We start from the raw sequence: 144,179 nt of genomic DNA, 5'->3' as shown, positions 1-144,179 counted from the left end.
AGTACCAGATGCCCAGTCGGCACTACTTCTCAAAGAAAGGTGTGCCTGCGCTCCACCAGCATGTCGCACACAACATCACCGCTTCTTTGAGAAACTCTGTGTGTGACAGGGTGCATTTCACCACAGACACTTGGACGAGTAGGCATGGACAGCGGCGTTACATGTCGCTGACTGGACACTGGGTAACTATGGTGACAGCAGGACAAGGGGCTGCTGTCCAAGTCTTGCGGTCCCCACGAGTTGTGCGTCAATCCTCTTTATGTCAAAGTTCCTCCTCTGCTTCTGCCTCCTCAACCTCCTCTCGGTCTTCCACCTGCACCCTAAGCCTGTCTGGTCATGCCACAAGCTTTCTAACTGCGCAGAAGGGATCCTGCACACCTCCTTACTATGCTGGCAGTAGGGCTCAACGTCATCAGGCGGTTTTGACATTGAAATGTCTGGGAAATGTGAGTCACACAACTGAGGAGTTGTGGTCAGCTCTGGAGAACCAATTTCATGAATGGTTGTCTCCACTGGACCTGAAACCAGGGAAGGCCGTGTGCGACAATGCTGCAAACCTGGGTGCGGCCCTTCGCCGGGGCAATGTCACACACGTGCCTTGTATGGCTCACGTGTTGAACCTGGTTGTCCAGCAATTTTTAGCCCACTATCCCAGACTAGATGGCCTTCTGCAGAGGGCACGGTCGCTGTGTGCTCACTTCCGCCGTTCGCATCCCGCAGCTCAGCGACTTACATCTCTACAGAAGTCGTTGGGCCTGCCACTTCACCGGCTAAAATGCGATGTGCCTACCCGGTGGAATTCAACTCTGCACATGTTGCAGCGACTGTGGCAGCACCGACAAGCCCTGGTGCAATACGTTCTGACGTATAGCCTGGGCCAACGAGATTCAGAGGTGGGGCAAATCACGCTGGAGGAGTGGTCTCAGATCAGGGACCTATGCACCCTTCTGCACAGTTTTGAAATGGCGACGAAGATGTTTAGTGCTGACGATGCCATTATCAGCATGACTATTCTGGTGATTTACATGCTGGAGCACATGTTAAACAGAATTCGGAGTCAGGTGGTGGCACAAGAGGAGGTGGAGGAAGTAGAGGAGGAGGAGTTGTATGCGGAAGGGCTAACATCTGCAAGGTCCAGACGGTCGGCAGCACCAAGGCGGCAGGCATGTGAGGGTGGGGGAGATGGTTTTACCAGGGTGCATGGTAGCAGCCAAACTAGTGAGGAAGGTGCAGGAGCCCAGGAAGAAGTGGAGGACGAACTGATGGAAGACTCATCAGATGAGGGAGACCTTGATCACATTTCTGTTGTGCGAGGTTGGGGGGAGAGGACAGAGGAAGGAAGCATGATTGTTACCTCGCCACCAACACAACAGGGACTTGGTGCTCCTGGATGCGCAACACACATGAGTGCCTTCTTGCTGCACTACCTGCAACATGACCCTCGAATTGTGAGAATTAGAAATAATCCTGACTACTGGGTTGCCACACTGTTAGATCCCCGGTACAAAAGTAAATTTGCAGAAATTATTCCTGCCATAGAAAGGGATGCACGCATGCAGGAGTATCAGCAGAGACTGTTGCAGAATCTTACATGTGCTTTTCCACAAAATACCAGTGGTGCACGTAGTGAATCTCACAGTTCCAACTTGCCAACCGTGGGACCGTCAAGTGTTCAGCACTCAAACCGTAACAGAACCACAGTATCTGCTGGTAACATCAATTTTGCGGAATCATTTCACCACTTTTTTAGCCCATCCTTTGCAAGGCCACAGGAGACAAGAAGTCTGACACATAGTCAACGCCTAGAGACGATGGTACAGGAGTATCTCCAAGTAAACATTGAAGCCACGACTGTGTCACTGGACCCTTGCTCTTTTTGGGCTTCCAATCTGGATAAATGGCCGGAGCTAGCCACTTACGCCTTGGAGATCTTGTCCTGCCCCGCAGCCAGCGTTATGTCTGAACGTGTGTTCAGCGCTGCTGGTGGTGTGCTGACAGATAAGCGCACGCGGCTCTCCACTGATAATGTAGACAAACTCACGTTCATAAAGATGAACAAATCATGGATCCGAAACGACTTTTCTACCCCTGTGTCATCCTGGGGAGAGTAAAAGCTTGATGATTGGTTAAAATCACCCTACCAACCGTTTTAAGCTTTCAAATTACTAATCATGTTTATCTGTATCTTGGCTGGAAAATAATTTGGGCTTTGTAGCAGTGTGCAGCACTGATCCTATTAGGCCATCTATACTAAAGCTTCACCAGATTTAAAATTAATAATAATTTTTAGCTGCATCTAGCCCGGAAAATAATTTTGGGGCTCCGAGATGCACAAGACACATAAGTGCCTTCTTGCTGCACTACCTGCAGCATGACCCTCATATTTTCAGAATTCGAAGTAATCATGACTACTGGGTTGCCACACTCTTAGATCCCCCAAACTTTTCGATCAACCTTTTCATTTTAATAAAGACCAAAAAAATGGTCATTTTTGAAATTATAAGCATTAGCAGGTTGTTAGAAACTGAAATCAACAAGTTTTCAACTCAAAACTTTATTCTAGGTGATGTTACATTTTCACATAGGACCCCTTGTTCGAAAGGAGCTTCTGAACTCTCTCGTCCATTGAATTTGTCAGGTTTTGGATGGTTTCTGCTTCAATTGTGTTGCATGAGGACAGAATACCCTCCCAGAGCTGTTGCTTAGATGTGAACTGCCTCCCGCCATCATAGACACTCCTTTTAATGATGCTCCAAAGGTTCTGAATGGGGTACAGGTCAGGGGAGCATGGAGGTCACACCATAAGTTTGTCCCCTTTTATGCCCATATCAGCCAGAGATGCAGATGTTTTATGTGCAGCATGAGATGGTGCATTATCATGCAGAAAAATGATCTTGCTGTGAAATACACGGTTCTTCTTCTTGAACCATGGCAGGAAGTGCTGTTTGAGAAAATCCACATACATTATGGAGTTCATCTTTAGCGCCTTCAGGGATCCTAAAGGGGCCGACAATCTCTCTCCCCATGATTCCAGCCCAAAACATTACTCCACCTCCTCCTTGTTGGCGCTGTAGCCGTGTTTGCGTGGGGTGTCCATCAACCAGCCATCCTCCACTCCATCCATCTGGACCATCGAGCGCTGCACGGCACTCATCCGTGAACAAAACAGTTTTGAAATCAGTCTTCATGTAATGTTTGGCCCACTGGAGCCGTTTCTGCTTGTGTGAAGTGGATAGAGGAGGTCGACAGGATGGCGTATGCACAGCTGCAAACCTCTGAAGGACCCTGCATCTTGTTGTTCGGGGGACGTTGGAGGCACAAGCAGCTTCAAAAACTTGTCTGCTGCTATGACAAGGCTTTTTTGCCGCTGCTCTTTCAACCTGACGTAATTGCCTGTAGGAAAGAGTCCTCAATTTGCCCTTATCAGCACGCACACGTGTGTACTGTGAATCAGCTACATACTTCTTGATTGCCAAGACACTTCATCCTGATCATCGCACAATGTTGATTGTAGTCATGCCTTGACCTAAACACTCCACAATTTGTTGCTTCTCAGCAGCCGACACATCCTTTTTCTTTCCCATTTTGGCAGAAAATGTAGGCTGCTTAATAATGTGAGACAGCCTTCTTAAGTAGTCTTGCCTTTCATTGGACACACCTGCCAAACTAATTAGCACAGGTGTCTGCAATTGCTTACAGTGATATAAAGAGCCCTGACACACATCACCATCAATGAGTTTAACTGACAAACAAACAAATTCTTCCCTTATCACTCCTAAACACTTTTTGCATAATAATTTGGAACGCAGTGTACATGTGCTTTTCCACAAAACACCAGTGGTTCACGTAGTGAATCTTACAGTTCTAACTTGCCAACCGTGGTCTGTATGAAGTTGTTCAATAAAGGGCCCAAAATTAAGATAACATAGATGGGAGAGGTCTCTATGAATAGGAATTCCTAAGTATTTGATACCCTGTGAGGGCCAGGCAAAGGGAAAGTTGGACTGGATGGAATCCTATATGGATTTGGGGAGGGAGACATCGAGGGCCTCAGACTTCGCTGCATTGATTTTAAAATTTGACCATGTAACAAAGTGATCTATTTCAGCCATAACAGCATGGATGGATATATGTGATTGAGTGATATATACTAGGACATCATCAGCAAATAGAGAGCAGTGTACTCGGTGCCTCCCACCTCAATCCACCTAATATTGGGGTTATGGCGAATTGATGAGAGCAGGTGCTCCGTCACTAGGATGTATAAGAGAGGGGACAGAGGACATCCCTGCCTTGTCCCATTGGTGATTGTGAAAGGTGATGAAAATGTTCTGATGCACCCCCTGGGCCTTGGGACACCCGGAGCCGGACCCTTTTTGGTGGATGCTGGTGGTTGTAGTCTTCGTGGCGGCGACCCGGTTCCGTGGCTCAGGGTGGTCAAACCAGTGGCGGAACTATTTATGTGGTTTTGATGTTTAAATGTCAGACTACGCCACCCGTGGATTGCGGTCAGAGTGAACCGCCGCTGCAGGACAGACCGCTGAGGCTGGTGTTGTTGGTGCAGCAGAGCGTAGCATAACTCCCCACAGGAGGAGTATAGCCTCAGGGCAGTGTATGCGGAGGATGGGGGTGATGGTGCAGGGCAGCAGCAGTAACGACACGGAGTCAGTGATGCAGTCCAGGGCCTTTACTCACAGTTCTTATTATCCAGACCACGTCTGCAGGTAACGGCTGCCCACGTCGTACTGTGCTCACCAGGTGAGGGGCTCAGACAACTCCCACATAACTTTGGAGCGCTTCACAGGACCCCCTTTGTGTGTCCTTTGTCTGGCCTTTCTTACCAACCCTTCTGTCCGGCTGCCTCGGGCCTCCTCTTGGTAAACTTGGCGCCAGTTTCCCTGACCCTATGTGGTGCCTTCCTAGCGGGTGTAGCGAGGGGCTGCACCACATAAATTGTCACAGCCTCCGGTTTCTAGCTGAGGGTCGTTTCCTGCCTCCACTAGTTTCGGGGACCGGTATCCCCCTTTGGCCTGACCCCTCCACGCAGGTGGATTCGGGCGTGCGGTGGCGACTCGCCCGTCCGCACCCCTGGGATCCCTTCATTCCTCGTTCCTGGAGCCTTCTCTGCTCCTCTTCCTTCCTTCTCCCTCTTCCAGGCCTGGGCCTCTCTTACTTGGCCCGCCTCCAGAGCAGAGCCCCTGCTCCCTGCCACTTCTGCTCAGACTTCTCTGCACTGAACTAAGATGGTGCCCACCTTTTATACTCCCTTCTCAATGCACCCAGGAACTGCTTCCTCCCTGCTCCTGCACTACAGGGTTCCCCTTCCTCAGTGTTCCCTCCCCCCACTCCAGCCAGGGACAGGGACTGTCGTGCCCATCTCAGGGGCATATTGGTCGCCCTGCCCCACGGCAATGTTGTGTAATGCATGCAGGTGTCGGGTCCTGATCCACACTCCATCCTTACCTGAGAGTGAGATATCACACCTCTGGGTGAGGTGCAATACCTCTGTAGCAACCGAGCCCTCAGGGTGCTACAGTTCCATTTATCTTCAGCCTAGGTGACGTATTGTGATACAGGGCCGTGATTTTGGCTATAAAAGGGTCCCCTAGACCCCTACCCCAAGCTTTTTAAGAGAATCATATATGGCGTGCCAGGAGACTCTATGGAATGCTTTCTCAGCATCCAACGAGAGTATCTAATTACAAATTTTTAACTGCATCTAGCCCAGGAAATACTTTGTGCCTAGTAGCAGTGTCTGCTAGTCAGCGGATTATCCCGGCTGTTAAGCAAGCTACACCACCTGTAGTTTAGACACTTAATTTTTTCAAAGGAAATGCTTCGGGACCATGGGATACTCAGTGAAGAGCATCAGGAGGCACCCCAAGGCATAGGGGCTGGGACTGGCAGTAGGATGCCTTGCGGTGGACAGCCGAGCTCGATCCTTATAAAAGCTTTTTAACTGCAACAGCTTTAGTGGAAGCTACTGGAGCTGGAATTACGCGGCTGCTGGCATGAGACTTGCCCTCCAATAGATCCTTGTAAATGGATTCAAAGTGTATTCATTCAAATTAGAGAGACAATTTAAATTAAAAAGCTTAGAGCTGCCTCCACCACAGGGGGGCTCGCTCGACCCACCAGCGGACAGGCACCAGTATTGGGAGAGTGGGGATGGCCATCAGGGTTCACCGCGGCTCTGGCACAAACCCGGCGTCACAGAGGTGGCACGGGCAGGAGCGGACTGGCCGTGTCGGCTTCTCACTTTTTGGATTTTAGAAGGGCATGACATGCCTATATCTGTGTCTCCCCCTCCTTTTACTCCTCCACCTCTTTTATTTTCGCATGACTATATGTACTTGTCACTTTTCCATGTGTTAGTTATGTCTTCTGAGCAGTTTGTCAGCTTTTGGACACCTTTGAAGGTGTTTTCTATGTGTTTCTATGTGTTTTTGTTTGCCTGCCATTGGTTTTAACGGTGTTCGAAGGTGTTCGACGAACAGTTCGACGAACAGTTCGGCGAACACACGGGTGTTCGACGAACCGAACCGAACTCGAACACTACGGGGGTGGCTCAACACTACTTGCAATGCCCCTTACAAGAGCCATGCAGTACAGCATATTACAAACATAAGTCCCATTATTGGGGAGTGGGTGTCCCATAGTATTTGCTTATGCCTTGCAAGGAAAAGCTGCCAAAAATTAGGACGGAGCAACTTGCAATGCCCCTTACAACAGCCATGCAGTGCAGCATATTACAAACATGAGTCCCATTATTGGGGAGTGGGTCTCCCATAGTATTTGCTTATGCTTTCCAAGCAAAAGATGCCAAAAATTAGGACGGAGCAACTTGCAATGCCCCTTACAAGAGCCATGCAGTCCAGCATATTACAAACATAAGTCCCATTATTGGGGAGTGGGTGTCCCATGGTATTTGCTTATGCTTTCCAAGCAAAAGCTGCCAAAAATTAGGACGGAGCAACTTGCAATGCCCCTTACAAGAGCCATGCAGTACAGCATATTACAAGCATAAGTCCCATTATTGGAGAGTGGGTGTCCCATAGTATTTGCTTATGCCTTGCAAGCAAAAGCTGCCAAAAATTAGGATGGAGCAACTTGCAATGCCCCTTACAAGAGCCATGCAGTACAGCATATTACAAACATAAGTCCCATTATTGGGGAGTGGGTCTCCCATAGTATTTGCTTATGCTTTCCAAGCAAAAGCTGCCAAAAATTAGCACGGAGCAACTTGCAATTACCCTTACAAGAGCCATGCAGTACAGCATATTACAAACATAAGTCCCATTATTGGGGAGTGGGTGTCCCATGGTATTTGCTTATGCTTTCCAAGCAAAAGCTGCCAGAAATTAGGACGGAGCAACTTGCAATGCCCCTTACAAGAGCCATGCAGTCCAGCATATTACAAACATAAGTCCCATTATTGGGGAGTGGGTGTCCCATGGTATTTGCTTATGCTTTCCAAGCAAAAGCTGCCAAAAATTAGGACGGAGCAACTTGCAATGCCCCTTACAAGAGCCATGCAGTACAGCATATTACAAGCATAAGTCCCATTATTGGAGAGTGGGTGTCCCATAGTATTTGCTTATGCCTTGCAAGCAAAAGCTGCCAAAAATTAGGATGGAGCAACTTGCAATGCCCCTTACAAGAGCCATGCAGTACAGCATATTACAAACATAAGTCCCAATATTGGGGAGTGGGTCTCCCATAGTATTTGCTTATGCTTTCCAAGCAAAAGCTGCCAAAAATTAGCACGGAGCAACTTGCAATTACCCTTACAAGAGCCATGCAGTACAGCATATTACAAACATAAGTCCCATTATTGGGGAGTGGGTGTCCCATGGTATTTGCTTATGCTTTCCAAGCAAAAGCTGCCAGAAATTAGGACGGAGCAACTTGCAATGCCCCTTACAAGAGCCATGCAGTACAGCATATTACAAACATAAGTCCCATTATTGGGGAGTGGGAGTCCCATAGTATTTGCTTATGCTTTCCAAGCAAAAGCTGCCAAATTTAGGACGGAGCAACTTGCAATGCACCTTACAAGAGCCATGCAGTACAGCATATTACAAACATAAGTCCAATTATTGGGGAGTGGGTGTCCCATAGTATTTGCTTATGCCTTCCAAGCAAAAGCTGACAAAAATTAGGAAGGAGCAACTTGCAATGCCCCTTACAAGAGCCATGCAGTAGAGCATATTACAAACATAAGTCCCATTATTGGGGAGTGGGTGTCCCATAGTATTTGCTTATACTTTCTAAGCAAAAGCAGCCAAAAGTTAGGACGGAGCAACTTGCAATGCCCCTTAAAAGAACCATGCAGTACAGCATATTACAAACATAAGTCCCATTATTGGGGAGTGGGTGTCCCATAGTATTTGCTTAAGCTTTCCAAGCAAAAGCTGCCAAAATTAGGATGGAGCAACTTGCAATGCCCCTTACAAGAGCCATGCAGTACAGCATATTACAAACATAAGTCCCATTATTGGGGAGTGGGTGTCCTATAGTATTTGATTATGCCTTGCAAGCAAAAGCTGCCAAAAATTAGGACGGAGCAACTTGCAATGCCCCTTACAAGAGCCATGCAGTACAGCATATTACAAGCATAAGTCCCCTTATTGGGGAGTGGGAGTCCCATAGTATTTGCTTATGCTTTCCAAGCAAAAGCTGCCAAATTTAGGACAGAGCAACTTGCAATGCCCCTTACAAGAGCCATGCAGTACAGCATATTACAAACATAAGTCCCATTATTGGGGAGTGGGTGTCCCATAGTATTTGCTTCTGCTTTCCAAGCAAAAGCTGCCAAAAATTAGGACGGAGCAACTTGCAATGCCCCTTACAAGAGCCATGCAGTACAGCATATTACAAACATAAGTCCCATTATTGGGGAGTGGGTGTCCCATAGAATTTGCTTATGCCTTGAAAGCAAAAGCTGCCAAAAATTAGGACGGAGCAACTTGCAATGCCCCTTACAAGAGCCATGCAGTACAGCATATTACAAACATAAGTCCCATTATTGGGGAGTGGGTGTCCCATAGTATTTGCTTATACCTTGCAAGCAAAAGCTGCCAAAAATTAGGATGGAGCAACTTGCAATGCCCCTTACAAGAGCCATGCAGTACAGCATATTACAAACATAAGTCCCATTATTGGGGAGTGGGTGTCCCATAGTATTTGCTTATGCTTGCCAAGCAAAAGCTGCCAAAAATTAGGATGGAGCAACTTGCAATGCCCCTTACAAGAGCCATGCAGTACAGCATATTACAAACATAATTCCCATTATTGGGGAGTGGGTGTCCCATAGTATTTGCTTATGATTTCCAAGCAAAAGCTGCCAAATTTAGGACTTAGCAACTTGCAATGCCCCTTACAAGAGCCATGCAGTACAGCATATTACAAACATAAGTCCCATTATTGGGGAGTGGGTGTCCCATGGTATTTGCTTCTGCTTTCCAAGCAAAAGCTGCCAAAAATTAGGACGGAACAACTTGCAATGCCCCTTACAAGAGCCATGCTGTACAGCATATTACAAACATAAGTCCCATTTTTGGGGAGTGGGTGTCCCATAGTATTTGCTTATGCTTTCCAAGCAAAAGCTGCCAAAAATTAGGACGGAGCAACTTGCAATGCCCCTTACAAGAGCCATGCATTACAGCATATTACAAACATAAGTCCCATTATTGTTGATTGGGTGTCCCATAGTATTTGCTTATGCCTTGCAAGCAAAAGCTGCCAAAAATTAGGAGGGAGCAACTTGCAATGCCCCTTACAAAAGACATGCAGTACAGCATATTACAAACATAAGTCCCATAATTGGGGAGTGGGTGTCCCATAGTATTTGCTTATGCTTTCCAAGCAAAGCAGCCAAAAATTAGGACAGAGCAACTTGCAATGCCCCTTACAAGAGCCATGCAGTACAGCATATTACAAACATAAGTCCCATTATTGGGTTGTGGGTTTCCCATATTATTTGCTTATGCCTTGCAAGCAAAAGCTGCCAAAAATTAGGACGGAACAACTTGCAATGCCCCTTACAAGAGCCATGCAGTACAGCATATTACAAACATAAGTCCCATTATTGGGGAGTGGGTGTCCCATAGTATTTGCTTATGCCTTGCAAGGAAAAGCTGCCAAAAATTAGGACGGAGCAACTTGCAATGCCCCTTACAACAGCCATGCAGTGCAGCATATTCCAAACATAAGTCCCATTATTGGGGAGTGGGAGTCCCATAGTATTTGCTTATGCTTTCCAAGCAAAAGCTGCCAAATTTAGGACGGAGCAACTTGCATTGCACCTTACAAGAGCCATGCAGTACAGCATATTACAAACATAAGTCCCATTATTGGGGAGTGGGTGTCCCATAGTATTTGCTTATGCCTTCCAAGCAAAAGCTGACAAAAATTAGGAAGGAGCAACTTGCAATGCCCCTTACAAGAGCCGTGCAGTAGAGCATATTACAAACATAAGTCCCATTATTGGGGAGTGGGTGTCCCATAGTATTTGCTTATGCTTTCTAAGCAAAAGCAGCCAAAAGTTAGGATGGAGCAACTTGCAATGCCCCTTAAAAGAACCATGCAGTACAGCATATTACAAACATAAGTCCCATTATTGGGGAGTGGGTGTCCCATAGTATTTGCTTAAGCTTTCCAAGCAAAAGCTGCCAAAATTAGGATGGAGCAACTTGCAATGCCCCTTACAAGAGCCATGCAGTACAGCATATTACAAACATAAGTCCCATTATTGGGGAGTGGGTGTCCTATAGTATTTGCTTATGCCTTGCAAGCAAAAGCTGCCAAAAATTAGGACGGAGCAACTTGCAATGCCCCTTACAAGAGCCATGCAGTACAGCATATTACAAGCATAAGTCCCCTTATTGGGGAGTGGGAGTCCCATAGTATTTTCTTATGCTTTCCAAGCAAAAGCTGCCAAATTTAGGACAGAGCAACTTGCAATGCTCCTTACAAGAGCCATGCAGTACAGCATATTACAAACATAAGTCCCATTATTGGGAAGTGGGTGTCCCATAGTATTTGCTTCTGCTTTCCAAGCAAAAGCTGCCAAAAATTAGGACGGAGCAACTTGCAATGCCCCTTACAAGAGCCATGCAGTACAGCATATTACAAAAATAAGTCCCATTATTGGGGAGTGGGTGTCCCATAGTATTTGCTTATGCTTTCCAAGCAAAAGCTGACAAAAATTAGGACGGAGCAACTTGCAATGCCCCTTACAAGAGCCATGCAGTACAGCATATTACAAACATAAGTCCAATTATTGGGGAGTGGGTGTCCCATAGTATTTGCTTATGCCTTGCAAGCAAAAGCTGCCAAAAATTAGGACGGAGCAACTTGCAATGCCCCTTACAAGAGCCATGCAGTAGAGCATATTACAAACATAAGTCCCATTATTGGGGAGTGGGTGTCCCATAGTATTTGCTTATGCTTTCTAAGCAAAAGCAGCCAAAAGTTAAACGGAGAAACTTGCAATGCCCCTTACAAGAGCCATGCAGTACAGCATATTACAAACATAAGTCCCATTATTGGGGAGTGGGTGTCCCATAGTATTTGCTTATGCCTTGCAAGCAAAAGCTGCCAAAAATTAGGATGGAGCAACTTGCAATGCCCCTTACAAGAGCCATGCAGTACAGCATATTACAAACATAAGTCCCATTATTGGGGAGTGGGTGTCCCATAGTATTTGCTTATGCCTTGCAAGGAAAAGCTGCCAAAAATTAGGACGGAGCAACTTGCAATGCCCCTTACAACAGCCATGCAGTGCAGCATATTCCAAACATAAGTCCCATTATTGGGGAGTGGGAGTCCCATAGTATTTGCTTATGCTTTCCAAGCAAAAGCTGCCAAATTTAGGACGGAGCAACTTGCAATGCACCTTACAAGAGCCATGCAGTACAGCATATTACAAACATAAGTCCCATTATTGGGGAGTGGGTGTCCCATAGTATTTGCTTATGCCTTCCAAGCAAAAGCTGACAAAAATTAGGAAGGAGCAACTTGCAATGCCCCTTACAAGAGCCATGCAGTAGAGCATATTACAAACATAAGTCCCATTATTGGGGAGTGGGTGTCCCATAATATTTGCTTATGCTTTCTAAGCAAAAGCAGCCAAAAGTTAGGACGGAGCAACTTGCAATGCCCCTTAAAAGAACCATGCAGTACAGCATATTACAAACATAAGTCCCATTATTGGGGAGTGGGTGTCCCATAGTATTTGCTTAAGCTTTCCAAGCAAAAGCTGCCAAAATTAGGATGGAGCAACTTGCAATGCCCCTTACAAGAGCCATGCAGTACAGCATATTACTAACATAAGTCCCATTATTGGGGAGTGGGTGTCCTATAGTATTTGCTTATGCCTTGCAAGCAAAAGCTGCCAAAAATTAGGACGGAGCAACTTGCAATGCCCCTTACAAGAGCCATGCAGTACAGCATATTACAAGCATGAGTCCCCTTATTGGGGAGTGGGAGTCCCATAGTATTTGCTTATGCTTTCCAAGCAAAAGCTGCCAAATTTAGGACAGAGCAACTTGCAATGCCCCTTACAAGAGCCATGCAGTACAGCATATTACAAACATAAGTCCCATTATTGGGGAGTGGGTGTCCCATAGTATTTGCTTCTGCTTTCCAAGCAAAAGCTGCCAAAAATTAGGACGGAGCAACTTGCAATGCCCCTTACAAGAGCCATGCAGTACAGCATATTAGAAAAATAAGTCCCATTATTGGGGAGTGGGTGTCCCATAGTATTTGCTTATGCTTTCCAAGCAAAAGCTGCCAAAAATTAGGACGGAGCAACTTGCAATGCCCCTAACAAGAGCCATGCAGTACAGCATATTACAAACATAAGTCCAATTATTGGGGAGTGGGTGTCCCATAGTATTTGCTTATGCCTTGCAAGCAAAAGCTGCCAAAAATTAGGACGGAGCAACTTGCAATGCCCCTTACAAGAGCCATGCAGTAGAGCATATTACAAACATAAGTCCCATTATTGGGGAGTGGGTGTCCCATAGTATTTGCTTATGCTTTCTAAGCAAAAGCAGCCAAAAGTTAAACGGAGAAACTTGCAATGCCCCTTACAAGAGCCATGCAGTACAGCATATTACAAACATAAGTCCCATTATTTGGGAGTGGGTGTCCCATAATATTTGCTTATGCCTTGCAAGCAAAAGCTGCCAAAAATTAGGATGGAGCAACTTGCAATGCCTCTTATAAGAGCCATGCAGTACAGCATATTACAAACATAAGTCCCATTATTGGGGAGTGGGTGTCCCATAGTATTTGCTTATGCTTTCCAAGCAAAAGCTGCCAAAAATTAGGATGGAGCAACTTGCAATGCCCCTTACAAGAGCCATGCATTACAGCATATTACAAACATAATTCCCATTATTGGGGAGTGGGTGTCCCATAGTATTTGCTTATGCTTTCCTAGCAAAAGCTGCCAAATTTAGGACGGAGCAACTTGCAATGCCCCTTACAAGAGCCATGCAGTACAGCATATTACAAACATAAGTCCCATTATTGGGGAGTGGGTGTCTCATGATATATGCTTCTGCTTTCCAAGCAAAAGCTGCCAAAAATTAGGACGGAGCAACTTGCAATGCCCCTTACAAGAGCCATGCAGTACAGCATATTACAAACATAAGTCCCATTTTTGGGGAGTGGGTGTCCCATAGTATTTGCTTATGCTTTCCAAGCAAAAGCTGCCAAAAATTAGGACGGAGCAACTTGCAATGCCCCTTACAAGAGCCATGCAGTACAGCATATTACAAACATAAGTCCCATTATTGGGGAGTGGGTGTCCCATAGAATTTGCTTATGCCTTGCAAGCAAAAGCTGCCAAAAATTAGGACGGAGCAACTTGCAATGCCCCTTACAAGAGCCATGCAGTACAGCATATTACAAACATAAGTCCCATTATTGGGGAGTGGGTGTCCCATAGTATTTGCTTATACCTTGCAAGCAAAAGCTGCCAAAAATTAGGATGGAGAAACTTGCAATGCCCCTTACAAGAGCCATGCAGTACAGCATATTACAAACATAAGTCCCATTATTGGGGAGTGGGTGTCCCATAGTATTTGCTTATGCTTGCCAAGCAAAAGCTGCCAAAAATTAGGATGGAGCAACTTGCAATGCCCCTTACAAGAGCCATGCAGTACAGCATATTACAAACATAATTCCCATTATTGGGGAGTGGGTGTCCCATAGTATTTGCTTATGATTTCCAAGCAAAAGCTGCCAAATTTAAGACGGAGCAACTTGCAATGCCCCTTACAAGAGCCATGCAGTACAGCATATTACAAACATAAGTCCCATTATTGGGGAGTGGGTGTCCCATGGTATTTGCTTCTGCTTTCCAAGCAAAAGCTGCCAAAAATTAGGACGGAACAACTTGCAATGCCCCTTACAAGAGCCATGCTGTACAGCATATTACAAACATAAGTCCCATTTTTGGGGAGTGGGTGTCCCATAGTATTTGCTTATGCTTTCCAAGCAAAAGCTGCCAAAAATTAGGACGGAGCAACTTGCAATGCCCCTTACAAGAGCCATGCATTACAGCATATTGCAAACATAAGTCCCATTATTGTTGAGTGGGTGTCCCATAGTATTTGCTTATGCCTTGCAAGCAAAAGCTGCCAAAAATTAGGAGGGAGCAACTTGCAATGCCCCTTACAAAAGCCATGCAGTACAGCATATTACAAACATAAGTCCCATAATTGGGGAGTGGGTGTCCCATAGTATTTGCTTATGCTTTCCAAGCAAAGCAGCCAAAAATTAGGACAGAGCAACTTGCAATGCCCCTTACAATAGCCATGCAGTACAGCATATTACAAACATAAGTCCCATTATTGGGTTGAGGGTTTCCCATATTATTTGCTTATGCCTTGCAAGCAAAAGCTGCCAAAAATTAGGACGGAACAACTTGCAATGCCCCTTACAAGAGCCATGCAGTACAGCATATTACAAACATAAGTCCCATTATTGGGGAGTGGGTGTCCCATAGTATTTGCTTATACCTTGCAAGCAAAAGCTGCCAAAAATTAGGATGGAGCAACTTGCAATGCCCCTTACAAGAGCCATGCAGTACAGCATATTACAAACATAATTCCCATTATTGGGGAGTGGGTGTCCCATAGTATTTGCTTATGATTTCCAAGCAAAAGCTGCCAAATTTAAGACGGAGCAACTTGCAATGCCCCTTACAAGAGCCATGCAGTACAGCATATTACAAACATAAGTCCCATTATTGGGGAGTGGGTGTCCCATGGTATTTGCTTCTGCTTTCCAAGCAAAAGCTGCCAAAAATTAGGACGGAACAACTTGCAATGCCCCTTACAAGAGCCATGCTGTACAGCATATTACAAACATAAGTCCCATTTTTGGGGAGTGGGTGTCCCATAGTATTTGCTTATGCTTTCCAAGCAAAAGCTGCCAAAAATTAGGACGGAGCAACTTGCAATGCCCCTTACAAGAGCCATGCATTACAGCATATTACAAACATAAGTCCCATTATTGTTGAGTGGGTGTCCCATAGTATTTGCTGATGCCTTGCAAGCAAATGCTGCCAAAAATTAGGAGGGAGCAACTTGCAATGCCCCTTACAAAAGCCATGCAGTACAGCATATTACAAACATAAGTCCCATAATTGGGGAGTGGGTGTCCCATAGTATTTGCTTATGCTTTCCAAGCAAAGCAGCCAAAAATTAGGACAGAGCAACTTGCAATGCCCCTTACAATAGCCATGCAGTACAGGATATTACAAACATAAGTCCCATTATTGGGTTGAGGGTTTCCCATATTATTTGCTTATGCCTTGCAAGCAAAAGCTGCCAAAAATTAGGACGGAACAACTTGCAATGCCCCTTACAAGAGCCATGCAGTACAGCATATTACAAACATAAGTCCCATTATTGGGGAGTGGGTGTCCCATAGTATTTGCTTATACCTTGCAAGCAAAAGCTGCCAAAAATTAGGACGGAGCAACTTGCAATGCCCCTTACAAGAGCCATGCAGTACAGCATATTACAAACATAAGTCCCATTATTGGGGAGTGGGTGTCCCATAGTATTTGCTTATGCCTTGCAAGCAAAAGCTGCCAAAAATTAGGATGGAGCAACTTGCAATGCCCGTTACAAGAGCCATGCAGTACAGCATATTACAAACATAAGTCCGATTATTGGGGAGTGGGTGTCCCATAGTATTTGCTTATGCCTTGCAAGGAAAAGCTGCCAAAAATTAGGACGGAGCAACTTGCAATGCCCCTTACAACAGCCATGCAGTGCAGCATATTCCAAACATAAGTCCCATTATTGGGGAGTGGGTGTCCTATAGTATTTGCTTATGCTTTCCAAGCAAAATCTGCCAAAAATTAGGACGGAGCAACTTGCAATGCCCCTTACAAGAGCCATGCAGTACAGCATATTACTAACATAAGTCCCATTTTTGGGGAGTGGGTGTCCCATAGTATTTGCTTATGCTTTCCAAGCAAAAGCTGCCAAAAATTAGGACCGAGCAACTTGCAATGCCCCTTACAAGAGCCATGCAGTACAGCATATTACAAACATAAGTCCCATAATTGGGGAGTGGGTGTCCCATTGTATTTGCTTATGCCTTGCAAGCAAAAGCTGCCAAAAATTAGGATGGAGCAACTTGCAATGCCCCTTACAAAAGCCATGCAGTAGAGCATATTACAAACATAATTCCCATTATTGGGGAGTAGGGCTCCCATAGTATTTGCTTATGCTTTCCAAGCAAAGCTGCCAAAAATTAGGACGGAGCAACTTGCAATGCCCCTTACAAGAGCCATGCAGTACAGCATATTACAAACATAAGTCCCATTATTGGGGAGTGGGTGTCCCATAGTATTTGCTTATGCCTTGCAAGCAAAAGCTGCCAAAAATTAGGATGGAGCAACTTGCAATGCCCCTTACAAGAGCCATGCAGTAGAGCATATTACAAACATAAGTCCCATTATTGGGGAGTGGGTGTCCCATAGTATTTGCTTATGCCTTGCAAGGAAAAGCTGCCAAAAATTAGGATGGAGCAACTTGCAATGCCCCTTACAAGAGCCATGCAGTGCAGCATATTCCAAACATAAGTCCCATTATTGGGGAGTGGGTGTCCTATAGTATTTGCTTATGCTTTCCAAGCAAAAGCTGCCAAAAATTAGGACGGAGCAACTTGCAATGCCCCTTACAAGAGCCATGCAGTACAGCATATTACAAACATAAGTCCCATTATTGGGGAGTGGGTGTCCCATAGTATTTGCTTATGCTTTCCAAGCAAATGCTGCCAAAAATTAGGACGGAGCAACTTGCAGTGCCCCTTACAAGAGCCATGCAGTACAGCATATTACAAACATAAGTCCTATTATTGGGGAGTGGGTGTCCCATAGTATTTGCTTATGCCTTGCAAGCAAAAGCTGCCAAAAATAAGGACGGAGGAACTTGCAATGCTGGCACCCTGGTGGCATAGTCGTGGTAGAGGCTGAGGATAAGGAGAAGAAGATAAAACAGCCGAAACAAGGAAGCGTATACCCATGTGTGAGTGTGAAGCGGTGCATGTGAATACACCGCCCGAAGTAACACAGTGGATTTGACTTTATGTTTCTCTGCTGTCATTTGTTGGTGATGAGAAGTCTGGCCCAATCCAGCCCTTGTTCATTTTGATAAGGGTCAGCTTGTCAGCATTGTCAGTTGACATGTGAGTGCACTTATCAGTTATAATTCCCCCAGCGGCACTAAAAACACGCTCCGATAACACGCTAGCGGCAGGGCAGGCGAGGACCTCCAAGGCGCACAGAGCGAGTTCATTCCAAGTGTCCTGCTTGGATACCCAATAATTAAAAGGCACAGAGGAAACACGGAGGACGCTGGTACGGTCGGCAAGGTACTCCCTCACCATCTTTTGAAACTTTTCACTCCTTCTGAAAGTACCCCGCGCCTCAGGGCCTGTAAGCTGGGCAGGTGTCAGAAAACTGTCCCAGAACGTTGACAGTGTTCCCCTGCCTCTGCTGGATTGGAGTTGCATCTCTCTCGCCTGTACGCCTTTGTTGGGCAACGAGCTGTGACCTCTGCCGCTAGCGTGTTCAGATGGGAATTTTTTAAGAGTTCTGCAGCAAGGGCCTTCTGGTACTGCCCCATTTTTGTAGACCTCTCCACCTCAGGAATAAGAGAGTGAAAGTTCTCCTCGTGGCGGGGGTCTACAAGTGTCACCAACCAGTAATGACTGTCACCCAACATTTTGACAACGCGAGGGTCACGGTTAAGGCAGCGTAACATAAAGTCAGCCATGCGTGCCAGACTGGTAACGGGCAAGATTTCCGTGTCCTCACCAAGATGACGACTGACCATGCTCTCCTCCTCCTCTTCCTCCTCCCCCCTGTCCTCAGGCAACCCACGCTGAACCGACTGTATGACACTTGTACAGGTACTACCGTCTACAACGCATGATAGCAGCTCCTGTTCTTCCTCCTCCTCCTCCTCCTCTCCCTCATTGTCCCCCAATGCACGTTGGGATGAGATGAGGCTGGGCTGTGTGTAATCGCCCGCTACTGCTTCTTGATCCATCTCATCATACTCTGGCTGCAATGCCTCCTCTTTAATTCTCTACAGAGAGCGTTGCAAAAGACAGACAAGTGGGATGCTAACACTAATGATGGCGTCATCACCACTCACCATCTTGGTGGCCTCCTCAAAGTTTGTCAGGATGGTACATATGTCAGACATCCAGGTCCACTCCTGAGGTCTTATGTGTGGAGTCTGACCTGAATATCGACGGCCTTGTTGCAGCTGGTACTCCACAACTGCTCTCTTCTGCTCACAAATCCTTTGCAACATGTGGAGGGTAGAGTTCCAATGTGTAGGGACATCACTCACTAGTCGGTGTGCCGGAAGCTGCAAACGCTGCTGCAACACAGCAAGGGCAGCGGAAGCTGTAGCCGACTTGCGAAAATGAGCTTACAGGCAACTCGGGGTACGATTTAAGAAACCGCTGAACCACGAGGTTAAGCACATGAGCCAGGCATGGTACGTATGTGATCTCACCTCACCTCAGAGCCGCCACCAGGTTACGGCCATTGTCACACACGACCATGCCGGGATGTAGGTTCAGCGGTCTCAGCCACAGATCTGCCTGCTCTTTCACAGCTGTCCACAACTCACAAGCAGTGTGAGGTTTATCACCTAAGCTTATGAGATTCAGCACAGCCGCTTGGCGGAGGTAGTACTGCAATGCTTCCAGCTTGTAACTGATGTGGTGATATTTGAGATGGAGGTTGAACATGAGGAGGAGGAGGAGGAGGAGGATGCGCAGGATCTCTACACTGTGGGGGCAACTCTGACTGACATAGGGCCCGCAATCCTCGGTGTGGGGAGGATGTGTTCCATCCCAAGGTCTGACTGGGTCCCGGCTTCCACTATGTTTACCCAGTGTGCCGTCAGAGAGATGTACCGTCCCTGGCCACAAGCACTTGTCCACGTGTCCGTTGTCAGGTGGACTCTCCCAGCAACTGCGTTGTTGAGGGCACGGCAGATGCTTTGGGACACGTGCTTGTGTAGTGCAGGGATTGCACACCGGGCAAAATAGTGTAGGCTGGGGACCGAGTACCGAGGGACGGCCACCGCCATAAGAATGCGGAAGGATTCCGCCTCCACCAGCCTAAAATGCAGCATTTCCAACGCAAGCAGTCGTGAAATGTGCGAATTTAGGACTGTGGCCTGTGGGGCGTTAGCTGCGAATTTCCGCTTTCGTTCAAAGGTCTGGGATATGGACAATTGAACGCTGCGGTGGGACGTGGACGTTGATGCTGTTTCTTGAGAAACTACTATAACAAGTGAAGACTGAGAGGAGGGGGCATCTTTACATGCAGTATGGACAGGGGATTGCCTTGCACACCCAACAGGGGGTTCTATTGCACGCACAACAGTGAAAGAAGCAGTGGAGGCACCCGCTGACACTGGTCATGGACCCTGGGTTTCGCCCCACAAAGTCAGGTGCTTTGCTGCCATGTGCCTGATCATGCTGGTGGTCGTCAGGCTGGTAGTTTTGTCACCCCTGCTGATGCTGGCATGGCAGGTGGAACATATGGCCTTTTTGGGGTTATCAGCAGAGTCTTTAAAAAAATTCCAGACTCTGGAAGACCTACCGCTTGTACTGGCAACGTCCCTCGTGTTCGTGTTATGGGGAACGGTTGCCTGCCTTCTGTCTGCGGCCACCACACTGCTTCTTCCTGCCTGTTGGGGTACTCTGCCTCCCTCCTCCTGTGTGCTGCTGGCCTCACTCTGCATGTCCTCCTTCCACATTGGGTCAGTTACTAGATCATCCATCACCTCCTCCTCTTCCACTTGCGCACCACGATCCTCCTCCTCACTTCCTGCCAATTGTGTCTCGTCATCGTCCACCTCTTGTGACAGATTGCCAACGTCGATTTCCTGTGGCCGTGGCTGTTCAAATATTTGGGCATCGCAACATGGGATCTCCTCTTCCACCACTTCAAGCGTATCAGGCGAGGGGCCCAAATATGGAAATGGACCAGTGAACAGCTCTTCAGAGTGTCCAAGTGTGGGATCACTTGCTGTCTGACGACACTCGGCATGGTGGGAGGAAGGAGCATCAGGGTGAGGAGGAGTATGCGGTCGAGACTCACGGCTACTAAGAGTTGACCGTGTGGAAGACAGGCCGGAGGTGGTGGTGCCCAGGTAACTGGAAGTATTTTCTGCTATCCAATTAATAACCTGTTCACACTGATCAGTTCTCAATACTGGTGTTGTTCTGTGCTTCCCTAGTAATTCGGTCAAGAAGTGGAGCGAGAAGATGTGGCTGTTGGTTGTGTCACATTTTCACCTTGGCCACGGCCCCGTCCTCTGCACGAACCATCACAAGAACATCCACTTCCACGTCCCTTGCCACGCGCCTTGCCCATTGTAATTGAAGTAAAATAGCTTACACTTGCACTATCAATGGAAAAAGGGTAATAAAGAGTAGAAGTGGAAGAGGAAAACCACAGTTATTGTTTACTGGGGTATACCACACTTTTTTAAATAGAGATATTTGCGGCTGAACAGTGAGCGACACACTCAAACTGCTTTTTTTTTAGATACCAAAGGCCCAAAACTGGATAGTACAGCGATTTGACCCGTGGAACTGCGAAACCGCACTGGGATGTCGGGCCTACACAAGACTATTTTCAACAGATATATTTTTGTGTCACAACAGTCAGGAGACACTACTGTTTTTCTTTACGGAAAATATACCAAAACCTGAATAATAGAGATTTTTTACCGTGGGATGGCAAAACCACAGTTATTGTTTACTGGGGTATACCACACTTTTTTAAATAGAGATATTTGCGGCTGAACAGTGAGCGACACACTCAAACTGTTTTTTTTTTTTTTAGATACAAGTGGCCTAAAATGGATAATACAGAGGTTTGAACCGTGGTAGTGCAAAACAACACTTCTGTTTCTCTAGCCTACACCAGACTATTTTCAACAGTTATATTTGTGTCTGAAAAATCAGAGACACGCTTTTTTTGGGGGGGGGGGGAAACACACCAAAAGGTTAATAAGACGGGTATTTGTACAGTGTGAAGGAGGAAAAAAAAGGAGGATTTAGATGAAAAAAAAAGAATTTTTCCTGGCCCCCGACACCTGGTGCTAAGTCCAGCAATTTCAGCAACAGGAGCACACAGGACTGTAATGCAGCGTTTGCTGGTATAACCACTGTGTCTCCTATACAGCCTGCTTGCCTGGTATCTGGGATGGATATTAGTCCTGAAAAGGACTGTTTGTTTGTTCTGGCAGCCTTTACAGACCCTACACTAACTATTTCGCAGCTTATATCTCTCACTAAATCAGCAGCGCTGTCCCTACACTGTCTAATCCGGAGCGACTGTGTCCAAGATGGCGGCGCCCGGTTTTAAATACTCGAGGTGACGCTGTGCGGCCAGCCAATCACTGTAATGCCCCCAACCAACATGGCTGCAGCATTACAGTGACTGGCTGGCAATCCCTGCATGTTCATTGGCTCTGTAAAGAGCGCCAAACATGCAGGGCGGAGACCCGAGCTCCCGTCCGAGTAACTCGGAAATACTCGGTGCTAGCCGAACATCCCGAGTAGCGTGATGCTCGGGCGAGTACCGAGCAGTGTCGAGCATGTTCGCTCAACACTAATGACTGCATGAATAAAACATGGAAATTTCCACAGCCATTGATGATATGGGGCTGCATGTCAGGTAAAGGCACTGAGGAGATGGCTGTCATTACATCTTCAATAAATGTCCAAGTTTACATTGATATTTTGGACAGTTTTCTTATCCCATCAATTGAAAGGATGTTTGGGGATGATGACATCATTTTTCAAGATGATAATGCATCCTGTCATAGAACAAAAACTGTGAAAACATTCCTTGAAAGAAGACACATAAGGTCAATGTCATGGCCTGCAAATAGTCCGGATCTCAATCCAATTGAAAATCTCTGGTGGAAGTTGAAGAAAATGGTCCATGACTAGACTCAAAGCTGATCTGGCAGCAGCAATCAGAGAAAGTTGGAGCCAGATTGATGAAGAGTACGGTTTGTCACTCATTAAGTCCATGCCTCAGAGACTGCAAGCTGTTATTAAAGCCAGAGGTGGTGCAACAAAATATTAGTGATGTATTGGAATGTTCTTTTGTGTGTTTATTTTTCATGATTCCATAATTTTTTCCTCAGAATTGAGTGATTCCATAATTTTTTCCCTCTGCTTGGTCTGAAAAAAATTACCCTTACTGAGTACCACATTTTTTTATCTTGATTTCTTTTAGTGTTTCATAAAGCTCTAAAGTTGCCATTTGAAAAGACTTTAGTTTTGTGCCATGTCTGTGATCTGCTTTTTTTCAACAACATTAAACAACTGAATGAACATCCTCTGAGCCCGGTGATTCCATAATTTTTGCCAGGGTTTGTTTATCCATCTGAACTAACAGTCCTTCTGAGGACTAATCCAGCTACATATAATCAGTGCTAGGCAAGCAGTGTATGTGGCAGACTACAGTGCACATAGCGCAAGAGTGTCCATTGAACGTCCTGTCTGCTGCTTCTGTAATAATTGCAGATATTTGTAGACATAGCCCCAGATATCAGGGGCCAGGGCAAATTTTGACAAACACAGAGATCTCCTGCAACCAACTGCAGGGCAACTGTCTGTCACTTCTGTCACCCCCGTGAAAGTACCCCCCCCTCTACGAGTGGCCCCTGCACACTCAGGACCGGATTTCTAGGGATAAGAGGTGTGGTATGAGCAAACCATTCTGGGAGAGTTCACCTCTGATGCTGAAACCCACATCCTCTCCTCTGGACCATAGCCTTTCCAGTGCACAAAGTATTGCAGAGAACGACAGCTGAAATGAGAATCTACAATCCTGGAAATCTGCAACTCCAGATTACCATCAAACATTACTGGGGGCAGTGGTAGGGGTGAGGGCTCAAGAGGTTCCACATACAGTACAGACCAAAAGTTTGGACACACCTTCTCATTTGAAGATTTTTCTGTATTTTCATGACTATGAAAATTGCACATTCACACTGAAGGCATCAAAACTATGAATTAACACATATGGAATTATATACTTAATAAAAAAGTGTGAAACAACTAAAAATATGTCTTATATTCTAGGTTCTTCAAAGTAGCCACCTCTTGCTTTGATGAGTGCTTTGCACACTCTTGGCATTCTCTTGATGAGCTTCAAGAGGTAGTCACCAGAAATGGTCTTCCAACAATCTTGAAGGAGTTCCCAGAGATGCTTAGCACTTGTTGGCCCTTTTCCCTTCACTCTGCGGTCCAGCTCACCCAAAAGCATCTCAATTGGGTTCCGGTCTGGTGACTGTGGAGGACAGGTCATCTGGCGTAGCACCCCATCACTCTCCTTCTTGGTCAAATAGACCTTACACAGCCTGGAGGTGTGTTTGGAGTCATTGTCCTGTTGAAAAATAAATGATGGTCCACCTAAATGCAAACCGGATGGAATAGCATGCCACTGCAAGATGCTGTGGTAGCCATGCTGGTTCAGTATGCCTTCAATTTTGAATAAATCCCCTATAGTGTCACTAGAAAAGCACCCCCACACCATCACACCTCCTCCTCCATGCTTCACGGTGGGAACCAGGCATGTAGAGTCCATCCGTTCACCTTTTCTGCGTCGCACAAAGACATGGTGGTTGAAACCAAAGATCTCAAATTTGGACTCATCATACCAAAGCACAAATTTCCTCTGGTCTAATTTCCATTCCTTGTGTTCTTTAGCCCAAACAAGTCTCTTCTGCTTGTTGCCTGTCCTTAGCAGTGGTTTCCTAGCAGCTATTTTACCATGAAGGCCTGCTGCATAAAGTCTCCTCTTAACAGTTGTTGAAGAGATGGGTCTACTGCTAGAACTCTGTGTGGCATTGACCTGGTCTGAGGTCTCTAATCTGAGCTGCTGTTAACCTGCGATTTCTAAGGCTGGTGACTCAGATAAACTTATCCTCAGACGCAGAGGTGTCTCTTGGTCTTCCTTTCCTGGGGCAGTCCTCATGTGAGCCAGTTTCTTTGTAGCGCTTGATTGTTTTTGCAACTACACTTGGGGATGCTTTCAAAGTTTTCCCAATTTTTCCTATTGACTGACATTCATTTCTTAAAGTAATGATGGCCACTCCTTTTTCTTTACTTAGCTGCTTTTTTCTTGCCATAATACAAATTCTAACAGTCTATTCAGTAGGACTATCAGCTGTGTATCCACCAAACTTCTGCACAACACAACTGATGGTCCCAACCCCATTTATAAGGTAAGAAATCCCACTTATTAAACCTGACAGGGCACACCGGTGAAGTGAAAACCATTTCCGGTGACTACTTCTTGAAGCTCATCAAGAGAATGCCAAGAGTGTGGAAAGCACTCATCAAAGCAAAAGGTGGCTACTTTGAAGAACCTAGAATATAAGACATATTTTTAGTTGTTTCACACTTTTTTGTTAAGTATATAATTCCACATATGTTAATTCATAGTTTTGATGCCTTCAGTGTGAATGTACAATTTTCATAGTCATGAAAATACATAAAAATCTTTAAATGAGAAGGTGTGTCCAAACTTTTGGTCTGTACTGTACTTTTTGAGTAAGGACCTGTGGAACACGTTGTGGACCTTAAGGACCTGAGGAAGTTCAAGACGAAATGCTGCTGGGTTAATGACGGCAGTTATTTTATAGAGACCAGTAAACCTAGGTCCCAGCTTCCAAGAAGGAACTTTCAATCTTATATTCCTGGTAGACAGCCACACAAAGTCATTCACATTCAGGTCTGGACATGGCAAGCGTTTTCTGTCACCCATATGTTTATACTTGTCTCCTATGATCTTTAATTTTCTCAGGACACCCTGCCATACTGAGGAGAGCAAACCGTTCCTCCTCAGGAACTCCTGAAGCTCCTCCCCCACTAAAGTTACCAAACTGTGGGTGATAACCGTATGAACTGAAGAAAGATGATGATTCTTGATGATGATTCTTAATGGCAAATTTTGCCAGCGGTAAGTAGGATGCCCAATCCTCCTGATTTTCGCTGACAAAACACCTGAGGAAGGTCTCCAAATCCTGATTGACCTGCTCAGTCTTACCATTCGACTGAGGGTGGAAGGCTGAGGAAAAGAACAGCTGCACCCCCAATCAAGAACAGAATGCCTTCCAGAACTTGGAAATAAACTGGGTCCCCTGATCTGATACCACATTGGAGGGAACCCTGTGAAGCTTCACAATCTCATTTATTAACACCTGAGCAAGTGTCTTGGCATTTGGAAGTGCAGGCAATGTGATGGATTGAATCATTTTACTGTACTATCTACTACCACCAAACCCACCATTTTGCCTGCAGAAACAGGTAGGTCAGTAATAAAATCTATGGACAAGTGTGTCCATGGCCTACTAAGGATAGGTAGCGGAAGAAGAGTACCAGATGGACGGATATTCGAAACCTTAGAACGCGTGCAAGTATTGCATGCAGCTACGTGTTCAATCACATCCCAATGCAACCCCAGCCACCAAAAACGACGAGAGAGGAGTCCGCGGTTGCCTTACCACCTGGATGCCCAGCAAGCACAGAATTATGATGTTCCTTAATTACTTTGCAGCGCAGATTAGATGGTACAAATAACCTTCCTTGAAGGGCAGGAGGCAGGGGCGTCCCCCTGAGCCTCCAACACCTCACCATCCAATTCAGGATACATTGCCGAAATGACTACCCCTTTCTGTAAAATCGGGGCAGGGTTCTCTTGGTCACTAGTGATGAGCGAACGTGCTCACCACTGCTCGGTACTTACCCGAGCATCACTGTGCTCGACAAGCTCGGCGCTCAGTGAGTATTTCCGGGTTGATCAGGCGGGAAATCGGGTCCCCTCCCTGCATGTTTGGTGCTCTTTAGAGAGCTAATGAGCAAGGATTGCCTGCCAGTGCCACACACTGTAATGCCGTACGCATGTTGGTTGTGGGCATTGCAGTGCTTGGCTGGCCGCACAGCATCATCAGGTCTATATAAGAACTGGCACCGCTATGCTCGTCATAGTCTACCCCGGAAACAGGCAGAATAGGGAGAGGTGCTGCTGAGTCGGGGAGAGATTTGGTTGATTATGTTTAGTATAGGTATTCCACAACATACAGTGCCTACAAGTAGTATTCAACCCCCTGCAGATTTAGCTGGTTTGATAAGATGCAAATAAGTTAGAGCCTTCAAACTGCAAACGAGAGTAGGTTTTATGAACAGAAGCATAAATCTTACAAACCAAAAAGTTATGTTGCTCAGTTGAATTTTATTAAATTTTAAACATGAAAGTGTGGGTCAATTATTATACAACCCCTATGTTTAATATTTTGTGGAATAACCCTTGTTTGCAATTACAGCTAATAATCGTCTTTTATAAGACCTGATCAGGCCGGCACAGGTTTGTGGAGTTATCTTGGCCCACTCCTCCATGCAGATCTTCTCAAAGTTATCTAGGTTCTTTGGGTGTCTCATGTGGACTTTATTCTTGAGCTCCTTCCACAAGTTTTCAATTGGGTTAAGGTCAGGAGACTGACTAGGCCACTCCAACACCTTGACTTTTTCCCTCTTGAACCAGGCCTTGGTTTTCTTGGCTGTGTGCTTTGGGTCGTTGTCTTGTTGGAAGATGAAATTATGACCCATCTTAAGATCCTTGATGGAGGAGCGGAGGTTCTTGGCCAAAATCTCCAGGTAGGCCGTGCTATCCATCTTCGCATGGATGCGGACCAGATGGCCAGGCCCCTTGGCAGAGAAACAGCCCCACAGCATGATGCTGCCACCACCATGCTTGACTGTAGGGATGGTATTCTTGGGGTCGTATGCAGTGCCATTCAGTCTCCAAACGTCACGTATGTGGTTGGCACCAAAGATCTCGATCTTGGTCTCATCAGACCATAGAACCTTGAACCAGTCTGTCTCAGAGCTCTCCAAGTGATCATGAGCAAACTGTAGACGAGCCTTGACATGACGCTTTGAAAGTAAAGGTACCTTACGGGCTCGTCTGGAACGGAGACCATTGCGGTGGAGTACGTTACTTATGGTATTGACTGAAACCAATGTCCCCACTGCCATGAGATCTTCCCGGAGCTCCTTCCTTGTTGTCCTTGGGTTAGCCTTGACTCTTCGGACAAGCCTGGCCTCGGCATGGGAGGACACTTTCAAAGGCTGTCCTGGCCGTGGAAGGCTAACAGTAGTTCCATAAGCCTTCCACTAACGGATGATGCTCCCAACAGTGGAGACAGGTAGGCCCAACTCCTTGGAAAGGGTTTTGTACCCCTTGCCAGCCTTGTGACCCTCCACGATCTTGTCTCTGATGGCCTTGGAATGCTCCTTTGTCTTTCCCATGTTGACCATGTCTGAGTGCTGTTCACAAGTTTGGGGAGGGTCTTAAATAGTCAGAAAAGGCTGGCAAAAGAGATCTTTAATCCACACATGTGAAGCTCATTATTCTTGGTGCCTGAACTACTTCTTAATACTTTTGGGGGACCAAACAGAATTCTTGTGGTTTGAGGGGTTGAATAATAAATGACACTCTGAATTAACTTTTAACGTTTTTTTAAAAAAAAAATAAATAAAATTTGCTGCAGTGCATTTCCCACTTCCAGGCTGATCTACAGTACAAATGTCACAATGCCAAGTTAATTCCGCATGTGTCAACCAGCTAAATCTGCAGGGGGTTGAATACTACTTGTAGGCACTGTATATCTTTAAATGAGAATGTGTGTCCAAACTTTTGGTCTGTACTGTATGTATGCCATAATACAAATTCTAACAGTCTATTCAGTAGGACTATCTGCTGTGTATCCACCAGACTTCTGCACAACACAACTGATGGTCAAAACCCCATTTATAAGGCAAGAAATCCCACTTATTAAACCTGACAGGGCACACCTGTGAAGTGAAAACCATTTCCGGTGAATACCTCTTGAAGGTCATCAAGAGAATGCCAAGAGTGTGCAAAGCAGTCATCAAAGCAAAAGGTGGCTACTTTGAAGAACCTAGAATATAAGACATATTTTCAGTTTTTTCACACCTTTTTGTTAAGTATATAATTCCACATGTTTTAGTTCATAGTTTTGATGCCTTCAATGTGAATGTACAATTTTCAAAGTCATGAAAATACAGAAAAATCTTTAAATGAGAAGTTGTGTCCAAACTTTTGGTCTGTACTTATTATCCAACTGAACTAACAGTCGTTCTGAGGACTAATCCAGCAGCATATATTCAGTGGTGATAGCAGGAGTTAGGCAGGCAGGGTATGTGGCAGACTGCAGTGCATGATACTGCACAAGAGGGTCCATTGAACACCCTGTTAGTATAGGCATTCCACAACATATACACTACCGTTCAAAAGTTTGGGGTCACCCAGACAATTTTGCGTTTTCCATGAAAACTCAAACTTTTATTTAGCAATTGAGTTGCAAAATGATTAGAAAATATTGTCCAAACAGTGACAAGGTTAGAAATAAAGATTTTTATTAGAAAGAATAATTTTCTCCTTCAAACTTTGCTTTCGTCAAAGTATGCTCCCTTTGCAGCAATTCCAGCATTGCAGACCTTTGGCATTCTAGCTGTTAATTTGCTGAGGTAATCTTGAGAAATTTCACCCCATACTTCCTGAAGCCCATCCCACAAGTTGGATTGGCTTGATGGGCACTTTTTGCGTAACATATGGTCAAGCTGCTCCAACAACAGCTCAATGGGGTTGAGACCTGGTGACTGCACTGGCCACTCCATTACAGATTGAATTCCAGCTGCCTGATTCTTTCCTAAATAGTTCATGCATAATTTGGAGGTGTGCTTTGGGTCATTGTCCTGTTGTAGGATGAAATTGGCTTCAATCAAGCGCTGTCCACAGGGTATGGCATGGCGATGCAAAATGGAGTGATAGCCTTCCTTATTAAAAATCCCATTTACCTTGTACAAATCTCCCACTTTACCAGCACCAAAGCAACCCCAGACCATCACATTACCTCCACCATGCTTGAAAGATGGTGTCAGGCACTCTTCCAGCATCTTTCAGTTGTTCTGCGTCTCACAAATGTTCTTCTGTGTGATCCAAACACCTCAAAATTTGATTCATCTGTCAATAAAACTTTTTTCCAATCTTCCTCTGTCCAATGTCTGTGTTCTTTTGCCCATATTAATCTTTTCCTTTTATTAGCCTGTCTTAGATATGGCTTTTTCTTTGCCACTTTACCCTGAAGGCCAGCATCCCGGAGGCTCCTCTTCTCTGTAGACGTTGACACTGGCGTTTTGCTTGTACTATTTAATGAAGCTGCCAGTTGATGAGCTGTGAGGCGTTGATTTCTCAAACTAGAGACTAATGTCCTTGTCTTGCTGCTCAGTTGTGCAGCGGGGCCTCCCACTTCTCTTTCTACTCTGGTTAGAGCCTGTTTGTGCTCTCCTCTGAATGGAGTAGTACACACCGTTGTAGGAAATCTTCAGTTTCTTGGCAAGTTCTCGCATGGAATAGCTTTCATTTCTAAGAACAAGAATAGACTGTTGAGTTTCACATGAAAGCTCTCTTTTTCTGGCCATTTTGAGAGTTTCATAGAACAAACAAATGTAATGCTCCAGATTCTCAACTAGCTCAAAGGAAGGTCAATTTTATAGCTTCTCAAATCAGCCAAACCATTTTCAGCTGGGCTAACATACTTGTGCAAGGGTTTTCTAGAGTTTTCTAAACATCCATTCGCCTTCTTACACTGTTAGCAATCACAATGTACCATTAAAACACTGGAGTGGTGGTTGTTGGAAATGGGCCTCTATACATCTATGTAGATATTGCAATAAAAACAAGATGTTTGCAGCTAGAATAGTCATTTACTACATAAACAATGTTATAGAGTGTATTTCTGATTCATTTAATGTTAGCTTCATTGAAAAAAAAATGTGCTTTTCTTTCAAAAATAATGAAATTTCTAAATGACCCCAAACTTTTGAACGGTAGTGTATATATATCCATCTGAACTAACAGTCCTTCTGAGGACCAATCCAGCTGTATATAATCAGTGCTAGGCAGGCAGGCAGTGTATGTGGCAGACTGAAGTGTATGATATAGCACAAGAGGGTCCATTGAAAGTCCTGCTGCTGCTGTAATAATTACAGATATTTTTAGACATAGCCCCAGATATCAGGGGCCAGGGAAATTTTGTTTTTTATCTTAATCCTGGTTATTTGCTTAAAAAGGAATCCAGGGTACACCATTTTTCTGCTCCATTTGCTTGTTTGCACTGCAGAATACAGCCAGATCTGTTCCATATTTCAGCGATAAAAATCCAGAAATTTTAACTAATCGTGGAAAATATTGGCCTCCTTTTCCATTCTGTTGCAGTTTGTCAGTCAAGCTATTCACACTCGGTGTCTGTGAAGAATAGTATTAGTAAATTTCAGGCCTTCTATGTTACAAAATCAGCCATTTCTGCTTTCCATTTCTTTGCAGTGTGTTGGTCAAGCTATTCACACTAGGTCTCTGTGTAGAATAATATTAGAAAATTACAGGCCTGCAATTTAAAACCGTGGTACTATGTCAGATATATCATCTATAATAGTGTTCCAAAATCAGCCATTTCTGCCTTTTATTTCATTGCAGTGTGTCGGTCAAGCTATTCACACTAGGTCTCTCTGTAGAATATTATTAGTAAATTACAGGCCTGCTATTTAAAACCGTGGTTCTCTTTCAGACGCATCACATATAACTGCGTTCCAAAATCAGCCATTTCTCTTGAGCATGGAAAATATTGTCCTCCATTTAAAATGGGCAAGGTATGTGGCAAGGGACGGGGAAGTGGATGTGATGGTGATGGTGCATGCAGAGGCCGAGGCTGAGGACGTTGCCGTGGGCAAGTTGAAATTGTGCCACAAGAAATACCCACATCTTGTCGCTCAAATTTCCTGTCCCAATTACTAGGGGACCGCAGTACATCACTATTGAACCCAGAGCAGTGTCAGAAGGTTGTTGGTTGGATAGCAGGTAATGCTTCCAGTCACTTTGACACCACCACCACCCTGTCTTCCACACGGTCAAGACTCAGTAGCCGTGAGTCTGGACCGCATATTCCTCACCCTGATCCTCCTTCCTTCCACCATGCCGAGTGCCCATTTGTAGATTCGGGCCTGTCGCCCGGCTAGCTTCAAGCGAATCAAGAGTAGAATGCATGCAGCGATGCCCAAATATTAGAGCAGCCACGATCACACGAAGGCAATGATGGGAAAGTGCAATTACTGTCGCAAGAGGTGGATGATGATGATGAGATACAATTGCCAAAAAGTCAGGAGGAAGACCAGGGTGCAGAAGTGGAAGACGAAGTGGTGGATGATATGGTAACTGAACCAACCTGGCAGGGGGACATACAGAGCGAGGACAGCAGCACACAGGAGGAGGGAGGCGTAGCACCACATCAGGCAGGAATAAGCAGTGTGCTGGCCACAGCCACAAGGCGGGAAAGCGTTCCTCGTAACTCCAACACGACGGAAGTTGCCAGTACAACAACCGAGTCTGGTTGTTTTTTAAAGACTCTGGCAGGCTAACATCAGCAGGGGTAGCAAAACTAGCAGCTTGACCACCCCCAGCATGATCGGGCACATGGCAGCAAAGCACCCGACTAAGTGTGTCGAACCCAGCGTCTAGAAACAGTGTCTGCGGGTGACATCACTGCTTCTTCCACTGTTGTGCGTGCATGCCAATCCCCTGTCCATGGCGCATGCCAAGATGCCTCCCGCCCTGCACGTGTCGTTGCACACGCTCAACTAGCACCATCAGCAAGCACGTCCACGTCCTTGTCCCAGCGTTGTGTCAGCTTTCCCTACCCCAGTCTTTGGAACACAAGCGCTAATACGCAGCCAATGCCCCACAGGCCACACTATTAAATTCACACATTTCGCGACTGCTAGCACTCAAAATGTTGCCTTTTAGGCTCATGGAGACTAAATCTTTCCGCATCCTGATGGTGGTGGCTGCCCCTCGTTAATCGGTCCCCACCCACCACTATTTCTCACGGTGTGCCATCCCCGTAATACGCGAGCATGTGTCCCACAATATTAGCCGTGCCCTCAACAACACAGTTATTGGGAAAGTCCACCTAACCACGGACATGTGGACAAGTGCTTGTGGGCAGGGACGGTACATCTCGCTGACGGCACACTGGGTTATTATAGTGGAAGCCAGGACCCAGTCAGACCTTGGGACGGAACACATCCTCCCGACGCCAAGGATTGCGGTCCCTGAATCAATCAGGGTTGTCCCCACATTCTAAAGCTCCTGCACCTTCTCCTCCTCCTCTTCCGCCTCCATCTCCGAAATGACCACATCAGTCGCAATCTGGAAGCACTGCATGGGCCAAGCGGCAACAGGCTGTGCTGAAGTTAATATGCTTAGGTGACAAACCGCACAAAGCTGAGTTGTGGACAGCCCTGAAAGAGCAGGCAGATCGGTGGCTGACACCACTGCCCTACAGCCAGGCATGGTCGTGTGTGACAATGGCCAGAACCTGGTGGTGGCTCTGAGGTGAGCCGAGCTCACACACATACCATGCCTGGCCCATGTGCTTAACCTCGTGGTTCAGGGGTTTCTCAAAACCTACCCAGATCTGATGGATCTGCTTGTCAAAGTAAGCCGCCTGTGTGCCCATTTTAGAAAGTCAGCTATAGCTTCCGCCGCCCTTGACGTGTTTTAGCAGCGTTTGCAGCTTCCAGCTCATCGACTGATCTGCGTTGTCCCCACGTGTTGGAACTCTACGTTGCTGATGTTGGGAAGGATTTGTGAGTAGAAGAGGGCAGTTGTTGACTACCAGCATCAACAATGACGTTGGTATTCAGTTCAGACTCCACACATAAGACCTCAGGAGTGGACATGGATGTCAGACATATATACCATCCTCCAAAACTTTGAGGACTCCACTAAGATGCTGAGCGGCGATGACACCATAATTAGCGTCACCACCCCACTTCTTTGTCTTCTTAAATGCTCTCTGCTCACAATTAAAGAGGATGCATTACAGGCGGAGCACGAAGAGATGGAGCAAGGAACCATACAGGGTGATTACACACAGCCCAGCCTCATTTCATCCCAGTGTGGATTGGGTGACAATGAGGAGGAGGAGGTGGAGGAGGAGGAATAACAGGAGCTAGTTTCTTGTGCTATAGAAGTTACTACCTGCACAACTGTCATACCGTCTGTTCAGCGTGGATGGCCTGAGGACAGGGAGGAGGAGGAAGAGAAGGAGGAGGATGAGGAGGAGAGCATGGTCAGTCGTCCTCTTGGCAAGGACACGGAAGTCTTTCCTCCTTGCAGTCTTGCATACATGGCTGAGTTTATGTTACACTGCCTTTCCCATGTCCCTTGCGTTGTCCAAATTTTGGGTGACAGTCAATACTGGTTGGTGACACTTATAGACCCATTCTACAAGTAGAACTTTCTGTCTCTTATTCCCTTGGAGGACAGGCCTAATAAAATTGTGCAGTACGAGAAGGCCCTTGTTGCTGAATTATTGAAAAAATTCCCATCTGAAAACGCTGGCGGCAGAGGTCACAGTTCGTTGGACAACCAAGGAGTACTGGTGAGAGAAACACAAATGCAATCCAGAAGAGGCAGGGGAGCACTGTTAAAGTTCTGGGACAGTTTTCTCAGACCCTCCCATCCCACAGGCCCTGGAGTGCGGGGTACTCTCCCAAAGAGGTAAAAGTTTCGGAAGATGGTGAGGGATTACCTTGCCGACCATACCACCGTCTTCCGTGATTCCTCTGTGCCTTATAATTATTGGGTATCCAAGCTGGACACGTGGCATGGACTGGCTCTCTACGCCATGGAGGTCCTGGCTTGCCCTGCCGCTATCGTTTTGTCAGAGCGGGTTTTTAGTGCCGCTGGTGGAATTATAACCAATAGGCACATCTGCCTGTCAACTGAAAATGCTGGCAGACTGACTCTTATAAAAACGAACCAGGGTTGGATTGGGCCAGACTTCTCAACACCACCGAATGATAGCAGCGTAACATAAACTCAAATTCAGTGTTTTTTTGGGAGGTCTAACTTTATTCCCATGCACCTCTGTCTTCACACCCAGACATAGGTATACACTTCCTAATTTTGTCTATTTGCTCTTGTCCTCCTCCTTCTCCTCATCCTCATTCTCCACATTCTCCTCAATATCACCACCATATCTACCATATTACCATATCTATGTCTCTTGCAAGGGACATTGCAGTTCCTCCAAATATTTTGCAGCTGTTGCATTCACTGCATAGGCAAACAGTATGGGAGACCCACTTCCTAATAATGGGAACATTGTTTTCAGAAGGCCCTCCCACCTCTACGTCTCTTCCAAGGGGCATTGGAGTTCCTCCAAATTTTTGGCAGCCATTGCATTCACTGCATAGGCAAACAGTATGGGAGACCCACTTCCTAATAATTGGAACATTGTTTTCAGGAGGCCCTCCGACCTCTGCATCTCTTGCAAGGGGCATTGGAGTGCCTCCAAAATTTTGGCTGCCGTTGCATTCACTGCATAGGCAAGCAGTATGGGAGACCAACTTCCTAATAATGGGAACATTGTTTTCAGGAGGCCCCCGACCTCTATGTCTCTTGCAAGGGGCATTGGAGTGCCTCCAAATTTTTGGCAGCCATTGCATTTACTGCATAGGCAAACAGTATGGGAGACCTACTTCCTAATAATTGGAACATTGTTTTCAGGAGACCCTCCGACCTCTACATCTCTTGCAAAGGACACTGGAGTTCCTCTACATTTTTGGTAGCCGTTGCATTTACTCCATAGGCAAACAGTATGGGAGACCAACTCTTTTTTTGAAATGGGAACATGTCGTACTCTTCACTGTAGCCCAGCTCTATGTGTCTATAAATTGTTAGTAAGGTTTTTCCTCAATTTTGGCAGCCGTTCGTCTCACTGCATACCCCATAACTGGATAACAGACTCTATCCATGTTAATGGGAACATGTCGTTACTGTGGTTCAGGTCTATGTGTCTTTAAATTGTTAGTGGGGTTTTTCCTAAATATTGGCAGCCGTTGGACTCACTGCATACACTTTAACTGTATAGCAGACCGCCTCCTTTCTAATCGGAACATGTCGTCACTGGGGCCCAGCTCTATGTGTCTTTAAATTGCTAGTGGTGTTTTTTCTAAATGTTGGCAGCCGTTGGACTCACTGTATACCCTATAACTGTATAGCAGACCCTCTCCTTTTTAAAGGGGACCTGTCATTACTGTGGCCCAGCTCTATGTGTCTGTAAATTGTTAGTGGGGTTTTTCCTAAATTTTGGCAGCCGTTGGACTCACTGCATACCCTACAACTGTATGGCAGACTGTCTCCTTTATAATGGGAACATATCATTACTGTGGCCAAGCTTTATGTGTGTTTAAATTTTTAGTGTTTTTTTTTTTCACAAATTTTGGCAGCCCTTGCATTCACTGCATGGGCATTACCACTATAGGAGACCCACTCCTTTATAATGGGAACATTTTTTTTACTGAGACCCTCCTCTATGTCTCTTCAAAGTGGTATTGGGGTGCATCCAAATCTTTGGCAGCCCTTGCAGTCACTGCATACGCAATAATAGTATAGGAGACCAACTCTTTAATAATGGGAAGAACAAAGCATAGCCGACTGCTGGCCCTTTAAGAATAGTAAGGATGTAAAAATAGTGTTTGTGACTTTCACAATCCCTCCTTCATAAATGAAGCAGGATGTGTCTGATGATGTTTCACACACCACATGGCCTGATAAGGTTGTAAAATGTTAAAATGACATTTCCCAGTCAATGCATTTGTCACGGTTGAAAGCAATGCAAAAGTGCAAAAACACATCAAAAACGCTACTTACGAACATAGCCCAAGGTGTGGAGGAGCATTTTTGTTTTTGGTTATTTATTTTGCCTTATATACAAGTCATTATCCTGGAAAGGATGTTCCTTAACATATTTCCCAGGAAAATCCATTTTGGTTTCCTTTTTGTATGTTTTATTGTGAGTCTGTAAAAGTGGCGTAATGCCTCTGACAACATTGTTGACAGCACTGACCTGGGAGTCAGAAATGCTTCCAGGGGTCTTCCCCAGGCTGTTCCCATGTCATTTGAGCACTGTTCCCATCGATTTGGGCAATTTTTAGGCCCTCTGCAGACCGTCGGGGGGAAAAATGCTCGAGTTTCCCATAGACTTACATTGGGCTCGTTACTTAAACCAAGCACTAGAGCATTCCAATTTGCTCGACCCGAGCATCGAGCACCTGAGCAACGAATATGCTTGCTCATCACTACTCCTTAGGGGACTAGAAGCTGTGATCACCTGATCGCTTGTACTATACATAACAGTGCATCACAATCTCCTATGAACGCCAGAACGGTTTAGCTTTCACAGGAGGATTTTAATGACAGCCAGACCCCCTGGCTGTCATGACAACCCATCGGTACCGTGTGAACATGTCACGGGCATGCAGATGGGAGCGCGGAATGACTTGTGCATGTTAAATGTCGCTGTCAGAGATTGACAGCGGGATTTAATAGGTAACAGACGCGGATGGAACTCCACTCCATTCGCGGCTGTTAGAGATAAATAATGACTGATTAAATCAGCCATTATGTGTCGGGAAAGATGTAGGCTTGACTTGCGAGTCCGCATCAAAGGCAGTTTACGTCAACTGTCGTGAAAGAGTTAAAAGAGGTAAGAACTAGAGATGGAGAAATTTTTTTAGAATGGAATCAAATTCCACTAAAATTTTACAAATATCTGTATCTGCCATTTTTCTGAATCATAAAAGGCAAGGAGATGGTAAAAACTAATACTCAACTCGTCACACTCACTTATTATGCTGCCTCACTGCTCCTTGCCATCTTCAGAAAGTCAGCAGATCTTATTTCTCCCATTGAAAGCTGCATCTCCAGCCTTTTTGCTCTGCAACAGGAGAGTCATTGCCCATCATGAGGCCATGATGCACATTGTAACGTACTCACATCATGACCTTACAATGTACACGGAAGCCTGAGGCCTGGTCACTGCCAAAAGTCCCATTATAGAATGAAGACACTGCAGCTGGCAGGAAGAAGAAGCCCTGAGGACCAGACATTGGGCAGTGAGCAGGTGGGCACTGGAGAGGTGAGCAATGAGTTGAGCATTATCATTTATTTTCTTATATGTTACTTTTATTATGCTTTGGGTTTGCAGAGACCCCAATGCATAAAACGGACCATTTGTGGAGCATAACTTTGTAGCAAATTGAATTTCCCATGAAAATCTGAGTGATTGAAATTTCAAATCTCTCCCGATACTCAGCAAAAGTCAATAAATGGTATATATAAAGCAAAATTTGTATTTTAAAATTAACCTGGAAAATCCAAATATGAAAATTATGTAATTATTGTATTAAAAAAAAAACTAAATATTTTCAGAATTAATCCTAATATACACTGTGTGCAGAATTATTAGGCAAATTGTATTTTAGAGGATTATTTTTATTATTGATCAACAACTATGTTCTCAATCAAGCCAAAAGACTCATAAATATCCAAGCTTAATATTTTTGGAAGTTAGAGTGTTTTTTTTTTAGATTTGGCTATCTTAGGAGGATATTTGTTTGTGCAGGTGACTATTACTGTGCAGAATTATTAGGCAACTTAATAAAAACCAAATATAATCCCATCTCACTTGTTTATTTTCAACAGGTAAACCAATATCAGTGCACAAAATTTAGAAATAAACATTTCTGACATGCAAAAACAAAAACCCAAAAAAATGAGTGATCAATATAGCCACCTTTCTTTATGATGACACTCAACAGCCTTCCATCCATAGATTCTGTCAGTTGCTTGATCTGTTTTCGATCAACATTGCGTGTAGCTGCCACCACAGCCTCCCAGACACTGTTCCGAGAGGTGTACTGTTTTCCCTACTTGTAGATCTCACATTTTATGATGGACCACAGGTTCTCTATGGGGTTCAGATCAGGTGAACAAGGGGGCCATGTCATTATTTTTTCTTCTTTTAGACCTTTACTGGCCAGCCACGCTGTGGGGTAGTTGGATGCATGTGATGGAGCATTGTCCTGCATGAAAATCATGGTTTTTTTTAACGATACCGACTTCTTCCTGTACCACTGCTTGAAGAAGTTGTCTTCCAGAAACTGGCAGTAGGTCTGGGAGTTGAACTTCACTCCATCCTCAACCCAAAAAGGTCCCACAAGTTCATCTTTGATGATACCAGCCCATACCAGTACCCCACCTCCACCTTGCTGGCGTCTGAGTTGGAGTGGAGCCCTCTGCCCTTTACTGATCCAGCCTCTGGCCCATCAAAAGTCACTCTCATTTCATCAGTCCATAAAACCTTTGAAAAATCAGTCTTAAGATATTTCTTGGCCCATTCTTGATGTTTTATCTTATGTTTCTTGTTCAAAGGTGGTCGTTTTTGAGCCTTCCTTACCTTGGCCATGTCCCTGAGTATCGCACACCTTGTGCTTTTTGAAACTCCAGTAACGTTGCAGCTCTGAAATATGGCAAAACTGGTGGCGAATGTCATCTTGGCAGTTTCACACTTGATCTTCTTCAATTAATGGGCAGTTATTTTGCGCCTTTTTTGGCCAACACGCTTCTTGCGACCCTGTTGGCTATTTGCCATGAAACGCTAGATTGTTCAGTGATCACGCTTCAAAAGTTTGGAAATTTCAAGACTGCTGCATCCCTCTGCAAGACATCTCACAATTTTGGACTTTTCAGAGCCCGTCAAATCTCTCTTCTGACCCATTTTGCCAAAGGAAAGGAAGTTGCCTAATAATTAAGCAGACCTTATATTGGGTGTTGATGTCATTGGTCAACACCCCTCCTCATTACAGAGATGCACATTACCAGATTTACTTAATTGGTAGTTGTCTCTCAAGCCTGTGCAGCTTGGAGTAGGACAACATGTATAAAAAGTATCATGTGATCAAAATACTCATTTGCCTAATAATTCTGCACACAGTGTACATTGCCCCATCACAAACCCAATATATTTCTAATATATAATTGCAATACCTATCAATGCTGAGATAAATATCCTGAAGCAAAGGCAAAGCAAATATAAACAGCATGTTGAGCTTTTTACCCTTTGTGGATGGGATGCTTTCTTCAGTGATGTTCAGCTAGTTTCTGTCTTTAATAAACTATAAAATGTTTGACCTCTTGGAATAGTCAGCTGCCTAGGATTTTAGCTCTCATTTTCAAGACAAACAATATACTTTGACCCCATGGCAACTATTCTGTTCATGAAAGCTTTTGTACATGTTTTAAGTTAGTCCAGTAACTCAGTAGACTTTGAACACAGATTTAGCCTTGTATTAAAAGAGTTTAAGTCTGAACAAACATACAAATTCATGCCGCAGGCTCCCATTGAGGATATGTAAACAATTCACATAAAAATTGAAAAATGGAGATTCATTGAGGAGTGTATACATAGTTTACCTGGAATTAAAATGTGGCTAATGTTATCATCTGTGAAAAAAAAGATTTATCATATCGTAAGTCAGTTTTACTTGAGGTTGCATTGGCGATGTTTACGCCATACTTATCAGACTGTTGCACGATGTTTGATAAATTTGGCATGTCTTTAACTATGCTACTTTGGCCTACATAGGTGTCTCCAATTTTTGTGCCATCCACCCTTCCCGTACTATTTGGAGAATTGCACCTTTTGCATGATTTTTTAAAAAGTTTCAATACATACAGTATCGCTTGTGTAAAGTTATTCGCCAAGCTATCATGCTCACTTTACCACTTACAATTTAAAAGTGATAAGAGCAGTGTAAAATCACAGTTAGAGTTGGGAAGATTGTTTGAATCTCGAATGTACCAGCTTCGCCGAATTTTCCTGAAAACATAGATGAAAAGCCTATAACTGTCTGGAAAATACGTCTCCTAGGGCTGTATTGAACCCCTTTGAGCTCTATAATGCAAACAAAGTTTGCATTATTAATGAAAATGGAAGGATTTTCCTAGGAATAGGGGACAAAAAGAAGCGCTATCTAAGCATTGTAATCAAAGTGATCAGTGCATAAATAAAGTGAGATGTAACACATATGGTCCCCTGATTGTAACTTGCTATCCAGACACAACTCCAGAAATTAATAAATCCAATGTGTGGTCTCAGTTACGGACTGCAGCCGACCTGGTAGATCATGGACAGATCAGCAAACAACAGGAATTCTATTTATTCATTTATTTATTTTTTCCAAATACCGTTCACCTTTAGGTGTAATTATGATGTCAGGTCATTGTCATGTTTAGATATAATTGTCACGTTAACTTCATTCAACAGACTGATTCCACCACAGCAATACCAACTTTATATAAATTACATTTTTTTTGTTTTACTACTTATGCACAAGAAATTATTAACAAAATATGTATAATTTTGTTTTTGCCACTATAGTTTGATACCCATAACTTTCTTACTTTTCCGTAACTGGAGCTGCATGAAGGCTTGTTTTTTTGTGAGACAAGCTGTCCTTTTTACTAGTACTGTTCTTGGATTCATTCGACTCACTTTTTAATTATTTTTACTTGTAGTAGGCATGACCAAGAAATATTGAATCTGGAATTGTTCTTTTTGTATTTTAATTTTAGAGCTCACCTTGCAGTTTAATTGAGATATTAACTTAATTTTATAAGCCTAAGATTACGGTCATACCTAATTTATAACTTTTTTTATTTTTTACTACTTTTCAACAAAAAAAAATCTCATTTACAATGTCATATTCTAAGGTCCCTAAATTTTTTTGTTCTGATTTAAAGAATAAATTATTATTACATTTACAGAACTATATGAAGGCTTTCTCTCTTTCATAATAAGCTGTACTTTTTACTGAAAGCATTTTGGGATACACATGGCTTTTTCAACACTTTTCATTCTTTTTCTAGTAGGCAAGATTAACCAGGACAACAATTTTGCCATAATATATATATATACAGTACAGACCAAAAGTTTGGACACACCATCTCATTTAAAGATTTTTCTGTATTTTCATGACTTTGAAAATTGTACATTCACACTAAAGGCATCGAAACTATGAATTAACACATGTGGAATTACATACTTAACAAAAAAGTGTGAAACAACTGAAAATATGTCTTATATTCTAGGTTCTTCAAAGCAGCCTCCTTTTGCTTTGATGACTGCTTTGCACACTCTTGGCATACTCTTGATGAGCTTCAAGAGGTAGTCACCGGAAATGGTTTTCACTTCACAGGTGTGCCCTGTCAGGTTTAATAAGTGGGATTTCTTGCCTTATAAATGGGGTTGGGACCATCAGTTGTGTTGTGCAGATGGATACAAAGCTGACAGTCCTACTGAATAGACTGTTAGCTGTTTTTTTCTTGCCATAATACAAATTATAAGTAAAGAAGAATGAGTGGCCATCATTACTTTAACAAATGAAGGTCAGTCGGTCCGAAAAATTGGGCAAACTTTGAAAGCATCCCCAAGTACAGTTGCAAAAACCATCAAGCGCTACAAAGAAACTGGCTCACATGAGAACCGCACCAGGAAAGGAAGACCAAGAGTCACCTCTGCTTCTGAGGATAAGTTTATCCGAGTCACCAGCCTCAGAAATTGCAGGTTAACAGCAGCTCAGATTAGAGACCAGGTCAATGCCACACAGAGTTCTAGCAGCAGACACATCTCTTCAACAACTGTTAAGAGGAGACTTTGTGCAGCAGGCCTTCATGGTAAAATAGCTGCTGGGAAACCACTGCTAAGGACAGGCAACAAGCAGAAGAGACTTGTTTGGGCTAAAGAAAACAAGGAATGGACATTAGACCAGTGGAAATCTGTGCTTTGGTCTGATGAGTTCAAATTTGAGATCTTTGGTTCCAATCACCGTGTCTTTGTGCGACGCAGAAAAGGTGAACGGATGGACTCTACATGCCTGGTTCCCACTGTGAAGCATGGGGGAGGAGGTGTGATGGTGTGGGGGAGCTTTTCTTGTGACACTGTTGGGGATTTATTCAAAATTGAAGGCATACTGAACCAGCATGGCTACCACAGCTTCTTGCAGCGGCATGCTATTCCATCCGGTTTGCGTTTAATTGGACCATCATTTATTTTTCAATAGGACAATGACCCCAAACACACCTCCAGGCTGTGTAAGGGCTATTTGACCAAGAAGGGGAGTGATGGGGTGCTACGCCAGATGACCTGACCTCCACAGTCACCAGACCTGAACCCAATCGAGATGGTTTGGGGTGAGCTGGACCTCAGAGTGAAGGCAAAAGGGCCAACAAGTGCTAAGCATTTCAGGGAACTCCTTCAAGATTGTTGGAAGATCATTTCTGGTGACTACCTCTTGAAGCTCATCCAGAGAATGCCAAGAGTTTGCAAAGCAGTCATCAAAGCAAAAGGTGGCTACTTTGAAGAACCTAGAATATAAGACATATTTTCAGTTGTTTCACACTGTTTTGTTAAGTGTATAATTCCACATGTGTTAATTAATAGTTTTGATGCCTTCAGTGTGAATGTACAATTTTCATAGTTATGAAAATACAGAAAAATCATTAAATGAGAAGGTGTGTCCAAACTTTTGGTCTGTACTGTATATATATATATATATATATATATATATATATATATATATATATAATAAAATTGTTTTATGATACAGGTCCTTATGAACATGGCATTACCAAATTATGAATGTGTAGATTTTAGAGAGGATTGTTTTTTTCACAAATAAACCATCTATTTAATATTAAAATCATTACTTTGTTTTATATTTTTAAAACACATTTTTTTCTTTTCTAACAATGATTACTAGTCTAACAAGAGTTGTTGAATCATCCATCCTTCAATTGTATTGATAATGCACCACACTACTGCTTAAATTAGATAATGCACTGTACTACATATCAGAGTTTGACTGACAGTCATTCAGACCCCGTCACTGGGGGGATCTGATAGTCCGAGTGATATATTGGAAACTGTTAAGGCAATGGCTAGTCCTCTTGTTGCTATAACAGCCTATCAGCACCTCCCAATCGCGATACAGGGATGCCCATTGACAGACTAAGGGAGCGATCTCCTTCTGTCAAACTCTATTGACTGTCAAACATTATTGACAGCAACACGTGAGGGGTTAAAGTGCAGGAATCACAGCCAGCTCCAGTTCCAGCACACATAGCAGGAGCCCAGCTATGTATTACAGCTGGCTTCTTCTGCAGAGTGCACAGGATAAACTCCTGTGTCCATACCATATCTGAGATGTAGCTGTACACCCAATTTGGGGAAAGTAATCTGAGTGTCCCACGGTGATCTGGGTCACTTCTACAGCAGCCACATCAATCACTGGTGTGACTGCTGTAGAAGACAGCACCATTCACTGACAGGACTTGAATCACTCATGTCAGTGTGCATTGCTGCACTGCAGGAGTGAGGTCACCGGAGTTCAAACAGCTGAAGATCAGCTGAGAGCTCAAGGATCTCACTTACGGCATTAGTGCTTCGTGGGAAAATTCCCACACTGCACTAATGCAGTAAGTCAGGTCCCGAAACACTCAGCTGATCATCAGCTGTTTGAACTCCGGTGACCTCAGCCAGCAGCTTCTCACGATACACTGCAGGAGCCATAGCGCTCCTCTTAGTGTATTGCCGGCTTCTGGATAGCACGGTCACATCTCCGGATGTGGCTGTGCTGTCACTGAGATCGTCATGGGACCCTCGCTATATGGACCACAGCAGACAGGTGAGGATGAGGTTGGTTTATTATTTTACCTTTATTGCAGGAGACATGGGCTTCAGGGACTAGCTGTAAGGTGAGTATAAGGTGTTTTTTTATTTTTTACAGGGGACGAGAACATCGGGGTCAAGGTGCAGGTAGGTGAGTATATTGTGTTTATTATTTGCATTTAAATATTTATTTTAACTGTTTTTTTTCACTTTCATTTTCACTGCGCAAGCACGTTGATGAGAGATTACTTCTCCCATCAGCGGCGCTTGTGTACAGTGACAGAAGCGACAGATGATGATGGGGCTAGTAGTCCCATCAGCGCCGCCTGTGATCTGCGGTGAGCTATTAACCGTGGGTCACCATCAGTTTGATCCCACAGCACTGTGTCCAGCAGTAGCGATATTACAGTCAGTCACAGCCCTTGATTCCCGCGCTGTCACGCAGATGACTGCTTGGAAAACCAGGGATGTTTGTGTTCGGGCCCGATTTTTGCTGATTTTTGCACAAAAGCTTGGTAACCCAAACACGAATCCGAATGTGCCATATTCATGCCTAATTTGAAATTTGTTATTATTCGTCAAACATATTCGCTCATCTCTAATAATAAATCTAAGCTGAACAAGGCAAAAAACTGTCAAGTCCTTCACACCGCTGTTGCACTGAATCTCCACAAAGTGTTCCCTCTAGGCAGAGGCTATTGGCTGAAAGCAGGCTCGAGAGTTAACTGGAGGGGCAGAGGACCTGAGGGCAGACAAGAAGCAGTGGGAGTATGTGAGCAGTGAGGTATGTCTTTTTTTTCTTTTTAACTCCTTTCTGACATGAGGCCTTACGCCATGGCCTTAATGACCTGGTACGTATAGTTACATCTCACGGATTGTGCACGCACAGATGCTGATTCTAACAGCTTACACCTGGCACTCAGTGCCAGGAGCAATGCCCACACTGCTACCGTCACCTTAACCCCCTAAATGCTGTGATCACTGCGATCGCAGCATTTAGCGAGCGAGCAGAGGGACAAAAGCCCTGATGCTCTTGGATCTGAGACCCTTCGTTGTCCTCACAGGGTCCCGATCATTGCCATGGTGACCCAATGTCATCATGACAACATTCAGGTCACTAGGCACTAGCAAGTTAGTTAGAGCATGCACACTGCATGCTTTAGCTATCTTGTGTCTGCAGGGCTGAAAGCTATAAGGTATAGCAGTGATCCTGCACTGTTATGCCTTATAGAAGTGATCAGACTGCAGAAAATGAAGGTCCCATAGTGGGACTAAGTACAAAAGTAAAAAAAGTTGTTCAAATACTTTAAAAAAATCACAAAATAATAAAAAAATATACATATGTATATCATACCCATAAATAAATATTATTATGAAAAAAATAAATAAAATTACACATATTTGCTAATGATGTGTCTGGAATGACCTGACCTATAAAACTGTCCCAATAGTTAACCCCTTTAGTGAACACGGTAAAAAAAAACTAAAAATTAAGCAAAAAGTTATCCTTTATCATCATACCGCCGAACAAAAAGTGGAAGAAAAAGCGATCAAAAAGACAAATGTGAATAAAAATGGTTTTGCTGAAAACATCATCTTGTCTCACAAAAAGCAAGTCACCATACAGCTCCATCAGCAGAAAAATAAAAAAGTTACAACTCTCAGAATAAAGCGATGCAAAAAAATTTTTTTTCCTATAAAACAGTTTTTATTTTGTAAAAGCGCCAAAACATTAAAAAATATATATAAATGTGGCATCGCTGTAATCATACTGTCCCAAAGAATAAAGCTGCCTTATTAATTTTACAACATGCAGAATGTCATAAAAAAAATCCCCAAAAAACAACTCCTGAATTGCTGGTTTTTGTTCATTCTGCCTCCAAAAATCAGAATAGAAAGCGTTCAAAAGATGTCATGTGCCCGAAAATGGTACAAATAAAAACGTCAACTAGTCCCGCAAAAAAACAAGCCCTCACATGACCGAAATATGGAAAAGTTATAGCTATCAAAATATTGCTATGCAAAAACTTGTTTTTATAATAAAAAGCATGTCTCAGTGTGTGACAGCTGCTAAAAATAAAAACCCGGTACCAATCTGGTATCGCTGTAATCGTACCGACCAGAAGAATAAAGTCGTCTAATCCCTTATACCGCATGAGGAACGGCGTAAAAAATAAATAAAACCAATTCTTCACTTGCTGCTGGTTTGTTCAATCTGCCTCCCAAAGATCACAGTATGGCTCGGCTCACATTTATCCTGCGCTCTGTGCTGAAAGCTTACACCGGGGTTTCTGTATAAATCTCTGAAATACGTGATTCAGATGGAACCCCCGGTGGAAGATTCCCTGTAATGAGGCAGATGGGGGCACCATGGACGCCATCTGACCTGTGATCCCACGGTGTTCGTCTTTTTATTAGGCGTGCATAAAAGTGCCGTCAGCCACAGTTTTGTGAACCTCTGAAAAAAGGGACACAGCTAAACAGAGGCCAGACTGAGTCCAGAGTTACTCTGCTGCCTCATTATAGTAAATGGATCTCTCTGGGGTTTCATCTGAATTAAGTCACGTGGAGATTTAAATGGAAACCCCGATATCAGTGCTCTGCGTAGAGCAGAGAACATATGGGAACATTTATCATAACATTTTGGATCACAATAAAAGCTTCGACTCAATCCACAATCCACAAAAAAGCAAGTTTCCACTCAGGTCTATCATCTGTTAACGTATATATAAGGGGCTTCCATGTTACTAGTAGGAAAAAGGCTCTGGAAAAGTGAAATGGCCCTTGCCCCTCAAAAGAAATTAAGCAAATTCGGTGCTCCCAAATACAAATGCCCTTCTCCCTTATGAGCCCCACAGTGTGGCTAAACCGCAGTTATCGTCCACATGTTTGGCATTTCTGTAGCGATGAGAGCTCCCCTAATTTACCGGTGCATGCCTCCAGAAGCACGAGCTGGTCATAATGTACTCGTCACTGCAACGGCAGTTAATTTTCACTCAGCAACATCCACTGCTGCTTGTTTCTGGAAAACATCCATGTAGTTAAACTCCTCACCACACCTGTAGGTAAATTAGGTCACTTGAGGGGGATTTTGCTCTTGGGGTCTTAGAATAAGGAGTCTGCATACTATTCTACTATTCTACTATACTAATCTGCACTCGAGGAGGCAAATAGCACTCTGTCCATGCCGAGTCTCATCGTGTGGCTAAGCAGTACTGTACAGCCATATATGGGGTATTTCTACGTTCAGAAAAAATTGTGTAATAAATTTTGGTGTCATTTTTGCCCATTTCCCAGTGTAAAAATGTAAAATCTGAGGCTAAAACAAAACTTTGGTGGTAAAAATGTAATTATTCTTTCTTCACCGCCCAATGGTGTAAAATTCTGTGATTCACATGTCGTGTCAACATGCTCACTGAACCCCTAGATGAATTCATTGAGAAGTGTAGTTTGTAAAATGGGGTCTCTTATGGGGGGTTATGCTGTTCTGGTACCTTAGGGGCCAATCTAATGTGACATGGCAACGTCAAACCAGCTCTGCAAAATGTGAACTCCAATATGGCGCTTCTTCCTTTCTGAGCTTTGCACTGTGCCTCAAAAGTAGTTTTCGACCACATATAGGGTATCGGCGTACTCAGAAAAAATTGCAAAACAAATTTTGGGGTCCATTTTTTCCTGCTGTCCGTGTGAAAATTAATATATTAGTGGCTAAAGCAACATTTTTGCGTGAAAAATATTTTTTTTTCATTTTTTCAGATCCACGTTGTAAAATTCTTTGAAGCACCTCTGGGTTCAAGATGCTCACCATACTTCTAAATAAATTCCTTGAGGAGTCCAATTTCCAAAATGGGGTCACTTGTGGGTGGTTTCCATAGTTTAGGCACATCAGGGGCTCTCTGCAATATGACACCCGTAGACCATTCCCTCAAAGTCTGCATTTCAAAACAACACTCCTTCCCTTCCGAGCCCTGACGTGCGCCCAAACAGTAGTTTTCTCCCACAAATGGGTTATCAGGAAAAAAATCACAATAACTTTTGGGGTCCAAATTCTCCTGTTACCCTTGTAAAAATAAAAAATTGTGGCTAAAATATCATTTTTGTGGAAAAAAAGTGTTTTTTTATTTTCATGACTCTACATTATAAACTTTTGTGAAACTCTTGGGGGTTCAAAGTGCTCACCATACATCTAGATAAGTTCCCTGAGTGGTCTAGTTTCATAAATGGGGTCACATGTAGGGGTTTCCACTGTTTAGGCACCAAACGTGACATGGCATCCGCTAATTAATCAAGCAAATTTTACATTCAAAAAGTCAAATGGCACTCCTTTCCTTCCGAGCCATACCGTGCGCCCAAACAGTAGTTTTCCCCCACGTATGGGCTATCGGCATGCTAAGGAGAAATTGCAAAACAAATTTTGTGGTCCAGTTTCATTTTTGTCAAAAAAAGTTAAATGTTCATTGTTTTCTTCCACATTCCAAAAATTCCTGTGAAGCACCTGAAGGGTTAATAAACTTCTTGAGTGTGGCTTTGAGTACCTTGAGGGGTGCAATTCTAGAATGTTGTCACTTTTGGGTATTTTATGTCATAAAGGCCCCTCAAAGTCACTTAAAATGTGATGTAGTCACTTAGAAAATGGTTTTGTAAATTTTGTTGGAAAAATTAGAAATTGCTGGTCAAATTTTAACCCTTATAACTTCCTAACAAAAAAAAAAAATTGGTTCCAAAATTGTGCTGATGTAAAGTAGACATGTGGGAAATGTCATTTATTAACTATTTTGTGTGACATATCTCTCTGATTTAAGGGCATGAAAATTCAAAGTTTGAAAGTTGCAAAATTTTCTAAATTTTCGCCAAATTTCCATTTTTTTCACAAATAAACGCAAGTCATAGCAAATAAATTTTACCACTATCATGAAGTACAATATGTCATGAAAAATCAGTCTCAGAATTAGTGGGATCCATTGAAGTGATCCAGAGTTATTACCTCATAAAGTGACAGTGGTCAGAATTGTAAGAATTGGCCTGGTCATTAACGTGCAAACAGCCTTCAGGAGGAAAGGGGTTAACATTTTCCTGGGCCTCAAATGTTCATCAAGATGGCGACCACAGCTGGTTGTCATTTTGCTGAGTTTGCTTGGAGTGAAATACAAAAAATTCCGTATGTGACAGAATCTGTAGTTTTGTAAAATTTGAGTAGAATTAAATTCCACTAGGATAAATACTCTCATGTCTGTGCAAAACCCTTTATTCTAACAGAATGTGCTTTGTAATATGGGAGAAAGTTGGAGTACCTGAAGGAAACCCATGCAAATACTGGAAGATCATGGAAGCACCATAGAGATGTTGTCCTTTATTAGATTAGAACATAGAACTCTGAATGGATGCTTGGCGTTTACTCTTATCTCTTAAAGGGGTTTTTCACCAAGTAAAATAGGAAAGACGTATTCCTACCTCCTGCACCAGTGCAATATCAGCAATATCATAGTTGGGTCTCAGTCTATATGTACAATATTCTTCGGACTATAAGACGCACTGGACCATAAGACGCACCTAGGTTTTAAAAGAGGAAAATAGGAAAAAAAAATTTAAGCAAAAAATGTGGTCATGATTAGTGTTGAGCGAACATGCTCGACACTGCTCGGTACTCGACCGAGCATCACACTACTCGGGATGTTCGGCGAGCACCGAGCATTTCCGGGTTACTCGGGCGGGAGCTCGGGTCTCCGCCCTGCATGTTTGGCGCTCTTTACAGGGCCAATGAACATGCAGGGATTGCCAGCCAGTCACCGTAATGCTGCAGCCATGTTGGTTGTGGGCATTACAGTGATTGGCTGGCCGCACAGCGTCACCTCGAGTATTTAAAACGGGGCGCCGCCATCTTGGACACAGTCGCTCCGGATTAGACAGTGTAGGGACAGCGCTGCCGATTTAGGGAGAGATATAAACTGCGAAATAGTTAGTGTAGGGTCTGTAAAGGCTGCCAGAACAAACAAACAGTCCTTTTCAGGACTAATATCCATCCCAGATACCAGGCAGGCAGGCTGTATAGGAGACACAGTGGTTATACCAGCAAACGCTGCACTACAGTCCTGTGTGCTCCTGATGCTGAAATTGCTGGACTTAGCACCAGGTGTCGGGGGCCAGGAAAAATCCTTTTTATTTCATCTAAATCCTCCTTTTTTTTTCCTCCATCACACTGTACAAATACCCGTCTTATTAACCTTTTGGTGTGTCCCCCCCCCCCCCGAAAAAAAGCGTGTCTCTGATTTTTCAGACTCAAATATAACTGTTGAAAATAGTCTGGTGTAGGCTAGAGAAACAGAAGTGTTGTTTTGCACTTCCACGGTTCAAACCTTTGTATTATCAATTTTGGGCCATTTGTATCTAAAAAAAAAAACAGTTTGAGTGTGTCGCTCACTGTTCAGCCGCAAATATCTCTATTTAAAAAAGTGTGGTATACCCCAGTAAACAATAACTGTGGTTTTGCCATCCCGCTGTAAAAAATCTCTATTATTCAGCTTTTGGTAGTTTTTTCCGTAAAGAAAAACAGTAGTGTCTCCTGACTGTTGTGACACAAAAATATATCTGTTGAAAATAGCCTTGTGTAGGCCTGACATCCCAGTGTGGTTTCGCAGTTCCACGGGTCAAATTGCTGTACTATCCAGTTTTGGGCCTTTGGTATCTAAAAAAAAGCAGTTTGAGTGTGTCGCTCACTGTTCAGCCGCAAATATCTCTATTTAAAAAAGTGTGGTATACCCCAGTAAACAATAACTGTGGTTTTGCCATCCCACAGTAAAAAATCTCTATTATTCAGCTTTTGGTAGTTTTTTCCGTAAAGAAAAACAGTAGTGTCTCCTGACTGTTGTGACACAAAAATATATCTGTTGAAAATAGTCTTGTGTAGGCCTGACATCCCAGTGTGGTTTCGCAGTTCCACGGGTCAAATTGCTGTACTATCCAGTTTTGGGCCTTTGGTATCTAAAAAAAAAGCAGTTTGAGTGTGTCGCTCACTGTTCAGCTACAAATATCTCTATTTAAAAAAGTGTGGTATACCCCAGTAAACAATAACTGTGGTTTTGCCATCCCACGGTAAAAAATCTCTATTATTCAGCTTTTGGTAGATTTTTCCGTAAAGAAAAACAGTAGTGTCTCCTGACTGTTGTGACACAAAAATATATCTGTTGAAAATAGTCTTGTGTAGGCCCGACATCCCGGTGTGGTTTCACATTTCCACGGGTCAAATCACTGTACTATCCAGTTTTGGGCCTTTGGTATCTAAAAAAAAGCAGTTTGAGTGTGTCGCTCACTGTTCAGCCGCAAATATCTCTATTTAAAAAAGTGTGGTATACCCCAGTAAACAATAACTGTGGTTTTGCCATCCCACGGTAAAAAATCTCTATTATTCAGCTTTTGGTAGTTTTTTCCGTAAAGAAAAACAGTAGTGTCTCCTGACTGTTGTGACACAAAAATATATCTGTTGAAATTAGTCTTGTGTAGGCCCGACATCCCAGTGTGGTTTCGCAGTTCCACGGGTCAAATCGCTGTACTATCCAGTTTTGGGCCTTTGGTATCTAAAAAAAAGCAGTTTGAGTGTGTCGCTCACTGTTCAGCCGCAAATATCTCTATTTAAAAAAGTGTGGTATACCCCAGTAAACAATAACTGTGGTTTTGCCATCCCACGGTAAAAAATCTCTATTATTCAGCTTTTGGTAGTTTTTTCCTTAAAGAAAAACAGTATTGTCTCCAGACTGTTGTGACACAAAAATATATCTGTTGAAAATAGTCTTGTTTAGGCCCGACATCCCAGTGTGGTTTCGCAGTTCCACGGGTCAAATCACTGTACTATCCAGTTTTGGGCCTTTGGTATCTAAAAAAAAAGCAGTTTGAGTGTGTCGCTCACTGTTCAGCCGCAAATATCTCTATTTAAAAAAGTGTGGTATACCCCAGTAAACAATAACTGTGGTTTTGTCATCCCACGGTAAAAAATCTCTATTATTCAGCTTTTGGTAGTTTTTTCCGTAAAGAAAAACAGTAGTGTCTCCTGACTGTTGTGACACAAAAATATATCTGTTGAAAATAGTCTTGTGTAGGCCCGAAATCCCAGTGTGGTTTCGCAGTTCCACGGGTCAAATCGCTGTACTATCCAGTTTTGGGCCTTTGGTATCTAAAAAAAAAGCAGTTTGAGTGTGTCGCTCACTGTTCAGCCGCAAATATCTCTATTTAAAAAAGTGTGGTATACCCCAGTAAACAATAATTGTGGTTTTGCCATCCCACGGTAAAAAATCTCTATTATTCAGCTTTTGGTAGTTTTTTCCGTAAAGAAAAACAGTAGTGTCTCCAGACTGTTGTGACACAAATATATATCTGTTGAAAATAGTCTTGTTTAGGCCCCACATCCCAGTGTGGTTTCGCAGTTCCACGGGTCAAATCACTGTACTATCCAGTTTTGGGCCTTTGGTATCTAAAAAAAAAGCAGTTTGAGTGTGTCGCTCACTGTTCAGCCGCAAATATCTCTATTTAAAAAAGTGTGGTATACCCCAGTAAACAATAACTGTGGTTTTGTCATGCCACGGTAAAAAATCTCTATTATTCAGCTTTTGTTAGTTTTTTCCGTAAAGAAAAACAGTAGTGTCTCCTGACTGTTGTGACACAAAAATATATCTGTTGAAAATAGTCTTGTGTAGGCCCGACATCCCAGTGTGGTTTCGCAGTTCCATGGGTCAAATCACTGTACTATCCAGTTTTGGGCCTTTGGTATCTAAAAAAAAAGCAGTTTGAGTGTGTCGCTCACTGTTCAGCGGCAAATATCTCTATTTAAAAAAGTGTGGTATACCCCAGTAAACAATAATTGTGGTTTTCCTCTTCCACGGTTCTAATCTACTCTTTATTACCCTTTTTCCATTGACAGTGCAAGTGTAAGCTATTTTACTTCATTTACAATGGGCAAGGTGCGTGGCAAGGGACGTTGAAGTGGACGTTCTGGTGATGGTTTGTGCAGAGGACGGGGCCGTGGCCAAGGTGAAAATGTGCCACAACCAACAACCACATCTTCTCGCTCCCACTTCTTGACCGAATTACTAGGGAAGCACAGAACAACACCAGTATTGAGAACTGATCAGTGTGAACAGGTTATTAATTGGACAGCAGATAATACTTCAGTTACCTGGGCACCACCACCTCCGGTCTGTCTTCCACATGGTCAACTCTTAGTAGCCATGAGTCTCGACCGCATACTCCTCCTCACCCTGATGCTCCTTCCTCCCACCATGCCGAGTGTTGTCAGACAGCAAGTGATCCCACACTTGGACACTCTGAAGAGCTGTTCACTGGTCCATTTCCATATTTTGGCCCCTCGCCTGATACGCTTGAAGTGGTGGAAGAGGAGATCCCATGCTGCGATGCCCAAATATTTGAACAGCCACAGCCACAGGAAGTCGACGTTGGCAATCTATCACAAGAGGTGGACGATGATGAGACTCAATTGCCAGGAAGTGAGGAGGAGGCTCTTGGTGCGAAAGTGGAAGAGGAGGAGGTGGTGGATGATCTAGCAACTGACCCAATGTGGACGGAGGACATGCAGAGTGAGGCCAGCAGCACACAGGGAGAGGTAGGCAGAGTACCCCAACAGGCAGGAAGAAGCAGTGTGGTGGCCGCAGACAGAAGGCAGGCAACCGTTCCCCGTAACACCAACACGAGGGACGTTGCCAGTACAAGCCGTAGGTCTTCCAGAGTCTGGAATTTTTTTAAAGACTCTGCTGATAACCCCAAAAAGGCCATATGTTCCACCTGCCATGCCAGCATCAGCAGGGGTGACAAAACTACCAGCCTGACCACCACCAGCATGATCAGGCACATGGCAGCAAAGCACCCGACTTTGTGGGGCGGATCCCAGGGTCCACGACCAGTGTCAGCAGGTGTCACCACTGCTTCTTCCACTGTTGTGCATGCAATAGAACCCCCTGTTGTGTGTGCAAGGCAATCCCCTGTCCATACTGCATGTAAAGATGCCCCCTCCTCTCAGTCTTTACTTGTTATGGCAGTTTCTCAAGAAACAACATCAACATCCACGTCCAAGTCCCACCGCAGCGTTCAATTGTCCATTTCCCAGACCTTTGAACGAAAGCGGAAATTCGCAGCTAACGCCCCACAGGCCACAGTCCTAAATTCGCACATTTCACGACTGCTTGCATTGGAAATGCTGCCTTTTAGGCTGGTGGAGACGGAATCCTTCCGCAATCTTATGGCGGTGGCCGTCCCTCGGTACTCGGTCCCCAGCCGACACTATTTTGCCCGGTGTGCCATCCCCGCACTACACAAGCACGTGTCCCAAAGCATCTGCCGTGCCCTCAACAACGCAGTTACTGGGAGAGTCCACCTGACAACGGACACGTGGACAAGTGCTTGTGGCCAATTACGGTACATCTCTCTGACGGCACACTGGGTAAACATAGTGGAAGCCGGGACCCAGTCGGACCTTAGGACGGAACACATCCTCCCCACACCGAGGATTGCGGGCCCTATGTCAGTCAGAGTTGCCCCCACAGTGTACAGCTCCTGCGCATCCTCCTCCTCCTCCTCTTCCTCATGTTCAGACTCCATCTCAGATATCACCACATCAGTTACAAGCTGGAAGCATTGCAGTACTGCCTCCGCCAAACGGCAACAGGCTGTGCTGAAACTCATATGCTTAGGTGATAAACCTCACACTGCTTGTGAGTTGTGGACAGCTGTGAAAGAGCAGGCAGATCTGTGGCTGAGACCACTGAACCTACATCCCGGCATGGTCGTGTGTGACAATGGCCGTAACCTGGTGGCGGCTCAGAGGCGAGGTGAGATCACACACGTACCATGCCTGGCTCATGTGCTTAACCTCGTGGTTCAGCGGTTTCTTAAATCGTACCCCGAGTTGCCAGATCTGCTCGTGAAAGTACGCCGCCTGTCAGCTCATTTTCGCAAGTCGGCTACAGCTTCCGCTGCCCTTGCTGTGTTGCAGTAGCGTTTGCAGCTTCCGGCACACAGACTGGTGTGTGATGTCCCCACACGTTGGAACTCTACCCTCCACATGTTACAAAGGATTTGTGAGCAGAAGAGAGCAGTTGTGGAGTACCAGCTGCAACAAGGCCGTCGATATTCAGGTCAGACTCCACACATAAGACCTCAGGAGTGGACCTGGATGTCTGACATATGTACCATCCTGACAAACTTTGAGGAGGCCACCAAGATGGTGAGTGGCGATGACGCCATCATTAGTGTCAGCATCCCACTTGTCTGTCTTTTGCAACGCTCTCTATAGAGAATCAAAGAGGAGGAATTGCAGCCAGAGTATGATGAGATGGATCAAGAAGCCGTAGCGGGCGATTACACACAGCTCAGCCTAATCTCATCCTAAAGTGCATTGGGGGACAATGAGGGAGAGGAGGAGGAGGAGGAGGAGGAGGAAGAACAGGAGCTGCTATCATGCGTTGTAGACGGTAGTACCTGTACAAGTGTCATAGCGTCGGTTCAGCGTGGGTGGCCTGAGGACAGGGGGGGAGGAGGAAGAGGAGGAGGAGGAGGAGAGCATGGTCAGTCGTCATCTTGGTGAGGACACGGAAATCTTGCCCGTTACCAGTCTGGCACGCATGGCTGACTTTATGTTACGCTGCCTTAACCGTGACCCTCGCATTGTCAAAATGTTGGGTGACAGTCATTACTGGTTGGTGACACTTGTAGACCCCCGCTACAAGAAGAACTTTCACTCTCTTATTCCTGAGGTGTAGAGGTCTACAAAAATGGGGCAATACCAGAAGGCCCTTGCTGCAGAACTCTTAAAAATATTCCCATCTGAACATGCTGGCGGCAGAGGTCACAGTTCGTTGCCCAACCAAGGCAGGGGAACACTGTCAACGTTCTGGGACAGTTTTCTGACCCCCGCCCAGCTTACAGGCCCTGAGGCGCTGGGTACTCTCACAAGGAGTGGAAAGTTTCAAAAGATGGTGAGGGAGTACCTTGCCGATCGTACCAGCGTCCTCCGTGATTCCTCTGTGCCTTTTAATTATTGGGTATCCAAGCTGGACACTTGGAATGAACTCGCTCTGTACGCCTTGGAGGTCCTGGCCTGCCCTGCCGCTAGCGTGTTATCGGAGCGTGTTTTTAGTGTCGCTGGGGGAATTATAACTGATAAGCGCACTTGCCTGTCAACTGACAATGCTGACAAGCTGACCCTTATCAAAATGACCAAGGGCTGGATTGGGCCAGACTTCTCATCACCACCAAATGAGAGCAGAGTAACATAAAGTCAAATCCACTGTGTTATTTCGGGAGGTGTATTCACATGCACCGCTTCACACCCACACACGGGGATACGCTTCCTCGTTTCGGCTGTTTAATCTTCTTCTCCTTATCCTCAGCCTCCACCACCACTATACCACCAGGGTGCCAGCATTGCAAGTTCCTCCGTCCTTATTTTTGGCAGCTTTTGCTTGCAAGGCATAAGCAAATACTATGGGACACCCACTCCCCAATAATGGGACTTATGTTTGTAATATGCTGTACTGCATGGCTCTTGTAAGGGGCATTGCAAGTTGCTCCTTCCTAATTTTTGGCAGCTTTTGCTGGGAAAGCATAAGCAAATACCATGGGACACCCACTCCCCAATAATGGGACTTATGTTTGTAATATGCTGTACTGCATGGCTCTTGTAAGGGGCATTGCAAGTTGCTCCTTCCTAATTTTTGGAAGCTTTTGCTGGGAAAGCATAAGCAAATACTATGGGACACCCACTCCCCAATAATGGGACTTATATTTGTAATATGCTGTACTGCATGGCTCTTGTAAGGGGCATTGCAAGTTGCTCCGTCCTAATTTTTGGCAGCTTTTGCTTGGAAAGCATAAGCAAATACTATGGGATACCCACTCCCCAGTAATGGGACTTACTGTATGTTTGTAATATGCTGTACTGCATGGCTCTTGTAAGGGGCATTGCAAGTTGCTCCTTCCTAATTTTTGGCAGCTTTTGCTGGGAAAGCATAAGCAAATACTATGGGACACCCACTCCCCAATAATGGGACTTATGTTTGTAATATGCTGTACTGCATGGCTCTTGTAAGGGGCATTGCAAGTTGCTCCGTCCTAATTTTTGGCAGCTTTTGCTTGGAAAGCATAAGCAAATACTATGGGACACCCACTCACCAATAATGGGACTTATGTTTGTAATATGCTGTACTGCATGGCTCTTGAAAGGGGCATTGCAAGTTGCTCCATCCTAATTTCTGGCAGCTTTTGCTGGGAAAGCATAAGCAAATACTATGGGACACCCACTCCCCAATAATGGGACTTATGTTTGTAATATGCTGTACTGCATGGCTCTTGTAAGGGACATTGCAAGTTGCTCCTTCCTAATTTTTGGCAGCTTTTGCTGGGAAAGCATAAGCAAATACCATGGGACACCCACTCCCCAATAATGGGACTTATGTTTGTAATATGCTGTACTGCATGGCTCTTGTAAGGGGCATTGCAAGTTGCTCCTTCCTAATTTTTGGAAGCTTTTGCTGGGAAAGCATAAGCAAATACTATGGGACACCCCCTCCCCAATAATGGGACTTATATTTGTAATATGCTGTACTGCATGGCTCTTGTAAGGGGCATTGCAAGTTGCTCCGTCCTAATTTTTGGCAGCTTTTGCTTGGAAAGCATAAGCAAATACTATGGGACACCCACTCCCCAATAATGGGACTTACCGTATGTTTGTAATATGCTGTACTGCATGGCTCTTGTAAGGGGCATTGCAAGTTGCTCCTTCCTAATTTTTGGCAGCTTTTGCTGGGAAAGCATAAGCAAATACTATGGGACACCCACTCCCCAATAATGGGACTTATGTTTGTAATATGCTGTACTGCATGGCTCTTGTAAGGGGCATTGCAAGTTGCTCCGTCCTAATTTTTGGCAGCTTTTGCTTGGAAAGCATAAGCAAATACTATGGGACACCCACTCACCAATAATGGGACTTATGTTTGTAATATGCTGTACTGCATGTCTCTTGTAAGGGGCATTGCAAGTTGCGCCGTCCTAATTTTTGGCAGCTTTTGCTTGGAAAGCATAAGCAAATACCATGGGACACCCACTCCCCAATAATGGGACTTATGTTTTAATATGCTGTACTGCATGTGACGCGCCCCCTGGGCTGTGTGTACACGTGTGTGGGATACCCGATGCCGGGTCTCTGGGGTCTGTAGTCTCCGTGGCGGTGACCCGGTCCCGTGGCTCAGGCTGGTCAAACCAGTGGCAGTCTTTCTTAGGTTTTGAGGTTAATTGTCCGACTGCGCCACCCGTGGATTGCGGTCAGGGAGTACCACCGCTGCGAGGCAGACTGCTGAGGCTGGTGTTGTGTGCGCAGCATAGAATGGGATAACTCCCCTCGGGAGGAGTATAGCCTCAGGCCAGTGAGTGTGGATAATGGGGGTGATGGTGCACGAGCGCAGCAGGAATGACTCAGAGTCTTTGCAGTGCAGTTCAGGGTCTTTACTGATGATTATAAGGTAGACCCTCCCGGGAGTACTGGCTAGCAAAAGAGGCCTGGTCAGTCTGTGAGCAAGCAGGAGTTCCCCTGGCCAGGTTAAGATGTAGGCCTCCCCATCTGTCTGCACTCTTCCTGGCTACCTTGCTGTAAGCGGGTAGAAGTAGCCCATGTCCCTGAGTGTACCGTGTAGTGCTCACCCGTATGGCTGGTGACTTGGGGCCTTCTGTTAGCCTCCGCTCCACGACGGCGGTGCTGGTCCCTTGCTTGTGACTGAGCTTCCGGGCTTCTATGGCCAGAGGACCAGAAATCCCCTGCCGGCTGGTTTCTGCTGCTGGATATATAAGTCCTCACAGCTTCGGACTCCTGTGTCCGGTTCCTATTGTCTTCTGCCAGGGCGAGCTCTGCTCAGCTTCCAGCCCCTGGTCTTTAGCTCCTAGCTCCTACAGAGCTCCTTGCTGTTACTTTCCCTTGCTCTCACTCTGACTCTGATTGTTCTCTGACTCACTCAACCCCGCCCAAGATCCAGTTTATAAGGGCAGGATTCTCCCCTCCCAGGATTGGGGCAGGAGGATTTTGCATGTTTAAGGGATCCTGACCAGGAAACCTCCCACTTGCTCTCCGACGTAATATCTCTATTACTGTGGTGACCAGACCCCTGGGGTGCCACACATGGCTCTTGTAAGGGGCATTGCAGTTCCTCATAATTTTTGAAAAGCCTTCCATTCACTGCTTAGGCCAACAGTGCACGGGAGACCCAGTTGCTATAAATGGAAAAAAAGGTTTAGTTAACGCCCTCTGACCTCCATGTCATTTCCAAGGGGCATTGGAGTGGCTCGAAATTTTTGGTAGGCATTGCACTCACTGTGTGCCCTATAACTGTGTAGCCGAACCGCTCCTTTTGTTACAGAAACATATCCTACAAGACATATCTGGTTGACTGGCCTGATATTGATGTGAATGGTCCCTGTTCCTCCTGCTCATTCTCTTTTGCCACTACCTCATCCATCATTTATCACCTGAAGCTTTGCTTTAATGGGAGTCATAGAAATTGGATAGTAGCAGGAAAACATCCAGCAATCCTCGGAAGAGGTAGGATATGCGCCAAAACGCTGACCACCTCAGGCCTAGCCGCTACTACATACATGCGCTTGCATTACAACAAAACAAAGCAGATGCTAACTTCTATGATCCTCATCATGCTCCTCACGTTGGCACTCTCAACTCCCCTGATGGAGAAGCCAGGGCCCACCGGAGGAGTCTGATAGTCTGGTGGGCTCGGCCAATGCTGACCTAAAGCAGGCCAGGCTAAGAAAAGTGTGGGAAAGGTTACCGGGACAAATAGGGGTGGCTGGGGACCGAGTATGGACACCCGGCCACCCCCTGGAGGCTGGGGAGCAAGCGGGGACACCCGGCCACCAGTCGGCTGGGGACTGAGTATGGATACCAGGCCGCCGACACAGCCATGGCGTGGTGGCCAGATTCCGCCTCCATATGCCTAAATGGCCCAATTTAAAGTGCAAGCAAGCAAGCAGTATGGTATTGCAGCCTGGGGGTGGGTGGGTGGCAGGCTGCATACTTGCGCTTGCATTGCAAGGAATGGGAGAGGAAGAATTGAACACTGCCCTGGTACAAGGACTTGAATGGGGATAGTTGCAAGTCTGCAATGACAGGTGTAAGGTGGGAAGCACACACTACAGCGGAATAGGTTCTCCTTCCCACTAAATGCACTGGGGAGGGCACAGGTAATGTTTTGGTATACGCGCTTAATCTTTTGTATAAGGCAAACCAGGACAAATATGGGCGGCTGGGGACTGAGTATGGATACCTCGCTGCCGAAGCAGCCATGAGGTAGTGGCCAGCTTCGGCCTCCTCCAAACTAAAAGGCCCCATTTCAAGTGCAAGCTAGCAGTATGGAATTGCAGTCTGGGGGTGGGTGGGTGGCAGGCTGCACACTTACACTTGCATTAAAAGAAAACATAGCAGATGCTAACTTCTGTCATCATCATCATGCTCCTCACCTTGGCACTCTCAACTCCACCGATGGAGAAGTCAGGGCCCACCGGAGGAGTCTGGTTATCTGGTGGGCTCGTCCAATGCTGCCTAAAGAAGGCCGGGCTAAGAAAAGAGTGTGGGGGGATGTTCCAAGGAGAAATAGGGGTGGCTGGGGACCGTTCATGGACACCCGGCCGCGGGGCGGCTGGGGACCGAGTATGGACACCCGGCCGGCGGGCGGCTGGGGACTGAGTTCAAGCAAGCAAGCAGTATGGTATTGCAGCCTGGGGGTGGGTGGGTGGCAGGCTGCATACTTGAGCTTGTATTGCAAGGAATGGGGGAGGTACAATTGAACACTGCCCTGGGACTAGAACTTGCATGGGGATAGTTGCAAGTCTGCGTCTTCTGATGCGGTAAGGATCACTTATGATGGGCACAGTTTTAGACAGTGACCTGGGAGTCAGAGATGCTTCCAGGGGTCTTCCCCATGCTGTTCCCTTGTCTTTTCAGCACTTTATGCATGTGTCACACAGCACATGGCCAGATAAGGTTGTAAAATGTTAAAAAGACATTTCACGGTGAATGCATTTGTCATAGTTGAAAGCAATACAAAAGTGCAAAAACGCATAAAAAATGCTACTTGTGAACATAGCCGAAGGTGTGGAGGAGTATTTTTGTTTTTGGTAATTTATTTTAACTTATACACAAGTCTTTACCCTGGAAAGGATGTTCCTTAGCATATTTCACAGGAAAAAAGTTTCACTTTCGTTTTTGAACGTTTTATTGTGAGCCTGTAAAAGTGGCTTAATACCTCTGACCACATTGTTGACAGCAGTGAACTGGGGGTCAGAAATGCTTCCTGGGGCGATCCCCATGCTGTCCCCATGTCATTTGAGCACTGTCACTATCGTTTTGGGCACTTGTTAGGCTTTTAAAAGACTGCCGGGGGTGCCACCGCAAAAATGCTCGAGTCTCCTATAGACTAATATTGGGCTCGTTGCTCGGGTCGAGCACCCGAGTATCACGGCGAGCTCGGCCCAAGCTTCGAGCACCCGAGCATTTTAGTGCTCGCTCAACACTAGTCATGATGCCTTATTATGGGGGAGGGGGTCTGCTGCTGACACTGGTATTGGGGTAATGTCCTCCAATTCTGTTAATATCCTCCATCCTTGTATATATGGCCCCTCCTTCCTGGTATAAGTGGCCCCCATCCCATCCTGGTATGCATGGCACCCCTTTATCCCCCATCCTGGTATGCATGGAACCCCTTTATACCCCATCTTGGTTTGCATGGCACCCCTTTATCCCCCATCCAGGTATCCATTGCACCACTTGAGCCCCCATCCTGGTATGCATGGCACCTCTTTATCCCCCATCCTGGTATGCATGGCACCCCTTGAGCCCCCATCCTGGTATGTATGGCACCCTCTGAACCCCCATCCAGGTATGCATGGCACCCTCTGAGCCCCCATCCTGGTATGCATGGCACTCTCTAAGCCCCCATCCTGGTATGCATGGCACCCTCTGAGCCCCCATCCTGGTATGCATGGCACCCTCTGAGCCACCATCCTAGTATGCATGGTACCCATGGAGCCCCCATCCTGGTATGCATGGCACCCTCTGAGCCCCCATCCTGGTATGCATGGCACCCTCTGAGCCCCCATCCTGGTATGTATGGCACCTTCTGAGCAACCCATCCTGGTATGTATGGCACCTTCTGAGCCCCCATCCTGGTTTGTATGGCACCTTCTGAGCACCCATCCTGGTGTGTATGACACCTTCTAGGCCCCCATCCTGGTATGTATGGCACCTTCTGAGCCCTCATCTTGGTATGTATGGCACCTTCTGAGCCCCCATCTGGGTATGTATGGCATCTTCTGAGCCCCCATCCTGGTAAGTATGGCAACTTCTAAGCCTCAATCCTGGTATGCATGGCACCCCTCTGAGCCCCCATACTAGTATGTATGGCACCCTCTGAGCCCCCATCACGCTGCCTACAAAAAAAAAAATAAACACTCATGCTCACCTCCTCTCTCCTCCAGCTCTGTCCCGCTCTTCTGCCGACACTCTCACTGTGTGAGCCGCGCATGGCAGGGCGCGCATGGCATCCCTGCCATGCGCCCTCACACGGTGTGAGATGCTGTGCTGGAATAGTCACTGCTCCCCACGCCGGGACTCTGTGCGTGGGGAGCAGTGACCATTCAGTCTGTTCAATAGCCAGCGCACTGTACCGCAGCGCGGCTCCTGCTGTCACTCTGTGGTCAGTGTGCCTGCTTTAAAGACCATGGATATTCACTACAACCCATGGGAGTGGGTTGTAGCGAATATTCATGAGCTTTAATAGTGGGCACACTGACCACAGAGTGGCAGCAGGAGCCATGCTGCAGCTCCAGTGTGCCGGCTATTAAGAGAAATGAATATTGATTGCTCTCCCCGCCCATGGGGGTGGGAAGCAGGGAATATTCATTTTCTTTAGTAGCGGGCAAAGCTAGGCTGCAGCAGGCGGCTTCTGCATCCTGTGCCCCGCTGATCACCCGCTGCCGCTCCTCCACACCCACCACCATGCGGCCATACAATAATATAGTATTCCGACTATAAGACGCACCTCCCACTTTCCTCCAAAATTTTGGAGGAAAAAAGTGCGTCTTATAGTCCGAAAAATACGGTATGCTCCCTGATCATGGTGTACATGAATGGGAGAGTGTGCGAAAGGATTTAAAAAAAAAAAAGCAAGAACATTTAAAGCAATTTGTTGTTGACTATATAACATATCCAGAGTGATTTTTCCCTGTTCACAAGAAAGGTTAATATTACTATAATAGTTATATGCCACACAACTAAGAACCATTGTATCTTTGACCTCAATCATTTTGTTAATATAGGCACCGCTGCCTGTACAATTCCTCATTATCAGCGATAACACACCCGCATCACTCTGATCCCTCTGTACAGCTTTTTTTCGCCAATTTTTAAACTTACAAATAATATTATCTCAGAATCCTTATAGTGACTTTGATGTCTGCATCCTTTGACAAAACATTTGTTCCAATACCTTTTGTGAATTTTTATGCTGGTTTCTTCTTTAATTCAATTTAACCTAAGTTTTTGGTATCTACTCTGTACATTTTTCTTCTCCAACATAATTTAATTTTTCTTCTATACTATGGAAGCAACATTCATTTTTCTCTCAGCATATTTGCTTTCAGATGAATTTTTATAGGTTATATGAATGAAAAAAGCATAAACATCTCAGGCATGGAAGAAAAATGAGAACAGAGAAAAGTCTTTAGATACCCACAGTGGGTGGCATCAACCAATGACCTACCTACTAATAAGGCAAATGAAAGGAAAATAGCCTGAGAGGAACTAAATACCAGAACTGAATTCATAAAGCAAAAGAAAACAAAGCCATTCATAAGGTGCCAAGGCCAGAACAATCAGTATTAACTAAAAAAACTCAAAATCCACAGGTAGAGGATGCAGCACTGGATGTAAACAAAGCAAATTTACAAGGGGTATTTTCTACATGTGGCTTAAGTACTGCTTTGCATGCTAAATAAATAAGTTAACAAGATAATTGTTAGGAAACATGCTTAAAATAAAGTAACCTGTACATCAAAATTGCTGAGCAAACACTAAAAAGGTCCCCACGTGAGATCATGGGCTTGTAATTGCGTAATCTGGATGAAAAAATCAGCATCCCTAAGTTTGCATCTTCATTTTCCTCTTAAGCCACCTTCACACACTTCAGGATTTTTAAATGTTTGTAAAAACTCTATGAATTGCCAGCATTTTTCATTTTTTAGATCGTTACATTTGCAATATTAATTTTTCCTTTCAATTCTTAAAGGGGTTGTCTCATCTTCTAAAATGGGTAAAATTGCAAAGTGTTTGCAAAAACAAGCAACTTTGAAATATACCCCTCACTGAAAATCCTCTATGTTCTCAAGAGAGGAGGGATTCTTATTTTTTCAGTCTACTGCTTGTTGCCTTGATGACAGGTCAACTCAGACAGGTTATCCCCTTCATGACGGGGTACTTTTCATTTTTGCGTTTTCGCTGTTTCTTCCCCTTCTTCCCTTTCTTGAGAAGATAACCTTTGTTTGAAAGGCTTGTTTTTGCATCAGGAGTTGTACTTTTGAATGGGACCATTAATTTTACCACACAGTGTACTGGAAACCAAGATAAAAATTGTGGGGAGAAATTGTGAACAAAACACAATTCTAACATTGTTTTTTGGAAACTGTTTTTATGGTGTACATTTTGTGGTTAAAATGCCTTTGCAATATGATTGTGCTCATCAGTACGATTACGGCAATACCAAACATGTCCGGCTTTTTTTATTATTTTGGTGGTGAAACAAAGCAGAAGTTTGAAAAAAAAAATTGGGGTTGGGTCGCTATTTTACAAAATTTTAATGTTTTTATTTTTCGGTTGATGGAGCTGTATGATGGCTTATATTTTGCGGGGCAAGACAAGGTTTTTATTGATAAGATTTTAGAATAGATATTTTTGAAATTTTGGTCGCTTGTTACAGCATTTTTTGGGGTATTGCAGTGACCAAAAAAAAAAAATTTATCGTTTACGGTGTTTACGGCGATATCACATATGTGTATTTTTTTATTATCTTTATTTTTAATTTGGGTGATTTGAATTTTTATGTTTTTTTTATTATTTTTTTTTTTTTTTACATTTCATTGTTCTTAATAGCTCCCTTAGGGGACTTGAAGCTGCAATTATCTGATCACTTGTGTTATTTCAAAGGAGCTCTGCAATGACAAGCACATAGATCTTCAACAGACCCCCTGCTGTCATAGCAACCCACCAGCAACCCGATAGGCGCATGGAATGACATGGACTGCTCGGTCAGAGTGCCTATGTGTACAAACAACAAAAGGCAGACGTTGGCCAATTTTCCCGCAAAGTATTCTAATTTTTTCCTATTTTCTAGAACAGTAACGCAGTTCAAATTTCATATATTTCATGTTTGCATGCTATAGCACCACAGAGTGCAACTTTATTTGTTAGTTATATATGGAGATGGCTACTCTTAGTACGCACCTGGGCACACCTGTTTTCTGTTTGGAAGTAACGGTTAGTCTTTAGATTTTAAACATAGTCATCTGTATAGCCCATCAGAAAATCAACAAAGGTACAGCTAAGCGACATAGGCTTAAATTGGGTTGCTTTACCACTTGTGTTGTGCCGTCATTAGGTATGGGTCCAGTTTGTATCAGAAGAGGGACCAATGATGAGTGGTTTTCCATTTGTAGAGCTCGGCTCTCATCCATATTATGCCCTTGCAAGGTAAGAATGCAATTATTCTATGCTGACCCAACTCTTCACCCAGCTTTTTAGGCAGCCTTTCTCAAAACCATAAATAATTGTTTTTACCTAACTAGTGAGTTTTAGAGAGGATTAGACCTTTCGAAAGTAAATTTTTCAAAAAAAAAAAATGATTTGCTGTGAATCAAACGTATTGCTAAGCCTAAAATTGGCCAGAAAAGATGTTTAACACTCTGAAATCTGCTGAGACTATATTGAACTCCTTTCCAACTATTTAATGCAAATACACAGCCTTAAAAAGAAACGGATGGTAATCCTAAAATGTCTGCACAAACAGACTTTTTTTGTCTTAATTAATGATGGATTAATGAGGGAATAGCCCATTCATCCCATTAAAGAGATTTTGAGATATCTGTCCAATTACTTTTGGTCTCTTAGAAAGGGGCTGCTACATATTAAAGAGATGTAATTCCTAAACTATTACTCTAATTAGGATATAAATACCCTTAAAGTAAGGCTGAGATTCTGCACTTTAAGCCCATATTGATTATGTAACTATCTTGAATATGTTTTGGTAAACATCTAAAGTGCCAAAACTTGTGTCACTTTCCAAATATTTCAGGACATAACTGTATATCAATTGGGACACTGTGGAACCCTATCAAAAATAGTGTTCAAAAGATCAAGAAGATATGTCACTTTTACAGTAAGGATGCCAAACTGACTTTAATCTGCTTGTAGCTGCTTAAAACAAGCAGTCAAGCCACAAACCCATGCCAGAACATCACCCGTCAGTATAATTATGGAATAATTTGCAAACCAATCACTAAACTTGCATGAGGTAGTAGTAAGAGAACTCCAGTATTAGAAACAAAGGTTGGGCATTACGGGCATTACATTGTTGAATGACTGTATCTAACTACACCACGGGTTTGACCACTGGCTTCATACTGTATCTTTGGATAGGCCATCATCTATGATAGCTTCACTCGCAATAATGGTGAAGTAATGACAGCCCTAGAAAAATTATTACTTTAATATACAATGAAAGGTACACCAAAGGTTAACTCTCTGTCCCAACTTTATACTTCATGTTAAGTTAGAGTTGGGTTTGTACATTACAGAGCATTGCTTAGTTAAACTTTAAAATATAATTTTTTACTGTTCGGTAAGACTTGCAAAAGTGGTTAAAATTATGAACCTTTTTTACATTTCTTTTCTCTTTTTTCCACCAAAAATGTCACACAATCTGTCCCTATGAATACAAAGTTTTCTAAACAAACTTTGAAGCCATAAACTTGGGAGAATGTCTCTCCCAAAATTTGCTTGTTGATATATCTAATTTGATTGCTAAAAGAATTTCTCCTTGCTGCATACTTTTCCTTTTGTGTTGGCAGATTCCTGAAGTTCCTTCCCAGGCTTTAATAAGGAAATTTCTTACGTATTTTTCACAAGCAGCAAAATTCCATTCTCAATTTCCTGGGGATTTTTAATTTGTAGCCCTTAGTTACCTGCATTATTGTCTCCATCCATCATTTTTCTCACTAATGAGAGATTTGAGTCCACTGAAATAGACTGGCAAAATCCACGCAAAACTTGCTTTATTACTGTATTCGTCAACTGCTCCTCAACTGCACACTTTAATTGAATCAATGCTTTCTCCTGTACATTATTGTTATAAATTGCTTACTATAAATGATTTTGGTAATAAACCTAACTAATACAACATGAAATGCGGTTCTAAACATGTTGTCTGCCTAATTCCAGTCCCAGGGATTTAGAATAAATTGACTGGTGGTGCTGTTTTGTTTCAAATCTTACAGATACATTTTTCAAAAATATATGTCCCCACTGGTTTCTTAATGACCAAGTGACACAAAGCAATCGCAACATAGCAAATCAAGAAAATATATGATGTTTTGTTCTTTTGTGTACATGCTTAGAGAGGTCTGTTGGGGCAGTAAAAGTTTACAACTAATATCGCATTTGTATAACTTTTGCAACTTAGAAATTTATCATTGAATATCACATTTATCAATTTACTATACTGGAGCTGCATACAAAAAGTAAAGTAGTGTAGATTGAAAGATAGATTTACCTGTTTGTGTATTTTTTCCCCGGGAAATTCGATTCACAGAGAAGTTATACTCTGTGAATTTAATATCCCTTACTGTGCTCTGGGGTCTTCCCAGACCCCAAAGCATAAAAAACGTAAAAAGTAAGAAAAGAGATATAAATCCTTATACTTACCTTATTTTTCAGTTCTCAGGCTCATCTGTTTCTCACAGCCATTGGTACGGTGTTTGCCACATTTTCTGATCTCCCACCGCTTTTGTTGGAATTCAGAGGCCTCTCACTGTCAGCCTGGACTTCCGACTTTCATGAGGCCCAGAGTGTTCTGCCCAAACTCGTGGAAGGTCCCAGCGTTATGAAGTCACGATGTGAACTGTGACCTTCCACGTACATGGGCTGAACCCTCTAAGGTTTCATGAAAGCCAGAAGTCCTAGCTCAACATGAGAGATCTATGGATTCCAGTGCAAACACCGGGGGGGTATTAGAAGATGTGGTGAGGACTGGACTGATGCCAGTGAGTAGATGAGAGAGGTGATCATAAAAATGTTTTCACTTTTATGACCTTTTGATGTCCCTTTTTTGTTTAGAAAAATGTTGGCCAGTAGCAGAAGTGAATCTGCGCATAAACAAATTACAAAAAATTCTGCATTTTGGCAAATGTGGATTTTTATAAAAATTCGAGTATAATTAACATCCACTCAAATTTATTTGCTCATCTCTAGCGCAAACACATGAGGTGATGTGGCTTGTTTCATCCAGCCTTACTATGTTTACTGTTTCATATTTTTTGTTCCTCTGTGGTCTTTTACTTGGACGCTTCAAGACTGGCTCATCCACTGTAGACATGATCATTGGGCAACATAGTAATTTATATCACAGTATGTAGCATATTATATGTGGTACTCTTTATTAGTGTTGAGCGAATTTGCTCGACGAATGTTCTAAAGTTTAAAATTCGGCACGAATATTGCACATTCAAATTCGTGGTCGGAAATGCAAGCAAAATTAGTTAAAATTGGATAACGAATAAGCGTGGGAAAGTCAGGAAAGTGCAGCCAGGCAATCAGAGCGCAGGAAGCATCCACACTGTCCAGACAAAAGGGCTTGTGCAATTGGCTGCTAAAATCACATGTCCTCCCTATATAAAAATTGGCCATGTTCCCTCAGCGCCATTCTATCCATGTAACTGTTGGGGAGACAGACGCAGCTCAGTGTGCTCCTGTATAATGACAGATATTAGCTAGCTAAATGAGCGCTTGTGTGGAAGTCAGGTAGTGTAGATAATTCCTGGCCTGTGTACCTGCACAATTGATGGTGCAGCACATTTTTTATTTTCTTGTGCAAGTACTGAGATTCTGACAGAAAGAGCAGGGCCCATGCCATAGAACAGCGTTGTGCACCGCTTGTATTGAGCTCCATGCATGAGTATATCTTCAATCTTTTTTTGTACTTGCTAATGTGATCAAGCAAGCAAACAAGCTAGCAAGCACAGTCCACCTTTTCATTTTGTGGGGTTGAAACTCTGCTCTATGTAGAATCTGCAAAGCTTCTGACTGCAGAGCACAAAAACCTTTTTTTTCTGTTGCTAATGTGATAGTGCAAGCTGTGTTATCCCAGTTTTCCTTTTTTTGGTGGGAGAAATGAAGCTGTATGCACAGTAAAACAAATATATTTTTTTGATTGGCAGGCAGAGTCCACAAAAGTTTTGTTTGTGTCACAAACGTGATCCAGTCTGCTAAAAGCAAGATACTATTTTAGTGGCGTTGAATTTCAGCTTGTTTCAGAGTAAAAAAATAATTTTTTTCTCTTGCTAGGCACAGTCCAAAGAATATTTTTTCGTGTGAAAAACGTGATACACTGTGCTATAAGACAGCTACTACGTCAGTGGTGGTCAAATTAAGCTATACGAAGAGCTTATGCAGAGTAACAAAAAAAATATTTTTTGCTCTGAGTAACGTGATACAGCAGTCTAGATCTGAGTTTGTAATACTGTATTTTGGAGCATATATTCTATGTCATCCACAGTAAAAAAAAATTCTTCTGTTCCTAATGTGATACAACAGGGGACTTCTCAGTTTGAAATAGTTTGGAGAATATTTTCTATGTTATACAGGCTTCATCCACACTAAAAAAAATACTTTCTTCTGTTCCTAACGTTATACAGCAGGAGACATCTCAGTTTGATATTGTTCGTATCATATATTTTATGATATTCAGGCCTCATCCACAGTAAAAATATATTTTCTTCTGTTACTAACATGATAGAACAGGGGACATCAATGTTTGAAATTGTTTGGATCTGGTATGTTTTATCGGCCTCATCCACACTAAAAAATGTATTTCGTCTATTAGTATCGTTATACGGCAGGCCATATCTTACCTTGTCATTTAGTGTCGCTGAAATTCAGGTGTGTGAAGAGCTGTTGCAGAAGAAAAAACAAATTTTTCTTTAGTTAATTGCGTTCTCCTACCACTGTATCTGAGCAACATGAGTGGGAAAAAGAGAGGTCGTGGTGGAAGGGGGAATAGGCTTGGTGTTCAGGGTATACGTGGGGTAGATGGTAATGCTAGTGAGAGCACTAGTGAATCACCACAAACAGGTCCAATCCAAAGACAACTGACAAGTTCTGTTACTGAATGGCCTACTTCACTCTCTTTCTTTGGCAGCCGCACAGCGATACGCCTTGTTGATAAGAGCCAGAAAGAGCAGGTGCTCCAGTGGATGGCAAGCTCTGCTTCAAGTGCCCTCTCCACTTCTTCCTCCACCTCAACAGCACACGCAGTACAGTCCACAGAGGTGTCACCCCAATTATCCATGCTTCCCCCTGTGTCACAACAGCCCAACTGATTGTAGCGAACCACAGATGGGCGAGTCTGTTGAACTGTTCACCTATTCTATACCATGGGCATCAGAAGTGTACTCCAAACAGTCACGAGGAAGAAAGCACCTACACCGATGCCCAAAATTTTTTTAGCTTGGATTCAGGGCAGGATGAAGTAGCGTCCTGCCCCGAAGTAGCGAAGTAGCGTTTAATCACTACAGATTAGGCCATTGTCCAACTCTGTAGTGATTAAATTCAAGGCATAAAGAAATATCTTTGTCTGTGGCTAAGCACCAACGAGAAGTGTGAGCTGATGTTGGAAGGGCTGCCATTGCTTATGCAAGAAGCTGCATTAGAGGACTTCCTGGGAGAAATGACAGTTGGAATAGATACGGTTTCGCAAGTACTTTCACCGAGCTAAAGAATATGGCTTTGGTGAAATACAACTCTCACCGACAAGCTGTGGACTGGCTCCATACTGTCCCTGGCCGCATTCACTTGTCCACGTGTTTGTGGTTAGGTGGCCCTTCCAAGTAAGTGCTTTGGGAAGGGCATGGGTAATGTTCTGGGACCCAGGCTCTTCTCCATCTACACCTTCGGCCTGGGACAGCACATGGTTTCACGGCTTTCAGTATCACCTCTATACTGATGACACACAGATCTACCTCACTGGACCTGATATCACCTCCTTACTAACCAGAATCCCGCAATGTGTGTCCTGTATTTCATCATTCTTCTCTGCTAGATTTGTAAAAGTTAACATGGATAAAATCGAATGCATCATCTTTCCACCATCTCATTCATCACCCCCCAACTGACCTATACATCAAAGTGAATGGCTGCCTACTCTCCCCAGTCCCGCAAGCTTGACTCTAATCTGTCCTTCAAATGTCAGATTCAAGCCCTTTCCACTCGCCGCTGACTCCAACTCCAAAGTATCTTGGGGATCCGCAAATTCCTCAACCATGCATCTAGAAAAACACCAATCCATGCCCTCATCATCTCCCGCCTCTTTTACTGCAAGCTCCTGCTCTGTGACCTCCCTTCTACCACTCTCACACCCCTCTAATCTATCCTAAAGTGTGCTTGCCGATGAATCCACCTGTCACCCCAGCTATTCCCAGGTTTCTCCTCTCTGTCAATCCCTGTGAGGGCTCCCTGTTGCCCAGACACTCCAGTTGAAAAGCCTAACTTTGGCATACCAAGCCATCAAAAACCTGTTTCCTCCATACATGTGTGACCTAGTCTCCCTGTACTAGTTACCTGTATGCAACCTCCCATCCTTCCAAGATCTCCTTCTCTACTTCCCTCTTATCTCTTCTTGTCACAATTGCATAAAAGATTTGTCCGATGCATCTCTGCTACTGTGTAAATCTGTACCCCAACACATTAGACTGTTGCCTACCGCGGAAACCTTGAAAAGGAAGCTGAAGACCCACTTCTTGTGACAAGTGTACAATCTGCTATAACCCTCGCTCCAGCATACCGCTGCATGATTAGCTGTACCCTGACCTACTGAATCCTCCCCCATCCCTTGCAGATTGTGCGCCCTAGCAGGCATGGTCCTCTCTCCTCTCGTACCAGTCGGTGACCCCTTTTGACATGTAAAGCACCACGGAATAAATGTTGCTGTCATAGTAATAATAATTATAGTACTTGTACTCTGGGTCAATTGATGGCACGTCCCTGCTGTCTACACCTAATTTGATGTGTTTTGGCAGCTTTTGGGTCCGTTTGTAGGTGTTGTATATGCATTTTTTTGGTCCCCCCTTTGACTCCTATGGTGTTCAGGAATGGTCGTCGAATGTTCGACGAACAAATTCGGCGAATTTCTATTTCTTCGGCGAACTTTTTCGAACCGAACATTGAAATGTTCACTCATCTCCACTCTTTATGCACTGTGCTCTCAACTTTTGCATATTAACTTCTTGACACTTTCTGCACTTTATTACTTAGCTCTTCATATCGATAATATTTTTTTACAATTAACTGGATACATTTCTTATGAATTACTAATTTATACACTAATCACTTTTTACCTTACATAACTACCTCTTTCACTGCTGGTATTGTAACATTAAGGATATTAATTTACATAATAGGAACACCCACTATCTTTAGGAATTCATTCCACCCCTATTCTATTATCTGTCTTTGTAACACTATACTGTACATTTGTTGCTGTACTTTGGAGTCTTTGTTTATGGATATATTTCTATTCATTGGATTAATACAAGATTAACCACTTATTTCCTGGATAGTTTCTGGATGATTGTGTCTCCACGCACGTATACAGTATATGCCCTAAACATTCTTATATTTCAATATTGTTTCACTAATAAAGTTACATGTTCTTGACCGTATATGGAAGGTGTAATCTATTTTTACAGGTTTAATACCTGTATCCTGGTATTGCATTGCATTCTACAACCATCATACTTTACTTACCTTCGGCTCTGCGACTTTAGTCACTTTTTTAGGTTTTCAGATAGATAGCTCTATCTTCATGTAAGTACATATAAACAACATTAATTAAGGGAGCTTAACTTTTTCCCCCATATTCAACTACTTAAAAAAAAAGCAAAAAACAAATATTGAAACTTCAAAGCAATCTGGGACATACAGTATTAACTTTGAAGCTTACAGAAGTATGCATTAATGGGGTTATCTACTACTTTAACAACCCCTTACTAAATACTGTATTCCCTATTGTAAAATAAAAAATATCACATTCTCACCTCCCGCACAAGTGGCATTGCAGCAATGTCAGCACTCGTGTGACATTGCTATGCTATGAGAGCTGCAGCAAATCTGCAGCCGCTAATGGGCTGCAGTTCTCACACTGTCTTCACGCAAACTTGGATGGCAAAGTGAAGTGTGAGAACTGTATCTGTTATTTTTATTTTAGGAGTCTAGAATACAGTATTTAAGAAGGAGTTGTCCAAGTAGTGGACAACCCCTTTAAGCTGCCAAATATACAGTAATACAATGTAACATGTAATCTTTTTTTCTCATTGATTAAGGGCAATAGTGCAAATTAAACCAGGGAATAAATGGTGCATTGATTTTGACATTTGGATAAGTTGAGATTATTTTTTTTGTATTAAGTTCAATAGGAAATAACAGCTGACCTTCATTAAAATGGAATATCATGGTTTTACAAAATAAGCAGATTTTACTATTATTGCTCTTCATGGTCTTTTGGAAATTTTTGATTTGGAAAGTAGGTCAGGAGTGGAGAATACGGATAGAAACGTGACAACTATAATTCTTAAGCAAATATGTGCACATTGTAACTGTCATCTCTTACTTCTTACAATATGCCAAGTGTTGCAATGGTCATTAACATTTATTTAGGTTGATGCTCTTTGAGGAAAAATGAAGAAAAATAACTTTTCAGAAATTAAATGTCCTTTTAAAATTCCTGAAACATTTGCGTATATGGAAGCTTGAGATATTCTGCCATAACTTTCTCTGTAAGTCGAATTTGCTATTCATCCTCCATTGTCTTTTACATAGTTTTGGAAATGTGGAAATACAATCAGACAAGAAATGAAAACTTAGCATATATGGTAAACAAATGGGAAAACAGAGTGAGTTCTGAAAATTGAGCTAAATCAAAATTTCTAAACGATATAGATAGCTGCACAATAGGTTCCTTCATCCGTTTCAATTGCAAGAAAAATATACAAAAAGATACAGTGCTTCTTATGAGTCATTGTCTTTTATATCACATAAACACATTGCATGATTCTCCTAAATGAGAAACAATATTACGATACATAAAGGTAGGAAAACAGGATAAATGGCTTGTCTGGGTTCTTTAGTATTCTTGCTGCATTGTGTTTTCTTTCAAAGCCTTCAATAAAAAAGTGTTTGCTGCCTGTAAATCTTTATGTTGCCATCTTTATAAGCTATCTAGCACTGCCCAAACAGTAGCAAGACATGCAGATTGGGTTTAGAATTTAACTCTTGATTATGTGACTATGTGGTGTATATACTGTTCATGAATTAACTTTCACTATTGTGACTTTCCCTTTTTTTTACTTTGTTTCCCATTTTCCCCTGTCCCGATTGTCCACATCTACTTAAACAGTTTATTTCATGTATACTAATGCATATATGTATATATGCCCAATTAGGAACATTACATATTTTCACACATGTCGATCATGGACCGAATGTGCCATAGGCCAGGCTCACCGAGAAGGGGCGTGGCTAAGCGGCTACCTGGTTTTCGCTGAAGCTCCTGATGGTGGAGTTAGGCTTGTGCTGCATGTAGCTGCCAGGTACCATTCCTGGGCAGTCCCCAGTACTGCAGCAGTTGACCCTAATGGTCAGGATCACAGTCAAGGATACGGAATCGCAGTCACTGGCAGGACAGGATTTCAATACTGGTTCTGATACAGACAGTGCAGATTCTGGAACACAAGACAGGACGGACACTGGTACTGGTTCAGGTACCGCTGGAGTGGTTTCAGGCTCAAGTACTGCCAGAGCGGTTTCAGGCTCAGGTACCATTGGAGTGGAGTGGAGTGGAGTGGCTCGCCGGAGAGTCTTCAGGTTCAGACAACACAAGTAACGGGAGCAGGTTATATATTAGACAACTCAGGTTTCAGAAACAGGTTTGGTTCTGGTTGAGACAACAGGGATTTCAGGGACGGGTTCTGGGTCAGACAACAAGGGGCTCAAGGACAGGGACCTGGCAACAAATTAGTTGAACAAACTAAGTAGGGAAACTACAGGGTTTGCTCAGGCACCTCCCTACTGGGGAGGGTGCCTTATATATCTGATACCTCCCAACAATTGGCTAGGGGTATTTCCAAGGTGTGCATGCCCCTTTATGAATTGGGGAGCACACACACTAGGTGCTCTGCTGGGAAACCTGCGCTGCATGCTCAGGCTAGAGAAGCAGGAAGCCACAGCACCGCATTCAGAGTCAATGGTGGAGAGGCTTTACTCTTGCCCAGGGTAGCTTCTCCTACAGACCCTAGGCTTTGGAGTTTATCCGACTTCCCAGAACAAGAACGGATGAGATGTTCTGTGCTACCGCAGCAGTAGCACATTCCCTTGACATGACGGTGTTCTGGCTGCTACTCAGCCAGCCTAACACGATCGACTTACATGGGTTCAAAGAAGGCGACTGTCTCAGAAGGCTGAGGAATGAGAGGTCTCTGGAAGGACGGAGCCAGACAAGACAGTTTCTTCTCACACGTCACCATTCTGGTCCATTCCTGGAACCTGAGATAAATCTGCATTGCCAGGGAAATCAGGTCATCCAGAGTAGCAGTGATGTCTCAACCAGCCAATTCACCCTTAATCCTTCTGGACAAACCCTCCCAGAAGGCAGCTACTAATGCTTTGTCGTTCCAACAGAGTTCAGAAGACAGGCTGCAGAACAAGACGGCATACTGGCACACAAAAAGACCTCCTTGATGCAGTCTGAGAAGGGAGGGCTTCAGGTTCAGGTACCGCCGGAGTGGTTTCAGGCTCAGTTACCGTCAGAGCGGTTTCAGGTTCAGGTACTGCTGGAGCGGTTTCAGGTTCAGATAGCACAGGTAAGGGGAACAGGTTCTGGATTAGACAACAAGGGTTTCAGGAACAGGTTCAGGTTCAGACAACATGGGTTTCAAGCACTGGTTCTGGTCCAGATAACACAGGACTTAAGGACAGGGACCTGGCAACATACAAGTTGCACAAAGTAAGTGGGGAAATGACCTATGTGGCTTACGCAGTCTACAGAATCAGAAAGCCACAACAGGGAATGGGGACACTACCACATGCCCGGGGCGGTGAGTATTTCAGTGTCCCTGCTGGGAGGAAGGAGAGGAATTATGCAGAGATGCTGGCATTGGTGTTACATTTATTGCTCTTATTCATTATCTTATTTATTTTATTGATTCATTTGTTTACACATGTGTCCACTTGCACCGAGGGAACACATTTAAACTTTCTCACATTGTTATCACTTTATGATTTTTTTGGTGTTCTTGTTTAACATTTTTTCCACAGTGGTCCATTATTGGATCAAAATACAGGAATCCTTTCATTGCTCATAATATTCATATGGCACATGCTTCAATGTCATAGATAGGTCCTCATTTTTTCCTTTCCTTTTTTTCCTCCTTATTTGTTTTCCTTCCTTTCCATCATATACAACAGTGAGTCTATAATTCCAAGTCGCATAGGATGAGCCGTAGTTCTCTTGAGTCATGTGGGATGTTGTTTACCACTTTCTTTGCACATCATCCCAGCGGGACAGAAATGGTCACTGTGTGACACACCAATTATCAGTTTTTGCATCTGGGTCCTCATATGACATTCCAGATAGACGCTATCATACATCCGCCCCTGTGATTTCACTATTCTGGTCAGGTGATATTTAACATTGCAAAGGAGTTGTGTTTTTTTCAAGCTACATGAATCCATATGGGAGGGGATACTAGATTGAACCTAATTGGCCACCACCATTTAAAGGGAATCAGTCGGTAGTAGAGATGAGCGGTGTTCGACTTGAACTGTTCGCCAATCTCAAATTCGAGCTGTTTTGGGTGGTGTTCGAGCTGTTCGACGAACCCGAACGATTTGAAAAAAATCCGGCTGTTCGAGGTTATGTTCGATAACTGTTCGTGCACCAAAATCATAACTGTATTTTTTCTCAGTAATGCTGAAAATGAATGTTAAAACGCAGTTTGAGTGTACAGTGGGGCGGGGGGAGGGGCAGGGGATGGATCGCTGCATAAATAATGAAGATCTCCATTTTTTTTTCTCTTTCCCGCATTTACAGTGGGGAGGTGAAATCTGTCAGCCTATCAGCAGTGCACACACGATTCGAACTGCTTTTTTTCACACAAGCAAGGGCATTTGTCATTGGCAGTGTATGTCACATGTCCTTGCCCTATAAGACCCAGCCATTTTCCACGTAGCCACCATTTTCTCACTGCTGCAGCTGCGTGTTAGACGGCACCGCTGTTGCTGTGTGCGCTATACTTTGAGTGTTAATTTCATGCCAATTTTCGCACAAATCTACAGATAGCTTGGGAGTAGGGAATAGTTGTGATTGCAGTCCTTTTGAGGACTAGGTTACATAATTTCCTACGACTTTTATCAGGCAGGTCTGTGCTCTTAAATAGATAGGTTGGGAGTAGGGACTAATTGTAATTGCAGACCTTTTGAGGGCTAGGCTACATCAGTTCCTTTCACTTTTTGCCAGGTAGGTCTGTGCCAGTGCGGTGCAAGTATTTTTCACAGCATTTGACTAAATCTAGCTAAGCAAATCCTTTTTGGCCTCTTGCAGTGTGTGTTAGTCAATGGAGTAGCCTATCTGTGTTGCAAGCTACACCAACTGAGCATAGAATATATTTTTTTTACTGCACCTAGCCAAGTAAAACCTTTTGGGCATAGCATCATTCTTTTAGTCCATCTATACTAACCTCCACCAGGTTGCAAATTCAAAATAATTTTTATCTGCATCTAGCTCTGAAAAAATATTTGGGCTTGTAGCAGTGTGTGGGACTTGTTCTATTAGTCCATCTATACTAACCTCCACCAGGTTGCAAATTAAAAATTATTTTTATCTGCATCTAGCTCTGAAAAAATATTTGGGCTTGTAGCAGTGTGTGGTACTCATTGTATTAGGCCATCTATACCAAGCTCCACAAGCTTTGAAATTAATAATAATTTTTATCTGTATCTAGCTCTGAAAAAATATTTGGGCTTGTAGCAGTGTGTGGGACTTGTTCTATTAGTCCATCTATACTAACCTTCACCAGGTTGCAAATTAAAAATAATTTTTATCTGCATCTATATCTGCAAAAATATTTGGGCTTGTAGCAGTGTGTGGGACTTGTTCTATTAGTCCATCTATACTAACCTCCACCAGGTTGCAAATTAAAAATAATTTTTATCTGCATCTAAAGTGCTGGCCAAAAGTATTGGCACCCCTGCAATTCTGTCAGATAATACTCAGTTTCTTCCTGAAAATGATTGCAATCACAAATTCTTTGTTATTATTCTCTTCATTTAATTTGCTTACAAGGAAAAAACACAAAAGAGAATGAAGTAAAAATCAAATCATTGATCATTTTACACAAAACTCCAGAAAAGGGCCGGACAAAAGTATTGGCACCCTCAGCCTAATACTTGGTTGCACAACCTTTAGCGAAAATAACTGCGAACAACCGCTTCCGGTAACCATCAATGAGCTTCTTACAATGCTCTGCTGGAATTGTAGACCATTCTTCTTTGGCAAACTGCTCCAGGTTCCTGATATTTGAAGGGTGCCTTCTCCAAACTGCCATTTTGAGATCTCTCCACAGGTGTTCTATGGGATTTAGGTCTGGACTCATTGCTGGCCACCTTAGAAGTCTCCAGTGCTTTCTCTAAAACCTTTTTATAGTGCTTTTGGAAGTGTGTTTTGGGTCATTGTCCTGCTGGAAGACCCATGACCTCTGAGGGAGACCCAGCTTTCTCACACTGGGCCCTACATTATGCTGCAAAATTTGTTGGTAGTCTTCAGACTTCATAATGCCATGCACACGGTCAAGCAGTCCAGTGCCAGAGGCAGCAAAGCAACCCCAAAACATCAGTGAACCTCCGCCATGTTTGACTGTAGGGACCGTGTTCTTTTCTTTGAATGCCTCTTTTTTTTTCCTGTAATCTCTATGTTGTTGCTTTTTCCCCAAAAGCTCTGCTTTTGTCTCATCTGACCAGAGAACATTCTTCCAAAACTTTTTAGGCTTTCTCAGGTAAGTTTTGGTAAACTCCAGCTTGGCTTTTTCATGTCTCGGGGTAAGAAGTGGGGTCTTCCTGGGTATCCTACCATACAGTCCCTTTTCATTCAGACGTCGACGGATAGTACGGGTTGACACTGTTGCACCCTCGGACTGCAGGGCAGCTTGAAATTGTTTGGATGTTAGTCGAGGTTCTTTATCCACCATCCGCACAATCTTGCGTTGAAATCTCTCGTCAATTTTTCTTTTCCGTCCACATCTAGGGAGGTTAGCCACAGTGCCATGGGCTTTAAACTTCTTGAAGACACTGCGCACGGAAGACACAGGAACATTCAGGTCTTTGGAGATGGACTTGTAGCCTTCAGATTGTTCATGCTTCCTTACAATTTGGTTTCTCAAGTCCTCAGACAGTTCTTTGGTCTTCTTTCTTTTCTCCATGCTCAATGTGGTACACACAAGGACACAGGACAGAGGTTGAGTCAACTTTAATCCATGTTAACTGGCTGCAAGTGTGATTTAGTTATTGCCAACACCTGTTAGGTGCCACAGGTAAGTTACAGGTGCTGTTAATTACACGAATTAGAGAAGCATCACATGATTTTTCAAAGGGTGCCAATACTTTTGTCCACCCCCTTTTTTAGGTTTGGTGTGGAATTATATCCAATTTGGCTTTAGGACAATTCATTTTGTGTTTTTTTCATTGAAGACAAATTAAATGAAGAGAATAATACCAAGGAATTTGTGATTGCAATCATTTTCAGGATGAAACTGAGTATCTTCTGACAGAATTGCAGGGGTGCCAATACTTTTGGCCAGCACTGTATCTCTGAAAAATTATTGGGGCTTGTAGCAGTGTGTGGGACTTGTTCTATCAGTCCATCTATACTAACCGACACCAGGTTGAAAATTAAAAATAATTTTTATCTGCATCTAGCTCTGAAAAAATATTTGGGCTTGTAGCAGTGTGTGGTACTCATTGTATTAGGCCATCAATACCAAGATCCACCAGCTTTGAAATTAATAAGAATTTTTATCTGCATCTAGCTCTGAAAAAATATTTGGGCTTGTAGCAGTGTGTGGGACTTGTTCTATTAGTCCATCTATACTAACCTCCACCAGGTTGCAAATTAAAAATAATTTTATCTGCATCTAGCTCTGAAAAAATATTTGGGCTTGTAGCAGTGTGTGGTACTCATTGTATTAGGCCATCTTTACCAAGCTCCACCAGCTTTGAAATTAATAAGAATTTTTAGCTGCATCTAGCCCGGGAAAATAATTTTTCTTCCCAATAGTGGTAGCAATAGAAATATGGGGCACGCGCCTGGCTAAGAGAAGTATACGCTTCATAACAAAAAACACCAGCCTAGCGCACTGCATTAATAAGATGTCATCATCGTCTCTCCCAGTGCTAGGCCTACTACGCCGGCTAGCATTCCTGTGCCTAAAACACAATGTATGGGTCCGCGCTAGCCACGATGCTGGGGGGTCTAAAGCTGCTGCTAACACTTTATCACTATTCAATTGGCAGATTTTCACAGAGCTCCTCACCAACGCCCACCCATCGGGCAACAGTTGCACACCCTCCCTATGGGATCTAGTGGCGAATAGTTGATGCCATTAATCAGAGCGTCAGTTGCCCCGTCGACGTGGCAAGCATACGGTAAGGCATGGGAAGAGTGGACACGACTAGTAGCAGGCAGACGGGTTGACCAATGTGAACAAGCCAGATTACAAGTCACCAAAGAATTTCTCCACCAGCAAATGATGAGGGGCATATCAGGGGCGTCAGCGCAGCGGTGTCTGACCAGAGTAGCATTTCACTTCCAACTACTGAATTGGGAAGATGTGACAAAGAGATTCATCATCAGACAATCCATAAAAGGGTGGAAAAGGGATCAGCCAAGTCAGGAGTGTATTTGGCCCGTCCCGTGTCACTAAAACTGATTTCTCACATCAAGGACGTAGTCATAGCCAATAATGCAATACGTCTACGCATACGCCAATCGAAAACGATTCCAGCGGGCAGGGGCACTTGGGTCCTTCTACAACCCACAAACGGTACACTGAGTCGGGTAACAATAGTAAAAACGTATATAACCATCAGATCACAAAGTAATTTCTTCCTATCACACATTGTTGGAATGCCATTATCAAGATACCAGTTCCAAGCTATATTTAATAAATGCATAACATCAGCAGCGAACCACCCCAAAGATTATGGGACACACTCATTCCACATAGGCGCGGCCACGGAAGCAGCAAGAGCAGGACTGTCAGAAACGGAAGTTCAGAGGATAGGGAGATGGCGATCCACGTGTTTGGCGAGATACATAAGACCGGACTTGTTATCCTAACGTGGTTTGTTTCTTTTACAGGTGATGGTAAGCCAACAGTGTGGGTAATAGGCCACTCGTATATATATTGGGCAGAAAAAAGGGCGAAAGTCCGCCCAGGCAGGAGGAAATTAGAGTTTCATAACACATATTTCAACTGGAGAGGTATTAGAGGCCTGCTATGGCCACAGGTATTAATGTAGGTAATCAAGGTAGGGAGAGAGGCAAGAGGTCCGGTCATCTTAGTTATACAGGCCGGGGGAAATGACCTAGGTCATCACAAGAGCGCATAGCTAATGGCAATAATGAAACTAGACACTGAGCGCTTCAGAGAATTTTTCACAAAACTAACTATAGTATGGTCAGAGATTGTGCTGATAGCGGTATGGCAAGGTGCGCGAGACATCACGGCCATCGAACGGACAAGGCGGGTAATAAATATTCGGATGGCAAAATTTAGAAGTGACAGAGGCGGTGTAGTGATACAACACCGTCAACTGGAAGGAGATAAAGCAGGCCTCATACGGCCCGACGGTGTTCACTTAATGGATATTGGACTGGACATATTCCTGTCAGGACTAGTGTTGAGCCACCCCCGTAGTGTTCGAGTTCGGTTCGGTTCGTCGAACACCCGTGTGTTCGCCGAACTGTTCGTCGAACTGTTCGTCGAACACCTTCGAACACCGTTAAAACCAATGGAAGGCAAACAAAAACACATAGAAACACATAGAAAACACCTTCAAAGGTGTCCAAAAGCTGACAAACTGCTCAGAAGACATAACTAACACATGGAAAAATGACAAGTACATATAGTCATGCGAAAATAAAAGAGGTGGAGGAGTAAAAGGAGGGGGAGACACAGATATAGGCATGTCATACCCTTCTAAAATCCAAAAAGTGAGAAGCCGACACGGCCAGTCCGCTCCTGCCCGTGCCACCTCCGTGTCGCCGGGTTTGTGCCAGAGCCGCGGTGAACCCTGATGGCCAGCCCCCCTCTCCCAATACTGGTGCCTGTCCGCTGGTGGGTCGAGCGAGCCCCCCTGTGGTGGAGGCAGCTCTAAGCTTTTTAATTTAAATTGTCTCTCTAATTTGAATGAATACACTTTAAATCCATTTACAAGGATCTATTGGAGGGCAAGTCTCATGCCAGCAGCCGCGTAATTCCAGCTCCAGTAGCGTCCACTAAAGCTGCTGCAGTAAAAAAGCTTTTATAAGGATCGAGCTCGGCTGTCCACCGCAAGGCATCCTACTGCCAGTCCCAGCCCCTATGCCTTGGGGTGCCTCCTGATGCTCTTCACTGAGTATCCCATGGTCCCGAAGCATTTCCTTTGAAAAAATTAAGTATCTAAACTACAGGTGGTGTAGCTTGCTTAACAGGCAGGGATAATCCGCTGACTTAAAAAGCTTGGGGTAGGGGTCTAGGGGACCCTTTTATAGCCAAAATCATGGCCCTGTATCACAATACGTCACCTAGGCTGAAGATAAATGGAACTGTAGCACCCTGAGGGCTCGGTTGCTACAGAGGTATTGCACCTCACCCAGAGGTGTGATATCTCACTCTCAGGTAAGTATGGAGTGTGGATCAGGACCCGACACCTGCATGCATTACACCACATTGCCGTGGGGCAGGGCGACCAATATGCCTCTGAGATGGGCACAACAGTCCCTGTCCCTGGCTGGAGTGGGGGGAGGGAACACTGAGGAAGGGGAACCCTGTAGTGCAGGAGCAGGGAGGAAGCAGTTCCTGGGTGCATTGAGAAGGGAGTATAAAAGGTGGGCACCATCTTAGTTCAGTGCAGAGAAGTCTGAGCAGAAGTGGCAGGGAGCAGGGGCTCTGCATGAGCTCTGCTCCGGAGGCGGGCCTAGTAACAGAGGCCCAGGTCTGGAAGAGGGAGAAGGAAGGAAGAGGAGCGGAGAAGGCTCCAGGAACGAGGAATGAAGGGATCCCAGGGGTGCGGACGGGCGAGTCGCCACCGCACGCCCGAATCCACCTGCGTGGAGGGGTCAGGCCAAAGGGGGAGACCGGTCCCCGAAACTAGTGGAGGCAGGAAACGACCCTCAGCTAGAAACCGGAGGCTGTGATATTTTATGTGGCGCAGCCCCTCGCTACACCCGCTAGGAAGGCACCACATAGGGTCAGGGAAACTGGCGCCAAGTTTACCAAGAGGAGGCCCGAGGCAGCTGGACAGAAGGGTTGGTAAGAAAGGCCAGACAAAGGACACACAAAGGGGGTCCTGTGAAGCGCTCCAAAGTTATCTGGGAGTTGTCTGAGCCCCTCACCTGGTGAGCACAGTACGACGTGGGCAGCCGTTACCTGCAGACGTGGTCTGGATAATAAGAACTGTGAGTAAAGGCCCTGGACTGCATCACTGACTCCGTGTCGTTACTGCTGCTGCCCTGCACCATCACCCCCATCCTCCGCATACACTGCCCTGAGGCTATACTCCTCCCGTGGGGAGTTATGCTACGCTCTGCTGCACCCACAACACCAGCCTCAGCGGTCTGCCCTGCAGCGGCGGTTCACTCTGACCGCAATCCACGGGTGGCGTAGTCGGACATTTAAACATCAAAACCACATAAATAGTTCCGCCACTGGTTTGACCACCCTGAGCCACGGAACCGGGTCGCCGCCACGAAGACTACAACCACCAGCATCCACCAAAAAGGGTCCGGCTCCGGGTGTCCCAAGTCCCAGGGGGTGCATCAGAACATTTTCATCACCTTTCACAATCACCAATGGGACAAGGCAGGGATGTCCTCTGTCCCCTCTCTTATACATCCTAGTGACGGAGCACCTGCTCTCATCAATTCGCCATAACCCCAATATTAGGTGGATTGAGGTGGGAGGCACCGAGTACAAGTGCTCTCTATTTGCTGATGATGTCCTAGTATATATCACTCAATCACATATATCCATCCATGCTGTTATGGCTGAAATAGATCACTTTGTTACATGGTCAAATTTTAAAATCAATGCAGCGAAGTCTGAGGCCCTCGATGTCTCCCTCCCCAAATCCATATAGGATTCCATCCAGTCCAACTTTCCCTTTGCCTGGCCCTCACAGGGTATCAAATACTTAGGAATTCCTATTCATAGAGACCTCTCCCATCTATGTTATCTTAATTTTGGGCCCTTTATTGAACAACTCCATACAGACCACGGTTGGCAAGTTAGAACTGTAAGATTCACTATGTGAACCACTGGTGTTTTGTGGAAAAGCACATGTACACTGCGTTCCAAATTATTATGCAAAAAGTGTTTAGGAGTGATAAGGGAAGAATTTGTTTGTTTGTCAGTTAAACTCATTGATGGTGATGTGTGTCAGGGCTCTTTATATCACTGTAAGCAATTGCAGACACCTGTGCTAATTAGTTTGGCAGGTGTGTCCAATGAAAGGCAAGACTACTTAAGAAGGCTGTCTCACATTATTAAGCAGCCTACATTTTCTGCCAAAATGGGAAAGAAAAAGGATGTGTCGGCTGCTGAGAAGCAACAAATTGTGGAGTGTTTAGGTCAAGGCATGACTACAATCAACATTGTGCGATGATCAGGATGAAGTGTTTTGGCAATCAAGAAGTATGTAGCTGATTCACAGTACACACGTGTGCGTGCTGATAAGGGCAAATTGAGGACTCTTTCCTACAGGCAATTACGTCAGGTTGAAAGAGCAGCGGCAAAAAAGCCTTGTCATAGCAGCAGACAAGTTTTTGAAGCTGCTTGTGCCTCCAACGTCCCCCGAACAACAAGATGCAGGGTCCTTCAGAGGTCTGCAGCTGTGCATACGCCATCCTGTCGACCTCCTCTATCCACTTCACACAAGCAGAAACGGCTCCAGTGGGCCAAACATTACATGAAGACTGATTTCAAAATTGTTTTGTTCACGGATGAGTGCCGTGCAGCGCTCGATGGTCCAGATGGATGGAGTGGAGGATGGCTGGTTGATGGACACCCCACGCAAACACGGCTACAGCGCCAACAAGGAGGAGGTGGAGTAATGTTTTGGGCTGGAATCATGGGGAGAGAGATTGTCGGCCCCTTTAGGATCCCTGAAGGCGCTAAAGATGAACTCCATAATGTATGTGGATTTTCTCAAACAGCACTTCCTGCCATGGTTCAAGAAGAAGAACCGTGTATTTCACAGCAAGATCATTTTTCTGCATGATAATGCACCATCTCATGCTGCACATAAAACATCTGCATCTCTGGCTGATATGGGCATAAAAGGGGACAAACTTATGGTGTGACCCCCATGCTCCCCTGACCTGTACCCCATTCAGAACCTTTGGAGCATCATTAAAAGGAGTGTCTATGATGGCGGGAGGCAGTTCACATCTAAGCAACAGCTCTGGGAGGGTATTCTGTCCTCATGCAAAACAATTGAAGCAGAAACCATCCAAAACCTGACAAATTCAATGGACGAGAGAGTTCAGAAGCTCCTTTCGAACAAGGGGTCCTATGTGAAAATGTAACATCACCTAGAATAAAGTTTTGAGTTGAAAACTGTTTGATTTCAGTTTCTAACAACCTGCTAATGCTTATAATTTCAAAAATGACCATTTTTTTGGTCTTTATTAAAATGAAAAGGTTGATAGAAAAGTTTGGGGGATCTAAGAGTGTGGCAACCCAGTAGTCATGATTACTTAGAATTCTGACAATATGAGAGTCATGCTGCAGGTAGTGCAGCAAGAAGGCACTTATGTGTCTTGCGCATCTCGGAGCCCCAAAATTATTTTCCGGGCTAGATGCAGCTAAAAATTATTATTAATTTTAAATCTGGTGAAGCTTTAGTATAGATGGCCTAATAGGATCAGTGCTGCACAATGCTACAAAGCCCAAATTATTTTCCAGCCAAGATACAGATAAACATGATTAGTAATTTGATAGCTTAAAATGGTTGGTAGGGTGATTTTAACCAATCATCAAGCTTTTACTCTCCCCAGGATGACACAGGGGTAGAAAAGTCGTTTCGGATCCATGATTTGTTCATCTTTATGAACGTGAGTCTGTCTACATTATCAGTGGAGAGCCGCGTGCGCTTATCTGTCAGCACACCACCAGCAGCGCTGAACACACGTTCAGACAGAACGCTGGCTGCGGGGCATGACAAGATCTCCAAGCCGTAAGTGGCTAGCTCCGGCCATTTATCCAGATTGGAAGCCCAAAAAGAGCAAGGGTCCAGTGACACAGTCGTGGCTTCAATGTTTACTTGGAGATACTCCTGTACCATCGTCTCTAGGCGTTGACTATGTGTCAGACTTCTTGTCTCCTGTGGCCTTGCAAAGGATGGGCTAAAAAAGTGGTGAAATGATTCCGCAAAATTGATGTTACCAGCAGATACTGTGGTTCTGTTACGGTTTGAGTGCTGAACACTTGACGGTCCCACGGTTGGCAAGTTGGAACTGTGAGATTCACTACGTGCACCACTGGTATTTTGTGGAAAAGCACATGTAAGATTCTGCAACAGTCTCTGCTGATACTCCTGCATGCGTGCATCCCTTTCTATGGCAGGAATAATTTCTGCAAATTTACTTTTGTACCGGGGATCTAACAGTGTGGCAACCCAGTAGTCAGGATGATTTCTAATTCTCACAATTCGAGGGTCATGTTGCAGGTAGTGCAGCAAGAAGGCACTCATGTGTGTTGCGCATCCAGGAGCACCAAGTCCCTGTTGTGTTGGTGGCGAGGTAACAATCATGCTTCCTTCCTCTGTCCTCTCCCCCCAACCTCGCACAACAGAAATGTGATCAAGGTCTCCCTCATCTGATGAGTCTTCCATCAGTTCGTCCTCCACTTCTTCCTGGGCTCCTGCACCTTCCTCACTAGTTTGGCTGCTACCATGCGCCCTGGTAAAACCATCTCCCCCACCCTCACATGCCTGCCGCCTTGGTGCTGCCGACCGTCTGGACCTTGCAGATGTTAGCCCTTCCGCATACAACTCCTCCTCCTCTACTTCCTCAACCTCCTCTTGTGCCACCACCTGACTCCGAATTCTGTTTAACATGTGCTCCAGCATGTAAATCACCGGAATAGTCATGCTGATAATGGCATCGTCAGCACTAAACATCTTCGTCGCCATTTCAAAACTGTGCAGAAGGGTGCATAGGTCCCTGATCTGAGACCACTCCTCCAGCGTGATTTGCCCCACCTCTGAATCTCGTTGGCCCAGGCTATACGTCAGAACGAATAGCACCAGGGCTTGTCGGTGCTGCCACAGTCGCTGCAACATGTGCAGAGTTGAATTCCACCGGGTAGGCACATCGCATTTTAGCCGGTGAAGTGGCAGGCCCAACGACTTCTGTAGAGATGTAAGTCGCTGAGCTGCGGGATGCGAATGGCGGAAGTGAGCACACAGCGACCGTGCCCTCTGCAGAAGGCCATCTAGTCTGGGATAGTGGGCTAAAAATTGCTGGACAACCAGGTTCAACACGTGAGCCATACAAGGCACGTGTGTGACATTGCCCCGGCGAAGGGCCGCACCCAGGTTAGCAGCATTGTCGCACATGGCCTTCCCTGGTTTCAGGTCCAGTGGAGACAACCATTCATGAAATTGGTTCTCCAGAGCTGACCACAACTCCTCAGCTGTGTGACTCACATTTCCCAGACATTTCAATGTAAAAACCGCCTGATGACGTTGAGCCCTACTGCCAGCATAGTAAGGAGTTGTGCAGGATCCCTTCTGCGCAGTTAGAAAGCTTGTGGCATGACCAGACAGGCTTTGGGTGCAGGTGGAAGACCGAGAGGAGGTTGAGGAGGCAGAAGCAGTGGAGGAAATTTGACATAAAGAGGATTGACGCACAACTCGTGGGGACGGCAAGACTTGGACAGCAGCCCCTTGTCCTGCTGTCACCATAGTTACCCAGTGCCCAGTCAGCGACATGTAACGCCCCTGTCCATGCCTACTCGTCCAAGTGTCTGTGGTGAAATGCACCCTGTCACACACAGAGTTTCTCAAAGAAGCGGTGATGTTGTGTGCGACATGCTGGTGGAGCGCAGGCACACCTTTCTTTGAGAAGTAGTGCCGACTGGGCATCTGGTACTGGGGCACTGCGACGAACATAAGGTCTCGAAAATCCTCTGTGTCCACTAGGCGGAAAGGCAGCATTTCTGTAGCCAAGAGCTTGCAGATGGTGAAATTCAACCTCTTAGCTTTCTCATGGCTAGGAGGAAATGGTCTTTTACTTGTCCACATCTGAGGGACCGAGGGCTGGCTATTGTGCTTAGACGGGGTTGATAAGGGTGTCCCCGGCAAACTGCCGGTCTGTGAGGAAGATGCAGGCGGACATGTTAGGTTGCCTTGATCCAAAGGTGGTGCTATCGATGTCGGACAGCGCTCAACACCAGCTGGTGTTACCACCTCCAAAGAAAATGATGACCTGCCAATCACGCTGGCTGTTGCGGGTAAAGAGGTGGCAGGTCTGCGCCCCAAAACAGGTGTGACTGCTGTCCCCCCAGTCACAGAGGATGAAGAGGTCGCGGATGCACAAGATATGGCAGACGGCGGTTGGCCCGGCCGGCTAGGCCGCATTGTAGCACACTGAGCTTCCCACTGCAACTTATGCTTCATGTCCATGTGCCGGTTCATGCATGAAGTACTCAAACTATGTATTTTTTGGCCTCTACTTAGCTTTTGCTGACAAATGTTACAGATAACACGAGTTGGGTCATCTTTATCGATCTGAAAAAATGCCCAGGCTATGCAAGGCTTTGCACCCATGCGACCTGAAGAGCCACCACGACTTGTGGTGAGAGGCAGAGTTGTGTTTGAGGATGCAGTTGTTGACGTGCTTCCAGTACTACGTCTCTGTCCAGGAAGGCGCAACCTGACCTCGTCGTCACTAGCATCTTCCTCCACCTCCTCTGCTGACCTCATCTCTTGGCTGACTGTGGGTTGACAGTAAGTGGGATCTCCAACCTCATCATCATCACCCTGTGCGTTATCACACCCATCGTCCTCAGAGCCAACCTGTTCCTGCCCTGACAAAAAACTAAAGTTGTCGCTCCAATCAGGTATTTGAGTCTTATCATCGTCTTCCTCATTGTCTCCACCAACAGGAGTTACAGTTTGGGAATGAGGGTCTACATTATGGTCAGAACCTTCTGCGTCTGGTCCTGGATCCGACTCATAAAGATTCTGGGCATCAGTGCAGATCATTTCCTCGTCTGGATTCACAGAAGCGCTGGAGTCGACCTCTGATTCCCAGGCTATAGTATGAGTAAACAGCTCTGCATACTGAACCATCTGTTCTACCTCATACTCAGACGGGCAGCTGGAGATTTGGGAGCTGTGAGGAAGCAAGTGCGATTGGGGTGACACCTTTGAGGACTGGAGTATTTGTGATGTTGAAGTTGATGTGGAGGAGAGCCCACTTAAAGGAGCACTTGATATCCGTTGAAGCACCTGCTGTTTTTGTGCCTCATCTGGAATTTGTAGCGATTGGCTTGGCCGTAAGAAAGGGATCTTATCACATTGTCCGCTAAAAGAAGTAGACATTTTAGTTTGGCTGGAAGATGGTCTTTCTTCTGCAGATGTTACTGTTGCTTTAACACCTACCCCACGGACACAACCTTTTTTCCCCTTCCCAACACGCCTATTCCCCTTTCCACCAGCAGCAGGCCTTTTTCCACTCATTTTGGTGGTTAACTAATTCACAACTCTGGAGTTGTTTGCACAAAAAAACAATGGATGGTAACCAAGCAGAGCTGAGTGGCCAAACTGTGGTATTAGGCCAAAACTATTGGCTGGGTTAGATGCAGAAAAAAATTATATTCAATTTGCAACCTGATGGAGGTCTGTATAGATGGATTAATAGAACAAGTCCCACACACAGCTAGAAGCCCAATATTTTTTCAGAGGTAGATGCAGAAAAAAATATATTCAGTTTGCAACCTGATGGAGGTCAGTATAGATGGACTAATACAACAAGTCCCACACACAGCTAGAAGCCCAATATTTTTTCAGAGGTAGATGCAGAAAAAAATATATTCAGTTTGCAACCTGATGGAGGTCTGTATAGATGGATTAATAGAACAAGTCCCACACACTGCTAGAAGCCCAATATTTTTTCAGAGGTAGATGCAGAAAAAAATATATTCAGTTTGCAACCTGATGGAGGTCTGCATAGATGGATTAATAGAACAAGTCCCACACACAGCTAGAAGCCCAATATTTTTTCAGAGGTAGATGCAGAAAAAAAAATATTCAGTTTGCAACCTGATGGAGGTCTGTATAGATGGATTAATAGAACAAGTCCCACACACAGCTAGAAGCCCAATATTTTTTCAGAGGTAGATGCAGAAAAAAATATATTCAGTTTGCAACCTGATGGAGGTCTGTATAGATGGATTAATAGAACAAGTCCCACACACAGCTAGAAGCCCAATATTTTTTCAGAGGTAGATGCAGAAAAATATATATTCAGTTTGCAACCTGATGGAGGTCTGTATAGATGGATTAATAGAACAAGTCCCACACACAGCTAGAAGCCCAATATTTTTTCAGAGGTAGATGCAGAAAAAAATATATTCAGTTTGCAACCTGATGGAGGTCTGTATAGATGGATTAATAGAACAAGTCCCACACACAGCTAGAAGCCCAATATTTTTTCAGAGCTAGATGCAGAAAAAAATATATTCAGTTTGCAACCTGATGGAGGTCTGTATAGATGGATTAATAGAACAAGTCCCACACACAGCTAGAAGCCCAATATTTTTTCAGAGCTAGATGCAGAAAAAAATTATATTCAATTTGCAAACTGATGGAGGTCAGTATAGATGGACTAATAGAATGATGCTATGCCCAAAAGATTTTACTTCACTAGGTGCAGTAAAAAAATTGGTATTCTATACACAGGTGGTATATCTTGCAACACAGATAGGCTTCTCCACTGACTAACACACTCTGCAATAGGCCAAAAAGGATTAGCTTTGCTAGATTCAGCCAAATGCTGTGAAAAAAACTTGCACAGCACTGGCACAGACCTGCCTGGCAAAAACTGATAGGAACTGATGTAACCTAGTCCTGAAAAGGACTCCAATTACCATTAGTCTTTACTCCCACAACCTATCTATTTAAGAGCACAGACCTCCCTGATAAAAGTCGTAGGAAATGCTGTAACCTAGTCCTTAAAAGGACTGCAATCACAACTATTCCCTACTCCCAAGCTATCTGTATATTTGTGCGAAAATTGGCTTGAAATTAACAAGGTATAGCGCACACAGCAACAGCGGTGCCGTCTAACACGCAGCTGCAGCAGTGAGAAAATGGTGGCGACGGGGAAAATGGCTTGGTCTTATAGGGCAAGGACATGTGACATACACTGCCAATGACACATGCCCTTGCTTGTGTGAAAAAAAGCACTTTGCTCCGTGTGTGCGCTGCTGATAGGCTGACAGATTGCACCTCCCCACTGCAAATGCGGGAAAGAGAAAAAAAAATGGAGATCTTCATTGTTCCTGCAGAGATCCATCCCCTGCCCCTCCCCCCACCCCGCTGTACACTCAAACTGCGTATTAACATTAATTTTCATCATTACTGAGAAAAAATCCAGTTATGATTTTGGTGCACGAACAGTCATCGAACATAACCTCGAACAGCCGAATTTTTCTCAAATTGTTCGTGTTCGCCGAACGGCTCGAACACCGCCCAAAACAGCTCGAATTTGAGATTGGCGAACAGTTCGAGTAGAACAACGCTCATCTCTAGTCAGGACTCTAGGATGGAGTGGAAGAAGCATTAAGAGTGATGGATGGGGGTCAGACTCCTGCATACGAGTACACAGGATCCTCCGTGGCCTGGAAATAGAAAGGACATGTTGGAGAGTTACACTTCTTGGCCAACTTGCCGGTGTGGAGACCCAGGGCATGCTGCAACAAGCTGAATTATTTTAGAAATAAAATGCCTTTCTAATAGAATGAGTATAAAGAGTGATTAAAGCTGTGACCGATCCTCACCCATCCAGTTGTAAGAGTTAAATTATTGTATTGTCAAGGAAAGGGGGGCGGTAGGGGGGCTGAGCGTCTGGGTTTGGTTGGTAGTCCGCACGGTCTGCCTAGGCTAGATGCATTTAAAAATTCTTATTAGATACACAGGCAGTGCAGCTTGCTTCGCAGCTGGACAACTACGCCCAAAGTATTGCCTAGGCTAGATGCAGTTAAAATTCTACGCTGACTAGCAGACACTGAAGCTTTGGAGCAGACTTCTGAGTAAACAGCTCTTCAGACTCAACCATCTGTGTTACCCCAAGCCATAGTGTATGTAGTTTCTTACAGTTAAAAGGGGGGGGGCACTCAACCCACATGGAATTGACGATGCCAACGTCACGTAAAACACAGCAAGGGGACTCCAAAAAGAGTCTCCATTTTTTCCATAAATTGTGGCACAGACACCACTTAAGTGGCATCAATTGCCCCAGAGTTGCTTAAAACGGTTGGTGAGGTGATTTTAACAAATCATCAAGCTTTTACTCTCCCCAGGATGACGCAGGGGTAGATAAGTCCTTTCGGATCCATAATTTGTTCATCTTTATGAACGTGAGTCTGTCTACATTATCAGTGGAGAGCCGAGTGCACTTTTCTGTCAGCACACCACCAGCAGCGCTGAACACATGTTCAGACAGAACGCTGGCTGCGGGGCATGACAAGATCTTCAAGGCGTAAGTGGCGAGCTCCGGCCATTTATCCAGATTGGAAGCCCAAAAAGAGCAAGGGTCCAGTGACACAGTCATGGCTTCAATGTTTACTTGGAAATACTCCTGTACCATCCTCTTTAGGTGTTGACTATGTGTCAGACTTCTTGTGTCCTGTGACCTTGCAAAGGATGGTCTAAAAAAGTGGTGAAATGATTCACAAAATTGCTGCTACCAGCAGATACTGTGTTACTGTTACGGTTTGAGTGCTGAAGACTCGACAGTCACACGGTTTGCAAGTTAGTACTGTGAGATTCACTACGTGCACCACTGGTGTTTTGTGGAAAAGCACATGTAAGATTCTGCAACAGCCTATGCTGATACTCCTGCATGCGTGAATCCCTTTCTATGGCAGGAATTATTTCGTCAAATTTACTTTTGTACCGGGGATCTAAGAGTGTGGCAACCCAGTAGTCGGGATTACTTTGAATTCTGACAATCCAAGGGTCATGTTGCAGGTAGTGCAGCAAGAAGGCACTCATGTGTCTTGCGCATCCAGGAGGACCCAGTCCTTGTTGTGTTTGTAGTGAGGTAAGAATCATGCTTCCTTCCTCTGCCCTCTCCCCCCAACCTCGCACAACAGAAATGTGATCAAGGTCTCCCTCATCTTATGAGTCTTCCATGCCCATCGCCAGTTCGTCCTCCACTTCTTCCTCGGCTCCTGCACTTTCCTCAACAGTTTGGCTGCTACCATGCGCCCTGTTTAATCCATCTCCCCCACCCTCCCATGCCTGCCGCCTTGGTGCTGCCGACCGTCTGGACCTTGGAGATGTTATCCCTTCCGCATACGACTCCTCCTCTACTTCCTCCACCTCCTCTTGTCCCACCACCTGACTCTGAACTCTGTTTTACGTGTGCTCCAGCATGTAAATCACCGGAATAGTCATGCTGATAATGGCATCGGCGTCAGCACTAAACATCTTCGTCGCCATTTCAAAACTGTGCAGAAGGGTGTGTGGCGCCCCTGCGGGTTCAGTCGCCACAGAGGTACTGCATCTTACTCAGAGGTGTGGTATCTCACCCTCAGGTAAGGAAGGAGTATGGCTCGGGACCCTAACACCTGCATCCAACACATACCCGCAGTGGGGGTAGGGCGAGATTGCTCCTAAGGGAGAGCACAGTCCCAGGTCCCTAGATGGCAGGAGGGTCCTATGTAGTGGGTGTGGGTGGAGAAAGCAGCTTAGGGGAGCACATGACAGGGAGAGTATAAATAGGAAGCCATCTTAGAAAGAGCAAGCCAGTCAGAGGAGGAAAAGTGACAGGAGCAGAGGCTCTGCATGAGCTGTGCTCCAGAGGCGGGCCTAGCCTGGGAGGCCCAGGACTGAAGGAGAGAAGAGAGGAGTGGGAGCAGGAAGGCTCCGGGAACCGAAGGGACCCTAGGGGTTCGGGCTGTGCAGAAGGCCACCCGTACGCCCGCTGCTACCAGGAGGTAGAGGGATCAGGCCAGATAAGGGGAACCGGTCCCTCAACTAGCGGAGAAACAGCAAGGCTCAACTAGAAACCGGAGGCTGCAGCATTTCATGTACTGCAGGCCAAAGTCCACACCAGTCTCACTAAGAAGGTAGCCACATAGGACGCAGAGGACGGAACACACGTCGCCCGCCAAGGCCTGAGGATACCGGATAGAAGTGTCACTGGGTGTGAGGTGCAGGGAGAAGGCCAGAGAAAGGGCACACAGAAGGGGGTCCTGCTAAGTACTCCAGAGCTATCTGGGGGTGGACTGAGCCCCTCACTGAGTATGCACAGCACGACGGGGAAGATTGCTCTGGTACCTGTAATCTGGACTGCAACAACTGAGAGTAAAGATCTTGGGACTGCATCACACGGACTCTGTGTTCATTACTGACTCCCTGCACTACAACCACCATCATCCACCCACACTGCCCAGAAGCTACACTCTTCCTGTGGGGAGTAATAATACCATTGCTGCAAAACCACCAGGTTCAGAGGACTGTTCCGCAGCGGCGGCCCCTTTGGCCGCACTCCACAAGTGGCGTAGTCGGACATTATAAAACCCATATATACAAATTACCCTTGGATTGACTGCCCTGGGTCACGGACCGGGTCACCGCCACAGTGACTACAACCCCCAGCGTCTACCAGCACGGCCCAGGGGGCGCGTCAACTTCATAGGTCCCTGATCTGAGACCACTCCTGCAGCGTGATTTGCCCCACCTCTGGATCTCATTGGCCCAGGCTATACATCAGAACGTATTGCACCAGGGCTTGTCGGTGCTGGCACAGTCGCTGCAACATGTGCAGAGTTGAATTCCACCGTGTCGGCACATCGCATTTCAGCTGGTGAACTGGCAGGCCCAACGACTTCTGTAGAGATGTAAGTCGTTGAGCTGCTGGATACGAATGGCGGAAGTGAGCACACAGCGACCGTGTCCTCTGCAGAAGGCCAGTCCGGGATAGTGGGCTAAAAATTGCTGGACAACCAGGTTCAACACGTGAGCCATACAAGGCACGTGTGCGACATTGCCCCGGCAAAGGGCGGCACCCAGGTTTGCAGCTTTGTTGCACACGGCCTTCCCTGGTTGCAGATCCAGTGGAGACAACCATTCATGAAACTGGGTCTCCAGAGCTGACCACAACTTCTCAGCTGTGAGACTCACATTTCCCAGACATTTCAAAGTAAACACTGCCTGATGCCGTTGAGCCCTGCTGCCAGCATAGTAAGGAGGTGTGCAAGATTCCTTCTGCACAGTTAGAAAGTGAGTGGCATTGCCAGACAGGCTTTGGGTGCAGGTGGAGGACTGAGAGGTGGTTGAGGAGGCAGAAGCAGTGGAGGAACTTCTAGATAAAGAGGATTGACGTACAACTCGTTGGGACGGCAAGACTTGGACAGCAGCCCCTTGTCCTGCTGTCACCATAGTTACCCAGTGCCCAGTCAGAGACATGTAACGCCCCTGTCCATGCCTACTCGCCCAAGTGTCTGTGGTGAAATGCACCCTGTCACACACAGAGTTTCTCAAAGAAGCGGTGATGTTGTGTGCGACATGCTGGTGGAGCGCAGGCACACCTTTCTTTGAGAAGTAGTGCCGACTTGGCATCTGGTACTGGGGCACTGCGACGGACATAAGGTCTTGAAAATCCTCTGTGTCCACCAGGGGGCAAGGCAGCATTTCTGTAGCCAACAGCTTGCAGATGGTGAAATTCAACCTCTTAGCTTTGTCATGGCTAGGAGGAAATTGTCTTTTACTTGTCCACATCTGAGGGACCGAGGGCTGGCTGTTGTGCTTAGACGGGGTTGAGTAGGGTGTCCCCGGCAAACTTGCCAGTCTGTGAGGAAGATGCAGGCGGAAAAGTTAGGTTGCCTTGATCCAAAGGTGGTGCTCTCGATGTCGGAGAGCGCTCAACACCAGCTGGTGTTTCCACTTCCAAATGAAATGATGACCTGCCAATCACACTGTTGCGGGTAAAGAGGTGGCAGGTCTGCGTCCAAAAACATGTGTGACTGCTGTCCCCCCAGTCACAGAGGATGAAGAGCCCACGGATGCACAAGATGGGGCAGACGGTGGTTGGCCCGGCCCTCTTGGCCGCATTGTAGCACAGTGAGCTTCCCACTGCAACTTATGCTTCTTATCCATGTGACGGTTCATGCATGAATTACTCAAGCTATGGATTTTTTGGCCTCTACTTAGCTTTTGGTGACAAATATTACCGATAACACGAGTTGGGTCATCCTTATCGATCTGAATAAATGCCCAGGCTATGCAAGGCTTAGAGCCCATGCGACCTGAAGAGCCACTACGACTTGTGGTCAGAGGAAGAGTTGTGGTTGAGGATGCAGTTGTTGACATGCTTCCAGTACTCCGTCTCTGTCCAGGAAAGCGCAACCTAACCTCGTCGTCAATAGCATCTGTGACGCCCAGCTGCGCTTGGTATCACAGATCCTAGAAGAGTGCATTGATGGAATCCTCCACAAGAGGCCCCCATAAACATTCACAAATCTCCACCTTCCACCTCAGACCAGCAGAGGGAGCCAGTTAGGGATATAAATAGGGAAGGTGGAGCTAGGCAGTTCAGTTCCTCTGAAGAGTTCCTGCAGTAGAGAAGCCTAAGAGAGGTCAGTCTGCAGAGTAGCTCAGTCTAGTCTAGAGAATTCAGTTAATAGTTCAGCAGTGGAGCACGAGGCTCCTGTTAGCTAGATTCAGGGAGCCCAGTTAGAGCTTAAGGTGTGCCGGCACCATAAGATCGGTGAAGTGCGGCAAGCTGCCATTAGTGTGTATAGCCTAGTGAGGGCCCGAGTAGGCCGAAGGCGAATGGAGAGTTAGTACATAGGGGGCAGAGGAGCTTAACCAGCTCACCCCGAAGCATTTACCGGACACCGGATCCGAGCTTACCGGGATCTCTATGACCCAGTAAGGCATAACCGGAATCCCTGGAGAACTACAAGTCCAGGATCACTAAGGTGCTGATACGTAACAGAGCCAGGAGATGCTTAGGCCCCGCATACTGGGAGCGTGAACTCTAACACAAGGCCCTACCACAAGGTCAGCCAGCGCAGGACAGAGACAAAGTTAGGCCTAGCTCCAGGCAGGTCAGAAACTTACTACGTAGAGGCAAGAAACAGGAGGCCCTACACCCGTTCATTGTGGAGGATCCTGATATGCACCCTTCACCCTACAGTGCTCCGGGATGTGCCTGAATTTCCACCAGTAAAAGGTACTGAAGTGACTACCGTGTCCGTTCCCGTTCTTGCTCTGACCCAGCTGGGTCTCACCTGTCCTGCATTCCCCCTGCATACGCTTTTTTGAGGCCTAGCTCCACATGTGGGGAGCTATACCATCGAGCTGCCTTTTCAATGGCCTCAGTGGACTTCTGCAGTGCTGGTGCTTCTCACCAGATACCACAGGTGGCATCACGAACTCTTATAAAATTAACAATTACCCACCCTTTTAAAGAGTGACCCCAGGGTATGGGCCCGGGAGCCGACCACCGCGACATCCCAAAGGCCAGGCAAAGGCCCGGGTACCGAGTCATCCCCATCCCCAGGGCTAGTCACATCCTCCTCCTCCTCCTCTGCTGACCTCATCGACTGGCTGACTGTGGGTTGACAGTAAGTGGGATCTCCAACCTCGTCATCATCACCCTGTGTGTTCTCACACCCGTCGTTCTCAGAGCCAACCTCTTCCTGCCCTGACCGAAAAGTCAAGTTGTCGCTCCAATCAGGTATTTGAGTCTCATCATCGTCTTCATCATTGTCTCCACCAACAGGAGTTACAGTTTGGGAACAAGGGTCTACATTATGCTCAGAACCTTCTTCATCTGGTCCTGGATCCGACTCATAAAGATTCTGGGCATCAGTGCAGATCATTTCCTCGTCTGGATTAACAGAAGCTCTGGAGCAGACCTCCGTTTCCCAGGCTATAGTATGAGTAAACAGCTGTGCAGACTCAACCATCTGTGTTACCCCATACTCAGACGGGCTGCTGGAGACTTGGGAGATGTGAGGAAGCAAGTGCGATTGGGGTGACACCTCTGAGGACTGGAGTATTTGTGATGTTGAAGTTGAGGTGGAGGAGAGCCCACTTGAAGGAGCACTTGATATCCGTTGAAGCACCTGCTGTTTTTGTGCCTCATCTGGAATTTGTAGCGATGGGCGTGTCCGTAAGAAAGAGATTGTATCACATTGTCCACGAAAAGAAGTAGACATCTTAGTTTGGCTGGATGATGGTCTTTCTTCTGCAGTTGTTACTCCCCCCCACCGCGGGGGGGCTCGACCCACCAGCGGACAGGCACCAGTATTGGGAGAGGGGGGCTGGCCGTCAGGGTCCACCGCGGCTCTTGCACAAACCCAGTGACACGGAGGTTGCACGGGCAGGCTTCGCACTCCAGCATAGTCCCTCTGCCCGCTCGCGCCCGTAACCTCAAAGGGATGCGCAAGCGGCTTTTCTTCCCAGGGCTGTTCCCCGCCCAGCAGGAACGTGGGGGAGCTCAGGTCGGCCTTCCACTGTACTCCCTTACCTCCTTCGCCCTCTTTCCTTCTTCCGTTCTCCATCTAACCCCTCGGCTCTGTGGTGTCCGCTCTCCCTCCAGCTCTCTCCTTCTCACAGGTGGACTACTGCGTGTATTCACACTGTTGCGAATCTTTTGACTTTTGTCGCCATTTTTTGAAACCCGTAACATTTTCATTTTTCGTGATATGGGGCAGTTTGAGGGTTTATTTTTTCTGCTCTGCGCTGACGTTTTTATTGGTACCATTTTGGGGTAGATGTTTTGATCACCCTTTATTGCATTTTATTGCAATTTTGTGGAGGCCAAAAAACATAATTCTGGAGTTTTTAATTTATTTCATTATGCCATTTACCGATTGGATTAATTTATTCTATATTTTAATAGATTGAACATTTCTGGATGAAACAACACCAAATATGTATATTGTTTTATTGTTTTATTTTCAATGGGACAAAAGGGGGTGATTTGAGCTTGTGTTTTTTAAAAAATCTTTTCTTTTTTACTTTTCACTGTATTTAATAGTCCAATAAGGGGACGTGAAGCTGAAATCATCCGATTGTTTGTGCCATACATAGCATTGCTTTAGCACTGCTATGTATAGCAGAAACCGCGATCTCCTATGAACACCGGCCACCGGCTGGCGTTCACAGAGGGTTTCTTAATGATAGCTCGGGGGTCATTAGTAGACCCCTAAATGTCATGACAACCCATCGGCGCCCCATTATTATGTCACAGGTGCGCCAATGGGATCGTGGAATGACACTCCTTGCTGGCGCATGATGAATCACGCAGTTGGATATCGACAGCAGGATTTAACAGTTTAACAGCTGTAAGCAGAGCACTGCTCCACCGACGTCTGATTAAGAGAGATGCAGGCTCGGCATGCAAGTCTGTATTACGATATATGACATAAATGTATGTCATATGTCATGAAGGAGTTTAACAATTTGCATTTACTTATTTATTTATGCTGTTTTTATGTTTACCTTGAACTTACAGTTTTAAACTACATATAACTAACTACATTTGGGAGGCTACCTAACAGAAAAAAACTTTATGTAATGATTTTCAGGAGCTTTAGAAGTGTAATAATCTTTTTGCAGGGTTAATTCCATATTCATTTATCTTGGACACAACAGGAAGATGTGACTTGAACATCCCAAGATTTTTTTTCCCTAGCATACATTTTCAAAAGTTTATTGCTTTATGATGGCCAAATTTACCATTCCTGGGGTGTAGTGTCAGCTGTTTTCCTTTTAAGTATTGCTGTTTGTACAGCTGCAGCATGATCATTTCTTCTTATTTTACATGAAACTATCTCAGCACTATCAGTAACCAAAGAAATAATAAGGAACAACAAGAACAAAGATGCTTGGAATCTAGAAGAATGCTTAAAAGATTTCGTTCACTTCTGTTTATTTTTACATTTCATGAAGTCCAAAGAATCATAGAATTGATAATTTGATGTAGTGAACTAGTTAGCTGTTAACTTTCATGTTGTGTTGATAGTGAAGCAATTTAATAAATGATCACTTAAAGGGACTCTGTCAGGAGGCTGCGAGTGCATTGAGAGCCGCCTGATTCCTGGTAAGTTCAGTTACTGTCCCCATTATACTCCATCTTGCATAATCGCCATGTGTTTGACTGATGTCTCTTTGCAAAGAAGCTGAACAGACAACAATCAAGAACAAAGGGTTGGTGCTAGGTTAGGAATACTGTAAAGGATTGAAGCACTAGCCGGGAAGTGAGCCACCCTCCTATGCGCTTACACCTTCATTTGCATAAAGATTTATAGCTAATGTTCTGAGCTACAGAATGAATATACATTTGCATCCAGAAAAGAATGTTTGAACTTGTCTTTTTGTACTTTACTCAGCAATGTAATTGTGACGCCCTGCTGTGCATGGAGTCACAGATCCTGGAGGGGTGCATTTCAGGTTTTCTCCACAAGAGTCCCTCAGAGCATAGACACACCTCCACTTTCCACCTCAGACCACCAGAGGGAGCCTGATAGTGATATAAATAGGGAAGGTGGAGTGATTCAGCAGTGTTTCTGCTCAGAAACACATTTTATTTTCCCCTTTTTTAAGAGAGACCCCAGGGTACGGGCCCAGGAGCCGACCACCGCGACATCCCCCAAGACCAGGCATTAAGGCCCGGGCGCCGAGTAGTCCCCATCCCCTGGGAGCCACATCTCTCTAACTGGCATCACGAACAGGATTGCGTGCCCGTGGCAATGGAAGGAGTTGTGCCCATTGCCCCGGGTACTGTGCGCATTAAAAGACTGTAAAACTCAGTGGTGAAACTTTTCCCGCCATTTTCTGGAGTTTCCCGCCACTGGCCGCCATCTTTCCGGTCGCCGCGCGGGAAGAGGAGGGGCGTAACCGCTGGAAGCGTGCGAAGTCGAGGACACGCCCCACGCACTGACGCAGCGTCAGGTCCTGGCAGGAAGCCCCAGCGAATGGTCTGACGTGGAACATAAGCGACGCAAGGTCCTACCAGAAGACCTCACCTGCGGAGCTGCGGCCTACAGAAGGAAGGTAGGCCACGGTTCACTAGGGGGGTGTCAAGATGTTGCAGCAACAACCCGACGCCGCGGCCCAGGCTGACAGCCCCAATGATGCACCCGCGGTCGCCGCCGCGCAAGACGGAGCAGTCGCTCCATCACCAGGGCCTGTAGCCCTTATCGTACCATTGACTTTACAATACATGCCCGGAGCAAAGTGGCTTCCCCAGTACAGCGGCAAGCCAGACACCCTGTCTGGATTCAAGCGCAAAATATGCAGAATCCTGGACATGTATTCTATGACGGGCAAACAAAGAGCTGCAGTTGTTGTGGGACAATTGACTGGTGCTGCGGAGAGAGAAGTAGAGACTTGGTCGGCTGCAGACCAGGAATCAGTGTCCGCAATTTTCAAAAAGTTACAGACTGCCTTTGAGGACCGCGCTGAAGCAGACCTCCGGGTGAGGTTCTACCAATGCTCTCAGAAACTGGAGGACAGCGTTCGGGACTATGCCTGCCGTTTACAAGGGGCCCTGCGAGCTCTAAAACAGGTTAGTCCAATTAGCATAACTAATGAGAGTAAAATGCTAATAGAACAATTTGTCCAGGGGCTGAGGTCCCAAGCGGAGAGGAGGACTGTGCGTTGGTGGTCCTTGGATCATCCATATGCTATCTTTGACACCCTTAAGGACATGGCTATCAAGGGACTGCAACCCCTGGAGACAGCAGATACATCTATCCAGCGTTACCAGGGAGGGGCCACTCTAATGCCAGCAGCACCCACATTTTCCCCGCTGGCTGCTGAAGCCAAAGTGCATGCAGCGCCCCCTACTGAGCTGGACTGTCTGCGCTCAGAAGTGCGCCAGCTGACGAAAAACCTGGCCACTGTGATGAGTGCCCTGCAGCTACGGACGGAGCCAGAGATGGAGGAAAAGATTCTGCTAGCCGACTGCCCTGAGGATGTCCCCTGGATGAACCGGAGGAGAAGGAGGACATCGCCTCCCCGGAGGAGGACATCACCACCCCGAAGGAGGACAACGCCGCCCCCAGGAAGGACCAACAACCAGTGCCATCCTCACCAAGAGTTCGTCTGCCACCGCTGCCAGAAGGCAGGTCACACAGTGCACCAGTGTCCTTTAAACAAGCAAACCCTGGGTCCGAGGGCCAACACCCAGGAATAGACTCAGCAGGCCCCTCAGACTGGCACCGCAGGTTCGTGGGAGGAAGACCTTTCCTATCCATCATACTGGACGGCATTGCGATACCTGCCCTGCTGGACACCGGATCCCAGGTAACAATCATACCTGATATCCCCTATAGCAAATACTGGTCCATGGACAGTCTCAAACCCCCAAACCCAGACTTTTCAGTATATGCCTCTAACGGCCTCCCTCTTGACCTACTTGGGATTAAGAATGTAGCAGTAAAAGTGGGGAGAGTAGAGTTAAAGGACCAGGGACTCATTGTAGTGAAGACTGTCAATGAGGAAAATGGACTGAATGTGGTACTAGGCACTAACATTGTTGGTAACTGTTTGGAGGAGGTTGTGTTTTTACTCCAACAGCTCGCTGACGTTGCCAGACCAGGGCAGAAGAGAGCGATCCAGAAGGAGATCCGAGCCCTGATGTACCAGCAGCAATTGAAGCTGACCGGTGGTGAGATTGGTAGTGTGCGGGTAACAGACCCGATACCCATTGTGATTCCCCCAATGAGTGAAATGCTTATCTGGTGTAGAGCAGCAATAGGTCTTAAAGGACAGAGCTACCAGGCGGTAGTAGAAACCCTTAGCTCAGAGCACAGACCTACACTCTTAACTGCCAGGGGGGTAGTAGATGTACGCAATGGGAGGGTGCCCGTCCGTCTTCTCACCTATGGGGAAGACGCGGTCAGACTACCACGTTATGCCACTGTTGCCAAACTGTACACTGTAAATAATAACTCTATTCACACGGCGGAGTCCTTAACCTCCCCAGACCAAGTGGAGGATAATGACCCTACAACACAGGAGGAGGATTGGTGTCAACAGCTCCACGTTGGGACTGACACCACTCCTGCCCACCAGAAACAGGGAGTACACCGGGTGGTTCAGGAATACGCGCAGGTATTCAGCAAACACCCACTTGACTTTGGGAGGATTAAGGGGGTACAACATCACATCCCCACAGGCAACCATCCCCCCATCAAGGAACGGTACAGGCCTATACCTCCAGCACACTACCAGAAAGCCAAGGAGATGTTGCATGACATGAAGAAGGCAGGGGTAGTAAGGGATAGTTGTAGTCCCTGGGCAGCTCCCCTAGTTCTAGTCAGGAAAAAGGATGGAAGCAAGAGAATGTGTGTAGATTACCGACAAGTAAATCGCATTACACATAAAGATGCATACCCTTTACCCCGTATTGAGGAATCCCTGGCTGCCTTAAAGTCTGCAAATTACTTTTCCACCCTTGACCTCACTAGTGGGTACTGGCAAGTAGCTGTGTCTGAGGAGGATCGGGAGAAGACGGCCTTCACCACCCCGATGGGACTGTGTGAGTTCAACAGTATGCCGTTTGGACTCTGCAATGCCCCCGGAACGTTCCAGAGATTGATGGAGTGCTGCCTGGGACACCGCAACTTCGAGACTGTGTTACTATACCTGGATGACGTGATTGTGTACTCCAAGACGTATGAGGACCACTTGAAGCACCTGGCGGAGGTATTTGAGTCACTGTCCCAGTATGGGATGAAGTTGAAGCCCTCCAAGTGCCACCTGCTCAAGAGAAAGGTACAGTACCTGGGGTACATTGTTAGTCGAGAGGGAGTAGCACCAGACCCGGAGAAGGTCACTGCCATCCAGAAATGGCTGGAGCCGAAGAACCTCAAGGAGGTGCATCAGTTCCTGGGACTGATAGGATACTACCGGAGGTTTGTAAAAGATTACACCAAGAGAGCAGCGCCTCTGCAAGACCTCCTGGTAGGACAGTCCCCCAAGGGCAGAAATCCCCCGTTCCACTGGGGTAAAGAACAGGCTGAATCATTTCAAGAAATGAAGGAGATCCTGACAGGTGATGAGATCCTAGCCTACCCTGACTACAGCCAACCATTCCTGCTGTATACTGATGCCAGCAATGAAGGATTGGGAGCTGTCCTAAGTAAAAAGCAGAATAGCCAGGAGAAAGTCGTTGCGTATGCAAGCAGGAAGCTCTGCCTGACCGAGAGGAACCCAGAGAACTATAGCAGCTTCAAGTTGGAGTTCCTGGCCTTGGTCTGGGCCATCACAGAAAGGTTCAAGCACTACCAAGCCTCCAGCAAGTTCACTGCTTACACTGACAATAACCCCTTAACTCATCTTGAAACAGCCAAACTGGGAGCCATGGAACAAAGATGGATGGCTCGGCCGTCAAACTACCAATTCACAATAAAGTACCGGGCTTGCCGCAAGAACGCCAACGCCGATGCCTTGTCCTGGATGCCTCAACAGTCAGACACAGAAGAAAAAGTGGATGACCTGGAAGAGGTTGAACTACCTGCCTTCCACCAGAACGGGATGATCCACGAGCTACGAGCCTCCAGGAGGCAACGCGGTAAGATGTTAAACCCCCTGCCTCACCACAGCTGGAAGGAGACCCAGGATAGCGACCCGGTTGTCAGCCGTATCAAGGAGCTGATAACCCAAGAAGGTTCCTCCCTGGAGAAGGATGCGTCTCTTCAAGCAAAGCAGCTGTGGAACGAGAGGAGCCGGCTGTTTATCTACCGTGAGAAGTTGTGCCGGAGGTATGTCAATCCCAAGACCCACGAGATGGTATGGCAGATAGTGGTCCCTAAGATGGACATCCAGATGGTGTTGGAGGCCTACCACGATCAGGCGGGGCACTTTGGCTGGAAAAAGCTAGAGACCCTGTTGAAGTGTCGATTCTACTGGGTGGGAATGCGCAGCTCCATTGAGAGGTGGTGCAGAGACTGTGGACCCTGTTGCCTCAGAAGAAAAGACTACAGCAGCCAAAAGGCGCCCCTGCAACCCATCAAGACGACTCGACCCCTGGAGATCGTGGCCCTGGACCATGTCAAGTTGTCACCCAGCCGGTCAGGATACTCCTATGCCCTGACCATGGTGGATCACTACTCCAAGTTCCTGGTGGTCGCCCCTGTCAAAGACCTGACAGCAGAGACAACAGCGAAGACATTCCAAGCGTACTTCTGCAGACCCCATGGATACCCTGAGCAGGTACTGACTGACCAAGGCCTGGCCTTTGAGGCTGAATTGTTCAAAGAGTTCTGCCATCTGTACGGGTGTAAAAAGATCAGGACTACACCGTACCACCCCCAAACTAACGGTCTCTGTGAAAAGATGAATAACATCATCATCGACCTGCTGAAGACCATACCACTTGAGGAGAGAAACCAGTGGCCAGACCTACTACCTGACCTAGTGGATCTGTATAATCACATACCAGTAAGTTCCACCAATTGCACTCCGGCATATCTAATGCGGGCAAGACCTGGGAAGTTGCCCTTGGACCTGGAGCTTGGTGTTGTAGAGCCTGAAGCTGATGTGACCACTGAGGACTGGGACACGACCAGACAGGAGCAGTACAGAAGAGTACAAGCCTGTGTCGAAGACAGTCTCACTCGGGTGAGGGATAAACAAGAAGCACAATACAACAGAGGTGCACCAGCAGAACCCTTCACACCAGGAGAAGTGGTATTGAAAAGGAAGCGGAGGAACCACAAGCTTGATGACCAGTGGGAGAGAGAACCCTACACTGTGTTGAATTCAAGGTTTGACAACAGGAAGACGTGTCTGATCAGCAAAGATGGAGGAAGAACAACTGCAACAGTATCTAGGGACCACCTGAAGTTGTGTCCAGATCTGCTAAAACCCCAAGAAGAAGTGCCTCTCATTTTCCCGGAGGAACCTGATGAAGCAGTAATACATACTGATTTAGGAGACTTCCAGGCAGATTGGCCTCAATTCGGAGGAGCAGTCATAATTCCAGTACTCCAATTTTTCCAACAGCCAGAAGACCCTCCACAGCAAGTTGAACCTGTAAGTGCTGCAGAAGAGCCTAGTGCCACAGAAGGGCCTGCTCAGGAAGAATCCCCGGAAGAAGGATCCCCGGCAGAAGCAGAGCAGGAAGGCCCAGCCAATGGTGAACTTGCCAGCCCAGTAGCAAGGTTAAGGCAGTTTTTCAATACCATCACTAGTAGAACTAACAGGGTAGCTGAGAGAAACTCTGACACTACACAGACCACCGCACTACGCAGATCTACACGTAGCACGAAAGGTCAACTCCCTGTCAGGTACACTAAGTAAAATAGTTAAACCTCGACAGATGTAGATAGTTACCCCTGGGGTATTGTATTGTATTGTATAATACTGTATATTATTGCATTATCTTGTGTATGTATTGCTGTGTATTTATTGCCTTTACATGCCTTTAACTTATATTTTGCCCCTCTAATGGACAATCCAAGTGAAATGGACACTTTACTTATCCACTTCCCATTACCCTATGGGTATCTAAGAACTCTGTGGCAGAGGACTATGTGCAGCCCAAAGACTTTAATTGTACATATTTGCACTTCCTGAGCGCCCCTTTGAGCAACCTCTCCGGAAGAGACTTAGACTTTCTAGTTGCTCGTTGCCTACTGTTTATTGAAATATATATGTATATTTATCTATGTTCTGGTTATGCAACGTTCAAGTGTCCTAACCTCCCATAAAGGGAAGCTTGTTATTGTTGTTGTTACAAGGTGTGCTTCAGCCCGGGAGTGCTGAGTTCAACTAGGGGGGAATGTGACGCCCTGCTGTGCATGGAGTCACAGATCCTGGAGGGGTGCATTTCAGGTTTTCTCCACAAGAGGCCCTCAGAGCATACACACACCTCCACCTTCCACCTCAGACCACCAGAGGGAGCCTGATAGTGATATAAATAGGGAAGGTGGAGTGATTCAGCAGTGTTTCTGCTCAGACACAGAAGGAGAGAGTCTGTGAGTAAGTTCTCCTCAGGAAGTTAGTGGAGACCGAACAGTCTGGAGTCCACAGCCAGTTCCTGCAGAGTGAGACACAGAGAAACAGGTCAGTCTGCAGTGGAGCTCAGTCAGACTCAAGCAGCTTGAGTTAAGTGAGCTAGGAGCGTTGCTGACGCTCAGAGATAAGCAGAAGAGGCAGCCACCTAACTGCCAGTGTGTATAGCCTAGTGAGGGCCCTAGTAGGCCGAAGGCTAGAGCAGTGAGTAGCATTGGGGGCAGAGGTGCCTTACCAGCTCACCCCAGAAACCATATCCCGGACACTGTGTCCGAGTCTGCCGGGATTCTTTATACCCAGCAGAAGACAACCAGAACCCCTGGCGAACTACAGGTACCAGGAATACCGAACGCTGACTGTTATACCAGGGTCAGGAGTTACAGAGGCCCCATATACCAGGGAGTGTGTACTCCAACAGAAGGCCCTACCACAAGATCAGCCGGTGCAGAACAGAGACTAAGTTAGGCCTAGCTCCAGGCAGGCCAGAGACTAACACTAAGTGGCGAAGAAACAGGAGGCCCTACACCTGCTCACTGGGGAGAGTACTGCAGTGCACCCCTTACCCTACAGTGCTCCGGACGGTACCTGCATTTCCACCAGTAAAAGGTACAGAAGCAAACCGTGTGTGTGTGTGTCCCCTGTTCTTCCTTGGACCCGGCTGGGTCACCGCCATATCGTGCACCTTATCAAACATCGCTGCCCTGAGGCCCAGCTCCACCTGTGGGGAGCTACACCATCAAAGCTGCCGTAACACCGGCCTCAGTGGACTGCCGCAGCGCTGGTGATCCTCACCAGACACCACAGTTGACGTCACGAACTTTGACATTTTATTTTCCCCTTTTTTAAGAGAGACCCCAGGGTACGGGCCCGGGAGCCGACCACCGTGACATCCCCCAAGACCAGGCATTAAGGCCCGGGCGCCGAGTAGTCCCCATCCCCTGGGTGACACATAATTATTTTGATGACCTTAAAACCCCTAGAAGGTTCTCTTTAAAACCTTAAGGAAAAATAATCACTATTTTTTTTATAGAGAATATCCTTATTAATGTATGGAACAAATTAATATAGGTAAATATCATGCATACAGTTTGTGTACTATAGTATAGTTGTTGGCTGAATTCTGCTAATTGCCAGTGCCACAGTAAAAACAGAACGCAAAGGCAATGAGCTTTTTATTTCATTTGTTTTCCTATAGAGATTGAAATAATGGTCAATACATCCCCATGTACTAGTGCCCATGTATGTGTGCATGTGTGTGCGCATATATAAATACGTGAAAATTCCATCATTTTTGGGTAATTGTTGAAAATTTCAAGCCTGTGAATTTTTTATTCTCTCTGGCCATAAACTGAATCTTAGAAAACCTCTAAGCTAGATTTGGAGCTGCTTTCATAGTTTATATATATTGCCCATATTGCCCCTTCCAGGAGTTTTAGGATCCTCAAAATAATTACATTGCTAAGTAGAGTACAAAAAGTAATGTAGGGATGGGTTGACCAACTTAATCTGTTAGGAAGCGACAAGAAGTATTTGAAAGTAATGAAGAAAAAAAGGGGAAAATGTAAGGTTAATGGCTTTAGGTCTGCCAAATGTCATAGGGTGTGGTAATTCTCATGAGAGCATTGAAACAAAGTTTTTTTGAGGGGTATGACTAAGCTTGATAATTATAAATATACAGTATATATATCGAAAACTCCAGAATTTTATATGATGTGAGAGCAGCTCCAGTTCCAGTTTAGAGGTTTTGTGAGATTCCGCTCACAGCCGGTGAGAATAAGAAATTCACAGGCTCATAAATTCTGGAGTTTTCGTTTATTTATATCCTTCATAACTATAGGTGTACTGTGCATACATTTAGGTGTTTATTACATGATAGCAAATAGCAGAATATATAGCTGAATAATAAGTAAAAACACTCCCTGTATCCATTCGGGCTCTCAAAAAGATTTTGCTTCAATGTTCTCATGAGAATTTCCATACCCTATGAGATTTGGCAGACCTAAAACCATTAACCCCCTTCCTACTCAAACATTTTCACTTCTTTTTCTCCATGCCTACAAAATACTTCTTGTCACTTCCTAACAGTTGTAGTTGGTTAACCCACCCTTACGTTACACAGTAAAGGGATAGGCTCTTAACTTCGTGGGGTAGACCATACAAGGTGGGTATGATCATACATTCCTTTCTCTTTCCTATCCAACCTAAGGACTCCACAATATATGCAAAGGTTGATATTCCGGAGATTGGTTCGACCGCAGCTGTGACATCTATAGGTGAAGCGTTACTGAGATGCTGCTGCAGTGTTTATCAGCTTATCATGTTGTATGAGAATGACTGGTGTATCTTCATTCTATGCTGGAACAGAAAATACATTATTAGATTTCTGGAAACATCTTGTTAGTCTTTTTGCATAAGCTGATACACAGATTATGTGTCACCATATATGTTCTGTTGTTCTCCCTGTATGCAACTTATGTTCTTGGGCGAGTATGATAAAACTGGGTAATTCATTGAATATCTAACCCATTTAAAAAGGCAGTCTTAAAACCTATTTAATCTCTAAATGGAGCTCTCTCACATCCTTGGTATAGATGTTTTTGCAACACTTTGTCAAATTAAGACTGTATCCTGTTTCTCCTGGGCTCTGCTTCAATACCCCAAATATAAGTGGAGCATTGACAATATCTATTACATCTTCTTGGCTACTGCTGACCTGACTATGGTGTCTTTCTGTCCTTTGTCTCTGGTTCATCCTGGTATCTTTCATTCTGCACAGATGTTCTCTTAATTTGATAACTACCCATTTCACATGTTGCCTTTGTTACATCACCTAGGTCAGTCTACATGGCTTGGTATACTTCTGCTATTCATCTAGAATTTTTGTCGTTTGAGACAGAATGATTGGTTATATATGGAGGCTTGGACACTATGGTCATTAATTTTGAATTGCTCCATGGCTCATACAAGTTGTAGGTTCCACTAGAGGATCTCATCCATTCTGTAGTGGTGGATGAGTGGTGTTCTGGGTCATCACTGGATTAGGTGGGCAAGCTATTAACAGATACATAGGGGGAGGGGTTCTAGAGTTAGATCCCTATTGTAGTCAACTTTCCCGTCTCTTGTTCTGGCATGTTGAGTTTTAAGCCTTTGTTAGCTTATCCTTGCTCACATACCCAAGTGTTCTGTCTAGTACTGTTTCCTAGTGTGTTCCCTCTCTCCCTGTCACATAGTTTGGAATATCAGCCCTGTAAGTCTAGATAAACTAGAGATAGGTTGGAAGTAAATGATGGGCAGTAAGTGCCAAAGTTGTTTAATGTATTATACTTCTCCATCTTCTTTTGTTCTTCTTGTGGTCTTTGTCCTCCTCCTTTGCCATCTTCCATTTTCCACCACTGAATCAAAGCCTTTCTTGAATTGCTTCACCCAATGTAAATTTCAGTTTCTATTCTGAGCATATTTTGAAAGTTTCACTGAACTGTCAGAACAAACCCCATTCTTGCCAATTCCTATATATAAAAGCTTGCTCTTGCTTCGATGTCCCCATCATATGTCTCACTATGTGAACACATTTTAAATATGGCTTTTGAAAAATTAAATCTGTGTTGTAATTAGCGGTCATGGACAACTTAGCCAATTTTGCTTTGATTCACTGGCTATTTACCATTAATGTTACTTTAACTATAGGACTATACTGATACTCCATCCTTTTTTAATTGAGGAGTTCATGGTTGACTTAATGACTTCTAGGTGCCCAGGTTCTGTTGTTGCAATACAAGACAAAATCATCACCCCTCCACCATTGTGCTTAACAGTTGATATGAGATGTTAGCGCTGTTTGATTTTCGCCCAACGTGGATCAGGACATTATAGCCAAACATCTTCACTTTTGTCTCATTTGTCCAAAGAACACTGTTCCTTAAGTCATTTTGCTAGAAGGGGACACTGGCTGGGAGACCTCAGAAGATAATAAATGGCTTTTTTTAATTTTAATAAGAGCTCATTCAATTCACATAGAATAAATTTGATGTGAATCAAATTTCCCAGCCTATAGACTTTAGAACATAAGCCTGCCATGTGTACTGTCTTTTAAATGTTGCTGTTTGCTGTTGCGATTGTCAACAGCAGTTTAAACTGTTGTGAACATAGCTAGCTTTGATCATAGCAGTTACTCCCAGGTGCCTGATGTATAGCACAGCCAGCACCTGTACTGTATGGAGCAGACTCAGCTACTGAGCCTGCTCCATACTCCCAGTGCCTACATGACTAAACAGATTATTATATGATAATTACAGCTTAGTTTCTATTGTTCTTTCTACCTTATTGACTAGTGAGATGCTGTTCTGTGATATCATAGATTGTTCTCAATACTCGCACCTACAGTGGTGGGAAAAAGTGTTTGCCCCCTTCCTGATTTCTTATTCTTTCGCATGTTTGTCACACTTAAATGTTTCAGATCAGAAAAAAAATTAAGCATTAGACAAAGATAACACAAGTAATCACAAAATGCAGTTTTTAAATGAAGGTCTTTATTATTAAGGAAAAAAGAAATCCAAACCTACAGGTTTCTGGACAACACATTTTTATGCCATGCTGGCATCTTTTTCAAGTAAAAAAAACCAACAGAACTTGGTTTGTTGCTTTTTTTTTAACTTGAAAAATACGCCAGAAAAGGATTGTCCAATAAAAGAACCTTCAACTGCTATTTTTGCAGTAAAAGATGTTCTTCCAGTCGTGCAGCATACTTTAAAGTGTATTTTTTTTCTACTGGTGAAAATGACAAAATGGTCACATGTAAAGATCCTTTATGTGTCATCAAAAACCATTAGTTGTATCCATAGATGATTTATTAGATGAGACACCATGGACTCAAAACTATAAGGATGTCACACTGATGTACTGATATTCGGTTAAAGGCTCGTTCACACAAGCGAATAACATGGCGAAGAGCTATGCAATGTTTTATCGGATAACACTCAGCCCAATATTATACTATGGGGCAGTTCAGATCTGCAATTTTTTTCTCATGCCTGTTTTTCTTCATCCATTTCTTTATACATTTTAGTTTCTTTGTTCTCTTTTGTATTTGTTTTTAAAAACTGAGGGACATAAACTGAACATGTTTTTTATTTATTGACTCTTAGCAAATAGATCAGTTAAAAATGGATTAATCACTGAAGTAAAGTCTTCCATTTTTCATTCTTTGGCCATGGCCCCACTATCAGTATTTGGTCAGTATTCGGTCAGTATTTTGTCTCAGGAGTGGGAGCCAAAACCAGGAGTGGGTGATAAATGCAGAATTGGTGACTTGTTTCTATTATACCTTTTCTCTGATTGTTCCTCTCCTGGTTTTGGCTCTCACTCCTGAGAAAAAATACTGACCGAATACTGACCAAATACTGATAGCGGGGCCATGGCCGTTTCTTAACTAATTCCTAGAAATGATAAGGCCAAATCTGATCCGCAAAACAGATGAGAATAGGACATGTTCTGAATCTCTCTGACTGAACAGAGGGATCCCTTTTTAACAAAAAACAGACTTGCGCAGCTTTATTTCTCTATAGTTAGATAGAGAGATACACTGTATATATCAGCCAGATTATTCTTTGAATTCCAGCATGCCTGCAAGCAAAGACTAAACTATGAAGTGCCTAAAATTCAGACAACAGATGGGATGTGTATCAACGAATGTTTGAATTCAGCTCAAGCTGCAACACCAGACGTAACCCATAGCCAAAGTGGCAATGTTTTTTGCAAAACACAGACCAAATAAAACCGGAGCATTTACTTTTATTATGTATATAATCCATAATTATTTTAACATTTTTAATAATGTATCATTCTACGCAACAGTTTTGGGCATTATATAGTTTATTTATATATTTTAAATATTTCCAAATCTGGAAGCTCATTTTTTTTTTCAAAAAAAAAGTGAAAATTTTGTCAACACTGTTCAATTTAATATCTTAATTAATAGACAATTGAAGCAACTACTTAATAATCCACATATGCACATTCTCAAGGCTAATTTATGCTAAGGTCAAATGATGTTTTCATTCCTTACAAAATCATTTCTATCAGAACAGGCAAATTTAGCGGAATTGATAATAAATGCACAAGGGTTGAGCGGACCTTTCCAATCTGTTCCTACGCATCAATGTAGTCATCTAAAAATGAGGAATAAATCTGCATGCATGCTACGTTGCATAAAAGATATTTCATTTGCCTGCCATATCAACCTGATTACATTATGAGGAACACACATTAAAACAAAGCACAGATTTTGATGTACATAATTTCAAATGGTGGAATTTAATCAAGACTTGTGCATTTATTAATAAAAGGAGATACTCTTCCAATAATAGGATTAGTAAAGACAAAGCCAAAGTAGCAGTCAGGGGGGCACAAGGAAAGAGAAAATATTAACATTTTACAAGTGTGCTGTTTAGACAGAATGTAATAGCTGCTCTTCCCTTGAATATGACCTCTGTTCTGGTGATTACATTATTTGACTATGGTCTCAGTCCTACTAGATAAAGAATATTGCATTACATATTTTAATGACAAAGAATGGATTTCAATAAGACTTTGTAGAATGGATCAGATTAAGATGAAAACACAGCACTTTTCAACTGAAAATCTCACAATCCTGTGTTTTTTAATTAAATATTGGGTGCGGCTTTGTTGATACTGGCTGTATATGCAAGATATGCGGTCATCTGGAAGGTGAAATACTCAGTTAATTGTTACTCTGGTTTTAAGGGGTTGGACACATTTGCAATCCCTTATAAGAAGAGAAACGGTTTGACTTTAACCCTATGTAGATTTTGGACTATTTTCAGAAACTTTCATATCCTTTCTTTTGGGCCACGCTGACCATGTGTCACGAAGTGTCAAGGGACTGTGAGGACCTACCTGATCCCTCGAACTAGGGACTAGTGGTGAGCAAATTTGTTCGTGTTCGGGGTTCCAGCTTGTTCACGCCAAAAAATCTGCTCCGCCCATGAACATCCCTGATTTGCCACACTGTCACGCAGATAACATCAGTGTGAAAGCTTGGTAAATCCGGGATATTCGCGGGCGGAGCCGATTTTTTGGCGTGAACCTTGCTGCACTGATGTAATGGACGAATAAAACTGTTCCTCCTCATGTACTCCTGAAGGACGATTCCTTTTGGAGGAGCAGAATTGTCGATGAAAACCATATGCCCTAAAGAATAGAGACTTGCGAGTAGATTCATGACAACATTTATTCACTGCAAACTTAGCAATAACTACACCTTTCTGTAATATAGGAACCAGCTTGCAAATACTTCCTCACCCCGGAAAACAACGAGGTAAAGCATCCATCTTAATGTTCTTATTCATTGGCCTATAAGTCACAAAAAAGTTGAATCTGGAAAAAACAAAGGCCATCTTGCCTGTCTAGGTGTTTGACATTTGGCAGATTCCAATTACAAAATATTTTTATGATCATTGATTACCAGGACCAGATGAACTGCCTCTTCCAAAAAATTATGTCACTCCTCAAAGGTCCATTTTATTGCCAAGAGTTCCCTATCACCAATGTCATAGTTTCTCTCGGCGTACGACAGTTCCTTGGAGAAATATGCACATGGACGCCATTTACTCTTGGAGATGAACCCTGCGACAATAGAGCCCCAAACCCTACCTCTGATGCATCAACTAATACAATGAAAGGCTGAGTGACGTCAGCCTGTATAAGAATCAGCACAGAAGCAAAACATCTTTTTAAAGTAGCAAATGCCTCACTTGCCGGACTGGACCATTTAGAAAAGTCCGTGCCTTTCCTGGTCATATCTGTCAGTGGTTTGGCCACTACTGAAAACTTCCTGATGAACGTACGGTAACAATTGGTGAACCCTAAAAATCTTTGTAAAGCTTTTAAGTCTTCGTAATGATCCCAATCTAGTACTGCCCAGACTTTTGCCAGATCCATGCGAATACTGGCGGACGATAAGGAATATCATAAAAAAGGGTTCCCTGAACTGCAATCATATACTTCTCTGGTTAGACTCATAATTATAGGCTCTGAGTATTTGTAAGTCCTGCCTGACATGTACAGTACAGACCAAAAGTTTGGACACACTTTCTCATTTAAAGATTTTTCTGTATTTTCATGACTTTGAAAATTGTACATTCACACTGAAGGCATCAAAACTATGAATTAACACATGTGGAATTATATACTTAACAAAAAAGTGTGAAACAACTGAAAATATGTCTTATATTCTAGGTTCTTCAAAGTAGCCACCTTTTGCTTTGATGACTGCTTTGCACACTCTTGGCATTCTCTTGATGAGCTTCAAGAGGTAGTCACTGGAAATGGTTTTCACTTCACAGGTGTGCCCTGTCAGGTTTACTAAGTGGGATTTCATGCCTTATAAATGGGGTTGGGACCATCAGTTGTGTTGTGCTGTAGTCAGGTGGATACACAGCTGATAGTCCTACTGAATAGACTGTTAGAATTTGTATTATGGCAAGAAAAAAGCAGCTAAGTAAAGAAAAACGAGTGGCCATCATAACTTTAAGAAATGAAGGTCAGTCAGTCTGAAAAATTGGGCAAACTTTGAATGTGTCCCCAAGTGCAGTTGCAAAAACCATCAAGTGCTACAAAGAAACTGGCTCACATGAGGACCGCCCCAGGAAAGGAAGACCAAGAGTCACCTCTGCTTCTGAGGATAAGTTTATCCGAGTCACCAGCCTCAGAAATCGCAGGTTAACAGCTGCTCAGATTAAAGACCAGGTCAATGCCACACTGAGTTCTAGCAGCAGACACATCTCTACAACTACTGTTAAGAGGAGACTTTTTGCAGCATGCCTTCATGGTAAAATAGTTGCTAGGAAACCACTGCTAAGGACAGGCAACAAGCAGAAGAGACTTGTTTGGGCTAAAGAACACAAGTAATGGACATTAGACCAGTGGAAATCTGTGCTTTGGTCTGATGAGTCCAAATTTGAGATCTTTGGATCCAACCACCGCGTCTTTGTGCAACGCAGAAAAAGTGAACGGACGGACTCTACATGCAGGGTTCCCACCGTGAAGCATGGAGGAGGAGGTGTGATGGTGTGGGGGTGCTTTTCTGGTGACACTGTTGGGGATTTATTAAAAATTGAAGGCATACTGAACCACCATGGCTACCACAGCATCTTGCAGCGGCATGCTATTCCATCCGGTTTGCATTTAGTTGGACCATCATTTATTTTTCAACAGGACAATGACCCCAAACACACCTCCTGGCTGTGTAAGGGCTATTTGACCAAGAGAGAGAGAGATGGGTGCTACGCCAGATGACCTGGCCTCCACAGTCACCAGACCTGAACCCAATCGAGATTGTTTGGGGTGAGCTGGACCGCAGAGTGAAGGCAAAAGGGCCAACAAGTGCTAAGCATCTCTGGGAACTCCTTCAAGATTGTTGGAAGACCATTTCCGGTGACTGCCTCTTGAAGCTCATCAAGAGAATGCCAAGAGTGTGCAAAGCAGTCATCAAAGCAAAAGGTGGCTACTTTGAAGAACCTAGAATATAAGACATATTTTCAGTTGTTTCACACTTTTTTGTTAAGTATATAATTCCACATGTGTTAATTCATAGTTGTGATGCCTTCAGTGTGAATGTACAATTTTCAAAGTCATGAAAATACAGAAAAATCTTTAAATGAGAAGAGGTGTCCAAACTTTTGGTCTGTACTGTACCTGATGTGATTTGAGGTTCGGTGAATAAATTAATATGTTGTTCAGAAAGACTACCACAAATCTACCAGCCAAACAAAAAGTATTTGCCCGCCCCTGTAAACACAGCTCTCTCATGCAGTATATCACATTTAAGCCCTTATATACACATCTCTCTCCTGCAGAATATGCCTGTTCTTAGTTCCTAGCACACAAGAACTGCGTTCCCTGGTGTGAGCTTTGCACTGTGATGAAGGAGGCTATACACCCTTCTGTGATAACATCCTTCATAGGAGTAGGTCAGTCCCAGATAGGCTGTATGCTGAAACCCACTGCTCTAGATCGACCAGTGAAAGCCCCTTGCTTTCTTGTCGCTAGAGATGAGCGTTGTTCTACTCGAACTGTTCGCCAATCTCAAATTCGAGCTGTTTTGGGCGGTGTTCGAGCCGGTCGGCGAACACGAACAATTTGAGAAAAATTCGGCTGTTCGAGGTTATGTTCGATAACTGTTCGTGCACCAAAATCATAACTGGATTTTTTCTCAGTAATGATGAAAATTAATGTTAATACGCAGTTTGAGTGTACAGCGGGGCGGGGGGAGGGGCAGGGGATGGATCTCTGCAGGAACAATGAAGATCTCCATTTTTTTTTCTCTTTCCCGCATTTGCAGTGGGGAGGTGCAATCTGTCAGCCTATCAGCAGCGCACACACGGAGCGAAGTGCTTTTTTTCACACAAGCAAGGGCATGTGTGATTGGCAGTGTATGTCACATGTCCTTGCCCTATAAGACCAAGCCATTTTCCCCGTCGCCACCATTTTCTCACTGCTGCAGCTGCGTGTTAGACGGCACCGCTGTTGCTGTGTGCGCTATACCTTGTTAATTTCAAGCCAATTTTCGCACAAATATACAGATAGCTTGGGAGTAGGGAATAGTTGTGATTGCAGTCCTTTTAAGGACTAGGTTACAGCATTTCCTACGACTTTTATCAGGCAGGTCTGTGCTCTTAAATAGATAGATTGTGGGAGTAAAAACTAATTGTAATTGGAGTCCTTTTCAGGACTAGGTTACATCAGTTCCTATCAGTTTTTGCCAGGCAGGTCTGTGCCAGTGCTGTGCAAGTTTTTTTCACAGCATTTGGCTGAATCTAGCAAAGCTAATCCTTTTTGGCCTATTGCAGAGTGTGTTAGTCAGTGGAGTAGCCTATCTGTGTTGCAAGATATACCACCTGTGTATAGAATACCAATTTTTTTACTGCACCTAGTGAAGTAAAATCTTTTGGGCATAGCATCATTCTATTAGTCCATCTATACTGACCTCCATCAGGTTGCAAACTGAATATAATTTTTTTCTGCATCTAGCTCTGAAAAAATATTTGGGCTTCTAGCGGTGTGTGGGTCTTGGTCTATTAGTCCATCTATACTGACCTCCATCAGGTTGCAAATTAAAAATAATTTTTTTCTGCATCTAGCTCTGAAAAAATATTTTGGCTTCTAGCAGTGTGTGGGACTTGGTATATTAGTCCATGTATACTGACCTCCATCAGGTTGCAAATTAAAAATAATTTTTTTCTTCATTTATCTCTGAAAAAATATTTGGGCTTCTAGCAGCGTGTGGGACTTGTTCTATTAGTCCATCTATACTGACCTCCATCAGGTTGCAAATTAAAAATAATTTTTTTCTGCATCTAGCTCTGAAAAAATATTTGGGCTTCTAGCAGTGTGTGGGACTTGGTCTATTAGTCCATCTATACTGACCTCCATCAGGTTGCAAATTAAAAATAATTTTTTTCTGCATCTAGCTCTGAAAAAATATTTGGGCTTCTAGCAGTGTGTGGGACTTGGTCTATTAGTCCATCTATACTGACCTCCATCAGGTTGCAAATTAAAAATAATTTTTTTCTGCATCTAGCTCTGAAAAAATATTTGGGCTTCTAGCAGTGTGTGGGACTTGGTCTATTAGTCCATCTATACTGACCTCCATCAGGTTGCAAATTAAAAATAATTTTTTTCTTCATTTATCTCTGAAAAAATATTTGGGCTTCTAGCAGCGTGTGGGACTTGTTCTATTAGTCCATCTATACTGACCTCCATCAGGTTTCAAATTAAAAATAATTTTTTTCTGCATCTAGCTCTGAAAAAATATTTGGGCTTCTAGCAGTGTGTGGGACTTGGTCTATTAGTCCATCTATACTGACCTCCATCAGGTTGCAAATTAAAAATAATTTTTTTCTGCATCTAGCTCTGAAAAAATATTTGGGCTTCTAGCAGTGTGTGGGACTTGGTCTATTAGTCCATCTATACTGACCTCCATCAGGTTGCAAATTGAATAAAAAAATTTTCTGCATCTAGCTCTGAAAAAATATTTGGGCTTCTAGCGGTGTGTGGGACTTGGTCTATTAGTCCATCTATACTGACCTCCATCAGGTTGCAAATTAAAAATAATTTTTTTCTGCATCTAGCTCTGAAAAAATATTTGGGCTTCTAGCGCTGTGTGGGACTTGGTCTATTAGTCCATCTATACTGACCTCCATCAGGTTGCAAATTAAAAATAATTTTTTTCTGCATCTAGCTCTGAAAAAATATTTGGGCTTCTAGCAGTGTGTGGGACTTGGTCTATTAGTCCATCTATACTGACCTCCATCAGGTTGCAAATTGAATAAAAAAATTTTCTGCATCTAGCTCTGAAAAAATATTTGGGCTTCTAGCGGTGTGTGGGACTTGGTCTATTAGTCCATCTATACTGACCTCCATCAGGTTGCAAATTAAAAATAATTTTTTTCTGCATCTAACCCAGCCAATAGTTTTGGCCTAATACCACAGTTTGGCCACTCAGCTCTGCTCGGTTACCATCCATTGTTTTTTTGTGCAAACAACTCCAGAGTTGTGAATTATTTAACCACCAAAATGAGTGGAAAAAGGCCTGCTGCTGGTGGAAAGGGGAATAGGCGTGTTGGGAAGGGGAAAAAAGGTTGTGTCCGTGGGGTAGGTGCAGAAGAAAGACCATCTTCCAGCCAAACTAAAATGTCTACTTCTTTTAGCGGACAATGTGATAAGATCCCTTTCTTACGGCCACGCCAATCGCTACAAATTCCAGATGAGGCACAAAAACAGCAGGTGCTTCAACGGATATCAAGTGCTCCTTTAAGTGGGCTCTCCTCCACATCAACTTCAACATCACAAATACTCCAGTCCTCAAAGGTGTCACCCAAATCGCACTTGCTTCCTCACAGCTCCCAAATCTCCAGCTGCCCGTCTGAGTATGAGGTAGAACAGATGGTTGAGTCTGCAGAGCTGTTTACTCATACTATAGCCTGGGAATCAGAGGTCGACTCCAGCGCTTCTGTGAATCCAGACGAGGAAATGATCTGCACTGATGCCCAGAATCTTTATGAGTCGGATCCAGGACCAGACGCAGAAGGTTCTGACCATAATGTAGACCCTCATTCCCAAACTGTAACTCCTGTTGGTGGAGACAATGAGGAAGACGATGATAAGACTCAAATACCTGATTGGAGCGACAACTATAGTTTTTTGTCAGGGCAGGAACAGGTTGGCTCTGAGGACGACGGGTGTGATAACGCACAGGGTGATGATGATGAGGTCGGAGATCCCACTTACTGTCAACCCACAGTCAGCCAAGAGATGAGGTCAGCAGAAGAGGTGGAGGAAGATGCTAGTGACGACGAGGTCAGGTTGCGCCTTCCTGGACAGAGACGTAGTACTGGAAGCACGTCAACAACTGCATCCTCAAACACAACTCTGCCTCTCACCACAAGTCGTGGTGGCTCTTCAGGTCGCATGGGTGCTAAGCCTTGCATAGCCTGGGCATTTTTTCAGATCGATAAAGATGACCCAACTCGTGTTATCTGTAACATTTGTCAGCAAAAGCTAAGTAGAGGCTAAAAAATACATAGTTTGAGTACTTCATGCATGAACCGGCACATGGACATGAAGCATAAGTTGCAGTGGGAAGCTCAGTGTGCTACAATGCGGTCTAGCCGGCCGGGCCAACCACCGTCTGCCATATCTTGTGCATCCGCGGCCTCTTCATCCTCTGTGACTGGGGGGACAGCAGTCACACCTGTTTTGGGGCGCAGACCTGCCACCTCTTTACCCGCAACAGCCAGCGTGATTGGCAGGTCATCATTTTCTTTGGAGGTGGTAACACCAGCTGGTCTTGAGTGCTGTCCGACATCGATAGCACCACCTTTGGATCAAGGCAACCTAACATCTCCGCCTGCATCTTCCTCACAGACCGGCAGTTTGCCGGGGACACCCTTATCAACCCCGTCTAAGCACAATAGCCAGCCCTCGGTCCCTCAGATGTGGACAAGTAAAAGACCATTTCCTCCTAGCCATGAGAAAGCTAAGAGGTTGAATTTCACCATCTGCAAGCTCTTGGCTACAGAAATGCTGCCTTTCCGCCTGGTGGACACAGAGGATTTTCGAGACCTTATGTCCGTCGCAGTGCCCCAGTACCAGATGCGCAGTCGGCACTACTTCTCAAAGAAAGGTGTGCCTGCGCTCCACCAGCATGTCGCACACAACATCACCGCTTCTTTGAGAAACTCTGTGTGTGACAGGGTGCATTTCACCACAGACACTTGGACGAGTAGGCATGGACAGGGGCGTTACATGTCGCTGACTGGGCACTGGGTAACTATGGTGACAGCAGGACAAGGGGCTGCTGTCCAAGTCTTGCCGTCCCCACGAGTTGTGCGTCAATCCTCTTTATGTCATTTTTCCTCCACTGCTTCTGCCTCCTCAACCTCCTCTCGGTCTTCCACCTGCACCCAAAGCCTGTCTGGTCATGCCACAAGCTTTCTAACTGCGCAGAAGGGATCCTGCACACCTCCTTACTATGCTGGCAGTAGGGCTCAACGTCATCAGGCGGTTTTTACATTGAAATGTCTGGGAAATGTGAGTCACACAGCTGAGGAGTTGTGGTCAGCTCTGGAGAACCAATTTCATGAATGGTTGTCTCCACTGGACCTGAAACCAGGGAAGGCCGTGTGCGACAATGCTGCAAACCTGGGTGCGGCCCTTCGCCGGGGCAATGTCACACACGTGCCTTGTATGGCTCACGTGTTGAACCTGGTTGTCCAGCAATTTTTAGCCCACTATCCCAGACTAGATGGCCTTCTGCAGAGGGCACGGTCGCTGTGTGCTCACTTCCGCCGTTCGCATCCCGCAGCTCAGCGACTTACATCTCTACAGAAGTCGTTGGGCCTGCCACTTCACCGGCTAAAATGCGATGTGCCTACCCGGTGGAATTCAACTCTGCACATGTTGCAGCGACTGTGGCAGCACCGACAAGCCCTGGTGCAATACGTTCTGACGTATAGCCTGGGCCAACGAGATTCAGAGGTGGGGCAAATCACGCTGGAGGAGTGGTCTCAGATCAGGGACCTATGCACCCTTCTGCACAGTTTTGAAATGGCGACGAAGATGTTTAGTGCTGACGATGCCATTATCAGCATGACTATTCCGGTGATTTACATGCTGGAGCACATGTTAAGCAGAATTCGGAGTCAGGTGGTGGCACAAGAGGAGGTGGAGGAAGTAGAGGAGGAGGAGTTGTATGCGGAAGGGCTAACATCTGCAAGGTCCAGACGGTCGGCAGCACCAAGGCGGCAGGCATGTGAGGGTGGGGGAGATGGTTTAACCAGGGCGCATGGTAGCAGCCAAACTAGTGAGGAAGGTGCAGGAGCCCAGGAAGAAGTGGAGGACGAACTGATGGAAGACTCATCAGATGAGGGAGACCTTGATCACATTTCTGTTGTGCGAGGTTGGGGGAGAGGACAGAGGAAGGAAGCATGATTGTTACCTCGCCACCAACACAACAGGGACTTGGTGCTCCTGGATGCGCAACACACATGAGTGCCTTCTTGCTGCACTACCTGCAACATGACCCTCGAATTGTGAGAATTAGAAATAATCCTGACTACTGGGTTGCCACACTGTTAGATCCCCGGTACAAAAGTAAATTTGCAGAAATTATTCCTGCCATAGAAAGGGATGCACGCATGCAGGAGTATCAGCAGAGACTGTTGCAGAATCTTACATGTGCTTTTCCACAAAATACCAGTGGTGCACGTAGTGAATCTCACAGTTCCAACTTGCCAACCGTGGGACCGTCAAGTGTTCAGCACTCAAACCGTAACAGAACCACAGTATCTGCTGGTAACATCAATTTTGCGGAATCATTTCACCACTTTTTTAGCCCATCCTTTGCAAGGCCACAGGAGACAAGAAGTCTGACACATAGTCAACGCCTAGAGACGATGGTACAGGAGTATCTCCAAGTAAACATTGAAGCCACGACTGTGTCACTGGACCCTTGCTCTTTTTGGGCTTCCAATCTGGATAAATGGCCGGAGCTAGCCACTTACGCCTTGGAGATCTTGTCATGCCCCGCAGCCAGCGTTCTGTCTGAACGTGTGTTCAGCGCTGCTGGTGGTGTGCTGACAGATAAGCGCACGCGGCTCTCCACTGATAATGTAGACAGACTCACGTTCATAAAGATGAACAAATCATGGATCCGAAACGACTTTTCTACCCCTGTGTCATCCTGGGGAGAGTAAAAGCTTGATGATTGGTTAAAATCACCCTACCAACCGTTTTAAGCTTTCAAATTACTAATCATGTTTATCTGTATCTTGACTGGAAAATAATTTGGGCTTTGTAGCAGTGTGCAGCACTGATCCTATTAGGCCATCTATAATAAGCTTCACCAGATTTAAAATTAAAAATAATTTTTAGCTGCATCTAGCCCGGAAAATAATTTTGGGGCTCCGAGATGCGCAAGACACATAAGTGCCTTCTTGCTGCACTACCTGCAGCATGACCCTCATATTGTCAGAATTCGAAGTAATCATGACTACTGGGTTGCCACACTCTTAGATCCCCTAAACTTTTCGATCAACCTTTTCATTTTAATAAAGACCAAAAAAATGGTCATTTTTGAAATTATAAGCATTAGCAGGTTGTTAGAAACTGAAATCAAACAGTTTTCAACTCAAAACTTTATTCTAGGTGATGTTACATTTTCACATAGGACCCCTTGTTCGAAAGGAGCTTCTGAACTCTCTCGTCCATTGAATTTGTCAGGTTTTGGATGGTTTCTGCTTCAATTGTTTTGCATGAGGACAGAATACCCTCCCAGAGCTGTTGCTTAGATGTGAACTGCCTCCCGCCATCATAGACACTCCTTTTAATGATGCTCCAAAGGTTCTGAATGGGGTAGAGGTCAGGGGAGCATGGGGGTCACACCATAAGTTTGTCCCCTTTTATGCCCATATCAGCCAGAGATGCAGATGTTTTATGTGCAGCATGAGATGGTGCATTATCATGCAGAAAAATGATCTTGCTGTGAAATACACTGTTCTTCTTCTTGAACCATGGCAGGAAGTGCTGTTTGAGAAAATCCACATACATTATGGAGTTCATCTTTAGCGCCTTCAGGGATCCTAAAGGGGCCGACAATCTCTCTCCCCATGATTCCAGCCCAAAACATTACTCCACCTCCTCCTTGTTGGCGCTGTAGCCGTGTTTGCGTGGGGTGTCCATCAACCAGCCATCCTCCACTCCATTCATCTGGACCATCGAGCGCTGCACGGCACTCATCCGTGAACAAAACAGTTTTGAAATCAGTCTTCATGTAATGTTTGGCCCACTGGAGCCGTTTCTGCTTGTGTGAAGTGGATAGAGGAGGTCGACAGGATGGCGTATGCACAGCTGCAAACCTCTGAAGGACCCTGCATCTTGTTGTTCGGGGGACGTTGGAGGCACAAGCAGCTTCAAAAACTTGTCTGCTGCTATGACAAGGCTTTTTTGCCGCTGCTCTTTCAACCTGACGTAATTGCCTGTAGGAAAGAGTCCTCAATTTGCCCTTATCAGCACGCACACGTGTGTACTGTGAATCAGCTACATACTTCTTGATTGCCAAGACACTTCATCCTGATCATCGCACAATGTTGATTGTAGTCATGCCTTGACCTAAACACTCCACAATTTGTTGCTTCTCAGCAGCCGACACATCCTTTTTCTTTCCCATTTTGGCAGAAAATGTAGGCTGCTTAATAATGTGAGAGAGCCTTCTTAAGTAGTCTTGCCTTTCATTGGACACACCTGCCAAACTAATTAGCACAGGTGTCTGCAATTGCTTACAGTGATATAAAGAGCCCTGACACACATCACCATCAATGAGTTTAACTGACAAACAAACAAATTCTTCCCTTATCACTCCTAAACACTTTTTGCATAATAATTTGGAACGCGGTGTACATGTGCTTTTCCACAAAACACCAGTGGTTCACGTAGTGAATCTTACAGTTCTAACTTGCCAACCGTGGTCTGTATGGAATTGTTCAATAAAGGGCCCAAAATTAAGATAACATAGATGGGAGAGGTCTCTATGCATAGGAATTCCTAAGTATTTGATACCCTGTGAGGGCCAGGCAAAGGGAAAGTTGGACTGGATGGAATCCTATATGGATTTAGGGAGGGAGACATCGAGGGCCTCAGACTTCGCTGCATTGATTTTAAAATTTTACCATGTAACAAAGTGATCTATTTCAGCCATAACAGCAGGGATGGATATATGTGATTGAGTGATATATACTAGGACATCATCAGCAAATAGAGAGCACTTGTACTCGGTGCCTCCCACCTCAATCCACCTAATATTGGGGTTATGGCGAATTGATGAGAGCAGGTGCTCCGTCACTAGGATGTATAAGAGAGGGGACAGAGGACATCCCTGCCTTGTCCCATTGGTGATTGTGAAAGGTGATGAAAATGTTCTGACGCACCCCCTGGGCCTTGGGACACCCGGAGCCGGACCCTTTTTGGTGGATGCTGGTGGTTGTAGTCTTCGTGGCGGCGATCCGGTTCCGTGGCTCAGGGCGGTCAAACCAGTGGCGGAACTATTTATGTGGTTTTGATGTTTAAATGTCCGACTGCGCCACCCGTGGATTGCGGTCAGAGTGTACCGCCGCTACAGGGCAGACCGCTAAGGCTGGTGTTGTGGGTGCAGCAGAGCGTAGCATAACTCCCCACGGGAGGAGTATAGCCTCAGGGCAGTGTATGCGGAGGATGGGGGTGATGGTGCAGGGCAGCAGCAGTAACGACACGGAGTCAGTGATGCAGTTCAGGGCCTTTACTCACAGTTCTTATTATCCAGACCACGTCTGCAGGTAACGGCTGCCCACGTCGTACTGTGCTCACCAGGTGAGGGGCTCAGACAACTCCCAGATAACTTTGGAGCGCTTCACAGGACCCCCTTTGTGTGTCCTTTCTCTGGCCTTTCTTACCAACACTTCTGTCTGGCTGCCTCGGGCCTCCTCTTGGTAAACTTGGCGCCAGTTTCCCTGACCCTATGTGGTGCCTTCCTAGCGGGTGGAGCAAGGGGCTGCGCCACATAAAATGTCAGAGCCTCCGGTTTCTAGCTGAGGGTCGTTTCCTGCCTCCACTAGTTCGGGGACCGGTCTCCCCCTTTGGCCTGACCCCTCCACGCAGGTGGATTCGGGCGTGCGGTGGCGACTCGCCCGTCCGCACCCCTGGGATCCCTTCATTCCTCGTTCCTGGAGCCTTCTCCGCTCCTCTTCCTTCCTTCTCCCTCTTGCAGGCCTGGGCCTCTGTTACTAGGCCCGCCTCCGGAGCAGAGCTCATGCAGAGCCCCTGCTCCCTGCCACTTCTGCTCAGACTTCTCTGCACTGAACTAAGATGGTGCCCACCTTTTATACTCCCTTCTCAATGCACCCAGGAACTGCTTCCTCCCTGCTCCTGCACTGCAGGGTTCCCCTTCCTCAGTGTTCCCTCCCCCCACTCCAGCCAGGGACAGGGACTGTCGTGCCCATCTCAGGGGCATATTGGTCGCCCTGCCCCACGGCAATGTGGTGTAATGCATGCAGGTGTCGGGTCCTGATCCACACTCCATCCTTATCTGAGAGTGAGATATCACACCTCTGGGTGAGGTGCAATACGTCTGTAGCAACCGAGCCCTCGGTGCTACAGTTCCATTTATCTTCAGCCTAGGTGACGTATTGTGATACAGGGCCGTGATTTTGGCTATAAAAGGGTCCCCTAGACCCCTACCCCAAGCTTTTTAAGAGAATCATATATGGCGTGCCAGGAGACTCTATGGAATGCTTTCTCAGCATCCAACGAGAGTATCTACTTACAAATTTTTAACTGCATCTAGCCCAGGAAATACTTTGTGCCTAGTAGCAGTGTCTGCTAGTCAGCGGATTATCCCGGCTGTTAAGCAAGCTACACCACCTGTAGTTTGGACACTTAATTTTTTCAAAGGAAATGCTTCGGGACCACGGGATACTTAGTGAAGAGCATCAGGAGGCACCCCAAGGCATAGGGGCTGGGACTGGCACTAGGATGCCTTGCGGTGGACAGCCGAGCTCGATCCTTATAAAAGCTTCTTAACTGCAGCAGCTTTAGTGGACGCTACTGGAGCTGGAATTACGCGGCTGCTGGCATGAGACTTGCCCTCCAATAGATCCTTGTAAATGGATTTAAAGTGTATTCATTCAAATTAGAGAGACAATTTAAATTAAAAAGCTTAGAGCTGCCTCCACCACAGGGGGGCTCTCTCGACCCACCAGCGGACAGGCACCAGTATTGGGAGAGGGGGGCTGGCCGTCAGGGTTCACCGCGGCTCTGGCACAAACCCGGCGACACGGAGGTGGCACGGGCAGGAGCGGACTGGCTGTCTCGGCTTCTCACTTTTTGGATTTTAGAAGGGCATGACATGCCTATATCTGTGTCTCCCCCTCCTTTTACTCCTCCACCTCTTTTCTTTTCGCATGACTATATGTACTTGTCACTTTTCCATGTGTTAGTTGTGTCTTCTGAGCAGTTTGTCAGCTTTTGGACACCTTTGAAGGTGTTTTCTATGTGTTTCTATGTGTTTTTGTTTGCCTGCCATTGGTTTTAACGGTGTTCGAAGGTGTTCGACGAACAGTTCGACGAACTGTTCGGCGAACACACGGGTGTTCGACGAACCGAACCGAACTCGAACACTACGGGGGTGGCTCAACACTACTTGTCGCATCCCATGGAAACAAAAGGAAAACATGAAACTGGAGGTAGAATGGAGAAACATTATTATATGACATAGGCCTCGATTTATCAAGACTGACATTGTATATGCCAGTCTTGAGAGGGCAAGGTAGAGTCAGAGACATCTGATTCACTAACAAGTGTTCCTTGAAAGTGGCATGCACCAAATGTATGCCTCACCATAAAATTTAGTCCAGTCGAAAACTGGAATAAGATTTGTGGAGTAAGGTATATCACAACTCATCATGAATTAGATGCCATTTGTCACGGGTGTGTAAGGAGTGACAGACAGTCATTCTGGGGTTGGCTGTAGAATGTCACTGTGCTTGGCATTGCAGACGCCATCTTGATTGCCTCATCTCTGTAGTATAGTTTTATCCTTCTTCCTTTAGGACCTAGCAGCGACCTCCACCTTCTGCTGCTGATTGACACACCCTTGCTGAGTAGTTAAATAGTCTCAGTTTCTCCAGAGAGTTGCCAGCGATAGGTCTATGAACATCTGTGTAGGCTTGGAGCACTAGCAGTCAGCTAGTTTCTTCTCTGGTGCCCTTGGAGGAATGTTGTCGTTATCCCTCTGGTGTCTGCTCAAGCTAAGTGTATCCCCTTTGTTTGTCTACCTTGTTGTCTTTAGTTTGTAGTGGGGCTTCACTAGTGCTCACCCTGTCCCCTCCCTATCTAGGGGTAAGCTCTAGGGACATTCAGGGTTTAGGTTCCTGCTTGGCGATAGGTGTGGAACCTATATAGGGACGATAGGGTAGGCAGGGTGATATTAGATCTGCTTGGGGGTCTCCACTCCCCCTTTCCCTAGTGTTTGGGCTTCTTTCCCCTCTTTCCTTCAAGTTGCACTTAGTCTTTCCTTCACCTTGTGTGACACCATTCTGCCCCTGTCCTGCCAAAATTGGCATTTTGCATAACCTTTATATGTCATTGTTTTCACCAGACAACCCCTTTAAATGTGCATGCCTGCTCATTTTAATAAAGACCCAACCAGTGTTCCTTTGTCTGCTTTTGTAATGACCCTGCGCATGTCTTCCCTCCGTTTGATAATGACTTCCAGCATACCACATTTTAGTAACTTGTCAACTTTTTCATTCCATGCCTAGAAAACTTAAGAAACATGGTGGTCAGACAAAATACTAGATACTATGGTGTGTATTCATTTTTTACATCAACTATGTAATGAGAATAAAACTGAAGATTTTGTAATGAAAATTATATTATTAACCTTATTTTTCATGGTATGGGTTAAAAAATTAGATAGCACTCGGACCATTGTTTTACTATGCGACAGTGCAGATCTGTGGTATTTTCTACAGACCATATCAGTCTGAGGAAAGAAATCACAGCATGCTGCGAGTGGCTCCGCAAATCATATCATGTGCACCCATAAAAGTCTAAGGGTGCGTGAAAAACATTGGACTACACTCGGATGTCATCTGAGTGCAGTCAGATTTACGCAGACACAGATAATGGAGAAGATGGGGAAAATAAAGTTCTTTGCCTTCTCCTCACCTGTGATACGAATCTCTAATCCAAGAAAATCGGATCCCAGCAAACTGACACCCTGATCAAACTTGGATCAGAGTTTGAGCAGAATGTCAGTGCCATAATCGATTTGATTTTCTCGAAAGAGAGAATCATCACTTGTCTGAGAGCGCCCTTATACTGGCTGTAATAGCCCCCTTGATTGGCTGCATGTGACAGTGTGATGTGATACCTGTAGGTCATTATGTGGAAACTCACACAGTCGTGGGTGAATAGCCAACTTTCTGATTCTTTAGGAGTGTGTGAAATGGCAGATAAGCATTTTTTTTCAAATAGTAGATAATAGAACTCACTGGGACCTGTGAATTTGAGTAATTTCGACTCAGTCACTCCTCCCCAGATCAATTTGCTCGTCTCTGATATATATCTGCAAAACCCAAAAATGGCACAATAATTATGTTAAAACACCGCAGCTAAATTACATTTCAATAAATAAAGGACGCATACTTAATTTTTTCTCGTATAAAATCTATATATCAAGTATTCTTGATTTACCTAGCTATGAATATTCCATTACTTAATATGCATGTTTTGTTATCTTCTGTACATCCCACTGAATTTACATACATCACAAACTTAAAAGTCACACAAATAAACCCATATCTCCATGAAAAAAATGCCATTTTTCATTAGATATGTGTAAATGACTTCAAGTAGCAATGCATTTGTCATTAACAGTCGTCATTAACATATTTGTTAATTATTTCAGTTTCTCTTTGTGGTTATCTGCATTGTTCTAGGCGCATAGCCTGAAGTAATACGTCACGGTTATCCGATTCAGTGAAAAACAATTCATGCAAAAATGTGTGACAAATTGCAATGACATGGGTTTCTCTTGATTGGCTGTGAACACTGGATTGACAGGCGCCTAACTACCTTGCATCTAGATTAGAAGTTTTCTGTTATTTTATATGGGATCATGGGTAAGAAGATAAATTGTTAAAACAGAAATTCAATAAGAAAATTGTTAGAATTAGGGTACTGTAAAAATGGATCTACAAAGACAACCTACCACTAGGCTGATCAGCTTGGCTTATACTTAGCTCCTTCAAATTTTAGAAGTTTTGGTCACTAATTACATCCGCTCACATGCCAATCTGAGGAAAGAAGCACAGGATGTCACATATATTAATATTCACAAAAGTGGATACTAGCCAAGCCCAACCCTCCTGTCAAAGTTGCCTCATCAATAAGATGAACTTAGCTGAATCCATGCTTGGTCCTGTAAATCAAAATCGAAGAAATTTACTTTTTATGCATAGTTCTAGCATGGTAGGATTTATGCAATTATTGATCCACTGAGAACCCAATGATTGGCTGTGTCCTGACTGACTTCCAAGAACAAATCTTTGGGTAAGTGAGGATTTTCAGAAGTTGACTCAGATATATGGCAGCAGCTTACTTTCTTCTTGTCTGCTGAATAAGTATGCATGCTTTGGAAGATGTGTATCATATTTTTGGGGCTATAAAATGCACTTTTAGCAAGAAAAAATATTGCAATAAAAAGGTAGAGTCTTATACTCAAGAGGCAGCTTCATATGATAGTGAAGAAAGCTGAAAAAATGTCTTTCCCAGTTACAGGAAGAACTATGCAGCAGCACAATTCTCAAAAGAGAAAATTGCTAGGACCTGCACATCACTACTAGCTAGATAAATGCTGCAGGTCCTGACTATCTGAAGGACTTTGCAGATCATATGATCAGTCACATGCCTGGAAAGAACTTTAAAGTGTGTTAGTGTATATGTAAGGTGCCCGAGCAAGGTACTCGTGGACGAACTGCTGCTTCTGCACACTCTGGCACCCTAGAGGAAAATTGTATCACAGTCCCGATGTGCTTCTGTTGTGTGCATCACACTTATTTGTGGCCTCCACTGGCTCCAGGCTTTCATCTTCCAGAACAAAAGGACACAATACTTTTCAACAGTCAAACTTTTACTGAGCAGCTTTACTGAGCATCCCTTTTCATAACTTCTCTAGCACTAGGAATTCTTCTCCACCTAAGGCAGTGCACCCGGATTCCATTACCTTCTGCCTCTGAGAGTCTAAGTCCATCTTTCTCTGCAGCACAGCAGGCTTAGTGCACTCAAAGGCCCACGACATCCATCTTGATGTCCAAAGGCTGACAGATGAATTTGCACGGAATGGTTCTATGGAAATCCACTGCCCCGAGTAACAGGCTCATGTTGGCCCTAGCAGCCCACTGCATATGACTACTGCTATCACTTTACCATACTTCCTCTAACTGAACTAAACTTCCTGTTCCTCACACTAACCAGAGATTCCCAAACTCCTCCCCACTATGGGCTGGCCTTAACTGTCACACTGTCTCTATGCCTACTGTGTTGCTGGGCAGACTTCACCTTTCACCTACATTCTATATAGTGCATAACTGCATATATATATATAGTAAGAACTGCAGCCCATAGGGAAATTAATACTTGTTATCACAAGGAAACATATCAGGAGCAAAACAGTATTCATATCCTATAACACAAAAGAATTGATGTCTTAAGGGGGGGGACACGGCAGCTGGTCCATCTCCTTACATATACACAGAGTTTAAGCTTCAACAGAGCTGTATGTGTGTATGTAGAAGAGCTGTGTGTGTAAGCAGCAAAGTTGTGTGTGTAGTAGAGTTGTGTCTGTATTGCAGAACTGTGTTCTTGTTTGTTTGTAACAGAGCTGTGTGTTTATGTAGCTGAGCTGTGTGTATATACGGCAGAGCTCGGTGTGCTCGCAATGTGCATGCTTTAGTGTTGTGTATATGTGTATATGTGTATGCTGCTGAGAGTGTACATAATATGTGTTCTGTAAAGTGTACATAATACTTGCAGATAAACACTAGTAATAAATCTATTACCTCCATGTTCTACCTTAGTGCATTAAAATGTGTGATATTTTCTCCTCCACTACTTTACACCACCAGAGAAGTTTTAATTAGTAGGAAATAGGTTTTCCTTTATTCTGCTGTGTGTACCTGGATTGCATTTTATAGTACGGTGCGTCCTGTAGTTCCAAAAATATGGACTACAGATTTGAGTGGGAGGCAAAAAAGGGCACATTTCTGTTTTACAAATATGAATAGTGCAAACAATAGAGGCATAATCTGGCTATGTTTTAACCTCATGTTTCTTCCTCATGACCATGTTCAGAATACTTTGACCCTTTTCTCTTGATTTATCAGGTGAGGGTCTCCCCATTACTGCAGTGTAGATCAGGTTAGCATCCGGCTTCACCTTCTGCATTCCTTAACAGTCAAATTAACCTGAAAGGGGTTATCTAAAACTTTTTATGGGGCTAAAAACTGACAAAATTAAACGACTCAATATGTATCTCCCTTAGGCTATGTGCCCACGATGCAGAAATGCTCAGGATTTTTTCCTGAGCGTTTCTGCATCTCCCTGGCAGAAAAAAACGCATGCGGATTGTACATGCATTTTCTTGCCAGGGACATGGGGAAGTAAAGCGTTCTTCACTTGCATTTCCACATGCGGGTTGACAAGCTCTTTCCAAGCGATTTTAGCATCACTTGGAAAGTGCTTGTCAACTTGGTCACACTATATAAATCCATGCAAAAGGCATGGATTTATATACTGTGACCCAAGAGAATGTCAAAAAATAATAAAATAAATGTATACTTACCCTCCGATGGCCCCCGCAGTCTTGATTCCCTCCGTCCAGGCTGCCAGCAGCGGTAGAGTAAAGGACCTGCCGACGTCAGCGACGCGTGACCCGTCTCATGACTCTGACGTCAGCGCAGGTCCTTCATTCCATCGCGAACTGCTGCCAAGCAAGGAGGAGTGCAGCAGGTGCTGCCAGAAGGTAAGTATATATTTATTTTATTCTTTTTTTTACAGTTTTCTATGGTACCCAGGTCTGGAGGAAAGTCTCCTCTTCTCTAGACCTGGGTACCATCCGCACATTAGAATGCATGGAATGCGCATCTACATATACAGTGATGCGTAATCCATGCGGTCTAATGCAAGTCAATGGCGGCGAAAATGCAGCACTTCCGCAAAATAATTGGTAGTGCTGCGTTTATTTCTGCAATGATAATCCGCAGCGGAAATTTCCGCAGCATGTGTACTGCACATGCGAATTATCATTGGCGAACATGGCAGGCCTTCTACCATGGGTTTTTTAAGCGTTTCTGCAGCATTTTTGCCGCTGTGGAAATGCTTAAAAAATGCATCGTGGGCACACAGCCTTATTGTTAAAATTGAAACTTTATTAGATTATAATTAAAATACAAAACAAACACCATAAATGGATAAAGAAAAAAATAAGAAATATTCTGGGATTGTAAAACCAGGAGTATGAGATGAGGGGTTAAAATGACCCTAATGCACCTTATTACTGGTAGCTACCTAACCGCGGAGGTTGGCAGACGTAATAGTGGAGACCCTGCTAAGACGTTGCCTCTCCCTGTGCTGATATCCTACACATCCCTTAGGTTATGGGAAGATACACAAGAGCTATCACACAGGAATGTGCCCTCTGCACATATGAAACAAATACAGTCCTCAGATAGTATAGATATTAGACAATGAGAAACCAAAAAGGTGCAGTATCAATGTGAAAATGATGGCTACTATCATGGCATCCGGATCAAATTAGATCTTATTGTAATATGTTCAATCGTCTACTTATGAACCTTAATTCAGAGGGGAAATCTGTTGAGGTATCACTTGTGGACTGGTGACAATAAATAGACACATATTTATATAGATATATCTGGTTTATGTTTTCTATTGCTGACATTATTTTTCACATATAGAGCAACTCCTCCGAGACCTACACATTCTGGGCAGTGAGATCAGTGGCACAAAGGTACAACAGCGCCCAAATCCAAGGAGAACCACAACCACAAGTTTAACACAGTATAGGTATTTATACACAGCACGAACATAACATGACAATAAAACACAATGTCTTATATAACAAAACCTACAGTCTGTAACACAACCTCACAAGTCCAGGGAAGGAGGGAACATTCAGCCCTTAACTTACCTTGACACGGCAAGCATACATCTTTATGGGAAGGTAATGGGTGGTAGTTGTTGGTTAATGAGTCTTATCTCTATAAGGAATTTCTGGATGCCTTTTATTCAGTACAGTTGTCCACTTGAAAAATATAATTATAAATAGCTTACTAATGCACTTCTTTTACTGAAAGCTTCATCATTGTTTTCGTTACATATATGGCCTAGAATCCAAGCATCTCCACTTTAAGCATTGTAGCATTACAAAGTTTTAATCATGCGGGAAATATCACTGTGGGCATTGGATTAGCAGCAGGACCACAACATTCACAATTTTTTTTTAAATGTCACAATAAACAATGCAGCTACATAATCATAATGGTACATACAGTGGGTAGGGAAAGTATTCAGACCCCTTTAAACTTTTCACTATTTGTTTCATTGCAGCCATTTGGTAAATTATAAAAAATTAAAAAAAAATTCTCATTAAAGTACACTCTGCACCCCATCTTGACAGAAAAAACAGAAATGTAGACATTTTTGCAAATTTATTAAAAAAGAAAAACTGAAATATCACATGGTCATAAGTACTCTGACACTCATATTTAAGTCACATGCTGCCCATTTCCTTGTGATCCTCCTTGAGATGGTTCTACCCCTTCATTGGACTCCAGCTGTGTTTAATTAAACTGATAGGACTTGATTTGGAAAGGCACACACCTGTCTATATAAGATCTCACAGCTCACAGTGCATGTCAGACCAAATGAGTGTTAGGCGTGAGGCATTAGCTGAATTTGAAATGGGTTCAGAGCCATCAGAGAATCCTGTGGTCTCCCATTCTGGTCCAGCCAAGGCTGATGCTGCTCAGCATTTTCATCAGTCCCAGCGCCTAGCTGGTGCATGAGATGGACGAGTTGTTTCCTGGTTCTTTATCCCTAGCAACATGAAGCGTAGGTTGCGGAGGGAAACAGGGCTGCTACAGCCTAAGTCCTGGATTCTCTGCACTGAGCATGCCCGTGACATAGCGGACTGTGATTGGTGGTTTGGGAGTCAGCTGATCCGGTGACCTGGCACCGCCTGATTGGTCGCGGGTGACGTCACCAATGGTGCGACGGTGGGCAGGGCTTAATCTTTAAAAAGCCTACCCACAAACATGGCGGCGCGCTCTGATCATTGAGCAGTGATGGTGTGTGGACGCTTGGTCGTTTGAGCTCCATGGGTGCTTTAGTGGAAATAGGCAGGTTTAGTGGAAATAGACAGGTTAGTGGAAATAGGCAGGTAGCTTTGTCTGACAGTCTGGCTCCGACTAAGGGGTCGCCATACACCCCAAGCAGTCTGCAGACGCTGTATTCCCGGTACCCCCTTTAAGCCACGTGGAAAGATTCTCCTCAGTCCGGTAGCACGCCGGCTGAAAGCACTTATACGCCGGCATGAGTCACACACGCATCCTAGCGCCAACTGTTTAGTCCCTGTGCTGCAACAGGACTACAGATACTTTATTTATCACACATCTCTCGTGCAGTTAACGGAGATAGTGCAAATTCCTATTCCCGCTGCGGTGTGCTGTAACACGGAGGGGATTGTTATTTAAGTTGGTTGTTTAATCTTCTGACCCGGAAGGTGTTCGGCCGCAGTCCACCAGGCTGCATCGCGGACCCCGGGGTCGGTTGCGTTCCATTATAATAAAGTTGTTTGCAACCGTCCCCTTAACAATGAGAATCATGAGCTCAAAGGAACTGCCCAAGGAGCTTAGAGACAGAATTGTGGCAAGGCACAGATCTGGCCAAGGATACAAAAGAATTTCTGCATTACTCAAGGTAGCTAAGAACACAGTGGACTCCATAATACTTAATGGAAGAAGTTTGGGACCACCAGAAGCCTTCCTAGACCTGGCCATCCAGCCAAACTGAGCAATCGTGGGAGAAGAGCCTTGGTGAGAGAGGTAAAGAAGAACCCCAAGATCATTGTGGCTGAGCTCCAGAGATGCAGTAGGGAGATGGGAGAAAGTTCCACAAAGTCAACTATCACTTCAGCCCTCCACCAGTCAGGCCTTCATGGCAGAGTGGCCCGACGGAAGCCTCTCCTCAGTACAAGACATATGAAAGCCCGCATAGTGTTTGCTCAACAACACATGAAGGTCTCCCAGACAATAAAAAATAAGATTCTCTGGACTGATGAGATGAAGATAGAATTATCACCTAAAAGTTATAAGCGGTATGTGTGGAGAAAACCAGGCACTGCTCATCACCTGCCCAATACAATCCCAACAGTGAGACATGGTGGTGGCAGTATCATGCTATGGGGATGTTTTCCAGCTGCAGGGACAGGACGACTGGTTGCAATTGAAGGAAACATGAATGTGGCCAAGTACAGAGAAACCCTGGATGAAAACCTCTTCCAGAGTGCTCTGGACCTCAGCCTTGGCCAAAGGTTCACATTCCAATAAGACAATGACCTTAAGCACACAGCTAAAAAAACAAAGGAGTGGCTTCAGAACAACTCTGTGACTATTCTTGACTGGCCCAGCCAGAGCCCTGACCTAAATCCAATTGAGCATCTCTGGAGAGACCTGAAAATGACTGTCCACAAACGTTCACCATTCAACCTGACGGAACTGGAGAGGATCCCAAAATCAGCAGGGAAGAATGGAAGAGGATCCCAAAATCCAGATGTGAAAAACTTCCCAAGAAGATTCATGACTGTACTAACTCAAAAGGGTGCTTCTACTCAATACTGAGCAAAGAGTCTGAATACTTATGACCATGTGATATTTCAGTTTTTCTGTTTTAATAAATTTTTAAAAATTTCTACATTTCTGGGTTTTTTTCAGTCGAGATGGGGTGCAGAGTGTACTTTAATGAGAAAAAAAATAACTTTTCAGAATTTACCAAATGGCTGCAATGAAACAAAGAGTGAAAAATTTAAAGTCGTCTGAATACTTTCCGTACCCACTGTATACCCTAAAGTCCTACTAATAAAAACCATACCTTATCCCTAAATGGACAAATACAAAAGTGCTGCCTCTTGGAATGCAGCAAAACAAAAATTAAGTTTTCCAAAACACATGTTGTTGTTATGCATAACTACTAAAATGTACAAAAACTATACATATTTGCTACTGCCACAATTGCACCATCTGAAAAAATAACTTTTAACCTGAACTTTTTTCACAGCATAATGAACTACAACAAAAAGCCCCCACAAAAATATAAACTTCAATTGCTGTTTTTCTTTCCAATTATAGTAAAAAGAGTTAAAGTTTACCTTGATCTATATTAACCACAAAATGATACCACTGAAAAAAACTTGTCCTGCAACAAACAGATAGTCATACACCTACATCAATTGAGCGATAAGAATGTTATGGATTTTGAAATGTAAGAATTAAGAAAAATAAATGATGTGCCCCAATGGCTCAAACTAAGCTGATCGTCAATGACTCAACTTGGTTTTATGGGGAATTATTAAAAAAAGTTAGGAAACATATTGATAGATTCATTATTGAAAGGTCGAATCACATGTAAGAAGATTAGACTTGGTACTGACACAGAAGTTAGGAAACTATAAAGGCTTTCTCCATGGTCATTATTAGAGATGAGCGTTGTTCTACTCGAACTGTTCGCCAATCTCAAATTTGAGCTGTTTTGGGCGGTGTTCGAGCCGTTCGGCGAACACGAACGATTTGAGAAAAATTCGGCTGTTCGAGGTTATGTTCGATAACTGTTCGTGCACCAAAATCATAACTGGATTTTTTCTCAGTAATGATGAAAATTAATGTTAATACGCAGTTTGAGTGTACAGCGGGGTGGGGGGAGGGGCAGGGGATGGATCTCTGCAGGAATAATGAAGAACTCCATTTTTTTTTCTCTTTCCCGCATTTACAGTGGGGAGGTGCAATCTGTCAGCCTATCAGCAGCGCACACACGGAACGAAGTGCTTTTTTTCACACAAGCAAGGGCATGTGTCATTGGCAGTGTATGTCACATGTCCTTGCCCTATAAGACCCAGCCATTTTCCCTGTCGCCACCATTTTCTCACTGCTGCAGCTGCGTGTTAGACGGCACCGCTGTTGCTGTGTGTGCTATACCTTGTTAATTTCAAGCCAATTTTCGCACAAATCTACAGATAGATTGGGAGTAGGGAATAGATGTGATTGCAGTCCTTTTAAGGACTAGGTTACAGCATTTCCTACGACTTTTATGAGGCAGGTCTGTGCTCTTAAATAGATAGATTGTGGGAGTAAAGACTAATTGTAATTGCAGTCCTTTTCAGGACTAGGTTACATCAGTTCCTATCAGTTTTTGCCAGGCAGGTCTGTGCCAGTGCTGTGCAAGTTTTTTTCACAGCATTTGGCTGAATCTAGCAAAGCTAATCCTTTTTGGCCTATTGCAGAGTGTGTTAGTCAGTGGAGTAGCCTATCTGTGTTGCAAGACATACCACCTGTGTATAGAATACCAATTTTTTTACTGCACCTAGTGAAGTAAAATCTTTTGGGCATAGCATCATTCTATTAGTCCATCTATACTGACCTCCATCAGGTTGCAAATTGAATATAATTTTTTTCTGCATCTAGCTCTGAAAAAATATTTGGGCTTCTAGCAGTGTGTGGGACTTGTTCTATTAGTCCATCTATACTGACCTCCATCAGGTTGCAAACTGAATATAATTTTTTTCTGCATCCAGCTCTGAAAAAATATTTGGCCTTCTAGCAGTGTGTGGGACTTGTTCTATTAGTCCATATATACTGACCTCCAACACGTTGCAAATTCAAAATAATTTTTTGTCTGCATCTAGCTCTGAAAAAATATTTGACCTTCTAGCAGTGTGTGGGACTTTCTCTATTAGTCCATCTATACTGACCTCCATCAGGCTGCAAATTAAAAATAATTTTTATCTGCATCTACCTCTGAAAAAATATTTGGCCTTCTAGCTGTGTGTGGGACTTGTTCTATTAGTCCATCTATACTGACCTCCATCAGGTTGCAAATTGAATATAATTTTTTTCTGCATCTACTTCTGAAAAAATATTTGGGCTTCTAGCAGTGTGTGGGACTTGGTCTATTAGTCCATCTTCACTGACCTCCATCAGGTTGCAAATTAAAAATAATTTTTATCTGCATCTAGCTCTGAAAAAATATTTGGGCTTCTAGCAGTGTGTGGGACTTGGTCTATTAGTCAATCTATACTGATCTCCATCAGGTTGCAAATTAAAAATAATTTTTATCTGCATCTAGCTCTGAAAAAGTATTTGGGCTTCTAGCAGTGTGTGTGACTTGGTCTTTTAGTCCATCTATACTGACCTCCATCAGGTTGCAAATTGAATATCATTTTTTTCTGCATCTAGCTCTGAAAAATATTTGGGCTTCTAGCAGTGTGTGGGACTTGTTCTATTAGTCCATCTATACTAACCTACACCAGGTTGCAAATTGAATATAATTTTATTCTACATCTAGCTCTGAAAAAATATTTGGGCTTCTAGCAGTGTGTGGGACTTGTTCTATTAGTCCATCTATACTGACCTCCATCAGGTTGCAAATTGAATATCATTTTTTTCTGCATCTACTTCTGAAAAAATATTTGGGCTTCTAGCAGTGTGTGGGACTTGGTCTATTAGTCCATCTACACTGACCTCCATCAGGTTGCAAATTAAAAATAATTTTTATCTGAATCTAGCTCTGAAAAAATATTTGGGCTTCTAGCAGTGTGTGGGACTTGGTCTATTAGTCCATCTATACTGATCTCCATCAGGTTGCAAATTAAAAATAATTTTTATCTGCATCTAGCTCTGAAAAAGTATTTGGGCTTCTAGCAGTGTGTGGGACTTGGTCTATTAGTCCATCTATACTGACCTCCATCAGGTTGCAAATTGAATATCATTTTTTTCTGCATCTAGCTCTGAAAAAATAGTTGGGATTCTAGCAGTGAGTGGGACTTGTTCTATTAGTCCATCTATACTGACCTCCATCAGGCTGCAAATTGAATATAATTTTTTTCTGCATCTAGCTCTGAAAAAATATTTGGGCTTCTAGCAGTGTGTGGGACTGGGTCTATTAGTTCATCTATACTGACCTCCATCAGGTTGCAAATTAAAAATAATTTTTATCTGCATCTAGCTCTGAAAAAATATTTGGGCTTCTAGCAGTGTGTGGGACTTGTTCTATTAGTCCATCTATACTAACCTACACCAGGTTGCAAATTCAATATAATTTTATTCTGCATCTAGCTCTGAAAAAATATTTGGTCTTCTAGCAGTGTGTGGGACTTGTTCTATTAGTCCATCTATACTGACCTCCATCAGGTTGCAAATTGAATATCATTTTTTTCTGCATCTACTTCTGAAAAAATATTTGGGCTTCTAGCAGTGTGTGGGACTTGGTCTATTAGTCCATCTACACTGACCTCCATCAGGTTGCAAATTAAAAATAATTTTTATCTGCATCTAGCTCTGAAAAAATATTTGGGCTTCTAGCAGTGAGTGGGACTTGTTCTATTAGTCCATCTATACTGACCTCCATCAGGCTGCAAATTGAATATAATTTTTTTCTGCATCTAGCTCTGAAAAAATAATTGGGCTTCTAGCAGTGTGTGGAACTGGGTCTATTAGTTCATCTATACTGACCTCCATCAGGTTGCAAATTAAAAATAATTTTTATCTGCATCTAGCTCTGAAAAAATATTTGGGCTTCTAGCAGTGTGTGGGACTCATTGTATTAGGCCATCTATACCAAGCTCCACCAGCTTTGAAATTAATAATAATTTTTAGCTGCATCTAGCCCTGAAAATAATTTTTACCAATAGTGGTAGCAATAGAAATATGGGGCGCGCGCCTGGCTAACAAAAATATACGCTTCATAACACAAAACACCAGCCTAGCGCACTGCATTAATAAGATGGCATCATCGTCTCTCCCTGTGCTAGGCCTACTATGCAGGCTAGCATTCCTGTGCCTAAAACACAATGTATGGGTCCGCGCTAGCCACTATGCTGAGGGGTATAAAGCTGCTGCTAACGCTTTATAACAATTCAATTGGCAGATTTTCACAGAGCTCTTCCACAACGCCCACCCATCGGGCAACAGTTGCCCACCCTCCCTATGGGATCTAGTGGCGAATAGTTGATGCCATTAATCAGAGCGTCAGTTGCCCCGTCAATGTGGCAAGCATACGGTAAGGCATGGGAAGAGTGGACACGACTAGTAGCAGGCAGACGGGTTGACCAATGTGAACAAGCCAGATCACAAGTCACCATAGAATTTCTCCACCAGCTATTGATGAGGGGCATATCAGGAGCGTCAGCGCAGCGGTGTCTGACCGGAGTAGAATTTCACTTCCAACTACTGAATTGGGGAGATGTGACAAAGATTCATCATCAGACAATCCATAAAAGGGTGGAAAAGGGGTCAGCCAAGTCAGGAATGTAGACGTCCCGTCCCGTGTCACTAAAACTGATTTCTCACATCATATCCCTAACACCATTAACATGACACTCACAATTTGAAGCAACACTAATGTCTACTGCATTTGTGATCGCCTTCTTCGGGGCGCTATGAATAAGCGAAATAGTCCCTCAATCCAAAATTACCACCAGTGGAGGCTTATTACACCAGGACGTAGTCATAGCCAATAATGCAATACGTCTACGCATACACCAATCGAAAACGGTTCCAGCGGGCAGGGGTACTTGGGTACTTCTACCACCCACAAACGGTACACTGAGTCGGGTAACAATAGTAAAAACATATCTAACCATCAGATCACAAAGTAATTTCTTCCTATCACACATTGATGGAACGCCATTATCAAGATACCTGTTCCAAGCTATATTTAATAAATGCATAACATCGGCAGGGAACCACCCCAAAGATTATGGGACACACTCATTCCACATAGGTGCGGCCACAGAAGCAGCAAGAGCAGGACTGTCAGAAACGGAAGTTCAGAGGATAGGGAGATGGCGATCCACATGTTTGGCGAGATACATAAGACCGGACTTGTTATCCTAACGTGGTTTGTTTCTTTTACAGGTGACGCTAAGCCAACAGTGTGAGTGATAGGCCACTCGTATATATATTGGGCACAAAAAAGGGCGAAAGTCCACCCAGGCGGGAGGAAATTAGAGTTTCATAACACATATTTCAACTGGAGAGGTATTAGAGGCCTGCTATGGCCACAGGTACTAATGGAGGTAATCAAGGTAGGGAGAGAGGCAAGAGGTCCGGTCATCTTAGTTATACAGGCTGGGGGAAACAACCTAGGTCATCACAAGAGCGCATAACTAATGGCAATAATGAAACTAGACACTGAGCGCTTCAGAGAATTTTTCACAAAGATAGCTATAGTATGGTCAGAGATTGTGCCGATAGCGGTATGGCAAGGTGCGCGAGACATCACGGCAATCGAATGGACAAGGCGGGTAATAAATATTCGGATGGCAAAATTTAGAAGAGACAGAGGCGGTGTAGTGATACGACACCGACAACTGGAAGAAGATAAAGCAGGCCTCATACGGCCCGACGGTGTTCACTTAATATATATTGGACTGGACATATTCCTGTCAGGACTCCAGGACGGAGTGGAACAAGCGTTAAGAGTGATGGGTGGGGGTCAGAGTCCTGCATACGAGTACGCTGGATCCTCCGTGGCCTGGAAATAGAAAGGACATGTTGGAGAGTTACAGTTGTTGGCCAACTTGCCGGAGTGGGGACCCAGGGCATGCTGCAACAAGCTGAATTATTTTAGAA

Source organism: Phyllobates terribilis, unplaced genomic scaffold (genome assembly GCF_046119375.1).
Source record: "Phyllobates terribilis strain yellow unplaced genomic scaffold, ASM4611937v1 Scaffold_3__8_contigs__length_932513732, whole genome shotgun sequence".
In the NCBI taxonomy this organism is placed as follows: Eukaryota; Metazoa; Chordata; class Amphibia; order Anura; family Dendrobatidae; genus Phyllobates; species Phyllobates terribilis.
Note: the sequence above shows the minus strand (reverse complement) of the source record.